Source organism: Rhinoraja longicauda, chromosome 19 (assembly GCF_053455715.1).
Source record: "Rhinoraja longicauda isolate Sanriku21f chromosome 19, sRhiLon1.1, whole genome shotgun sequence".
NCBI lineage: Eukaryota > Metazoa > Chordata > Chondrichthyes > Rajiformes > Arhynchobatidae > Rhinoraja > Rhinoraja longicauda.
The window spans coordinates 4524581-4667703 of NC_135971.1; the positions used below are offsets into that span (position 1 = coordinate 4524581).

The following is a 143123-nucleotide window of genomic DNA, read 5'->3' on the forward strand; positions in this document are numbered from 1 at the left end:
AGAGAGAGAGAGAGGGGGGAAGAGAGAGAGAGAGAGAGAAAGAGGGAGAGAGGGAGAGGGGGAGACGGGGAGAGGGGGAGAGGGGGAGAGGGAGAGAGAGAGAGAGAGAGTTAATGTGTTAATGTGTGGGGATCGCTGGGCGGTGCGGACTCGGTGGGCCGAGGGGCCTGTTTCCGAGCTGTATCTCCAATCTAAACTGAAGCAAACTAAACTGCTGTCTCCCCGTTCAGTAGATTTCAAAAGAATTCAAAAGCAATCTGTACAGTCCAAGTAATTTTGAGTTTATTTCAATTACAGTATTGGAAGCAACAATGCACATCATTCAAATAAACGCGATCTTTCAATTAGCTTGTCGTGTGTGTCAATGGTGGTATACATTTTCCAAATCACTGAAGTAACATGAACTGTATCTATTACATTGAACTAGTCATTGAACGGAGTTAATAATACCGTAACGACTTTTGACGAGAAGGGTCCAATCCCATTACATTAAAAAAATATTTTCACAAAAGTAATTTCTGTTCCGTTGCCGGACGCGGTTCGCGCGTTAAAATGAACGGATCGACAGCTCTGATTCCACTTGCTGCTTATTTCTCTCTTCCCACATTTACATCCCCCCTGGTTTTATTTCCGCGCTCACTGGGGTTTTTTACGACGCGGAATTTGGGGATTAAATGGGAGCCGTTCAGCGCCGACCTGTTGTCCACCGGGTTTCTGCCCCACAGCCCCTGAGCCCCGCTCCTGACGCCGGTCCCGGGACCCGACCCTTTTACACACCCGGAGCGGAACCGGAGCAGATTCTCAGCCACTGGTCTTTACGCCAAGTCCAGAAGAAAGGATAAAGTTTCTCCGTGAATTTATTCCCAGTGAAGGTGTGGAGATGGGACTTGGTGTCCGCGTCGTAAAATGAAACTGTCCCGGACTCGTAACTGAGATAAACTCCCACCCTCCCGGGGATGGGACGGGCGGGGAGACGGGATGGAGGGGAGGTGGCTGCATCAAACTCGTCATCCCACCGCCTGATGATCCAGACTCCAGTCTCCGGGGTCAGTGTGACCAGTCCCTTCCTCTCCACAGACTCTGCGGCGACTCCCAGACTCCAGACCCGACTCCCCCCCATCTCCACCTCCCAGTAATGTCTCCCCGATGTGAATCCCTCCGATCCCAGCACACACGCCCGGTGTGTAAACCTCTTCCCGGTGTCAGGGAGACTCCTCCGGGGCCCGGTCCATCTCACCCTCTTCCGATCCTCAGACACCTCGAGCTGCGCATGCGCTGTTTCCACATCCAGGGTGACGGAGACTGGGGGGAGAAGCAGAGAATCAGAGAGTCCCCGGGGGTCGGGGGGAGACTCGGGCAGCGCGGCCCCGGGACCGGGGGAGAGGCCGCTCGGCCTCGGGCACAGGCGGGCGGACAACTGAAACCCTGCCCGGGGTTTCACCCACAACCACATCGGGTGGACAACAGACATCTCTCCCGGAGTTTTTATCCGGGGATGGAGAGGGGAATTTCGTGAGGTGGGGGAGGGTGGACGGGAAGGACGAGTGCGGAGAGTGAGGAGGATTGGGAGATTGCGGTGGTGAAGGAGAAACGAAGGGAGGGGGGGAGGCTACTCACATATGGAGGCAGATCGGAGCAAGAGGATATTGAGGTTAGCGGTAATTTGAGGTTGTTAAAGAGGAGGTAGAGGTGCGTGGTGGGGTCGTCATGATCACAGTGAAAGGGGGCAGACACGAGGGGCCAGATGACCTGCCCCTGTTTCTTATAGTGGAGGGTGAGAGAGAGGGAGGGGTGACTTGGACCATGGAAGGATGCAGAGGTTGAATGATCGGGTGTTGGACAGAATACCATGTTCTCATGGGCCGCACGGTGGCGCAGCGGTAGAGTTGCTGCCTTACAGCGAATGCAGCGCCGGAGACTCAGGTTCGACCCTGACTACTGGCGCCGTCTGTACGGAGTTTGTACGTTCTCCCCGTGACCTGCGTGGGTTTTCTCCGAGACCTTCGGTTTCCTCCCACACTCCAAAGACGTACAGGTATGTAGGTTAATTGACTGGGTAAATGGTTTTTTTTAAATTGTCCCTAGTGTGTGTAGGATAGTGTTAATGTGCGGGGATCGATGGACGGCGCGGACCCGGTGGGCCGAAAGGCCTGTTTACGCGCTGTATCTCTAAATCTAAAAATCTAATTTTGCCCACTAATCTCCTATGTGGAACCTTGTCGAAGGCTTTCTGAAAGTCGAGGTACACCAATTCCACCGGCTCTCTCCTGTCAATTTTCCTAGTTACATCCTCAAAGAATTCCAGAAGATTAGTCAAGCATGATTTCCCCTTTGTAAATCCATGCTGACTCGGGAACGATCCTGTTACTACTATCCAAATGCTCCGCAATTTCGTCTTTTATAATTGACTCCAGCATCTTCCCCACCACTGATGTCAGACTAACTGGTCTATAATTTCCCGTTTTCTCCCTCCTTTCTTAAAAAGTGGGACAACATTAGCTACCCTCCAATCCACAGGAACTGATCCTGAATCTATAGAACATTGGAAAATGATCACCAATGTGCCCACAATTTCTAGCGCCACCTCCTGAAGTACCCTGGGATGCAGACCATCAGGCCCTGGGGATTTATCAGCCTTCAGTCCAATCAGTCTACCCAACACCATTTCCTGCCTAATGTGGATTTCCTTCAGTTCCTCCGTCACCCTAGGATCTCTTGCCACTAGAATATCTGGGAGATTGCTTGTATCTTCCTTAGTGAAGACAGATCCATAGTACCGGTTCAACTCGTCTGCCATTTCCTTGTTCCCCATAATAAATTCCCCTGCTTCTGTCTTCAAGGGACCCACATTTGACTTGACTATTTTTTTCCTCTTTACATACCTAAAAAAAACTATCCTCCTTTATATTATTGGCTAGTTTAACATGGAGTGCAGTGCTCATCATGCAACACGTGGGAGATCAGGGAAATTGTCGGTGTCCCTGATGACTACGTGTGCAGGAAGTGTGTCCAGCTGCAGCTCCTGGCAGACCGTATTGAACGGTTGCAGCTGCTGTTGGATTCATACTGGAGCATCCACGATGCTGAGAAGGTCGTGAATAGCACGTACAGTGAGTTGACCACACCGCAGGTAAAAGTTAAGCGGACAGAAAGGTAACGGGTGGCCACTAGCCAGCGTAGCAGTAGGCAGGTAGTGCAGGAGTCCCCTGCGGTCATCTCACTCCTAAACAGATATACCATTTTGGATACTGTTGGGGGAAATGGCTCATCAGGGGAAGGCAGTAGCAGCCAGGTTCATGGCACCATGGCTCTGCGGCAAAGGAGGGGAGGAAAAAGAGTGGAAGGGCTATAGTAATAGAGGATTCAATTGTAAGGGGAATAGTTAGGCGTTTCTGCGGTCGCAAACGAGACTCCGGGATGGTATGTTGCCTCCCTGGTGCAAGGGTCAGGGATGTCTCTGAGCGGCTGCAGAACATTCAGGAGCGGGAGGGTGAACAGCCAGTTGTCGTGGTGCACATTGGCAACAAAGATATAGGTAAAAAACGGGATGAGGTCCTACAAGGTGAATTTAGGGAGCTAGGAGATAAACTTAAAAGTAGGACCTCAAAGGTAATAATCTCTGGATTACTACCAGTGCCACGTGCTAGTCAGAGTAGGAATAGGAAGATATTTCAGATGAATACGTGGCTTGAAAAATGGTGCAAGGGGGAGGGATTCAAATTTCTAGGACATTGGAACCAGTTCTGGGGGAGGTGGGACCAGTACAAACAGGACAGTCTGCACCTGAACTGGAATGGAACCAATGTCCCTGGGGGAGTGTTTGCTAGTGCTGTCGGGGAGGATTTAAACTAATGTGGCAGGGGGATGGGAGCATGAGCAGAGAGACAGAGGGGTGTAAAATGAGGGTAGAAGCAATAGGTAGCAAGGTGAAAATTAAAAGTGGCAGGCAGACAAATCCAGGGCAAAAATCAAAAAGGGCCACTTTTCAACATAATTGTATAAGGGGTAAGAGTGTTGTAAAGACAAGCCTGAAGGCTTTGTGTCTCAATGCAAGGAGCATTCATAATAAGGTGGATGAGTTGAATGTGCAGATAGTTATTAATGAATATGATATAGTTGGGATTACGGAGAATTGGCTCCAGGGTGACCAAGGCTGGGAGCTGAACATCCAGGGATATTCAATATTCAGGAGGGATAGAGAGAAAGGAAAAGGAGGTGGGGTAGCGTTGCTGGTTAGAGAGGAGATTAACGCAATAGAAAGGCAGGACATTAGCTTGGAGGATGTGGAATCGATATGGGTAGAGCTGCGAAACACTAAGGGGCAGAAAACGCTAGTGGGAGTTGTGTACAGGCCGCCTAACAGTAGTAGTAGAGTTGGGGATGGCATCCAACAGGAAATTAGAAATGCGTGCAACAAAGGTAAAACAGTTAGAATGGGTGACTTCAATCTACATATAGATTGGGTGAATCAATTTGGCAGAGGTGGTGAGGAAGAGGATTTCTTGGAATGTATACGGGATAGTTTTCTAAGCCAACATATAGAGGAACCAACGAGAGAGCAGGCTATTCTAGACTGGGTATTGAGTAATGAGGAAGGGTTAGTTAGCAGTCTTGATGTGTGTGGCCCCTTGGGCAAGAGTGACCATAATATGGTTGAGTTCTTCATTAGGATGGAGAGTGACAGAGTTAATTCAGAAACAACGGTTCTGAACTTAAAGAAAGGTATCTTTGAGGGTATGAGACGTGAATTGTGGATATGCAATGGAAGGCATTTAAAGATCACATGGGTGAACTACAACAATTGTTCGTCCCAGTTTGGCAAAAGAATAAATCAGGGAAGGTAGTGCATCCGTGGCTAACAAGGGAAATTAGGGATAGTATCAAAACAAAAGATGAAGCATACAAATTAGCAAGAAAAAGCAGCCTACCAGAGGACTGGGAGAAATTCAGAGTCCAGCAAAGGAGGACAAAGGGCTTAATTAGGAAAGGGAAATTAGATTATGGAAGAAAACTGGCAGGGAACATAAAAACTGACTGCAAAAGCTTTTATAGATATGTGAAGAGAAAAAGATTAGTTAAAACAAATGTAGGTTCCTTGCAGTCAGAAACAGGTGAATTGATCATGGGGAACAAGGACATGGCAGACCAATTCAATAACTACTTTGGTTCTATCTTCACTAAGGAAGACATAAATAATCTTCCGGAAATAGCAGCGGACCGGGGGTCAAATGAGATGGAGGAACTGAGTGAAATCCAGGTTAGTCGGGAAGTGGTGTTAGGTAAATTGAATGGATTAAAGGCCGATAAATCCCCAGGGCCAGATACGCTGCATCCCAGAGTGCTTAAGGAGGTAGCCCCAGAAATAGTGGATGCATCAGTGATAATTTTTCAAAACTCTTTAGATTCTGGAGTAGTTCCTGAGGATTGGAGGGTAGCTAATGTAACCCCACTTTTCAAAAAGGGAGGGAGAGAGAAAAAGGGGAATTACAGACCAGTTAGTCTAACATTGGTCGTGGGAAAAATGCTAGAGTCAGTTATTAAAGATGGGATAGCAGCACGTTTGGAATGTGGTGAAATCATTGGACAAAGTCAGCATGGATTTATGAAAGGTAAATCATGTCTGACGAATCTTATAGAATTTTTCAAGGATGTAACTAGTAGAGTGGATAAGGGTGAACCAGTGGATGTGTTATATCTGGACTTCCAGAAGGCCTTCGACAAGGTCCCACATAGGAGATTAGTATGCAAACTTAAAGCACACAGTATTGTGGGTTCAGTATTGATGTGGATAGAGAACCGGCTGGCAGACAGGAAGCAAAGAGTAGGAATAAACAGGTCCTTTTCAGAATGGCAGGCAGTGACTAGTGGGGTACCGCAAGGCTCAGTGCTGGGACCCCAGCTATTTACAATATATATTAATGATTTGGACAAGGGAATTGAATGCAACATCTCCAAGTTTGCGGATGACACGAAGCTGGGGGGCAGTGTTAGCTGTGAGGAGGATGCTAGGAGGCTGCAACGTGACTTGGATAGGTTAGGTGAGTGGGCAAAGAACAGGAAAGCAGACTATTATCTGAATGGTGGCTGATTAGGAAAAGGGGAGATGCAACGAGACCTGGGTGTCGTGGTACACCAGTCATTGAAAGTAGGCATGCAGGTGCAGCAGGCAGTGAAGAAAGCGAATGGTATGTTGGCATTCATAGCCAGGGGATTTGAGTATAGGAGCAGGGAGGTTCAGGAACTACTCCAGGGAGGTTCTGCTGCAGTTGTACAGGGCATTGGTGAGAGCACACCTGGAGTATTGCGTACAGTTTTGGTCTCCTAATCCGAGGAAAGACATTCTTGCCATAGAGGGAGTACAGAGAAGGTTCACCAGATTGATTCCTGGGATGGCAGGACTTTCATGTGAAGAAAGACTGGATGGACTCGGCTTGTACTCGCTGGAATTTAGAAGATTGAGGGAGGATCTTATAGAAACTTACAAAATTCTTAAGGGGTTGGACAGGTTAGATGCAGGTAGATTGTTCCCGATGTTGAGGAAGTCCAGAACAAGGGGTCACAGTTTAAGGATAAGGGGGAAGGCTTTTAGGACCGAGATGAGAAAATTTGTTTTCACACAGAGAGTGGTGGATCTGTGGAAATCTCTGCCACAGAGGGTAGTAGAGGCCAGTTCATTGGCTATATTTAAGAGTGAGTTAGATGTGGCCCTTGTGGCTAAAGGGATCAGGGGTATGGAGTGAAGGCAGGTACAGGATACTGAGTTGGATGATCAGCCATGATCATATTGAATGGCAGTGCAGGCTCGAAGGGCCGAATGGCCTACTCCTGCACCTATTTTCTATGTTTCTACCCTCGTACCCCATCTTTTCTCCCCGTATTGCCTTCTTAGTTGTCTTCTGTTGCTCCTTAAAAGAGTCCCAATCCTCTGGCTTCCCACTCTTCTTTGCTTTGTTGTACTTCTTCTCTTTTATTTCTATGCTGTCCTTGACGTCCCTTGTCAGCCACGGGTGCCTCTTACTCCCCTTAGAATCTTTCCTAATCTTTGGGATAAATTGATCCTGCAACTTCTGCATTATTCCCAGGAATACCTGCCATTGCTGTTCCACCGTCTTCCCTGCTAGGGCCTCCTTCCAGTGAATTCTGGCCAGCTCCTGCCTCATGCCTCTGTAATCCCCTTTGCTATACTGTAATACTGACACTTCCAATTTTCCCTACTCCCTCTCAATTTGTGGAGTAAAACTTATCATATTGTGGTCACTGCCTCCTAACGGCTCTTTTACCTCGAGTCCCCTTTGCTGTTCTTGTTATATGATCATGGCTTGGATGTGAATGTGGGAGGTGTGATTAGTAAGTTTGGGGAGGAAGCAAAAATTGAGGATAGTGGGGAAGGTTGTCAGAGTCTGCAGTAGGATGCAGGGTAATTATCTAAACCTTATTCGCATGCAGGGATATCAAATCACGAGAGTGCAGTTTTATATTGAGAGCAAAGTATTGAACAGTATATCTGAGATTTAGGTTTTACTAGACCAAGTGGATCCGTTGGGCCCAAACCTCTACTGCATTGGTGCAGCACCCTCTCCTCCCCACCTCTCCCCCTCCTCCCCCCCCCCTCACTCACCCCCCCCTCTCTCCCTCCCTCCCCCTACGTCCCTAGGAGATAGATTTAAACCTTAAAATGTGAATAACTTAAAAAATATAACACTGATTTCAATGAAACTTCTTCCATGAGCACCAAAGGGATGACGGTGAGTAAGGTGGGCTTAAAATCGTCATGCTATCGTGTACCGTTTTGGCTGTAGTTCAGGAACAAACAAACAAACGAGAGGTTTAGTACATAGATTTACACTGAGAGTGGGTGATATCTGGAACATGCTACAGTGGAGGTGGTGGAGTGAGATATAATCAATATATTGGCGGTATTTAAATAGGTGAGGTGGAGAAGAATGCCGATGGAATGTGGGCCAATCGATTAGTTTAGCTGGGAAAAGATGGTCATGGACACGATGGGCCGAAGGGCCAGACTCTGTAATGTACAACCACGGCTCTCAGCTCCAAGAGCACTGAATGACTGAGTCTCCACTGCCTCCGGTGCAGGGTCGTTCTCCAGCCTCTGCGTGCAGTAATGTCTCCTTATCTCTGTGCTACATGGTGCAGCCCACATTCTGAGAGAGTGCCCGCTCTCCAGACCCCTCTGACAGGGGAACCATACTCCCTGCATCCAGCCCACTGAGCCCTGTAAGAACTGTGTGTTTCACTGAGGTCCCCTCTAATACACCCAAACGCTCGAGTACACAGGCCTAGTCTCCCCAATCTCACCCCGCACAGCAAAATCATTGTCCCAGGGAGAAGTATTGTCAATCTTTGCCGCATTCAACTCTGTGTAAGGTTTATCATGCTGTAGGTATGAAAAAAACTAAAGATCACAAGAAAATAGCAGGAGGAGTAGGCTCCACTCCTCAGGCCGACTCCGCCATTCAATGTGATCATGACTGATCTAAGATGGCACCAATTCCTGTTCTATACAAGTTGTCCATAGCCGCCAATTTCTCGATCCTTCAGTCTAACAAGTTAGAAGTTGTAACAAGCAATGAATTCAGCAGTAGCAGCAGCAGCAATCAGCAGTAGCAGCAGCAGCAATCAGCAGTAGCAGCAGCAGCAAGCAGCAGTAGCAAGCAGCACCTAGCTGTGTTGCTTGGGAAGTAGTGTGTGGGGATTGTGTGGGGATTGTGTGGGGATAGTAAGGAGTAAGACCTGTGTGATCTCCCGGACTAGTTTCGATCGCCTAGCTTGGGGTCGGAGAGGAATTTCCCGGGATTTTTTCCCAAATTGGCCTGGGTTTTTTATCCGGTTTTTCGCCTCTCCCAGGAGATCACTCAGTTCTTTTGGGTGGGCGGTTGGAGTGGTTGGAGTAGCGGCCGGGCGGTAGGTTTAGTAACCGAGCGCGGGGCTTTGTTTGGAGAGTATGACTGCCAGGGCAGTTTTTTGTTCTGGGTGTCAGATGTGGGGAATCTGGGAGTCTGATAGTCTTCCAGACATCCACATCTGCGCCAGGTGTGACGAGATGGGGCTCCGAAGGGACCGTATTAGGAACCTGGAGCGGCAGATTGATGACCTCCGTCTGATCAGGGAGAGTGAGGAGGTTATAGATAGGAGTTACAGGGAGGTGGTCACTCCTAGACCACGGGAGGTAGACAAGTGGGTCACTGTTAGGGGGGGCAAGGAACAGAGGCAGGGACTAGGGAGTACCCCGGTGGCTGTACCCCTTGGAAATAAGTACTCCTGTTTAAGTACTGTTGGGGGGGGCAGCCTACCTGGGGGCAACGACGGTGCCCGGGCCTCTGGCAAGGAGTCCGGCCCTGTTGCTCAGAAGGGTAGGGAAAGGAAGAGGAGAGCAGTAGTAATAGGGGACTCTATAGTGAGGGGGTCAGATAGGCGTTTCTGTGGACGCAGTCGGGAGACCCGGATGGTGGTTTGCCTCCCTGGTGCCGGTGTCCGGGATGTGTCTGAGCGTGTCCAGGATATCCTGAAAGGGGAGGGAGAGGAGCCAGAGGTCGTGGTACATATAGGTACCAACAATATAGGTAGGATAAGGGAAGAGGTCCTGAAAGGAGAATTCAGGGGGCTAGGAAGAGAGTTAAAAAAAAGGACTTCCAAAGTAATAATCTCAGGCTTACTGCCTGTGCCACGCGATAGTGAGAATAGGAATGGAGTGAGGTGGAGGATAAATACGTGGCTGAGGAACTGGTGCAGGGAGCAGGGTTTCAAGTTTCTGGATCATTGGGACCTCTTCTGGGGGAAGTATGACCTGTACAAAAAGGACGAGTTGCATCTGAACCCGAGGGGAACCAATATCCTGGCGGGGAGATTTGCTAAAATAACTGCGGAGACTTTAAACTAGTACGGTTGGGGGGAGGGACTCAAACACAGATAGCTAATAGGCAGTGTGTGAGGTAGGAGGCAGAAAAGGGAAACACTCAGACCCAATATGTAGGAGAGAAAGAAGGGAAAAGAAATAAACTGAGAATAAGAAATGATGGGTCCCTTAAATGTGTATATTTTAATGCTAGGAGCATTGTAAGAAAGGTGGATGAGCTTAGAGCCTGGATCGACATCTGGAAGTATGATGTTGTGGCGATCAGTGAAACATGGTTGCAGGAGGGTTGCGATTGGCAATTAAATATTCCAGGATTTCATTGTTTCAGATGTGATAGAATCGGAGGGGCAAGAGGTGGGGGTGTTGCATTGCTTGTCAGGGAGGATATCACAGCAGTGCTTTGGCAGGACAGACTAGAAGGCTCGATTAAGGAGGCTGTTTGGGTGGAACTCAGAAATGAGAAAGGTTTAGCAACACTTATAGGGGTGTATTATAGACCGCCAAATAGGGAACGAGAATTGGAAGAGCAAATATGTAAGGAGATAGCAGATATTAGTAGTAAGCACAGAGTGGTGATTGTGGGTGATTTCAATTTTCCGTATATAGACTGGGAATCACATTCTGTTAAAGGGCTGGATGGTTTGGAGTTTGTAAAATGTGTGCAGGATAGTTTTTTGCAGCAATACGTAGAGGTGCCTACCAGAGAAGGGGCAGTGTTGGACCTCCTGTTAGGAAATGAGATGGGTCAGGTGACGGAGGTATGTGTTGAGGAGCACTTTGGGTCTAGTGATCATAATGCCATTAGTTTCAACATCATTATGGAGAAGGTCAAATCTGGACCAAGGGTTGAGATTTTGGATTGGAGAAAGGCTAATTTTGAGGAGATGAGAAAGGATTTAAAAGGAGTGAAATGGAAATTGTTGTTTTATGAAAAGGATATAATAGAGAAATGGAGGATATTTAAAGGTGACATTTTGAGAGTACAGAGTCTTTATGTCCCTGTTTGGTGGAAAGGAAAGAATAATAATTTGAAAGAGCCATGGTTTTCCAGGGAAATTGGACACTTGGTTCGGAAAAAGAGGGAGATATACAATAAATATAAGTGGCAGGGAGTAAATGAGGTTCTTGAGGAATATAAAGAATGTAAAAGGAATCTTAAAAAGGAAATTAGAAAAGCGAAAAAAAGATATGAGGCTGCTTTGGCAAGTAATGTAAAAGTAAACCCCAAGGGGTTCTACAGATATGTCAATAGCAAAAGGATAGTGAGGGATAAAATTGGTCCATTAGAGAGTCAGAGTGGACAGCTATGTGCTGAGCCGGAAGAAATGGGGGAGATATTAAACAATTTCTTTTCTTCGGTATTTACCGAGGAGAAGGATATTGAATTATGTGAGGTAAGCGAAACAAGTAGAGTAGTGATGGAAATTAGGAGGATTAAAGAAGAGGAGGTACGGACACTTTTGAAGAATATAAAAGTGGATAAGTCTCCAGGTCCTGATAGGATATTCCCTAGGACATTGAGGGAAGTTAGTGCAGAAATAGCAGGGGCTATGACGGAAATATTTCAAACGTCATTAGAAACAGGGATGGTGCCGGAAGATTGGCGCATTGCGCATGTTGTGCCTTTGTTTAAAAAAGGTTCTAAAAGTAAACCTAGCAATTATAGACCTATTAGTTTGACGTCTGTGGTGGGAAAATTAATGGAAAAGATACTTAGGGACAATATATATAATTATTTGGATAATCAAGGCCTGATTAGAAACAGTCAACATGGATTTGTGCCTGGAAGGTCATGTTTGACTAATCTTCTTGAATTTTTTGAAGAGGTTACCAGGGAAATTGATAAGGGCAAGGCTGTGGATGTTGTCTATATGGACTTCAGTAAGGCATTTGACAAGGTTCCACATGGAAGGTTGATTAAGAAGGTTAAATCGTTGGGTATTAATAGTGAGGTTGCAAGATGGATTCAACAATGGCTGAATGGGAGATACCAGAGGGTAACGGTTGACAATTGTATGTCAGGTTGGAGGCCAGTGTCTAGTGGAGTGCCCCAAGGATCTGTGTTGGGTCCACTGTTGTTTGTCATTTACATTAATGATCTGGATGATGGTGTGGCAAATTGGATTAGTAAATATGCAGATGATACTAAGATAGGTGGAGTAGTTGATAGTGAGGTAGATTTTCAAAGTCTACAGAGAGACTTGGGCCTTTTGGAAGGGTGGGCTGAAAGATGGCAGATGGAGTTTAATGCTGATAAGTGTGAGGTGCTGCATTTTGGTAGGACAAATCAAAATAGGACGGACAGGGTAAATGGTAGGGAATTGAGGAATGCAGTGGAACAGAGGGATCTGGGAATAACTGTGCATTGTTCCCTGAAGGTGGAATCTCATGTGGATAGGGTGGTGAAGAAGGCGTTTGGTATGCTTGCCTTTATAAATCAGAGCATCGAGTATAGAAGTTGGGATGTAATGTTGAAATTGTACAGGGCATTGGTGAGGCCGAATCTGGAGTATGGTGTGCAGTTCTGGTCGCAAAATTATGTCGACAAAATGGAGAGGGTACAGAGGAGATTTACTAGAATGTTGCCTGGGTTTCAGCACTTAAGCTACAGAGAGAGGTTGAACAGGTTGGGTCTTTATTCTTTGGAGCGTAGAAGGTTGAGGGGGGACTTGATAGAGGTTTTTAAAATTTTGAGAGGGACGGACAGAGTTGACGTGGGTAGGCTTTTCCCTTTGAGAGTGGGGAAGATTCCAACAAGGGGACATAGCTTCAGAATTGAGGGACAAAGGTTTAGGGGTAACATGAGGGGGAATTTCTTTACTCAGAGGGTTGTGGCTGTATGGAATGGGCTTCCGGTGGAAGTGGTGGAGGCTGGCTCGATTTTATTATTTAAGAGTAAATTGGATAGGTATATGGATAGGAGGGAATTGGAGGGTTATGGTCTGAGTGCAGGTAGATGAGACTAGGTCAGGGAGAATGGTCGGCGTGGACTGGTAGGGCCGGACAGGCCTGTTTCCATGCTGTACTTGTTATATGTTATATGTTATATCCATCTGTGTTCACTTAGCCTATTCCAATAATCTGACCTATCACTACCTCCTAGGGCAGAACATTTCAGATGTTCACTGCTGTTTATGTGATATTTCTAAGGCTTGGATGTGAATGTCGGAGGTATGATTAGCAATTTGATAGCAGCAACCTCTATGGTAGGTTGATCAGGAAGGCTGGAACGTATGGAATCCAGGGTAGTTAGCGAGTGGGGAAAAATGTGGCCGGAAGGTGGGAGGCAGAGTTGTTTTTCAGACTGGAAGCCTGTCGCAAGTGGTGTACCACAATGCTCAATGCTGAGTCAACTGTTGGTCCCTAATCATACAAATGATTAGATAAATGACGTGTATGTGGGTGGCATGGCAAGCAGGTCTGTGGATGAGACTAAAATTCATGAGACATGGTGGAGAGTGAAGAAGGTTGTCTAAGATTAAACTGATCGTAATGAACTGGGCCAACGGACTGAGGAATGGGAGATGCAGTTTTCTAAACTTCGTGGGCATCGGTTTAAGTTGTGAAGGGAAAGTCTAAAATGTTCTTGAACGGCAACGTTTTCAGGCACTGGGTGGCAGAGAGATAGCTGCCATCGGAGGTGTAGAGGCGAATACAATTTCTCTCGGCAATGTTTGCATCTGTGTTACTAAAAGGCATTATAAACAAAAGAGGGGAAACTGAACAGGTTTTACCTCGCTTAATGGCAGATGTTTCTCTCCACAGCGTGTTCATCAAAAAGTGTTGATGGAATTTTTCAATCGGCAAGGCACCGTCTGTCACTGTGAGTGCTTTATCTTCATCACTAACCCTGCAAATATTCAGCAGCTGGTTATAAACTGAGCCTCAACAATTTCTTTGAGCTGATACACACAAACATGCAGTATTTCAGTCAAGAGCATGTCCTACCTCCTCTTCCTCCCAGCTTCCTCCTGCAAGAAATAAAACACAAATCTGAGCAGACTGAGACGGGACGTCCACATCCCGACAGCAGGAGTTTCACACAAATCACAACAAGCCCCAGAAATGTTCCATTGCCCAGCATTTATTGTCATCGTCACAGAGACAAATATTGGATATTGCCCGAGAGATCCTACAAGTGTATTAATAGCAAAATAATAACTAGGGGGATAATAGGTTCCTTTAAGAGCAAAGGGATAATTAGGATAGGATAGCTCCCCTTAAGTGCTGGTGATCTCAAGGCATGTTAAGGTGGGTAAATCACAAGACTTGATGAAGTGTATCTGAGAGCAAGCCTTCAACAGATCGGTTTAATGCCGCGTAATTCTTTCCCACTAAAGAGGAACAAAGGACAAACTTTCCACATGATCTTTTGATTTCGTGGAGATTTTCCATCTTTTCGGGGAAATTTCAAACATTCGCTATCTCAGTGACAGGATCACAGTAACTCATCCCAAGGAGACCGCAGGCAGTGCAGAGATCCCGCAGATTATACGGGAGGCCATTTAGTTTGGGAACAACAGCAGCACAGCTCTGGAACAGACGGAGCATTTACCCAGTTCTCAATTAGTGGCCCAATTATAGGAAGGATGTCGACAAAATGGAGAGGGTATTAGAGGAGATTTACTAGAATGTTGCCTGGGTTTCAGCACTTAAGCTACAGAGAGAGGTTGAACAGGTTGGGTCTTTATTCTTTGGAGCGTAGAAGGTTGAGGGGGGACTTGATAGAGGTTTTTTAAATTTTAAGAGGGAAGGACAGAGTTGACGTGGCTTTTCCCCTTGAGAGTGGGGAAGATTCCAACAAGGGGACATAACTTTAGAATTGAGGGACAAAAGTTTAGGGGTAACATGAGGGGTAATTTCTTTACTCAGAGGGTGGTGGCTGTATGGAATGGGCTTCCGGTGGAAGTGGTGGAGGCAGGCTCGATTTTATTATTTAAGAGTAAATTGTATAGGTATATGGATGAGAGGGGATTGGAGGGTTATGGTCTGAGAGCAGGTAGATGAGACTAGGTCAGAGAGAGTGGTCGGCGTGGACTGGTAGGGCCGAACGGGCCTGTTTCCGTGCTGCAGTTGTTATATGGTTATATGGTAATGCAGCATTTATCTCAGAAATATCCCCCACCATTTTGTGACTGTGCACTTTCACTTCGCCAAACTGGAGTATCACCCCTCACCTTCAGAAACACCACACTGTCCTTTTGATCCATCTGTTGCTGCAACTTTAAGAGATCCTCCTCAATGGAATTTAAATTCTCTTCAATCTCTTCAAGTTTTTTCTCCATTGTATTTAGAATCTTCTTCTCTTCCTCCCGGATATCTGCCAGTACGCGCTGCTCTTTCCCAGTGAGAATCTGGTGCAGTTCAGCAAACTGGGATGTGATCTTGGACTGAAGGTTGTGTGACTGTTCCTGTGAAATGAAAGGGGAAGATCAATATTTCATGTCACTGATTGTGTTTCCTCACGACCTTGACCGTAACATTTGTCCTGTGCATTTTTATTTGCTTTGACAATTCAATAGTTTGTCTAAATGCTTCTGAAATGTCGAGAGGGTCATCTTATTACCCATTAATCCTCTACCCCCAATACAATACCCTGCTTTCCTTTTCATCTGCCCTTTAATTCCTATTGATCCATCCACCATCCACTGTCCCAGGGATAATTTTACAGTCCCCGATTGACCATTGAACCAGCGTGTATTGGGGACATGGAAGGAATTCGACGCGGTCACAGGGAGAAGGCGTGAACCACACGGGCAGCACCCGAGGTCAGGATCGAACCCGCTCACCAGAACTAGGAGACAGCAGCACTACTTGTGTCACTGCGCTGCCCTGTTATTACACGCGTCACAGGGATCAAACCTGCACAAGATCAGGAAATCGAAACTTAAAAGCCTCACCAGAACTCCAGAAATCTTCTCTTTCTGTTGCTGCTCCATTTGCTGGATCTCTGATTTATATTTGGTGAGAGACTGGATGGAAGATTTCACCCGATCCTGGAATTGTGTTTGGGAATCAGAAAATTAAATTGTTGAACAGTAAAAATGGAATTAAAATGATGTGATTAAAATCGGTTTGCTTTTACCTTGTGGTTTTCAACAGCTTCTTTAACCGGCATGAAGCTGTGAGATTTGTGTTCCCGCCCAGCTGCACAAATCACACAGATCAGCTTCTTATCAGTTTCACAAAACAGCTTCAGTTCTTCCTGATGTTCCTCGCAGTGAAGTTTACTTTTCTTCTCTGCAATTTCCCGATTCAGGCTCAGTGTTCGAGCTTTCTCAGCCAGTCTCGCCAAGGCCCGATTCACCCTGAGGGTGCGGTCTGTAAACACCTCTCTACATTCCGGGCAGGAGTTTCTCCCCTCCCTGTCCCAACTCTGTGTGATACAGGAGCGGCAGAAGTTGTGCCCGCACTCCAGTATAACCGGATCGGTGAAGAAATCCAGGCAGATGGGACAAACTACCTCCTCGGCCCAACTCTCGACCTGGTCTTTCGAAGCCATTGTAACTCCGCCACTTCCTGGTTCAAAACGTGTTCCCTTTCCCTCCGCACGAGGCAGCAGGCGCCCCCGCGCCGCCCCCCTTCCTTCTCGGCTCTGACGAGACGACATGGATTTTAGCTCAGTGGGGGCAAGTTTCAAGGAGATGTGCGGGTCATGTTTTATTACACAGGGTGGTGGGTGCCTAGAACGCGCTGCTGGAGTGGGGGTAGAGGCATTGCGTAGTCTAATGTGGGCTGAAGGGACTGATCTTGTTCGATGTGACCATCAACTAAACCGACAGGTTCATTATAGCTCCCATTCCCAGCTCCTCCCCCACAACCATTGGGTTCTTCAACCGACCTGCAGTGCCCGCGTTTGGCCCATATCCCTCCAAACCTGCCCTATCCATGTATCTGTCCAACTACTTCGTTAACGTTGTGATAGTCCCTGCCCAACTCCCTCCTACTGGATAATCTCGATACAGAAAAAATGTTCCCTACGTTGGGGGAGTACAGAACCAGGGGCCACAGTCCAAGAATAAAGGGGAGGCCATTTAAAACGGAGGTGAGAAGGAACTTTTTCACCCAGAGAGTTGTGAATTTGTGGAATTCTCTGCCACAGAAGATCGTGGAGGCCAATTCACTGGATGAATTTAAAAGAGATTTAGATAGAGCTCTAGAGGCTGGTGGAATCAAGGGATATGGGGAGAATGCAGGCACAGGTTACTGATTGTGGATGATCAGCTATGATTACAATGAATTGCAGTGCTGGCTCGAAGGGCCATATTGCCTTCTCCTGCACAGATTTATAGACAATAGACAATAGGTGCAGGAGGAGGCCATTCGGCCCTTCGAGCCAGCACCGCCATGGCTTATCATTCTCAATCAGTACTTGGCCAATAAACGTATTCATTCATTCATCAACTTATTCATTCATTCATGAAAAGGTGAGGCTAAAGGTGAAAGGAGTCAGAAAGGAGGTCAGATGAGGAGAGTAGTGAGATGTGAAGCTGCAGGGAGGGGTATGGATATGAGAGTCAGTCTGAAGAAGGTTCTCGACCCAAAACATCATCTATTCCTTTTCTCCACAGGTGCTGCCCGACCCGCTGAGTTACTCCAGCACTCTGTGAAATGTCTCTATGCATGTTCTCCACAGATGCTGCCTGTCCCGCTGAGTTACTCCAGTTTATTGCGTCTACACTCTTGTTTAAGACCACCACACCCTGGGGAAAAGGCCTGTGACCATCCACATGACCAACGCTCCTCATGGTTTTATACACCTCAACAAGAACCCCCCTCATCCCCAGAGTAGGGACCTACCCTGTGCAGTGGCTCCCTGTAACCTAACCCCCACTGTGCCCATGCCAAGCTGGTCTATCCCTACTGCATCCTCTCCGCACCATGCCACCTCCCTGTAGCTGGGTGCTAGAACTGTGGTCTCACCAATGACGTACAGATAGATACATCATGATGTACAATGGTGGCGCAACGGTAGAGCTGCTGCCTCACAGCGCCAGAGACCAGGGTTCGATCCTGACCACGGGTGCTGTCTGTATGGAATCTGTACGTTCTCCCCGTGACCTGCGTGGGTTTTCTCCGGCCTCTACGGTTTAGGTCATAAGTGATAGGTGTAGAATTGGGCCATTCTGCCCATCGAGCCATTCAATCACGCCTGATCTATCTCTCCCTCACAACCACATTCTCCTGCCTTTTCACCATAACCCCTGACACCAGCACTGACCAACAATTTATCTATCTCTGCCTTAAAAATATCCACTGACTTGTGGCCTCCACAGCCGTCTGTGGCAAAGAATCCCACAGATTTACCACCCTCTGATTAAAGAAATTCCTCCTCATCTCCTTCCTGAATGAACATCCTTTAATTCTGAGGCTGTGTCCTCTGGTCCTAGACTCTCCCACTAGTGGAAACATCCTCTCCACATCCACCCTATCCGGGTCTTTCACTATTCGGTGAAGTTTCAATGAGGTCCCCCCTCATTCTTCTAAACTCCAGCGAGTGCAGCGAAAATTGCTGACAATATTCCAAATGGGGCCTGACCAGTGCCTTGTAGAGCCTCAGAATAAACCCCCCTGATTTTGTACACAAGCCCTCTTGAAATAAATGCTAGCATTGAGTTTGCTTTCTTTAGACCGACACACTTCCCTCCAAACATCTCAAGACCGACAGGCTTCTGTAAAATTAGAGATTGCCCCTTGTGTGTGTGTAGGGCAGCGTTAGTGCGGCCTGATCGCTGGTCGCTGCGTACCCGGTGGGCCAAAGGGCCTGTTTCTGCGCCTTATCACTAAGCTAAATGACATTTTCACTGATGAATGTAGACACAAAATGCTGGGCTAACTCAGCGGGTCAGGCAGCATCTCTGGAGAGAAGGAATAGGTGATGTTTGACAGAATGCTGGAGTAACTCAGCGGGTCGGGCAGCATCTGTGGAGAACATGGATAGGTGACGTTTCACAGAGTGCTGGCGTAACTCAGCGGGTCAGGCAGCATCTGTGGAGAGAAGGAATGGGTGACGTTTCGGGTTCTTCAGAGAAGGGTCTCGACCCGAAAAGTCACCCATTCCTTCTCTCCACAGATGTGGCCCGACCCGCTGAGTTACCCCAGTACAGTGTTTGACTGACAATTGCCCACTCCCAACTCTGTGGACAGCAGCTCGCATTCTCTCTCTCTCCCCCCCCTCTCTCTCTCTCCCTCTCCCTATCTCTCTGTCTCTCCCATCTCTTTCCCTCTCTCCCCATCTCTTTCCCCCTCTTCCCCATCTCTTTCCCTCTCCCCCATCTCTCTCCCCCATCTCTTTCCCTCTCTCCCCATCTCTTTCCCTCTCTCCCCATCTCTTTCCCTCTCTCCCCCATCTTTCCCTCTCTATCCCATCTTTCCCTCTCTCCCCCATCTTTCCCTCTCTATCCCATCTTTCCCTCTCTCCCCCATTTTTCCCTCTCTCCTCCATCTTTCCCTCTCTCCCCCATCTCTTTCCCCCTCTCCCCCGTCTCTCTCCCCATCTCTCTGTCTCTCCCCCCATCTCTCCCTCCCATCCCTCTCCCTCCCCCATCCCTCTCTCTCCCCCCATCTCTCTCTCTCCCCCTCCCCCATGTCTCTACCTGCCAGCAGGTACAGCAGATGTACGGCCGTGCAAAGAGAGCGCCGCATCCTGGCCGTGTCCCGGTCCCGGTCACGTCTGGCGACCCACTCCAGGCTGTGGAGAAACTCCCTGCTGAAGCGGGATAGAGAAAAGGCAGAGAAAATGGAAAAAAATGGGAAAAGGGAAAAAAAAGGGAAAAGGGAGAAAAATGGGAAAAGGGAGAGAAATGGGAAAGAAATGGGAAAAGGTAGAGAAATGGGAAAAGGGAGAGAAATGGGAAAGGGAACAGGGAGGGAAATGGGAAAAGGGAGAGAAATGGGAAAAGGGAGGGAAAAGGGAGAGAAGGGGGGAGAAAATTTTGTTTAACCCGCTCTCATTACAGGACCCGACCGCCAGCACGGTCTCAGCCTCAGGTAACGTCGCTGAAACTGAACAGGAGCGCTGTCTCTGACAATCCAGCTTGGGCACTGAGTGAGTGAGTGAGTGAGTCCGTCCGTCCTGCTGGCTGCTGCCCGGGTCCGCCCCCTGCTGTTCGGGTCCGCCCTCTGCTGCCCGGGTCCGCCCTCTGCTGCCTGCGTCCACCTCCTGCTGGCTGGGTCCGCCCCCTGCTGGTTGGGTCCGCCCCTGCTGTTCGGGTCCGCCCTCTGCTGCCCGGGTCCGCCCTCTGCTGCCTGCGTCCACCTCCTGCTGGCTGGGTCCGCCCCCTGCTGGTTGGGTCCGCCCCCTGCTGGCTGGGTCCGCCCCCTGCTGCCTGGGTCGGTGTTTTGGGTAGAAAGGGGCGAGCGGACCAGGGAATTACGGAGGGAACGGTCTCTGCGGAACGCAGAGAGGGGAGGGGATGGGAAGGGAAGATATGGCCAGTGGTGGGGTCCCGTTGTAGGTGACGGAAATGTTGGCGGATGATTTGTTGGATCCGCTGGCTGGTGGGGTGGAAGGTGAGAACGAGCGCTTGGTTCTTGCTTGGTCAGACTGAGTGACTGACTGACTGAGGAAGAAGGGTCTCGACCCGAAACGTCACCCATTCCTTCTCTCCCGAGATGCTGCCTGACCTGCTGAGTTACTCCAGCATTTTGTGAATAGACTGACTGAGGAACTGACTGACTGTCAATAGAAACATAGAAAATAGGTGCAGGAGTAGGCCCTTCGAGCCTGCACCGCTATCGAATATGACCATGGCTGATCATCCAACTCAGTATCCTGTACCTGCCTTCTCTCCATACCCCCTGATCCCTTTAGCCACAAGGGCCACATCTAACTCCCTTAAATATAGCCAATGATCTGCCCTCAACTACCTTCTGTGGCAGTGAATTCCACAGACTCACTGGCTAGTCAATTTATTTGTCACATACACATAAATGTGCAGCGAAATGAAAAATTACCCGCAGTTCAACAATAATATCAATAAGAATAATCAATAAAAATGCAATAACACTTACACAATCATAAACTAACACTAAACAAAAAGAAACATCCATCTCAGTGAGTCTCCTCCAGTCCCTCCTCACTGTGACGGAATGTCACAAAATTTATTTTCTCTTCCCCTGCCGTCTACTCCCACGGTCAGGCTGTTGGAGTTTCCACGTCGGGACGGTCGGGGCTCCCGATATTGAAGCCCCCGCCGGACGGCGAAAGGTCCGCGGCGGGACGACCCAAGCCCCGCGATTCGGGGGGGGGGGGCAAAGACGTTGCCGGTGCCGGTGCCGCAGCTCCCGATATCGGCCCAGGTGGTCCCCGCCGACTGAGTGAGCGAGCGAGGGGCCGACGTTGTTATTTATACTTTGTAATTAAAGCATTTTTCCATAATTACCTTGTTGGTGGTGGGTGCTGCTGTTGCTGCTGTCTGATGATGATGATTTTTTATTTGTTTCTCCTCCCACACCCCCCACACACACCGACACCCCACACACCGACACCCACCACACACTGACCACACACCGACACCCACCACACACACCGACACACACACACCGACACCCACCCCACACACACACACCGACACACACACACCCCACACACATACACCCCCCACACACATACACCCCACACACACATACACCCCCCCCCACACACACACACACACCCCACCACACACACACACCCCCCACCACACACACACACACCCCACCACACACACACACCCCACCGTGAGTGAGTGGCCGACGTTGTTATTTATACTTTGTAATTAAAGTGTTTTTCTATAATTACCTTGTTTGTAGTAAAAGCGTGAACTGAACAGGGGTTGCGTTGATGCTGATGTTGCTGCTGCTTTATATCTGTTCGTTGCGGGAAGATTGTTCCCGATGTTGGGGGAGTCCAGATCCAGGGGTCACAGCTTAAGGATAAGGGGGGTCTTTTCGGACCGAGATGAGAAAACATTTCTTCACACAGAGAGTGGTGAGTCTGCGGAATTCTCTGCCACAGAAGGTAGTTGAGGCCAGTTCATTGGCTATATTTAAGAGGGAGTTAGATGTGGCCCTTTTTGCTAAAGGGATCAGGGGGTATGGAGAGAAGGCAGGTACAGGCTACTGAGCTGGATGATCAGCCATGATCACATTGAATGGCGGTGCAGGCTCGAAGGGCCGAATGGCCTACTCCTGCACCTATTTTCTATGTTTCTATGTTCTGCCCACCGGGACACAGACACACACATCGTGCAGATTGAGGCGGGGAGTTGTGTTGTTGTTGGGATCGGTGTCGTGTGAGGCTGAGGGTAGTCGCGGTGCTGCTGATTGCTACTGTTCCTTCTGCAGTTATTGTTCCTGCTGATGATGTTGCTCATTTATTTCACGCGTGCCTCACACACACACACTCACATATCCCGCAGGTGGGGGCTGCTGATTGCTCCTGTTCCTGTTACTGTTCGTGTTGGTTATGATGTTGTTGTCGTTGTCCTCCCCGACACACACACACTCACGTCCCGCAGGTGGGGGCTGCGGTGCTGCTGTAGCGCTGCTACTATTGGTCCCCGGCGCACGCACGCGCATCCCGAAGGTGGGGGCTGCTGCTCGGGGCGCGCGCACGCGCATCCCGAAGGTGTGGGCCGCTGCTCGTGGCGCGCGCACGCGCACATCCCGCATGACGCGTTGGGGGCTGCTGCCCAGAGGCGGGCGCGCACGCGCCTGCGCACTTCGCCGAGCCGCCATGACGCAGCGGGCCGGGGCCGTCAACTGAAGAACGTCGTTGAGGTTTGTTCGTCCAGATCGTTCACGGTGAATAATCATCGGGGAAACCACCGATTATATTGAATTGTGGGCGTGTGTTTTTTGTTTAAACGTTTCATTAACGGCTTGATTGGTCGCTCGATGGCGGGCGGGCCTTTCACTGAAATGTGAGGAAGGATATTCTTGTTATTGAGGGCCGTGCAGCGTAGGGTCACCAGGTTAATCCCCAGAATGGTGGGACTGTCATATGTTGAAAGACTGGAGCGACTGGGCTTGTATACACTGGAATATAGAAGGATGAGAGGGGATCTTATCGAAACGTATAAGATTATTAAGGGGTTGGACACGTTAGAGGCAGGAAACATGTTCCCAGGTATGTAGGTTAATTGGCTGGGTAAATGTAAATGTAAAAATTGTCCCTAGTGGGTGTAGGATAGTGTTAATGGGATCACTGGGCGGCATGGACTTGGAGGGCCGAAAAGGCCTGTTTCCGGCTGTATATATATGATATGATAATGTTGGGGGAGTCCAGTACAAGGGGCCACAGTTTAAGAATAAGGGGTCGGCCATTTAGAACTGAGATGAGGAACAACTTTTCCAGTTGTGAATCTGTGGAATTCTCTGCCTCAGAAGGCAGTGGAGGCCAATTCTCTGAATGCATTCAAGAGAGAGCTGGATAGAGCTCTTAAGGATAGCGGAGTCAGGGGGGTATGGGGAGAAGGCAGGAACGGGATACTGATTGAGAATGATCAGCCGTGATCACATTGAATGGCGGCGCGTACAGGATCGAAGGGCCGAATGGCCTCCTCCTGCACCTGTTGTCTGTTGAAGGTGCCGGGACAGGGTGGGTTGTGTCGTGTGCATCACGTCTTGCAATCAGTGGTCAACACTCGGTACATTTAGTCAAGCCAGGTCATTTTTTATTTGTATAGCACATTTTAAAACAACCCACGTTGACCAAAGTGCTGTACATCATTCAGGTACTAAGAACGAACATACAATGGCTCACAAACATCACAGTCAAGTCAAGTCAATTTTATGTGTATAGCACATTTAAACACAACCCAAGTTGACCAAAGTGCTGAACATCAGTTCAGGTACTAACAATGAACATACAATGGGCAATAGACAATAGGTGCAGGAGGAGGCCATTCGGCCCTTCGAGCCAGCACCGCCATTCAATGTGATCATGGCTGATCATTCTCAATCAGTACCCCGTTCCTGCCTTCTCCCCATACCCCCTGACTCCGCTTTCCTTAAGAGCTCTATCGAGCTCTCTCTTGAATGCATTCAGAGAATTGGCCTCCACTGCCTTCTGAGGCAGAGAATCCCACAGATTCACAACTCTCTGACTGCAAAGGTTTTTCTTCATCTCCGTTCTAAATGGCCTACCCCTTATTCTTAAACTGTGGCCCCTTGTTCTGGACTCCCCCAACATACAATGGCACACAAACATAACAGCACATACGTAAACAGTTCACAGCGCCCCCTCAGAGGGCCTCAAACGCTAGGGTGTAGAAATAGGTTTTGAGCCTGGACTTAAAGGAGTCGATGGAGGGGGCAGTTCTGATGGGGAGAGGGATGCTGTTCCACAGTCTAGGAGCTGCAACCGCAAAAGCGCGGTCACCCCTGAGCTTAAGCCTAGACCGTGGGATAGTCAGTAGCCCCAAGTCGGCCGACCTGAGGGACCTAGAGATAGAGTGGTGGGTTAGAAGATTTTTGATATGTGGGGGGGGTGGGCAAGCCCGTTTAGGGCTTTGTATGTGAATAGGAGGAGCTTGAAGTTGATTCTGTACCGTACTGGGAGCCAGTGGAGAGAGGCCAGAATCGGGGTGATGTAGTCCCTTTTACGGATACCCGTCAGGAGTCTCGCTGCGGCATTTTGGACCAATTGCAGGCGGGACAAGGATGATTGGCTGATCCCAGTGTACAGGGAGTTGCAGTAGTCTAGGCGGGAGGAAATGAATGCGTGGATGATTTTCTTCACTAACCGATAGCACATGGTTAAAGAAAGCAGCGATGCTGGGTTTGTTTTGTGGGCTTAGGCAGGGTGGGAGGTGCTGCTGGGTGTTTGCCCCAGACTGAAATTATCTGCACCTTGTTACAGTAAACCTGTGTCTACGATGCCAATAACTCAACCCGTTAAATCACTGGGGAGCTGCAAGAAACATCATCAGATGAGTATAGGTGCAAAGAGGTCCTTCTGCAGTTGTACAGAGCCCTAGTGAGACCGCACCTGGAGTACTGTGTGCAGTTTTGGTCTCCAAATTTGAGGAAGGATATTCTTGCTATTGAGGGCGTGCAGCGTAGGTTTACTAGGTTAATTCCCGGAATGGCGAGACTATCATATGTTGAAAGATTGGAGCGACTAGGCTTGCATACACTGGAATTTAGAAGGATGAGAGGAGATCTTATCGAAACGTATAAGATTATTAAGCGGTTGGACACGTTAGAGGCAGGAAACATGTTCCCAATGTTGGGGGAGTCCAGAACAAGGGGCCACAGTTTAAGAATAAGGGGTAGGCCATTTAGAACTGAGATGAGGAAAAACTTTTTCAGTCAGAGAGTTGTGAATCTGTGGAATTTTCTGCCTCAGAAGGCAGTGGAGGCCAATTCTCTGAATGCATTCAACAGAGAGCTAGATAGAGCTCTTAAGGATAGCGGAGTCAGGGGGTATGGGGAGAAGGCAGGAATGGGGTACTGATTGAGAATGATTAGCCATGATCATATTGAATGGCTGTGCGGGCTCGAAGGGCCGAATGGCCTCCTCCTGCACCTATTGTCTATCACTTTCTCCCACTATCGCTTAAAAAGACAGTAAGTAACAAGTCAGAGTGGCGTAGGAAAATAACTGCAGATGCTGGTACAAATCGAAGGTATCACAAAATGCTGGAGTAACTCAGCAGGTCAGGCAGCATCTAGGAGAGAGGGAATGGGTGACGTTTCGGGTCGAGATTCCCCACAAAGTTGGATAAAGAGCTTATTGTCCGGCACATCGACGGAGAACTATCGACTTACAATCATTCTCTGTAACATGGGGTGCACTTTGTGTTTGAGGAGTTCACTATTTGCACCCTTTGATAGTAAATAAAACTGAAATCTTGCAGGTTAAGCGCAGGGACATTGACACAACTGTCTTTGTTTGCAGCCACACACTGTGTTACATGTCTATGTTTTTCCTCTATCTGGGGAATATTTGAAGCTCAATAACATTATTCTTAATTTAAGCATCATGTTTGATTCTTACGCAAACTCCTGGCCACACCTATTGCATCGGTTTTGTAGCGTAATCTGATGGGGACTCTGCTACACCTCAGCTGTTGAACATCTCCAAGTTTGCGGATGACACGAAGCTGGGGGGCAGTGTTAGCTGTGAGGAGGATGCTAGGAGTCTGCAACGTGACTTGGATAGGTTAGGTGAGTGGGCAAATGCATGGCAGGTGCAGTATAATGTGGATAAATGTGAGGTTATCCACTTTGGTGGCAAGAACAGGAAAGCAGACTATTATCTGAATGATGGCCGATTAGGAGAAGGGGAGATGCAACGGGACCTGGGTGTCATGGTGCACCAGTCATTGAAAGTAGGCATGCAGGTGCAACAGGCAGTGAAGAAAGCGAATGGTATGTTGGCATTCATAGCGAGGGGATTTGAGTATAGCAGCAGGGAGGTTCTGCTGCTGTTGTACAGGGCATTGGTGAGACCACACCTGGAGTATTGCGTACAGTTTTGGTCTCCTAATCTGAGGAAAGACATTCTTGCCATAGAGGGAGTACAGAGAAGGTTCACCAGATTGATTCCTGGAATGGCAGGACTTTCATATGAAGAAAGACTGGATAGACTCGGCTTGTACTCGCTGGAATTTAGAAGATTGAGGGGGGATCTTATAGAAGCTTACAAAATTCTTAAGGGGTTGGACAGGCTAGATGCAGGAAGATTGTTCCCGATGTTGGGGAAGTCCAGAACAAGGGGTCGCAGTTTTAAGGATAAGGGGGAAGTCTTTTAAGACCGAGATGAGAACGTTTTTTTTTCACATAGAGTGGTGAATCTGTGGAATTCTCTGTCACAGAAGGTAGTTGAGGCCAGTTCATTGGCTATATTTAAAAGGGAGTTAGATGTGGCCCTTGTGGCTAAAGGGATCAGGGGGTATGGAGAGAAGGCAGGTACGGGATACTGAGTTGGATGATCATCCATGATCATATTGAATGGCGGTGCAGGCTCGAAGGGCCGAATGGCCTACTCCTGCACCTATTTTTTAAATTAAAAAAAAAATATATATATATTTTTAAAAAGAACCTATCTCCTGTTATTACTAGGCTTGATCTTTTGGATACTCTTCGGCCTGTTTTCTTCCACCCGATTCAATATCAAGCCTATTATGCCTATGCGTATTTATAAACAGTAAGTTTCTGGTCTCGTGCCTCAATCCCCCCCCCCCCCCCCCTTTCCTTCCCAACCTCAGCCTCACGGACCTTATATTACCACTAGTTCCTAAAACCCATTTCCATCACTCTCCCCACCACCACCTTCCCCCTTCCCTCCTCCCCCCCGCCACCTTCCCCCTCCCCCCGCCACCTTCCCTCCCCCCTGGGGGCCAAGGCTGGGAGACTAAAGGCAGAGGGGAAAGGCCAGCTGTGCAACTCCAGACCCAGGCTGTGGATCCAAGGCCTGCCCTGCCGTAGAGAGAACTCTAGGCCCTGCCGTAGAGAGAACTCTAGGCCCAGGCTGCTGCGGATCAACTCCAGGCCCTGGCTGTGGATCCAAAGCTAGGCCCTGCCGTAGAGAGAACTCGAGGCCCAGGCGGCTGCAGATCAACTCCATGCCCAGGCTGTGGATCCAAGGCTAGGCCCCGCCATAGAGAGAACTCTAGGCCCAGGCTGCTGCAGATCAACTTGAGGCCCAGGCTGTGGATCCAAGGCTAGGCCCTGCAGTAGAGAGAACTCTAGGCCCAGGCTGCTGCGGATCAACTCCAGGCCCAGGCTGTGGATCCAAAGCTAGGCCCCGCCGTAGGGAGAACTCTAGGCCCAGGCGGCTGCAGATCAACTCCAGGCCCAGGCTGCGGGTCCCGGCCTAATGCCTCCATTAAAGACTGTATCCTTTTCCAAAAACAGTCTCCACCATCTGCCTGTGGCGTACCTCATTGAGCTGGAAGGGAATTCTGTGCTGCATTTAATTCCAATCCCGAGCTTCCTTTAGTGGGAGAGTCGAGGACCAGAGGTCACAGCCTCAGAATTAAAGGATGGTTCCTTTAGGAAGGAGATGAGAAGGTATTTCTTTAGGGCGGTGAATCTGTGGGATTCTTTGCCACAGACGGCTGTGGAGGCCACAAGTCAGTGGATATTGTTAAGGCAGAGATAGATAGATTCTTGATTAGTTATGGGGAGAAGACAGGAGAATGGGGTTAGGAGGGAGAGATTGATCAGCCATCATTGAATGGCGGAGTAGACCTGATGGGCCGAATGGCCTATCACTTCTGCTCCTATCACTTATCTACATACTAAAACTCTTGTTTGTTTGTTTGTTTGTTTGTTCCTGAATTACAGCCAAAACGGTACATGATAGCGTGACAATTTTAGGCCCAGATCGTCCCTTTGGTGCTAATGGAAGAAGTTTCATTGAAATTGGTGTTATATTTTTAATATTTTTACCGCGGCACGGTAGCACAGCGGTAGAGTTGCTGCTTTACAGCGAATGCAGCGCCGGAGACTCAGGTTCGATCCTGACTACGGGTGCTGCACTGTAAGGAGTTTGTACGTTCTCCCCGTGACCTGCGTGGGTTTTCTCCGAGATCTTCGGTTTCCTCCCACACTCCAAAGACGAACAGGTATGTAGGTTAATTGGCTGGGTAAAATGTAAAAATTGTCCCTAGTGGGTGTAGGATAGTGTTAATGTACGGGGATCGCTGGGCGGCACGGACTTGGAGGGCCGAAAAGGCCTGTTTCCGGCTGTATATATATGATATGATAAGTTATTCACATTTTAAAGTTTAAATCTATCTCCTTGGGGGGGAGGAGAGGGTGCTGCACCAATGCAGGAGAGGTTTTGGGCCCAACAGGTCCACTTGGTCCAGTGAACTTTAAACAGTTGATGTTTCCTGCAAATAAATCTACACTGGGTTAGTTTCGTGTACCGTGAAAAGCATTTTTGTTGTGTGCTATCCAGCCAGCGGAAAGACTATACATGATTACCAACAAGCTATGTACAGTGTACAGATACAGGATAAAGGGAATAACATTTAGTGCAAGATTAAAGATAGTCCGAGGGTCTCCAGTGAGGTAGATGGGAGGTCAGGACCGCTCTCTGGTTGGTGATAGGATGGTTCAGTTGCCTGATAACAGCCGGGAAGAAACTGCCCCTGAATCTGGAGGTGTGACGTATTCAGGCTCCTGTACCTTCATCCCGATGGTGGCAGCGAGATGAGAGTGTGGCCAGGGTGGTGTGGGTCAGTGAGAGTGTGGCCAGGGTGGTGTGGGTCAGAGAGTGTGGCCAGGGTGGTGTGGGTCAGTGAGAGTGTGGCCAGGGTGGTGTGGGTCAATGAGAGTGTGGCCAGGGTGGTGTGGGTCTCTGATGATGCTGGCTGCCTTCTTGAAGCAGCTCCTCCTGTAGATCCCTTCGATGGTGGGGAGGTGAGTACCGTGATGGACCGGGCGATGTTGGGGAGGTGAGTACCCGTGATGGACCGGGCAGTGTCTACCACTCTCTGTAGTCTCCTTCGTTCCTGGGTGTTGAGTTGCTGAAGCTGGTCGTGATGCAGCCAGTCAGTGTGCACTCTAGTGTACACCTGTGGATGTCTGATAGAGTTGACACAGGGCAGGTACATGCACACTGCCCGGTCCATCACTGATACTGACACAGGGCAGGTACACAGACACTGCCCGGTCCATCACAGGTACTGACACAGGACAGGTACATGGACAGGTACTGACACAGGGCAGGTACATGGACAGGTACTGACACAGGGCAGGTACATGGACAGGTACTGACGTAGGGCAGGTACATGGCCCAGTCCATCACAGGTACCAACACAGGGCAGGTACATGGACAGGTACTGTCACAGGTACCAACACAGGGCAGGTACATGGACAGGTACTGTCACAGATACCAACACAGGGCAGCATGGATTTACGAAGGGGAAATCATGCTTGACAAATCTACTGGAATTTTTTGAGGATGTAACTAGGAAAATTGACAGGGGAGAGTCAGTGGATGTGGTGTACCTCGACTTTCAGAAAGCCTTCGACACGGTCCCACATAGGAGATTAGTGGGCAAAATTAGAGCACATTGTATTGGGGGTAGGGTACTGACATGGATAGAAAATTGGTTGACAGACAGAAAGCAAAGAGTGGGGATAAATGGGTCCCTTTCGGAATGGCAGGCAGTGACCAGTGGGGTACCGCAGGGTTCGGTGCTGGGACCCCAGCTATTTACGATATACATTAATGACTTAGATGAAGGGATTAAAAGTACCATTAGCAAATTTGCAGATGATACTAAGCTGGGGGGTAGTGTGAATTGTGAGGAAGATGCAATAAGGCTGCAGGGTGACTTGGACAGGTTGTGTGAGTGGGCGGATACATGGCAGATGCAGTTTAATGTAGATAAGTGTGAGGTTATTCACTTTGGAAGTAAGAATAGGAGGGCAGATTATTATCTGAATGGTGTCAAGTTAGGAAGAGGGGATGTTCAACGAGATCTGGGTGTCCTAGTGCATCAGTCACTGAAAGGAAGCATGCAGGTACAGCAGGCAGTGAAGAAAGCCAATGGAATGTTGGCCTTCATAACAAGAGGAGTTGAGTATAGGAGCAAAGAGGTCCTTCTACAGTTGTACCGGGCCCTGGTGAGACCGCACCTGGAGTACTGTGTGCAGTTTTGGTCTCCAAATTTGAGGAAGGATATTCTTGCTATTGAGGGCGTGCAGCGTAGGTTCACTAGGTTAATTCCCGGAATGTCGGGACTGTCGTATGTTGAAAGGCTGGAGCAATTAGGCTTGTATACACTGGAATTTAGAAGGATGAGGGGGGATCTTATTGAAACATAAGATAATTAGGGGATTGGACACATTAGAGGCAGGAAACATGTTCCCAATGTTGGGGGAGTCCAGAACAAGGGGCCACAGTTTAAGAATAAGGGGTAGGCCATTCAGAACGGAGATGAGGAAGAACTTTTTCAGTCAGAGAGTGGTGAAAGTGTGGAATTCTCTGCCTCAGAAGGCAGTGGAGGCCAGTTCGTTGGATGCTTTCAAGAGAGAGCTGGATAGAGTTCTTAAGGATAGCGGAGTGAGGGTATGGGGAGAAGGCAGGAACGGGGTACTGATTGAGAGTGATCAGCCATGATCGCATTGAATGGTGGTGCTGGCTCGAAGGGCTGAATGGCCTACTCCTGCACCTATTGTCTATTGTACATGGACAGGTACTAACACAGGGCAAGTACATGCACACTGCCCAGTCCATCACAGGTACCGACAGAGTGCAGGTAAATGGACAGGTGATGACAGAGGTCAGGTACATGGACAGGTACTGTCACAGACCAGGTACATGGACAGGTGATGACACAGGGCAGGTACATGGACAGGTACTGACACACGTATTGTCACAGACCAGGTGCAAGGACAGGTGATGACACAGGGCAGGTACTTGGACAGGTGATGACAGAGGGCAGGTACATGGACAGGTACTGACACAGACCAGGTGCAAGGACAGGTGATGACACAGGGCAGGTACATGGACAGGTGATGACACAGGGCAGGTACATGGACAGGTGATGACACAGGGCAGGTACATGGACAGGTGATGACACAGAGCAGGTGTCCACAGAACACCCATCAACACTTCAGTACTTGTCCACATCTGACCTTAGTCACTGTTCTATTAACAGCCAGAATTCACCTTCCTGAGCCTCCCTGTCCCACTTCTCCTCTCAAGAGTCTGGAGTCAAGAGCGTTTTATTGTCGTGTGTCCCAGATAGAACAATGAAATTCTTACTTGCTGCAGCACAACAGAAAATACAACAACAACAACAACAGAATATGTAATGAGATCACACCTTGCTCTCCACCAGAGACTGGGTAGAGTTGCTGCCTCACAGCGCCAGAGAGCCAGGTTCAATCCACACTGCTGGTGTCGTTTGTGCAGAATTTGTACGCTCTCCCTGCGGGTTTTCTCCTGATTAACATGGACACATAGAAACATAGAAAATAGGTGCAGGAGGAGGCCATTTAGCCCATCGAGCCAGCACCGCCATTCATTGTGATCAGGGCTGATCATCCACAATCAGTAACCCGTGCCTGCCTTCTCCCCATATCCCTTGATTCCACTAGCCCCTAGAGCTCTATCTAACTCTCTTTTAAATCCATCCAGTGAATTGGCTTCCACTGCCCTCTGTGGCAGAGAATTCCACAAATTCACAACTGGGTGAAAAAGTTTATTCTCACCTCAGTTTTAAACGGCCTCCCTTTTCTTCTTGGACTGTGTGGCACCTGGTTCTGGACTCCCCCAACATTGGGAACATTTTTCCTGCATCTAGCTTGTCCAGTCCTTTTTATAATTTTATAAGTCTCTATAAGATCAACTCTCATCCTTCCAAACTACAGCGAATACAAGCCCAGTCTTTCCAATCTTTCCTCATATGACAGTCCCGCCATCCCGGGGATTAACCTGGTGAACCTACGCTGCACTGCCTCAATAGCAAGGACGTCCTTCCTCAAATTACGAGACCAAAACTGCACACAATACTCCAGGTGTGGTCTCACCAGGGCCCCTGTACAACTGCAGAAGTACCTCTTTGCTCTTGTACTCAAATCCTCTCGTTATGAAGGCCATTAGCTTTCTTCACTGCCTGCTGTACCTGCGCGCCAACGTTAAGTTTCTTTCCACACTTCAAAGACGGACAGGTGTGTTTGCTAATTGCCTTTGGTAAAGTTGTAAATGTTGGCGCGTGTTTGGGATGGTGTTAGTGCGCTGGTCGGTGTGGGCTCGGAGGGCCAGTTTCCACGCTGTATCTCCAAAGTGTAAAGACCGCTCTCCACATATCTCCAGAGGTGGAAGGGCCAATCACTGCGTGTACACTCCAAACAAATATCTCAGCATGTATTTGATGATGTGAAATAATTTAAATCAGTTCAACCCTCTGTGGTGCAGAGTTGGTTTAGTTTACACACCCTGGGGGCGTGGGTTACAATGTTAATTCTGTAAAATGTCCTCTCCAACACAGCAGTGCTGACAGTCCCCGCGCCCTGACCTGCCCTCCCCCCTTCCCGGTCCGCAGGGAATCGGCCGCAGGTCGGGCAGCGTCTGTGGGGCAGTGAGACGGTCAGGGCCTGGGGGTCGGGACCCTGCCTGATGCACCGCTCCTGGAAGGCAGGAACGGGGTACTGATTGAGAATGATCAGCCATGATCACATTCAATGGCGGTGCTGGCTCGAAGGGCCGAATGGCCTCCTCCTGCACCTATTGTCTATTGGCCCATTGAGTACACTAGTCTTTCCAATCTTTCCTTATATGTCAGTCCCACCATCCGAGGGATCAATTTCGTGAACCTACGCTGCAATGCCTCAATTACAAGGATGTCCTTCCTCAAACTAGGAGACCAAAACTGTACACAATACTCCAGATGTGGTCTTACCAAGGCCTTGTACAACTGCAGAAGGACCTCTTTACTCCCATACTGAAATCCTCTTGTTATGAAGGCCAACATGCCATTAGCTTTCTTCACTGCCTACTGTACCTGCACGCCAACTTTCAGTGACTGGTGTACAAGGACACCCAGGTCTCGCTGCACCTCCCCCTTACTTGACCTAACACCATTGAGAAAATAATCTGCCTCCTTGTTTTTGCCATTCTCAATCAGTACCCCTTTCCTGCCTTCTCCCCATACCCCCTGACTCTGCTATCCTTAAGAGCTCTATCTAGCTCTCTCTTGAATGCATTCAGAGAATTGGCCTCCACTGCCTTCTGAGGCAGAGAATTCCACAGATTCACAACTTTCTGACTGAAAAAGTTTTTCCTCCTCTTAGTTCTAAATGGCCGACCCCTCAGCAGGTCAGGCAGCATCTCGGGAGAGAAGGAAGGGTCTCGACCCGGAACGTCACCCATTCCTTCTCTCCCGAGATGCTGCCTGACCTGCTGAGTTACTCCAGCATTTTGTGAATCAATACCTTCAAAGAGTTTTTGTATATAGATTAATTAATTAAGAAAGAGATTAATAAAGATATATAATAAATTTATGCGGGGGTTCCCTGAGACATGAAAATTATTTCCAGGGTTCTGCTGAGAAATGCTGGAATGGAGGGAGAGGGATCATGTTCAGGCAGGGGAGATCAGTTTGCATTGGCTTCATGTTCGGTACAAACATTATTCCTGTGCTGTTTTCTGGGGTCTGTTGGCCACGGGGGAGCTCAGATGGTATGTGTCAATAATGGTTTGTGTAAAATGGAATAATTTGTAACTTTTCCGGTGCCCTTTATGTGGCGATTCTTTGCATACCTTGCTTGCGAACAAGAAAAAAAAATGTATCACAGCGCCTTGTCAGATGTGACAAGGAAGCATTCATTCACGGAGAGTGCCGTGCGCAAGCGGGTGGGACAAGGCCAGAATGCCCCACTGGGTCAGCATGGGCCGTGTGGGCCGAAGAGCCAGTGTGGGTGCTGTGCAACTCTCTACGCCACTACTCACCGACCACGCGCAGCTCAAAGTGCTCCACGTCGCGGTTCCTCGGCTCCCTGTCAAAGTAGTTTGTCTCTATCTCGTAGGTCCCCTGGTCACCGAGACCCACGGCCCACAGCTCGATTTCACCGTCCAGTCGGAAGCGGACTCTGTCCCTGTAGGACGGGTGGATCCAGGACGGACTCTCCGGGCTGTAAGACTTCCAATCCAGGATCGGCAGGTCGGGATGGAGACGCCACATCGACACCCTGATCTTCTCGTGGCTGTGGGGCTGGACGGGGAACCTCACCATCCCACCCATGGGGACAGTGGTGACCGAGCCCACGGTGGCCGACGTTCTTGTACCGCACAGAGCCGCAGTGTGGAGACCTGCAACACAACAAGGTCATAGAATGTTTCGAGGATGTAACCAGTAGAGTGGATAAGGGAGAACCAGTCGATGTGTTATATCTGGACTTTCAGAAGGCCTTCGACAAGATCCCACATAGGAGATTGGTGTAACAAACTTAAAGCACACGGTATTGGGGGTTCGGTGTTGAGGTGGATAGAGAACTGTTTGGCGGACAGGAAGCAAAGAGTAGGAATAAACGGGTCCTTTTCGGAATGGCAGGCAGTGACTAGTGGGGTACCGCAAGGCTCAGTGCTGGGACCCCAGCTATTTACAATATATATTAATGATTTGGACGAGGGAATTGAATGCAAGTTTGCGGATGACACGAAGCTGGGTGGCAGTGTTAGCTGTGAGGAGGATGCTAGGAGGCTGCAGAGTGACTTGGATAGATTAGGCGAGTGGGCAAATGCATGGCAGATGCAATATAATGTGGATAAATATGACGTTATCCACTTTGGCGGCAAGAACAGGAAAGCAGAGTATTACCTGAATGGTGGCCAATTAGGAAAAGGGGAGATGCAATGTGACCTGGGTGTCATGGTACACCAGTCATTGAAAGCAAGCGTGCAGGTGCAGCAGGCAGTGAAGAAAGCGAATGGTATGTTGGCATTCATAGCGAGGGGATTTGAGTACAGGAGCAGGGAGGTTCTGCTGCAATTGTACAGGGCCTTGGTGATACCGCACCTGGAGAATTGTGTACAGTTTTGGTCTCCTAATCTGAAGAAAGACATTCTAGCCTTAGAGGGAGTACAGAGAAGGTTCACCAGATTGATCCCTGGGATAGCAGGACTTTCATATGAAGAAAGACTGGATAGACTAGGCTTATACTCGCTGGAATTTAGAAGACTGAGGAGGGATCTTATTGAAACATATAAAATTGTTAAGGGGTTGGAGAGCCTAGATTCGGGAAGATTGTTCCCGATGTTGGGGAAGTCCAGAACCAGGGGTCACAGCTTAAAGATAAGGGGGAAGACTTTTAGGACCGAGATGAGAAAACATTTCTTCACACAGAGAGTGGTGAGTCTGTGGAATTCTCTGCCACAGAAGGTAGTTGAGGCCAGTTCATTGGCAATATTTAAGAGGGAGTTAGATGTGGCCCTTATGGCTAAAGGGATCAGGGGGTATGGAGAGAAGGCAGGTACAGGTTACTGAGCTGGATGATCAGCCATGATCATATTGAATGGTGGTGCAGGTTCAAAGGGCTGAATGGCCTACTCCTGCACCTATTTTCTATGTTTCTATGTCATTGTACCTGCCTGTTTCATCACCCACAGAAAACATTGCCCCTCACATTCCCATTGAACCTGACCCCCCCCCCCTCTCCCGGTAACTGTGTTTGTGTTGTCATTTGTGAGCGGAGCACCAAGGCACATTCCTTGAATGTGCACATACTTGGCCAATAAACTTATTCATTCATTCATCAACTTATTCATTCATTCATGAAAAGGTGAGGCTAAAGGTGAAAAGAGTCAGAAAGGGGGTCAGATGAGGGGAGCAGTGAAATGTGAAGCTGCAGGGAGGGGTATGGATATGAGAGTCACTCTGAAGAAGGTTCTCGACTCAAAACATCATCTATTCCTTTTCTCCACAGATGCTGCCTGTCCTGCTGAGTTACTCCAGCACTCTGTGAAACGTCACCTATCCATGTTCCCCACAGATGCTGCCTGACCCGCTGAGTTACTCCAGCACTCTGTGAAACGTCACCTATCCATGTTCCCCACAGATGCTGCCTGACCCGCTGAGTTACTCCAGCACTCTGTGAAACGTCACCTATCCATGTTCCCCATGGATGCTGCCTGACCCGCTGAGTTACTCCAGCACTCTGTGAAACGTCACCTATCCATGCTCTCCACAGATGCTGCCTGACCCGCTGAGTTACTCCAGTTTATTGCATCTACACTCTTGTTTAAGACCACCACACCATGGGGAAAAGGGCTGTGACCATCCACATTACCAACGCCCCTCATGGTTTTATACACCTCAACAAGAATCCCCCTCATCCCCCGTGTAGGGACCTACCCTGTGCCGTCTCTCCCTGTAACCTAACCCCCACTGTGCCCGTGCCAAGCTGGTCTATCCCTTCTGCACCCTCTCCAGCACCATGCCACCTCCCTGTAGCTGGGCGCTAGAACTGTGGTCTCACCAACGACATACAGATAGATACATCATGATGTACAATGGTGGCGCAGCGGTAGAGCTGCTGCCTCACAGCGCCAGAGACCAGGGTTCGATCCTGACCACGGGTGCTGTCTGTGTGGAATCTGTACGTTCTCCCCGTGACCTGCATGGGTTTTCTCCGGCCTCTCCGGTTTAGGTCATAAGTGATAGGTGTAGAATTGGACCATTCGGCCCATCAGGTCTACTCCACCATTCAATCACGGCTGATTTATCTCTCCCTCCTAACCCCATTCTCCTGCCTTCTCTCCATAACCCCTGACACCCGCACTGACCAACAATTTATCTATCTCTGCCTTAAAAATATCCAATAGACAATAGGTGCAGGAGGAGGCCATTCGGCCCTTCGAGCCAGCACCGCCATTCAATGTGATCATGGCTGATCATTCTCAATCAGTACCCCGTTCCTGCCTTCTCCCCATACCCCCTGACTCCGCTATCCTTAAGAGCTCTATCCAGCTCTCTCTTGAATGCATTCAGAGAATTGGCCTCCACTGCCTTCTGAGGCAGAGAATTCCACAGATTCACAACTCTCTGACTGAAAATGTTTCTCCTCATCTCAGTTCTAAATGGCCAACCCCTTATTCTTAAACTGTGGCCCCTTGTTCTGGACTCCCCCAACATTGGGATAATGTTTCCTGCCTCTCACCTGTCCAACCCCTTAATAATCTTATACGTTTCGATAAGATCTCCTCTCATCCTTCTAAATTCCAATGTACACAAACCAGTCGCTCCAGTCTTTCAAGACAGTCCCGCCATTCCGGGAATTAACTGAGTAAACCTACGCTGCACGCCCCCAATAGTAAGAATATCCTTCCTCAAATTTGGAGACCAAGTCCACTGACTTGTGGCCTCCACAGCCGTCTGTGGCAAAGAATCCCACAGATTCACCACCCTCTGGCTAAATAAATTCCTCCTCATGTCCTTCCTGACGGAACGTCCTTTAATTCTGAGGCTGTGCCCTCTGGTCCTAGACTCTCCCACTGGTGGAAACATCCTCTCCACATCCACCCTATCCGGGTCTTTCACTATTCGGTGAAGTTTCAATGAGGTCCCCCCTCATTCTTCTAAACTCCAGCGAGTACAGTGAAAATTGCTGACAATATTCCAAATGGGGCCTGACGAGTGCCTTATAGAGCCTCAGCATAACACCCCCTGTTTTTGTACACAAGCCCTCTTGAAATAAATGCTAGCATTGAGTTTGCTTTCTTTACTACCGACATTATTTCCTCCAAACCTCTCAAGACCGACAGGCTTGTAGGTTAATTGGCTTCTGTAAAATTAGAGATTGTCCCTTGTGTGTGTGTAGGGCAGCGTTAGTGCGGCCTGATCGCTGGTCGCTGCGTACGCGGTGGGCCGAAGGGCCTGTTTCTGCGCCGTATCACTAAGCTAAATGACATCTTCACTGATGAATGTAGACACAAAATGCTGGGCTAACTCAGCGGGTCGGGCAGCATCTGTGGAGAGAAGGAATAGTGACGTTTCACACAGTGCTGGAGTAACTCAGCGGGTCAGGCAGCATCTGTGGAGAACATGGATAGGTGACGTTTCACAGAGTGGAGTAACAGCGGGTCAGGCAGCATCTGTGGAGAACATGGATAGGTGACGTTTCACAGAGTGCTGGAGTAACTCAGCGGGTCAGGCAGCATGAAAAGGAATAGATGATGTTTTGAGTCGAGAACCTTCTTCAGACTGACTCTCGTATCCATACCCCTCCCTGCAGCTTCACATTTCACTACTCTCCTCATCTGACACCCTTTCTGACTCTTTTCACCTTTCGCCTTACCTTTTCATGAATGAATGAATAAGTTTATTGACCAAGTATGTGCACATTCAAGGAATGTGCCTTGGTGCTCCGCTCACAAATGACAACACAAACACAGAGTTACCGGGATAGGGGGGGGGGGGGGGTCAGGTTCATTGGGAATGTGAGGGGCAGTGTTTTCTGTGGGTGATGAAGCAAGCAGGTACAATGACATAGAAAATAGGTGCAGGAGTAGGCCATTCGGCCCTTCGAGCCTGCACCACCATTCAATATGATCATGGCTGATCATCCAGCTCAGTAACCTGTACCTGCCTTCTCTCCATATCCCCTGATCCCTTTAGCCACAAGGGCCACATCTAACTCCCTCTTAAATATAGCCAATCAACTACCTTCTGTGGCAGAGAATTCCACCATTCAGGTAATACTCTGCTTTCCTGTTCTTGCCGCCAAAGTGGATAACCTCGTATTTATCCACATTATATTGCATCTACCATGCATTTACCCACTCGCCTAATCTATCCAAGTCAATCTGCAGCCTCCTAGCGTCCCCTTCGCAGCTAACCCACACACACACCCACACACAGACACACACACAGACCCACACACACACACACACCCACACACTGGGTGTGTCCAGACAACTGCTGGAGTGTCGGTGTCGACTAGACTGGGGTAAGTAAGCTCAGCCACACAATTAATGTGTTGTCTATTTTTTATTACAAGGCCAAGAACTGTAACACAAGCACACACACACCCACACAGACACACACGCACCCACACACACACACCCACACACAGACACCCACACACACACAGACCCACACTCACACACACACACAGACACACACACCCACACACACAGACACACGCACAGACCCACCCACACACAGACACACGCAGACACAATCACCCACACACAGAGACACACACACCCACACACCCACCCACACCAAGACACACACACAGACCCACACCCACAGACCCACACACACACACACACCCACCCACACACACATCCACAGACACACACAAACACACAGACACACACACACGTGTGTCACATGTGTTTGCTGTTTCTTTCAACAAGACGACTTTCACCGAGAAGGTGAATGTGTTGCACGCAGTAACAGAGTATTGTCTTTCCTACTTTTTATGCAACCAAATCTCAGCGATTGTCGCGCGTCTGTCACCTCACAACACAACATTCTCTCCAGGACTCCGATTTTATTGCAGATTTTATTTTAATAGCAGTCTCTCTAAGTTGATGTTTAACCACCGTTTCACGCTCTACGTAGAGATAACTTAATACATCTTCCATTTCGTTTCCGCCCTTCCTTAGACTGCCCGGCGCTCGTCCGCCCGGTTATTGACACATTCAGACTCGTTTAACTTGTTACCAGCCTCTTGCTGGTGTGTAATCAGTGGCAGATTGCCAGAGGCCCTTCACCCTGAACACTCGCAGCAAAACACATTATTCAGCACAGAATCAGTTCCCCGCGCACTGCAGGGCGTGTCGTTGACACCCGCGGTTCTCTACCGGTCGGCAACTCCCTGAAGGCGGAGGCGTTTTGAACCAAGAAGTGGTCGGAATTAAAAATGGCTTCGAAACACCAGATCCAGAGTTTAACTGAAGACGCGACTTGTCCCATTTGTCTGGATTTCTTCAGCGATCCGGCGACACTAGAGTGCGGGCACAACTTCTGCCGCTCCTGTATAACACAGAGTTGGGACAGGGAGGAGAGAAACTCCTGCCCGGTATGTAGAGAGGTGTTGGCAGACCGCACCCTCAAAGTAAATCGGGCCTTTGCGCGTATCGCTGAGACAGCTCGAGCACTGAGCCTGAACACGGGAGGGAAGGAAAGTAAACTTCACTGCGAGGAACATCAGGAAGAACTGAAGCTATTTTGTGAAACCGACAAGAAACTGGTCTGTGTGATTTGCGTAGACGCGCGGGAACACAGAGAGCATCGTTTCATGTCGATTCAAGAAGCTGTTGAAAGCTACCAGGTAAAATCCAACAGAGTTTGATTCGCTGATGATTTTTCCATTCTGCCTTTTGCGGACCGCGCTCCCTCGGCGACTGTTCGGTTCACCCAGCCTCCCGCCCAAACCAGCCCTTCCCCAGGTACATGCCCCAACCACCGCTGGAGATGAAACACCTGTCCCTGTACCTTCTCCCTCACGTCCATGCAGGGACTCCAGCAGTCCTTGCAGGTGAGACAGCCCGCGGCTTTCTGCTGATACGTAGAACAGAGCAACATAGAAACATAGAAAAATAGGTGCAAGCCAGCACCGTCATTCATATAACCATATAACAACTACAGCACGGAAACAGGCCCGTTCGGCCCTACCAGTCCACGCCGACCACTCTCTCTGACCTAGTCTCATCTACCTGCACTCAGACCATAACCCTCTAATCCCCTCTTATCCATATACCTATCCAATTTAATCTTAAATAATAAAATCGAGCCTGCCTCCACCACTTCCACTGGAAGCCCATTCCATACAGCCACCACCCTCTGAGTAAAGAAGTTACCCCTCATGTTACCCCTAAACTGTTGTCCCTCAATTCTGAAGCTATGTCCCCTTGTTGGAATCTTCCCCATTCTCAAAGGGAAAAGCCTACCCACGTCAACTCTGTCCGTCCCTCTCAAAATTTTAAAAACCTCTATCAAGTCCCCCCTCAACCTTCTACGCTCCAAAGAATAAAGACCCAACCTGTTCAACCTCTCTCTGTAGCTTAAGTGCTGAAACCCAGGCAACATTCTAGTAACTCTCCTCTGTACCCTCTTCATTTCAATATGATCATGGCGAATCATCTAAAATCAGTACCCCGTTCCTGCTTTTTGCCCCACATCCCTTGATTCCCTTCGCCCTAAAATTTGATCTAACTCTCTCTTGAAAACATCCAGTGAATTGTCCTCCACTGCCTTCTGTGGCAGAGAATTCCACAGATTCACAACTCTCTGGGTGAAAAGGTTTTTACTCATCTCAGTCCAAAATGTCCAACCCCTTATTCTTAAAATGTGGCCCCTGGTTCTGGACTCAACCAACATCGGGAATATTTCCCTGCATCTACCCTGTCCAATCCTCCAAGAAATTTATATGTTTCTATGATCCGCTCTCATTCTTCTAAATTCCAGTGAATACAAGTCCAATCGATCTATTCTTTCATCATACCTCTGTTCCGCCATCCCTGGAATTAACCTGCTGAACCAACGCTGCACTCCGTCAAAACCAATAATGTCCTTCCTCGAATTAAAACAGCAAACATTGCACTCAATACTCCAGGTGCAATACTCTAGCCACCAAAGTGGATAACCTCACATTCATGAAAATTATACTGCATCTGTAATGCGTCTGCCCACTCACCCAACCTGTTCAAGTAACCCGGCAGCCTCATAGCATCCTCCTCGCAACTCACAGTCCCGCCAAACTTTGTGTCATCGGCAAACTTAGAGATGTTACATTCAATTGCCTCATCTAAATCGTTAATATATATTGTAAATAACTGGGGTTGCAGCACCGAGCCCTGCGGCACCCCACTAGTCACTGCCTGCCATTCTGAAAAGGACCCATTAATTTGTACACTTTGCTTCCTGTCTGCCAATACCATGTGTTCTAATTTTGAACACTAATCTCTTGTGTGGGACCTTTTCAAAGGCTTTTTGAAAGTCCAGCTACACCACATCCACTGGCTCTAGCTTATCCATTCTACTTGTTACATCCTCAAAAAAAATCCAGTAGATTAGTCAAGCATAATTTCCCCTTCATAATTCCATGTTGACTTTGACCGATCCCGTCACTGCTTTCCACGCTTCCTGACACGGTGATTTCTTCAACAGTTTATGGATGTTTGTAAACATTTCTTCATGTGCAGTTCAGTGTCCACGGTTCATTGGTTCCGTCCGGTCTAATTCTTGTACTCACAGAATCTGAATCTCAATCCCAGGAGCAGATTAAAAGTTCCTTGGAGATTCTCACAAAAAATAAATCAGCGATGGAGGAAATGGAGCAGCAACAGAAAGAGAAGATTTCTGGAGTCCGGGTAAGGTTTCCAGTTTCCCTTCTCTGATCTTGTGCTATTGTCTTAGATTCCAGGCTCGATAATGTTGACCTTCACCTTTCATTTGACAGGAACAGTCACAGAACCTGTTGACCTACATCACATCGATATTTGCTGAACTGCGCCAGATTCTCAATGAGAAAGAGCGGCTCTTTCTCAAGGATCTCCGGGAAGACGAGGAGAGCGTTCTAAATCCAATGGAAAAGAATCTACGAGAGATTCAAGAGGAGATAAACTCTATTCAAGAGAAACTCTTAAAGCTACAGGAGCGGATGAATCAAACGGACAGTTTGATATTTCTGAAGGTAGGGGGTTACAGTTTCACTTTGATTCAGTGTAAGGGCACAATCACAAAATGAATGCCCAATTTCCCCCAACCCTTCCCACTTGGCGCCCAGCACATTCTCCCCTGTTGAGTTCCACCCCATCCCCTCCATTGCATTCCCCATTTATCTTCCTGATCAGATTCCAATTCCGTAGCCAGTGTAGACACATAAACCTGGAGTAACTCAGCGGGACAGGCAGCATTTCTGGAGGGATGGAATGGGTGACGTTTCGGGTTGAGACTTTTCGGGTCAGACAGACTATAGACGATATGGTTCCTCCCTTGCTGGCCTACATGGACCAAGAGTAATCAGGGGCGCATGAAGGAGCAATGCTGGATCTCCATCAGCCTAGTAATACCGAATGGCCGACTCCTGCACCTATTGTCTACTAAAGTCCATTATTAAATATACTTTTTACCTACAATTAATACTTCATACTGGACTGCTGGCGGCCCCGCATCAGCATTAAGAGCTGGGATCTGTCGGCACATTGTAACAATTTGGCTGAAATTCCTGCTGTCACGATGTGGACGCTCAGTGTAAATTAATTGATCTTTCTGATATTTTATATTTCAGGAGGAAACTCGTCAGAAGAGGAGGTGAGACTCTCTGCACTGTTTTGGTAATTAACTCAGAAATCGTTGATGCGGGTCTTATAACCAGGTGTGTAATTCATGCAGGATAAGTGATGATAACAAGTCGCTGTCAGTAGCAGACGGCGCCCTGGACATTGGAAAGTTCGATGACCCATTTTTGTTGAACACGGTGTTGAGAAAAACGACTGATTACGTTAAAAGAGGTAAAACATAAATGATCTGTAAGTATTAGAAACATAGAAAATATGTGCAGGAGGAGGCCAATCGAGCCGGCACCGCCATTCATTGTGATGATAGCTGATCGGCCACAATCAATAACCCGTGCCTGCCTTCTCCCCATATCCCTTGATTCCACTAGCCCCTAATTCATTGCATGTAAAGGACATATTTAATATTGGACACGGGACTTTTCAACTTACTCTCGTTCCAGGCGTGAATTACCTCCTTTATCCAACAGGGGTCCCCCTCGCTTCATTGTTAATCGCTTGCGTTTAATGTCTGTATAACATACCATGGAATTATCTTCCATCCGACTCGCCAAGGATCCTTCATTGCTCCCTCTAGCCCTCCTGATTCCCTGTAGGTCAGCCAGGGGGGAGATAGAGTACAAGTAGAGATTGGATCACATGCATTTGAAAAGATGGAGATGTAGGGGCGGGTTAATGAACTGAGTGGGGTAGATGTGCTGAACGTTATTCATTGCAATGTTTTCCCCAACGTTTCCTCCGCTGGGCCGGGTCTCTCCAGACACTGGGCATGAAGTCAGAAGTGGAAACCCCGTGGCAACAGATCCACAGATCCCCACGGAGGCTCCCTCCGGCTCTAGGAGTTTTGTCCCTGCTGTTGGATGTTGGTGGAGTTGCGCGCGGTCCTGATGCCAATTTGCAGGAAGCGCAGTCCGTCATTCCCTTTCCAGATTCTCCTCCCTGCTCTCCCGCAATCCCAAAACTCCTGCAATTGACTCCATTTATACCTCCCGTTGCCTCGGCAAGGCCAGCAGCATAATCAAGGATGAGTCGCACCCTGGCCACTCCCTCTTCTCCCCTCTCCCATCAGGCAAGAGGTACAGGTGTGAAAACGCACACCTCCAGATTCAGGGACAGTTTCTTCCCAGCTGTTATCAGGCAACAGAATCATCCTACCACAACCAGAGAGCAGTGCTGAAATGCTATCTTCCACGTTGGTGATCCTCGGACTATCCTTGAACGCACCTTGCTGGCTTTACATTGCACTAAACATTATTCCCACATCATGTATCTGCAAACGTATTGATTGTAATCATGTATTGTCTTTCTACTGACTGGTTAGCACTCAACAAAATATTTTCGCTGTACCTTGGTAAACTGTAACTCCTCTTCCTGCACCTCCAATCCCACGCGGTCCCCTCCTTTCCTCGCTACTCCAGTCCGCTTCATCCTACCCGCCTAACACGGCTCCTTATCACAATCACAATAAAACTTTATTAGCCAAATATGTTTTGCAACATACGAGGAACTTCATTTGCCATACAGTCATAACAGTAAAAAGCAACAGGACACACAAAATACATTTTAACGTAAACATCCACCACAGTGAGCTGGAGCAATTAGGCTTGTATACACTGGAATTTAGAAGGATGAGGGGGGATCTTATTGAAACATATAAGATAATTAGGGGATTGGACACATTAGAGGCAGGAAACATGTTCCCAATGTTGGGGGAGTCCAGAACGAGGGGCCACCGTTTAAGAATAAGGGGTAGGCCATTTAGAACGGAGATGAGGAAGAACATTTTCAGTCAGAGAGTGGTGAAGGTGTGGAATTCTCTGCCTCAGAAAGCAGTGGAGGCCAGTTCGTTGGATGCTTTCAAGAGAGAGCTGGATAGAGCTCTTAAGGATAGCGGAGTGAGGGGGTATGGGGAGAAGGCAGGAACGGGGTACTGATTGAGAGTGATCAGCCATGATCGCATTGAATGGCGGTGCTGGCTCGAAGGGCTGAATGGCCTACTCCTGCACCTATTGTCTATTGTCTATTGTGACCCCTCCACATTCCTCACTATGATGGAAGGTGAAAAATAGTTCAATCTCTCCCCGCTTTGTCCTCCAGCGGTCGGGGGCTCGAACCTTCTGTGACCAGATGTGTCCATGGTCCCAGATCCCACATTTTAAGGCAGAGATAGCTGGATTCTGGGTTAGTACAGGTGTCAGAGGTTATAGGGAGAAGGCAGGAGAAGGGGGTTAGGAGTGAGAGATAGATCAGCCACGATTGAATGGTGGAGTAGACTTGATGGGCCGAATGGCCTCATTCGAATACTTTCATTTATAACATTATGACCTTATGACTGTCCAAATTCACCTGATAACACAGCCCTTCAGACCTGATGAAGTTGTTGTAAACCCTTTTGCACCCACTCCAATTGACTAACAAACCCACCCTTCCCTTTGTCTCACCCTCCACTCAAAAAACACAGGAGCAGGTCATCTGGCCCCTCGTGTCTGCCCCCTTTCACTGTGATCATGACGACCCCACCACGCACCTCTACCTCCTCTTTAACAACCTCAAATTACTGCTCACCTCTATATCCTCCTGCTCCGATCTGCCTCCATATCTGAATAGCCCGCTTCATTCCCCCATCCCCACCGCAATCTCCCAATCCTCCTCACTCTCCGCACTCGTCCTCCCCGTCCACCCTCCCCCACCTCACGAAATTCCCCTCTCCATCCCTGGATTAAAAACTCCGGGAGAGATGTCTGTTGTCCACCCGATGTGGTTGTGGGTGAAACCCCGGGCAGGGTTTCAGTTGTCCGCCCGCCTGTGCCTGAGGCCGAGCGGCCTCTCCCCCGGTCCCGGGGCCGCGCTGCCCGAGTCTCCCCCCGACCCCCGGGGACTCTCTGATTCTCTGCTTCTCCCCCCAGTCTCCGTCACCCTGGATGTGGAAACAGCGCATGCGCGGCTCGAGGTGTCTGAGGATCGGAAGAGGGCGAGACGGACCGGGACCGAGAGGAGTCTCCCTGACACCGGGAAGAGGTTTACAGTCAGTGCGTGTGTGCTGGGATCGGAGGGATTCACATCGGGGAGACATTACTGGGAGGTGGAGGTGGGGGGGAGTCGTGGCTGGAGTCTGGGAGTCGCCGCAGAGTCTGTGGAGAGGAAGAGATCGGTCACAGCGACCCCGGAGACTGGAGTCTGGAGGATCGAGCGGGAGGATGACAAGTTTGATGCAGTCACCTCCCCTCCATCCCGTCTCCCCGCCCGTCCCATCCCCGGGAGGGTGGGAGTTTATCTCAGTTACGAGTCCGGGACAGTTTCATTTTACGACGCGGGCACCAAGTCCAATCTCTACACCTTCACTGGGAATAAATTCACGGAGAAACTTTATCCTTTCTTCGCGACTTGGGATGGTCAGTGGCTGAGAATCTGTTCCGGTTCCGCTCCGGGTGTGTAAAAGGGTCGGGTCCCGGGACCGGCGTCAGGAGCGGGGCTCAGGGGCTGTGGGGCAGAAACCCGGTGGACAACAGGTCGGCGCTGAACGGCTCCCATTTAATCCCCAAATTCCGCGTCGTAAAAAAACCCCAGTGAGCGCGGAAATAAAACCAGGGGGAATGTAAATGTGGGAAGAGAGAAATAAACAGCAAGTGGAATCAGAGCTGTCGATCCGTTCATTTTAACGCGTTAACCGCGTCCGGCAACGGAACAGAAATTACTTTTGTGAAAATATTTTTTTAATGTAATGGGATTGGACCCTTCTCGTCAAAAGTCGTTACGGTATTATTAACTCCGTTCAATGACTAGTTCAATGTAATAGATACAGTTCATGTTACTTCAGTGATTTGGAAAATGTACACAACCATTGACACACACGACAAGCTAATTGAAAGATCGCGTTTATTTGAATGATGTGCATTGTTGCTTCCAATACTGTAATTGAAATAAACTCAAAATTACTTGGACTGTACAGATTGCTTTTGAATTTTTTTGAAATCTACTGAACGGGGAGACCGCAGTTTAGTTTGCTTCAGTTTAGATTGGAGATACAACGGCCCAGGAGCCGTTGGAGAGGAGGGAGCGACTGGTGCAGCGTCCGGGCGGTAAGTTTAAAAAGGAGCGCGAAGCCCTTGCTTACCAGAGGCCCAGGAGCCGCTCTGCAATGTTCCATTTGAAAAAGTAGCGCGGACGGGAGGGAGCAGCTGATTGGTGGAAGCGGATTAGAGGAATCAGCTGATTGGGAGTAACCCCAGTTAAGGGGGAGTATGAGTGCCAGGGCAGTTTATTGTTCTGGGTGTCGGATGTGGGGAATCTGGGAGTCTGATAGTCTTCCAGACATCCACATCTGGGCCAGGTGCGACGAGACGGGGCTCCTAAGGGACCGTATTAGGAACCTGGAGCGGCAGATTGATGACCTCCCTCTGGTCAGGGAGAGTGAGGAGGTTATAGAGAGGAGTTATAGAGAGGTGGTCACTCCAAGACCACGGGAGGTAGACAAGTGGGTCACGGTTAGGGGGAGGGCAAGGCGCAGAGGCAGGGACTAGAGAGTACCCCAGTGGCTGTACCCCTTGGCAATAAATACTCCTGTTTAGGTACTGTTGGGGAGTACAGCCTACCTGGGGGCAGCGACGGCGCCCGGGCCTCTGGCACGAAGTCCGGCCCTGTTGCTCAGAAGGGTAGGGAAAGGAAGAGGAGAGCGATAGTGATAGGGGACTCTATAGTGAGGGGGTCAGATAGGCGATTCTGTGGACGCAGTCAGGAGACCCGGATGGTAGTTTGCCTTCCTGTTGCCAGGGTCCGGGATGTATCTGAACGTGTCCAAGATATCCTGAAAAGGGAGGGAGAGGAGCCAGAGGTCGTGGTACATATAGGTACCAACGATATTGGTAGGAAAAGGGAAGAGGTCCTGAAAGGAGAATTTAGGGGGTTAGGAAGAGAGTTAAAGAAAAGGACCTCCAAAGTGATAATCTCAGGCTTACTGCCTGTGCCATGCGATAGTGAGAATAGGAATGGAGTGAGGTGGAAGATAAATGCGTGGCTGAGGGACTGTTGCAGGGAGCAGGGATTCAAGTTTCTGGATCATTGGGACCTCTTCTGGGGGAAGTATGACCTGTACAAAAAGGACGGGTTGCACCTGAACCTGAGGGGAACCAATATCCTGGCGGGGAGATTTGCTAAGGCAACTGCGGAGACTTTAAACTAGTACGGTTGGGGGGAGGGACTCAAATACAGATAGCTAATAGGCAGTGTGTGAGGCAGGAGGCAGAGAAGGGAAACACTCAGGCCCAACATGTAGGAGAGAAAGAAGTGAAAAGAAATAAACTGAGAAGAAGAGGTGATGGGTCCCTTAAATGTGTATATTTTAATGCTAGGAGCATTGTAAGAAAGGTGGATGACATCCACTTGCTGGTCAGGGCTGTGATTGACGGGGCTGAGCTCCGCCTCCCCTCAGCCGTGCCCCGATACTGCAAGGGTTCAGCAGCTGCGCGAAAGGGAACGCGTTTTGAACCAGGAAGTGGCGGAGTTAAAATGGCTTCGAAAGGTCAGGTCGATAGTTTAACGGAGGAGGCAGTTTGTCCCATCTGCCTGGATTTCTTCACCGATCCGGTTATACTGGAGTGCGGGCACAACTTCTGCCGCTCCTGTATCACACAGAGTTGGGACAGGGAGGGGAGAAACTCCTGCCCGGAATGTAGAGAGGTGTTTACAGACCGCACCCTCAGGGTGAGTCGGGCCTTGGCGAGACTGGCTGAGAAAGCTCGAGCACTGAGCCTGAATCGGGAAATAATTCCCGAGAAGGAAAGTAAACTTCATTGCGAGGAACATCAGGAAGAACTGAAGCTGTTTTGTGAAACCGACAAGAAGCTGATCTGCCTGGTTTATCGAGATGCGCGGGAACACAAGTCTCACAGCTTCATGCCGGTAGATGAAGCTGTTGAAATATTTAAGGTAAAAGCAAACCGATTTTAATCACATCATTTTAATTCCATTTTTACTGTTCAACAATTTAATGTTGATCAATGTAAAAGAGAAAGTCAGTTTAAATGGCAAAAAGAAGGCATGAAGTACCTAGGGGTTAAAGTAGATAATAAGTTAAATAATCTGTATAAACTAAATTATAAACCACTAATTAAAAAAATTGAGGAGGACTTGAAGAAATGGATGAATCTTCCAATTACATTGCTAGGGAGAGTGAACTGTATTAAGAAGAATATTTTTCCGAGGTTACAGTATTTATTCCAAACACTGCCTATACCTTTACCAAATAATTTTTTTCAAGAATTGAATAAAATTGTGAGAAATTTTCTTTGGAAAGGTAAAATGCCAAGAGTGTCTATGGAAAAATTAACATGGAAATTTGAATTAGGTGGACTGCAATTACCAAATCTTAAAAATTACTATCTGGCAGCACAAATGAGTTTTATTTCATCCTTTTATCAAGAGGGTGGAAAAACAGCATGGGTTAAAATTGAAATGGATAAAATAAAAGAACTATGCCCAGAAGAATTTATCTATAAATGGGAAGTGAAGCTATTAGTTAAGGATCAAGAGTCACCTTTGCTAAAACATTTAATTAATATATTGTTGAGAACAGTTAAAGCTAATGATAAAAGATGTTTTCTAACAGCTAAAACTCCATTAGTAAAAAATAGATTACTGCCGTTTGCTTGGAATAATCAAATATTACAAGTCTGGGAACAGAAGGGTATTAAACATATAGGAGATTGCTATGAAGGAAATAATTTTTTGACATTTTCTCAATTGAGAAACAAATATCAAATTCCAGGGATTAGTATTTTTTTCTATTATCAATTACAATCTTTTTTAAGGGAAAAGTAAGGTAATTCAATGTTTTTATTTCAAATTAAAGAATTGAATCCCTGATTCAGGGCAATGGAACTAAAAAAATTATATCTTCAATGTATAAATTGTTACAAAAATCTAGTCCAAAGACAGGAATTCAAAAATCAAGACAAAGATGGGAAACAGATCTGAATATTAGCATTGATGAACCAAGTTGGGAAAGATTATGTTTAGAAAGTATGAAAAATATTATTAATGTGAGATATAGTTTAGTACAATACAATTTTTTACATCAACTATATTTAACTCCGAAAATATTAAACAATTTAAATCCAAATTTACCTTAAATTTGTTTTAGATGCAACCAGGATGTGGGTACTTTTTTACACTCCACATGGGCATGTCCGAAGGTAACTCCTTTTTGGAAAGACCTAAAAAACTTTTTGGAACAATTGATGAATAAGACCATACCATTGGATTCAAGGTTGTTTTTATTGGGAGATACTAAAGGAATATTACCAAGATTAATTTTAGATAAATATCAGGAAAGATTTCTCAAAATAGCAATAGCAATAGCAAAAAAATGTGTGGCAGTCACTTGGAAAGATCACAATGAAATAAGAATTGCAAGATGGTATGCAGAAATGTGTAGTTGTATCCCATTAGAAAAAGCTACTTATAATCTGAGAAATAAATATGATTTCTTTTTGAAACTTTGGAACCCATTCACTTTAAAACTAGGATTAAGAATTGGAAAGATTTAATTTTGGGATTGTTTTGATACCCCTAAAAAGAATTTAATAAGAAATTAGCCGGAAGTGTTTCCTTCTTGTCTCCAGTTTCTTTCTTTCTTTCTTTCCATTTTTTTAATCTTTCTGCTTCTCCTTTTTCCTCTTTTTTCTAACTGGGGGGTGGGGGGAGGGGGATTGTGGGTGGGGAGATAATACAGAACAATACAAGTATAATTGAATTTAAAATGTATAATCGAATTTATAATGTAGGTACCATCGCGTACTATGAGTTCATACATGTATTTGTTTTGTTAAAATTTAAATAAAATTAATTTAAAAAATAAAAAAACAATTTAATGTTCTGATTCCACAACACACTTCCAGGATCAGGTGAAATCTTCCATCCAGTCTCTCACAAAATATAAATCAGAGATCCAGCAAATGGAGCAGCAACAGAAAGAGAAGATTTCTGGAGTTCTGGTGAGGCTTTTAAGTTTCGATTTCCTGACCTTGTGTAGGTTTGATCCCTGTGATGCGTGTAATAACAGGGCAGCGCAGTGACACAAGTAGTGCTGCTGTCTCCTAGTTCTGGTGAGCGGGTTCGATCCTGACCTCGGGCGCTGCCTGTGTGGTTCACGCCTTCTCCCTGTGACCGCGTCGAATTCCTTCCATGTCCCCAATACACGCTGGTCAATCGGGGAATGTAAAATTATCCCTGGGACAGTGGATGGTGGACGGATAAATAGGAATTAAAGGGCAGATGAAAAGTAAAGCAGGGTATTGTATCGGGGGTAGAGGATTAATGGGTAATAAGATGACCCTCTCGACATTTCAGAAGCATTTAGACAAACTATTGAATTGTCAAAGCAAATAAAAATGCACAGGACAAATGTTACGGTCAAGGTCGTGAGGAAACACAATCAGTGACATGAAATATTGATCTTCCCCTTTCATTTCACAGGAACAGTCACACAACCTTCAATCCAAGATCACATCCCAGTTTGCTGAACTGCACCAGATTCTCACTGGGAAAGAGCAGCGCGTACTGGCAGATATCCGGGAGGAAGAGAAGAAGATTCTAAATACAATGGAGAAAAAACTTGAAGAGATTGAAGAGAATTTAAATTCGATTGAGGAGGATCTCTTAAAGTTACAGCAACAGATGGATCAAAAGGACAGTGTGGTGTTTCTGAAGGTGAGGGGTGACACTCCAGTTTGGCGAAGTGAAAGTGCACAGTCACAAAATGGTGGGGGATATTTCTGAGATAAATGCTGCATTACCATATAACCATATAACTACAGCACGGAAACAGGCCCGTTCGGCCCTACCAGTCCACGCCGACCACTCTCTCTGACCTAGTCTCATCTACCTGCTCTCAGACCATAACCCTCCAATCCCCTCTCATCCATATACCTATCCAATTTACTCTTAAATAATAAAATCGAGCATGCCTCCACCACTTCCACCGGAAGCCCATTCCATACAGCCACCACCCTCTGAGTAAAGAAATTACCCCTCATGTTACCCCTAAACTTTTGTCCCTCAATTCTAAAGTTATGTCCCCTTGTTGTAATCTTCCCCACTCTCAAGGGGAAAAGCCTACCCACGTCAACTCTGTCCGTCCCTCTTAAAATTTTAAAAACCTCTATCAAGTCCCCCCTCAACCTTCTACGCTCCAAAGAATAAAGACCCAACCTGTTCAACCTCTCTCTGTAGCTTAAGTGCTGAAACCCAGGCAACATTCTAGTAAATCTCCTCTGTACCCTCTCCATTTTGTCGACATCCTTCCTATAATTGGGCCACTAATTGAGAACTGGGTAAATGCTCCGTCTGTTCCAGAGCTGTGCTGCTGTTGTTCCCAAACTAAATGGCCTCCCGTATAATCTGCGGGATCTCTGCACTGCCTGCGGTCTCCTTGGGACGAGTTACTGTGATCCTGTCACTGAGTTAGCGAATGTTTGAAATTTCCCCGAAAAGATGGAAAATCTCCACGAAATCAAAAGATCATGTGGAAAGTTTGTCCTATGTTCCTCTTTAGTGGGAAAGAATTACGCGGTGTTAAACCGATCTGTTGAAGGCTTGCTCTCAGATACACTTCAAGTCCTGTGATTTACCCACCTTAACATGCCTTGAGGTCGCCAGCACATAAGGGGACCTATCCTATCCTATCCTAATTATCCCTTTGCTCTTAAAGGTACCTATTCTCCCCCTAGTTATTATTTTGCTATTAATACACTTGTAGGATCTCTCGGGCAATATCCAATATTTGTCTCTGTGACGATGACAATAAATGCTGGGCAATGGAACATTTCTGGGGCTTGTTGTGATTTGTGTGAAACTCGGGATGTGGATGTCCCGTCTCAGTCTGCTCAGATTTGTGTTTTATTTCATGCAGGAGGAAGCTGGGAGGAAGAGGAGGTAGGACATGCTCTTGACTGAAATACTGCATGTTTGTGTGTATCAGCTCAAAGAAATTGTTGAGGCTCAGTTTATAACCAGCTGCTGAATATTTGCAGGGTTAGTGATGAAGATAGAGCACTCACAGTGACAGATGGTGCCTTGCCGATTGAAAAATTCCATCAACACTTTTTGATGAACACGCTGTGGAGAGAAACATCTGCCATTAAGCGAGGTAAAACCTGTTCAGTTTCCCCTCTTCTTGTTTATAATGCCTTGTAGTAACACAGATGCAAACATTGCCGATAGAAATTGTATTTGCCTCTAACACCTCCTAAGGCAGCTATCTCTCTGTCACCCAGTGCCTGAAAACATTGCCGTTCAAGAACACTTTAGACTTTCCCTTCACAACTTCAACCGATGCCCTCGAAGTTTAGAAAACTGCATCTCCCACTCCTCAGTCCGTTGGCCCAGTTCATTACGAAGTTTAATCTTAGACAACCTTCTTCACTCTCCACCATGTCTCATGAATTTTAGTCTCATCCACAAACCTGCTTGCCATGCCACCCACATACACGTCATTTATCTAATCATTTGTATGAATAGGGACCAACAGTTGACTCAGCACTGATCATTGTGGTACACCACTTGCGACAGGCTTCCAGTCTGAAAAACAATTCCGCCTCCCACCTTCCGGCCACATTTTTCCCCACTCGTTAACTACCCTGGATTCCATACGTTCCAGCCTTCCTGATCAGCCGACCATAGAGGTTGCTGCTATCAAATTGCTAATCATACCTCTTACATTCACATCCAAGCCTTAGAAATATAACATAAATAGCAGTGAACATCCGAGATGTTCTGCCCTAGGAGGTAGTGATAGGTCAGATTATTGGCAATAGGCAAAGTGAACACAGATGGATATTTGAAGGATGGAGAAATTGGCGGTTATGGAGAACTCACATAGAACAGGAATTGGTGCCATCTTAGATCAGTGAGGATCACATTGAATGGCGGAGCCGGCCTGAGGAGTGGAGCCTACTCATCCTGCTATTTTCTTGTGGTCTTTAGTTCTTTCATACCTACAGCATGATAAACCTTACACAGAGTTGAATGCGGCAAAGATTGACAATACCTGTCTCTGGGACAATGATTTTGCTGTGCGCGGTGAGATTGAGTAGACTAGGCCTGTTTACTCGAGAGTTCAGGTGTATTGGAGGAGATCTCAGTGAAACACAGAGTTCTTACAGGGCTCAGTGGGCTGGATGCAGGGAGGATGGTTCCCCTGTCTGAGGGATCTCTAGAGAGCTGGCACCCTCTCAGAATGTGGGCTGCACCATGCAGGACTGAGATAAGGAGACATTACTGCATGCAGAGACTGGGAAACGACCCTGCACCAGGGCTGTGGAGACTCAGTCATTCAGTGCTCTGGGATCTGAGAGCCATGGTTGTACATTACAGAGTCCGGCCCTGACCAGCTTTTTCCCCAGCTACACTAATCGATTTGCCCACATTATATTGGCATTCTTCTGCACCTCACCAATTTAAGTGCCTCAAATATAGTGATTATATCTCACTCCACCCCCTGCTCTATTGCATGTTCCAGATATCACCCACTCTCGGTGTAAATCTGTGTACTAAACCTCTCGTTTGTTTGTTCCTGAACTACAGCCAAAACGGTACACGATAGCATGACGATTTTCAACCCTCCTTACTCAGCGTCATCCTTTTGGTGCTAATAGACAATAGACAATAGGTGCAGGAGTAGGCCATTCAGCCCTTCGAGCCAGCACCGCAATTCAATGCGATCATGGCTGATCACTCTCAATCAGTACCCCGTTCCTGCCTTCTCCCCATACCCCCTCACTCCGCTATCCTTAAGAGCTGTATCCAGCTCTCTCTTGAAAGCATCCAATGAACTGGCCTCCACTGCCTTCTGAGGCAGAGAATTCCACACCTTCACCACTCTCTGACTGAAAAAGTTCTTCCTCATCTCCGTTCTAAATGGCCTACCCCTTATTCTTAAACTGTGGCCCATTGTTCTGGACTCCCCCAACATTGAGAACATGTTTCCTGCCTCTAATGTGTCCAATCCCCTAATTATCTTATATGTTTCAATAAGATCCCCCCTCATCCTTCAAAATTCCAGTGTATACAAGCCTAATTGCTCCAGCCTTTCGACATACGACAGTCCCGCTATTCCGGGAATTAACCTAGTGAACCTACTCTGCACGCCCACAATAGCAAGAATATCCTTCCTCAAATTTGGAGACCAAAACTGCACACAGTACTACAGGTGCGGTCTCACCAGGGCCCGGTACAACTGTAGAAGGACCTCTTTGCTCCTATACTCAACTCCTCTTTTTATGAAGGCCAACATTCCATTGGCTTTCTTCACTGCCTGCTGTACCTGCATGCTTCCTTTCAGTGACTGATGCACTAGGACACCCAGATCTCGTTGAACATCCCCTCTTCCTAACTTGACACCATTCAGATAATAATCTGCCTTTGTATTCTTACATCCAAAGTGAATAACCTCACTTATCTACATTAAACTGCATCTGCCATGTATCCGCCCACTCACACAACCTGTCCAAGTCACCCTGCAGCCTTATTGCATCTTCCTCACAATTCACACTACCCCCCAGCATAGTATCATCTGCAAATTTGCTAATGGTACTTTTAATCCCTTCGTCTAAGTCATTAATGTATATCATAAATAGCTGGGGTCCCAGCACCGAACCTTGCGGTACCCCACTGATCACTGCCTGCCATTCCGAAAGGGACCCATTTATCCCCACTCTTTGCTTTCTGTCTGTCAACCAATTTTCTATCCAAGTCAGTACCCTACCCCCAATACCATGTGCTCTAATTTTGCCCACTAATCTCCTATGTGGGACCTTGTCGAAGGCTTTCTGAAAGTCGAGGCACACCACATCCACTGACTCTCCCCTGTCAATTTTCCTAGTTACATCCTCAAAAAATTCCAGTAGATTTGTCAAGCATGATTTCCCCTTCGTAAATCCATGCTGACTCGGAATGATCCTGTTACTGCAATCCAAATGCTCAGCAATTTCGTCTTTTATAATTGACTCCAGCATCTTCCCCACCACTGATTTCAGACTAACTGGTCTATAATTACCCGTTTTCTCTCTCCCTCCTTTCTTAAAAAGTGGGATAACATTTGCTATCCTCCAATTCACAGGAACTGATCCTGAATCTATAGAACATTGAAAAATGATCTCCAATGCTTCCACTATTTCTAGAGCCACCTCCTTAAGTACCCTGGGATGCAGACCATCAGGCCCTGGGGATTTATCAGCCTTCAGTCCCATCAGTCTACCCAAAACCATTTCCTGCCTAATGTGGATTTCCTTCAGTTCCTCCATCACCCTAGGTTCTCCGGCCCCTAGAACATTTGGGAGATTGTGTGCATCTTCTTCAGTGAAGACAGATCCAAAGTAACGGTTTAACTCGTCTGCCATTTCTTTGTTCCCCATAATAAATTCCCCTGCTTCTGTCTTCAAGGGACCCACATTTGCCTTGACTATTTTTTTCCTCTTCACGTACCTAAAAAAACTTTTGCTATCCTCCTTTATATTATTGGCTAGTTTACCCTCGTACCTCATCTTTTCTCCCCGTATTGCCTTTTTAGTTAACTTTTGTTGCTCTTTAAAAGAGTCCCAATCCTCTGTCTTCCCACTCTTCTTTGCTATGTTATACTTCCTCTCCTTAATTTTTATGCTGTCCCTGACTTCCCTTGTCAGCCACAGGTGTCTCTTACTCCCCTTAAAGTCTTTCCACCTCTTTGGAATAAATTGATCCTGCAACCTCTGCATTATTCCCAGGAATACCTGCCATTGCTGTTCTACCGTCTTCCCTGCTAGGGCTTCCTTCCAGTCAATTTTGGCCAGCTCCTGCCTCATGCCTCTGTAATCCCCTTTGCTATACTGTAATACTGACACTTCCGATTTTCCCTTCTGCCTTTCCATTTGCAGAGTAAAACTTATCATGTTGTGATCACTGCCTCCTAATGGCTCTTTTACCTCTAGTCCCCTTATCAGATCAGAATCATTACACAACACTAAATCCAGAATTGCCTTCTCCCTGGTAGGCTCCAGTACAAGCTGTTCTAAGAATCCATCTCGAAGGCACTCTACAAACTCTCTTTCCTGGGGTCCATTTCCAACCTGATTTTCCCAGTCTATCTGCATGTTGAAATCTCCCATAACCACCGTAGCATTACATTTGTGACACGCCAATTTTATCTCCTGATTCAACTTGCACCCTATGTCGAGGGTACTGTTTGGGGGCCTATAGATAACTCCCATTAGGGTCTTTTTACCCTTACAATTCCTCATTTCTATCCATACTGATTCAACATCTCCTGATTCGATGTCACCTCTTGCAAGGGAATGAATATCATTCCTTACCAGCAGAGCAACCCCCCCCCCCCCCTCTGCCCACCTGTCTGTCTTTTCTATACGTTGTGTACCCCTGAATATTCAGTTCCCAGCCCTGGTCCTCTTGTAGGCATGTCTCAGTGATCCCTACAACATCATACTTGCCCATGACTAACTGAGCCTCAAGCTCATCCACTTTATTTTTTATACTATAATAATAATAATAATAATCCATTTATTTTATATAGCGCCTTATCGCATGCTCAAAGCGCTTTACAAAAACAATTAGCATAGAAACAAACAGACAAACTATCCTGACGGAAAAGCGGCGAATACACAACGCCAGCGTCCTCTCACGTCAGGGTCCGGCAGTAGACATTAAAGTACAACACTTTAATGCGCATTTAAGTAGAACACTTTAACTTCTGTATTTACCTCCCCTCTCACATCGGTCACAAATGGCCCTGCCCTTAATCTCTTTTCCCCTCTAGAACTTCTTCCGAGAGTCTTCTGCAATATCTCCTGTATTCCCTTTAACCTCATCTTCATATTCACAATTTGTTAACCCCTCCCCCCAACTACTTAGTTTAAAGCCACAGGTGTCGCACTAGCAAACCTGCCTGCCAGAATGTTTGTCCCCCTGCTGTTAAGATGTAACCCGTCCCTTTTGTACAAGTCACCCCTAGCCCAGAAGAGATCCCAGTGGTCCAGAAATCTAAATCCCTGCTCTCTGCACCAGCCCCTCAGACATAAATTCATACCCTCTATCTCTCTGTTCCTGCCCTCATCAGCACGAGGTACCGGTAGCAGTCCAGAGATAACCACCTTCGACGTCCTACTTCTCAGTCTTTTTCCTAACTCTCTAAACTCCCGCTGTACCACCTCCTTCTTCTTCCGCCCGACGTCATTCGTGCCCACGTGCACAACGACTTCAGGTTGATCTCCTTCCCTCACTAGGATTTTCTGAAGCCGGTCTGTGATGTGCTGAACCCTGGCACCAGGGAGGCAACAGACCATCCTCAAGTCCCTCCTGCTGCCACAGAATCTTCTGTCCGTCCCTCGGACGATGGAGTCACCCACCACTACGGCTCTTCCTGACTTCGGTCTCCCCTGTCGAGTATCCTTGCCAACAGGTCCGCCACTCGGACTGGAAACGTCTTCTGCCCCGACAGTTCCCAAGAGGGTATACCTATTTGCAATAGGCACAGCCACTGGGGTCTCCTGTAGTCCACCTTCACTCCCCCCTGAAACAGTCTCCCACCTTCGCTCGACCTGGACCCTTGGTGTGACAGCCTCACAATAGGTCCTGTCGAGGAAACTCTCGCATTCCCGGATGGCCCTGAGGTCATCCAACTGCCTCTCCAACTCCATCACACGTCCATTCAGGAGCTGCACCTGGACACAGTTCTTGCAGGTGTAGCTCCCAGAAGCTCCAGCGACGTCCCTATCTTCCCACATCCTGCAGGAAACACACTGCACCAACTTTTCCGCCATTACTTTGTGTCTATAAACAGTTCAGGCTTAAAACAATTGTAACCCCCTCACCTCAGCCTCCTCGCCGAAGACTCGCAGCCAAAAACTCGCACTTTTCTCAGACTCGCAGCCAAAGACTCGCACTTTTCTCAGACTCGCAGCCAAAGACTCGCACTTTTCTCAGACTCGCAGCCAAAGACTCGCACTTTTCTCACTGGGCACTTTTCTCACTGGGCACTTTTCTCACTGGGCACTTTTCTCACTGGGCACTTTTCCCACTGGGCAGCACCCGAACAGGGCTGCACCCTTTTGCAAGTCTTGCTTATATCACCAATTAAATTGCCTGATTGTCCAATTTACCAGACTTCTCACTTAAATGATCAACCAATCCACGTATTCTCTTCTAACTGACTTATTACACTGTAATTGCCATTCACTTACTTTCAGCCAACGGTGGTCCTCTCTCCAACTTCCTGACCTTTACAGACTGATTAACAGTGCCCTATTGGCACTCTTTTTAAACTGCCGTTCCTACCACTATTAGCAGGTACTTACTTTCAGCCAACGGTCGTCCTCTCTCCAACTTCCCGACCTTTACAGACAGGTAGATGGTAGAAGTTTCATTGAAATCGGTGTTATATTTTTAAAGTTATTCGCATTTTAAATTTTAAATCTATCTCCTAGGGAGCGAGGGGGGAGGAGGGAGGGAGGGAGGGATGAAAAAAGTGGGAAGGGAAGGTGAGAGGGTGCTGCACCAATGCAGGAGAGGTTTGGGCCCAACTTGATCTATTAAAACCTAAATCTCAGATATACTTTAAAATTCTTTGCTCTCAATATAAACCTACACTCTCGTGATTTGATATCCCTGCATGCGAATAAGGTTTAGATAATTACCCTGCATCCTGCTGCAGACTTTAACAACCTTCCCCGCTATCCACAATTTTTGCTTCCTCCACAAACTTACTAATCACACCTCCCACATTCACATCCAAGCCATGATCATATAACATAAACAGCAAAGGTTGCAGCACCGACCTCTGCTCCACACCACCAGCCACAGACCTACAAGCAGAAAAAATCTTCCTTCTACCGCCAAGCCAATTGTGGTTCCATTTTACCAGCTCGCCTTGGATCCCACCTGCCTTCGCTTTCTGGACCAGCCTTGCACGCGGAACATTGTCAAGTCCCTCAGTGAAGTTCATATATTGTTTCTCAATGAGATCAGTGTGTTAGTTGTACACACCCATCAAATCCACCCGTGAATCCGCTCTCTTTCAACGACCCCACAACCACAAGTCTCCACCCATTCTGTTCTGTCCACACCCGATCATTCAACCTCTGCTTCCTTCCATGGTCCAAGCCACCCCTCTCTCTCTCTCACCCTCCACTCCAAGAAACAGGGGCAAGTCATCTGGCCCCTCGTGTCTGCCCCCATTCACTATGATCATGGCAATTCCACCCCACACATCTACCTCCTCTTTAACAACCTCAAAATACTGCTCACCTCAATTTCCTCTTGCTCCGAACTGCCTTCATATCTGAATAACCCACTTCATTCCCCCATCCCCACCGGAATCTCCCAATCCTCCTCACTCACTGCATTCGTCCTCCCCGTCCATCCTCTCCCACCTCACGAAATTCCCCTCACCATCCCTGGATAAAAACTCCGCGAGAGATGTCTGTTGTCCACCCGATGTGGTTGTGGGTGAAACCCCGGGCAGGGTTTCAGTTGTCCGCCCGCCTGTGCCTCAGGCCGAGCGGCCTCTCCCCCGGTCCCGGGGCCGCGCTGCCCGAGTCTCCCCCCGACCCCCGGGGACTCTCTGATTCTCTGCTTCTCCCCCCAGTCTCCGTCACCCTGGATGTGGAAACAGCGCATGCGCGGCTCGAGGTGTCTGAGGATCGGAAGAGGGTGAGAGCGACCGGGACCCGGAGGAGTCTCCCTGACACCGGGAAGAGGTTTACAGTCAGGCCGTGTGTGCTGGGATCGGAGGGATTCACATCGGGGAGACATCACTGGGAGGTGGAGGTGGCGGGGAGTGAGGGCTGGAGTCTGGGAGTCGCCGCAGAGTCTGTGGAGAGGAAGGGACCGCTCACACTGACCCCGGAGACTGGAGTCTGGAGGATCGAGCGGGAGGATGACAAGTTTGATGCAGTCACCTCCCCTCCATCCCGTCTCCCCGCCCGTCCCATCCCCGGGAGGGTGGGAGTTTATCTCAGTTACGAGTCCGGGACAGTTTCATTTTACGACGCGGACACCAAGTCCCATCTCCACACCTTCACTAGGAATAAATTCACGGAGAAACTTTATCCTTTCTTCATGCCTTGGGATGATGACCAGTGGCTGAGAATCTGCTCCGGTTCCGCTCCGGGTGTGTAAAAGGGTCGTGTCCCGGGACCGGCGTCAGGAGCGGGGCTCAGGGGCTGTGGGGCAGAAACCCGGTGGACAACAGGTCGGCGCTGAACGGCTCCCATTTAATCCCCAAATTCCGCGTCGTAAAAACCCCCCAGTGACCGCGGAAATAAAACCAGGGGGAATGTAAATGTGGGAAGAGAGAAATAAACAGCAAGTGGAATCAGAGCTGTCGATCCATTCATTTTAACGCGTTAACCGCGTCCGGCAACGGAACAGAAATTACTTTTGTGAAAATATTTTTTAAATGTTATGGGATTGGACCCTTCTCGTCAAAAGTCGTTCAATGACTAGTTCAATGTAATAGATACAGTTCATGTTACTTCAGTGATTTGGAAAATGTACACAACCATTGACACACACGACAAGCTAATTGAAAGATCGCGTTTATTTGAATGATGTGCATTGTTGCTTCCAATACTGTAATTGAAATAAACTCAAAATTACTTGGACTGTACAGATTGCTTTTGAATTCTTTTGAAATCTACTGAACGGGGAGACCGCAGTTTAGTTTGCTTCAGTTTAGATTGGAGATACAACGGCCCAGGAGCCGTTGGAGAGGAGGGAGCGGCTGGTGCAGCGTCCGGGCGGTAAGTTTAAAAAGGAGCGCGAAGCCCTTGCTTACCAGAGGCCCAGGAGCCGTTCTGCAATGTTCCATTTGAAAAAGTAGCGCGGACGGGAGGGAGCAGCTGATTGGTGGAAGCGGATTAGAGGAATCAGCTGATTGGGAGTAACCCCAGTTAAGGGGGAGTATGAGTGCCAGGGCAGTTTATTGTTCTGGGTGTCGGATGTGGGGAATCTGGGAGTCTGATAGTCTTCCAGACATCCACATCTGCGCCACGTGCGACAAGATGGGGCTCCTAAGGGACCGTATTAGGAACCTGGAGCGGCAGATTGATGACCTCCGTCTGGTCAGGGAGAGTGAGGAGGTTATAGAGAGGAGTTATAGAGAGGTGGTCACTCCAAGACCACCGGAGGTAGACAAGTGGGTCACGGTTAGGGGGGGGCAAGGAGCAGAGGCAGGGACTAGAGAGTACCCCAGTGGATGTACCCCTTGGCAATAAATACTCCTGTTTAGGTACTGTTGGGGAGTACAGCCTACCTGGGGGCAGCGACGGCGCCCGGGCTTCTGGCATGGAGTCCGGCCCTGTTGCTCAGAAGGGTAGGGAAAGGAAGAAGAGAGCGATAGTGATAGGGGACTCTATAGTGAGGGGGTCAGATAGGCGATTCTGTGGACTCAGTCGGGAGACCCGGATGGTAGTTTGCCTCCCTAGTGCCAGTGTCCGGGATGTATCTGAACGTGTCCAAGATATCCTGAAAAGGGAGGGAGAGGAGCCAGAGGTCGAGGTACATATAGGTACCAACGATATAGGTAGAAAAAGGGAAGAGGTCCTGAAAGGAGAAATTAGGGGGTTAGGAAGAGAGTTAAAGAAAAGGACCTCCAAAGTGATAATCTCAGGCTTACTGCCTGTGCCATGCGATAGTGAAAATAGGAATGGAGTGAGGTGGAAGATAAATGTGTGGCTGAAGGACTGGTGCAGGGAGCAGGGATTCAAGTTTCTGGATCATTGGGACCTCTTCTGGGGGAAGTATGACCTGTACAAAAAGGACGGGTTGCACCTGAACCTGAGGGGAACCAATATCCTGGCGGGGAGATTTGCTAAGGCAACTGCGGAGACTTTAAACTAGTACGGTTGGGGGGAGGGACTCAAATACAGATAGCTAATAGGCAGTGTGTGAGGCAGGAGGCAGAGAAGGGAAACACTCAGGCCCAACATGTAGGAGAGAAAGAAGTGAAAAGAAATAAACTGAGAATAAGAGGTGATGGGTCCCTTAAATGTGTATATTTTAATGCTAGGAGCATTGTAAGAAAGGTGGATGAGCTTAGAGCCTGGATTGACATCTGGAAGTATGATGTTGTGGCGATCAGTGAAACGTGGTTGCAGGATGGTTGCGATTGGCAATTACATATTCCAGGATTTCATTGTTTCATTGCTTGTCAGAGAAGATATCACAGCAGTGCTCTGGCAGGATAGATTTGAAGGCTCGACTAGTGAGGCTGTTTGGGTGGAACTCAGAAATGAGAAAGGCTTAGCAACACTTATTGGGGTGTATTATAGACCGCCAAATGGGGAACGAGAATTGGAAGAGCAAATATGTAAGGAGATAGCAGATATTAGTAGTAAGCACAGAGTAGTGATTGTGGGTGATTTCAATTTTCCGCACATAGATTGGGAATCACATTCTGTAAAAGGGCTGGATGGTTTGGAGTTTGTAAAATGTGTGCAGGATAGTTTTTTGCAGCAATACGTAGAGGTACCTACCAGAGAAGGGGCAATGTTGGGCCTCCTGTTGGGAAATGAGATGGGTCAGGTGACGGAGGTATGTGTTGAGGAGCACTTTGGGTCTAGTGATCACAATGCCATTAGTTTCAATATAATTATGGAGAAGGTCAAATCTGGACCAAGGGTTGAGATTTTGGATTGGAGAAAGGCTAATTTTGAGGAGATGAGAAAGGATTTAAAAGGAGTGAAATGGGACATTTTGTTTTATGAAAAGGATATAATAGAGAAATGGAGGATATTTAAAGGTGAAATTTTGAGAGTACAAAGTCTTTATGTCCCTGTTTGGTAGAAAGGAAAGAATAATAATTTGAAAGAGCCGTGGTTTTCCAGGGAAATTGGACACTTGGTTCGGAAAAAGAGGGAGATATACAATAAATATAAGCGGCAGGGAGTAAATGAGGTTCTTGAGGAATATAAAGAATGTAAAAGGAATCTTAAGAAGGAAATTAGAAAAGCAAAAAAAAGATATGAGGTAGCTTTGGCAAGTAATGTAAAAGTAAACCCCAAGGGGTTCTACAGATATGTCAATAGCAAAAGGATAGCGAGGGATAAAATTAGTCCATTAGAGAGTCAGAGTGGACAGCTATGTGCTGAGCCGGAAGAAATGGGGGAGATATTAAACAATTTCTTTTCTTCGGTATTCACCGAGGAGAAGGATATTGAATTATGTGAGGTAAGCGAAACAAGTAGAGTAGTGATGGAAATTATGAGGATCAAAGAAGAGGAGGTACGGACACTTGAAAAATATAAAAGTGGATAACTCTCCAGGTCCTGATAGGATATTCCCTAGGACATTGAGGGAAGGTAGTGCAGAAATAGCAGGGGCTATGACGGAAATATTTCAAACGTCATTAGAAACGGGGATGGTGCCGGAAGATTGGCGCATTGCGCATGTTGTGCCTTTGTTTAAAAAAGTTTCTAAAAGTAAACCTAGCAATTATAGACCTGTTAGTTTGACGTCTGTGGTGGGAAAATTAATGGAAAAGATACTTAGGGACAATATATATAATCACATGGATAAACAAGGCTTGATTAGAAATAGTCAACATGGATTTGTGCCTGGAAGGTCATGTTTGACTAATCTTCTTGAATTTTTTGAAGAGGTTACCAGGGAAATTGATAAGGGCAAGGCTGTGGATGTTGTCTATATGGACTTCAGTAAGGCATTTGACAAGGTTCCACATGGAAGGTTGATTAAGAAGGTTAAATCGTTGGGTATTAATAGTGAGGTTGCAAGATGGATTCAACAATGGCTGAATGGGAGATACCAGAGGGTAATGGTTGACAACTGTATGTCAGGTTGGAGGCCAGTGTCTAGTGGAGTACCCCAGGGATCTGTGTTGGGTCCACTGTTGTTTGTCATTTACATTAATGATCTGGATGATGGTGTGGCAAATTGGATTAGTAAATATGCAGATGATACTAAGATAGGTGGTGTAGTTAATAATGAAGTAGATTTTCAAAGTCCACAGATGGACTTGGGCCTTTTGGAAGGGTGGGCTGAAAGATGGCAGATGGAGCTTAATGCTGATAAGTGTGAGGTGCTGCATTTTGGTAGGACAAATCAAAATAGGACGTACAGGGTAAATGGTAGGGAATTGAGGAATGCAGTGGAACAGAGGGATCTGGGAATAACTGTGCATTGTTCCCTGAAGGTGGAATCTCATGTGGATAGGGTGGTGAAGAAGGCGTTTGGTATGCTTGCCTTTATAAATCAGAGCATCGAATATAGAAGTTGGGATGTAATGTTAAAATTGTACAGGGCATTGGTGAGGCCGAATCTGGAGTATGGTGTGCAGTTCTGGTCGCCAAATTATAGGAAGGATGTCGACAAAATGGAGAGGGTACAGAGGAGATTTACTAGAATGTTGCCTGGGTTTCAACACTTGGGCTACAGAGAGAGGTTGAACAGGTTGGGTCTTTATTCTTTGGAGCGTAGAAGGTTGAGGGGGGACTCGATAGAGGTTTTTAAAATTTTAAGAGGGACGGACAGAGTTGACGTGGGTAGGCTTTTCCCTTTGAGACTGGGGAAGATTCCAACAAGGGGACATAACTTCAGAATTAAGGGACAAAGGTTTTGGGGTAACATGAGGGGTAACTTCTTTACTCAGAGGGTGGTGGCTGTATGGAATGAGCTTCCGGTGGAAGTGGTGGAGGCAGGCTCGATTTTATTATTTAAGAGTAAATTGTATAGGTATATGGATGGGAGGGGATTGGAGGGTTATGGTCTGAGAGCAGGTAGATGAGACTAGGTCAGAGAAAGTGGTTGGCATGGACTGGTAGGGCCGAACGGGCCTGTTTCCGTGCTGTAATTGTTATATGGTTATATGGTTCTCGCGATAACCTCTGACACCCGCACTGACCAACAATTTATCTATCCCTGCCTTAAAAATATCCAATAGACAATAGGTGCAGGAGCAGGCCATTCGAGCCAACACTGCCATTCAATGTGATCATGGCTTATCATTCTCAATCAGTACCCCGTTCCTGCCTTCTCTCCATACCCCCTGACTCCGCTATCCTTAAGAGCTCTATCCAGCTCTCTATTGAATGCATTCAGAGAATTGGCCTCCACTGCCTTCTGAGGCAGAGAATTCCACAGATTCACAACTCTCTGACTGAAAAAGTTGTTCCTCATCTCAGTTCTAAATGGCCTACCCCTTATTCTTAAACTGTGGCCCCTTGTTCTGGACTCCCCCAACATTAGGAACATGTTTCCTGCCTCTAACCTGTCCAACCCCTTAATAATCTTATATGTTTCGATAAGATCTCCTCTCATCCTTCTAAATTCCAGTGTATACAAGCCTAGTCGCTCCAGTCTTTCAACATGTGATAGTCCCGCCATTCCGGGAATTAACCGAGTAAACCTACGCTGCATGCCCTCAATAGCAAGAATATCCTTCCTCAAATTTGGAGACCAAGTCCACTGACTTGTGGCCTCCACAGCTGTCTGTGGCAAAGAATCCTACAGATTCTTTGCATCCCACACATCAGTTATTAAAGATGTGATAGCATCACATTTGGAAAGTGGTGAAATCATCGGACAAAGTCAGTATGGATTTACAAAAAGGCAAATCATGTCTGACGAATCTTATAGAATTTTTCGAGGATGTAACTAGTAGAGTGGATAAGGGAGAACCAGTCGATGTGTTGTATCTGGACTTTCAGAAGGCCTTCGACAAGGTCCCACATAGGAGATTGGTGTACAAACTTAAAGCACACGGTATTGAGGGTTCAGTGTTGAGGTGGATAGAGAATTGGTTGGCGGACAAGAAGCAAAGAGTAGGAATAAACGGGTCCTTTTCGGAATGGCAGGCAGTGACTAGTGGGGTACCGCAAGTCTCAGTGCTGGGACCCCAGTTATTTACAGTGTATATTAATGATTTGGACGAGGGAATTGAATGCAATATCTCTAAGTTTGCGGATGACACGAAGCTGGGTGGCAGTGTTAGCTGCGAGGAGGATGCTAGGAGGCTGCAGAGTGACTTGGATAGATTAGGCAAGTGGGTAAATGCATGGCAGATGCAATATAATGTGGATAAATGTGAGGTTATCCATTTTGGCGGCAAGAACAGGAAAGCAGAGTATTACCTGAATGGTGACTGATTAGGAAAAGGGGAGATGCAACGTGACCTGGGTGTCATGGTGCACCAGTCATTGAAAGCAAGTGTGCAGGTGCAGCAGGCAGTGAAGAAAGCAAATGGTAGGTTGGCATTCATAGCAAGGGGATTTGAGTTTAGGAACAGGGAGATTCTACTGCAGTTGTACAGGGCACTGGTGAGACCGCACCTGGAGTATTGTGTGCAGTTTTGGTCTCCTAATCTGAGGAAAGACGTTCTTGCCTTAGAGGGAGTACAGAGAAGGTTCACCAGATTGATCCCTGGGATGGCGGGACTTTCATATGAAGAAAGACTGGGTAGACTAGGCTTGTACTCGCTGGAATTTAGAAGACTGAGGGGGGATCTTATAGAAACATATAAAATTCTTAAGGGGTTGGGGGAGTCCAGAACCAGGGGTCACAGCTTAAGGATAAGGGGGAAGTCTTTTAGGACCGAAATGAGAAAACATTTCTTCACACAGAGAGTGGTGAGTCTGTGGAATTCTCTGCCACAGAAGGTAGTTGAGGCTAGTTCATTGGCTATATTTAAGAGGGAGTTAGATGTGGCCCTTGTGGCTAAAGGGATCAGGGGGTATGGAGAGAAGGCAGGTACAGGTTACTGAACTGGATGATCAGCCATGATCATATTGAATGGCGGTGCAGGCTCGAAGGGCCGAATGGCCTACTCCTGCACCTATTTTCTATGTTTCTATGTTTCTATTCACCGCCCTCTGACTAAATAAATTCCGCCTCATCTCCTTCCTGACGAAACGTCCTTTAATTCTGAGGCTGTGCCCTCTGGTCCTAGACTCTCCCACTAGTGGAAACATCCTCTCCACATACACCCTATCCGGGTCTTTCAGTATTCGGTGAAGTTTCAATGAGGTCCCCCCTCATTCTTCTAAACTCCAGCGAGTGCAGCGAAAATTGCTGACAATATTCCAAATGGGGCCTGACCAGTGCCTTATAGAGCCTCAGCATAACACCCCCTGTTTTTGTACACAAGCCCTCTTGAAATAAATGCTAGCATTGAGTTTGCTTTCTTTGCTACCGACACTCTTCCCTCCAAACCTCTCAAGACCGACAGGCTTGTAGGTTAATTGGCTTCTGTAAAATTAGAGATTGTCCCTTGTGTGTGTGTAGGGCAGCGTTAGTGCGGCCTGATCGCTGGTCGCTGCGTACCCGGTGGGCCGAAGGGCCTGTTTCTGCGTCGTATCACTAAGCTAAATGACATCTTCACTGATGAATCTAGACACAAAATGCTGGGCTAACTCAGCGGGTCAGGCAGCATCTGTGGAGAGAAGGAATGGGTGACGTTTCGGGTTCTTCAGAGAAGGGTCTCGACCCGAAAAGTCACAGATGTGGCCCGACCCGCTGAGTTACCCCAATACAGTGTTTGACTGACAATTGCCCACTCCCAACTCTGGACAGCAGCTCGCATTCTCTCTCTCTCCCCCATCTCTTTCCCTCTCTCCCCTATCTCTTTCCCTCTCTCCCCCATCTCTCCCTCTCTCCCCCATCTCTCTCTCTCCCCCATCTCTCTCCCCCCCCCATGTCTCTACCTGCCAGTAGGTACAGCAGATGTCCGGCTGTGCAGAGAGAGCGCCGCATCCTGGCGGTGTCCTGGTCCCGGTCAGGTTTGGCGACCCACTCCAGGCTGTGGAGAAACTCCCTGCTGAAGCGGGATAGAGAAAAGGGAGAGAAAAGGGAAAAGGGAGAGAAATGGGAAAAGGGAGAGAAATGGGGAAAGGGAAAAGGGAAAAGGGAGAGAAATGGGGAAAGGGAGAAGGGGGAGATAATTTTATTTAACCCGCTCGCATTACCGGACCCGACACGACACCAGACCCGGTCCCGACCGCCAGCACGGCCTCAGCCTCAGGTAACGTCGCTGAAACTGAACAGGAGCGCTGTCTCTGACAATCCAGCTTGGGCACTGAGTGGGTGAGTGAGTGAGTGAGTGAGTGAGCCCTGCTGGCTGCTGGCCGGGTCCGCCCCCTGCTGCCTGGGTCGGTGGTTTGGGTAGGAAGGGGCGAGTGGACCAGGGAGTTACTGAGGGAACGGTCTCTGCGGAACGCAGAGAGGGGAGGGGATGGGAAGATATGGCCAGTGGTGGGGTCCCGTTGTAGGTGACGGAAATGTTGGCGGATGATTTGTTGGATCCGCTGGCTGGTGGGGTGGAAGGTGAGATCGAGCGTTTGGTTCTTGCTTGGTCAGACTGAGTGACTGACTGATTGAGGAAGGAGGGTCACCCATTCCTTCTTTCCCGAGATGCTGCCTGACCTGCTGAGTTACTCCAGCATTTTGTGAATAGACTGACTGAGGGACTGAGTGACTGTCAATAGAAACATAGAAAATAGGTGCAGGAGTAGGCCATTCGGCCCTTCGAGCCTGCATCGCTATTCAATATGATCATGGCTGATCATTCAACTCAGTATCCCGTACCTGCCTTCTCTCCATACCCCCTGGTCCCTTTAGCCACAAGGGCCACATCTAACTCCCTCTTAAATATAGCCAATGAACTGGCCTCAACTACCTTCTGTGACAGAGAATTCCACAGACTCACTGGCTAGTCAACTTATTTGTCACATACACATAAATGTGCAGCGAAATGAAAAATTACCCGCAGTTCAACAATATAAGACCAATAAGAATAATCAATAAAAATGCAATAACACTTACACAATCATAAACTAACACCAAACAAAAAGAAACATCCATCACAGTGAGTCTCCTCCAGTCCCTCCTCACTGTGACGGAATGTCACAGAATGTCTTTTCTCTTCCCCTGCCGTCTACTCCCGCGGTCTGGCTGTTGGAGTTTCCACGTCGGGACGGTCGGGGCTCCCGATATTGAAGCCCCCGCCGGACGGTGAAGGGTCCGCGGCGGGACGACCCAAGCCCCGCGATTCGGGGGCGGGCAAAGACGCTGCCGGAGCTCCCGATATCGGCCCAGGTGGTCCCCGCCGACTGAGTGAGTGAGTGGGCGAGCGAGGGGCCGACGTTGTTATTTATACTTTGTAATTAAAGTGTTTTCCTATAATTACCTTGTTGGAGTAAAGTGTGAAGTGAATGTTGCGTTGATGCTGTTGCTTTATATCTGTCCACCGGAACACATTCATTCAGCAGATAGGGGCGGGGGAGGTTGTGTTATAGTTGTAGTCGGTGTCGTAGTTGTTGTCGTGTGAGGCTGTGACGCTGACGGTGCTGCTGATCGTTCCTGCTGCAGTTCTCGTTCTTGACATTGATGAGGATTTATTCCACCCTTTGTCTCAAACACACACCCGCCCGCCCGCGCGTGTCCCGCAGGTGGGGGCTGCGGTGCTGCTGTAGCGCTGCTGCTATTGGTGCTGCTGTAGCGCTGCTGCTATTGGTGCTGCTGTAGCGCTGCTGCTATTGGTGCTGCTGTAGCGCTGCTGCTATTGGTGCTGCTGTAGCGCTGCTGCTATTGGTGCTGCTGTAGCGCTGCTGCTATTGGTGCTGCTGTAGCGCTGCTGCTATTGGTGCTGCTTTACTTCCCCCCCTCCTCCTCCTTCTTATTCTCCCCGGCGCGCGCACGCGCCTGCGCACTTCGCCGAGCCGCCATCACGCAGCGGTGTGATGCAATAACACTGGGCCTCTCCCCTCCCCCTCCTCCTTCTTATGCTCCCCGGCGCGCGCACGTGTGCCCTGAAGGTGGGGGCTGCGGTGCTGCTGTAGCGCTGCTGCTATTGGTGCTGCTGTAGCGCTGCTGCTATTGGTGCTGCTGTAGCGCTGCTGCTATTGGTGCTGCTGTAGCGCTGCTGCTATTGGTGCTGGTGCAGCTTTACTTCCTCCTCCCCCTCCCTCCCCCTCCTCGTTATCCTCCGCGGCGCGCGCACGCGCATGCGCAATTCGCCGAGCCGCCATGACGCAGCGGGCCGGGGCCGTCGACTGAAGAACGTCGTTGAGGTTTGTTCGTCCAGATCGTTCACGGTGAATAATCATCGGGGAAACCACCGATTATATTGAATTGTGGGCGTGTGTTTTTTGTTTAAACGTTCATTAACGGCTTGATTGGTCGCTCGATGGCGGGCGGGCCTTTCACTGAAATGTGAGGAAGGATATTCTTGTTATTGAGGCCGTGCAGCGTAGGGTCACCAGGTTAATCCCCAGAATGGCGGGACTGTCATATGTTGAAAGACTGGAGCGACTAGGCTTGTATACACTGGAATATAGAAGGATGAGAGGGGATCTTATCGAAACGTATAAGATTATTAAGGGGTTGGACACGTTAGAGGCAGGAAACATGTTCCCAATGTTGGGGGAGTCCAGAACCAGGGGCCACAGTTTAAGAATAAGGGGTCGGCCATTTAGAACGGAGATGAGGAAAAACATTTTCAGTCAGAGAGTTGTGAATCTGTGGAATTCTCTGCCTCAGAAGGCAGTGGAGGCCAATTCTCTGAATGCATTCAAGAGAGAGCTAGATAGAGCTCTTAAGGATAGCGGAGTCAGGGGGGTATGGGGAGAAGGCAGGAACGGGGTACTGATTGAGAATGATCAGCCATGATCACATAGAATGGCGGCGCGTACAGGCTCGAAGGGCCGAATGGCCTCCTCCTGCACCTGTTGTCTGTTGAAGGTGCCGGCCGGGACAGGGTGGGTCGTGTCGTGTGCATCACGTCGTGCAATCAGTGGTCAACACTCAGTACATTTAGTCAAGCCAAGTCATTTTTTATTTGTATAGCACATTTAAACACAACCCACGTTGACCAAAGTGCTGAACATCAGTCCAGGTACGAAGAAATGAACATACAATGGACAATAGACTATAGGTGCAGGAGGAGGCCATTCGGCCCTTCGAGCCAGCACCGCCATTCAATGTGATCATGGCTGATCATTCTCAATCAGTACCCCGTTCCTGCCTTCTCCCCATACACCCTGACTCCGCTATCCTTAAGAGCTCTATCTAGCTCTCTCTTGAATGCATTCAGAGAATTGGCCTCCACTGCCTTCTGAGGCAGAGAATTCCACAGATTCACAACTCTCTGACTGAAAATGTTTGTCCTCATCTCCGTTCTAAATGGCCTACTCCTTATTCTTAAACTGTGGCCCCTTGTTCTGGACTCCCCCAACATACAATGGCACACAAACATAACAGTCAAGTCAAATTTATTTGTATAGCACATTTAAAAACAACCCACGTTGAACAAAGTGCTGTACATCTGTAAGGGCGAACATTCGGCATGTAGCCATGTGGGTTTTATTGCAGGGGTGTAAAAAAGGTGTATAAGCTCCAGCTCGATTATGTTGCCAGGACATCCTGTTGTCAGCATGGAAGCGCGGTTTATGGCTAAGTGTATCCTCTGATATCAGCAACTGGCCTCAAAGCTTTGAAGTGTTAAGAAGAACATCTTGCCACATGGACTGCCCTTTGTTCCCAAGAAAGAAGAGGTCATGATGGACACAACGGACACGGAGGTCCCGAAAGTCACATAAAGATTTATAGGACATTGTAAACCTTGCCATATAAGGTAGCAACGGAAATGTACTGGCACATGTATTAAGGGTATAAAATGTGTGTAATTGTTAGCATTCGGAGAGAGAGACTACACTAGCTTCCTAAGCGTTTCTAAACGCTTCGGTTTCTAGACTCTCCCACCTGGGTGAGTAGAATAAAGAGGTTAAACGAATTCGGTTGTCTGCCTGTTTTTTCTAATAGGCCACAGACTACAACATTTGGCGTAGTCGGCAGGATCTCTTTGGCACCGGCAACCACGAACGACTAAGCGGCATCGGTGGCTGAAACACGTCCGAAGGGGACAGAGTGCACTTCTCGACCGTTGTTCGAGACCCCGGACGTTGACGTTTTTCAGACACTGAAGTCCCTCGTTTGGGGTTGATTTCGTGTTCAACTGAGATTCACAGTCGCACCGATAAGGAAAAGGACAAGGATAAGGATAAGGTTCCGGATTTGGAAGGTAAGGGGCGTTCACTCTTGTTGTCATTGTCTTGGTCTGGATGAAATTGATCGTTTGGTAATATTTATTGGTAGTATTTATTGGTAACATAATTTCAGATAATTGGCAATCAGACATATGGGACAGTCTTTGGATAAGAGTGATGGTGGTGCCCTGGTACAACACATGTGTTATTTATTTATTTATTTATTTGCTTCGTTAATGAAAAGATTGGGAAACGAGGCCTGGCCAGTGGGAGGTACATGGAATGTAGAGACTATCAAAGAGGATTAAAGAATGGAGAGAGGGGGTGCTGAAGCGCCATCAGGATTCGAGGGAACGAAGTTGGAGGGAAAATGCAAGTAGTAGAGGGAAAATGCAAGTAGTAGAGGGATATCAGTGTGTGATAGGTTGGGAATACCGAAAACATGCGATATTTTGCAAGCGGAATGTAAGGTGTATGATCTAAGACTTGACCGTGATACCCGAGCTCGAGATAAATTTAAAACCGGTACCAAAGGGATATATCCCGCCCAACAACAACAAAAGTCAGAATCCGAACTACTGGAGTATATAGCGGCTTTACTAGGTAATCAGGAGTCCGAGGGTGACGAGGAACCCTGGACACATCCGATCCCCACAGCCCCACAGACAGAGCCACCGGCTGCGGTGGTGCCAGTCCCGGTTCTACCCTCCGCGCCAGAATATTGGGGACTACCCCCCCGATTATGAGACGGCATCAGTGAATATGGATAGGTCCCAGACAAAGGGTTAAGTTGCGCCACGAACAAGAATCCGCACGATCGGCGCTAGAGATTGAGGATACTGCCTACCCTTGCCTTTTTCAGTACACCTCATTCTGCCCAGCAGGCTGAATTATTTGCCCTCACGCAGGCCTGCCAACTTTGCGTTGACCAACGTGCTAATATTTATGGTAACCTGTGGCAGCACAAGGGCTTTTTGACTGCAGCAGGCACTCCTATTAAAAATGCCCTGTTTGTCCAAAATCTACTAGCGGGTTTAACACTCCCGAAAACCTTGGCTGTCATTAAATGTAATTCGCATACATCTGTCAAGGATCCCATTTCTTTCGGGAATGCATTGGCTGACACATTGGTATGCACAGAGGCCCTGACCCCTACCATTTTAGTTTCTTCAGGCGAACAACAGCAGTTTTCTGCAACTACCGCTATGCCCAGTGTTTCGGAACTCTGCCAGCTTCAGGGGGACACTCCCGAGGCTGAGAGACACCAGTGGAGCCAGGATGGGTGTTCTCCTCGCGAATCTGACTTGCTTTGGGTTACTGCCTCTGGCAAAGTTTGTGTCCCTAACGCGCTTTTACCTGTTTTGCTCCATTATGTGCACTCTCTTACCTATGCTAGTAAGAGGGGAATGTTGGATGTAATAAATGCTACATGGTATCACCCCAAAATACATTGGGGTTTACAAATTGATTTTATTGAATTGCCACGTGTACATATTTATAAGTATTGCTTAGTTATTGTTGATGTGTTTAGCTGATGGATTGATTTTGCTATTGATGTTGCTATTTTGCTATTGTTACTCCTGCTATTAGGGGAAGTGCACTCAAGATCTAAATGGGATTGTGGTCAATCTGTATTTACTCCATGACATTTATGTAAAGACGATCAGATGATATGCAGAGGAGGCAATGGCACAATACCCTGGAAGGCAGAAAGAATAGGACCCTGCTCAGGATGGTTTAATAAGACCAGAGCTAAACAATTGAGAGACCAAGCCTATTGGGTTGTACCCTGTGGACATGCTTTGTGCCAGTTTAATTTCCAATGCCTGACAGATGAATTTAGTTTTCCATGTAAGAAGCAGCAGCCATATCAGGGTCGATCTAGATGAACTCGAGGGTTACATCAGTCATCCCTACGAGAAGAGATGAGGAGAAGAATAGACTGGAGAAGGGACTCTTGCAGTAGAACGCAGGAGAGCTTTACATGTCCAGCCAACACAGCATGTGCAGTAGGGAAGTATGAAGTACAATGCCCTGAGGGGTGCGGAGGGTATGCAGCAAAAGGACAACTAATGGTTATTACACATAACCAAGGGAAGGTCAATTTGACCACTAAGTGGAACGTAAGCATAACTTGTGAATGAGGAGATGGAACCGCATGGTTGAGTAATCAAACTGCGTTATGGGAATGGAGCAGAAAGGGCTGGAACGGCTGGGGGGCAAGTAGCAGCACTTACATTCTGAAGAAAGATGATTGGTTGGCGTGTACCAATGCTACCCAAATAGAAGGAAGGCACCCCCTAGTAATAATTTGGTCAGTACGAGAGACTACCCAGGAAGAATCCAATGTAGGACATTTAAGGCGAATGTATACAACTTGTACCCCAATGGTTAGATCCCCGAATGTGTTAAATTTGACCGTCAGGATAGAATATGAATCCAGGAAGCAGAGTGAATGTAACGTTGCTGAAAGTACAATGGAGGTTTTGGAGCTGGAATAGGAACGTTAAATTCCTTCGATTATAGAGACCCTACAAAATAAGATACAGACAGTAGGTGGATTGATGGGAGAAGGAATAAAACTACGAAACGCTTGGGATAGAGGATGCAATTTTCAGGATGGTTATCTGATGTAATGACTTGGAGACAGAATGAAGAGGTAGAAAAGAAGTGGAAAGGGTAATGCAGAATCAAACGGAGTTAAATTCGAATTACACCCACTGTATGATGAAAGAAATAGTGCCGAGGTTTGGACTACTGTGTACATTGAGCACTTTGAACAATGGACCCTATTTTACAGCCAAAGTTAATGAGGAAATGTGCGAACAGTTAAATATCCGCCAGCAGTTCCACTGCGTACATCATCCACAAGCTGCAGGTATAGTGGAACGAGCAAATGGCAACTATGAAATATATTGGCCTTGTACTTTGGAAAAATTGGAGATTACACGGGAATTTTGTTTTTGTCTTTCAGTCCAGGTATTTTTAAATTCATGTTACAAGTTGACAAAGCTTTTAATCAGGCATAGCAACTTCATGGTGAACTATTTTATGGATGACACCTTTCCTTACTCCTATTCCGTGCACGCTTTACTATTGACTTATTTACTGCCTAGTATTGAGAGCGATAACCATTTGCTCGGAGGGTGAGCTGGTGCTTTAGAACACCAGGTCTGCCCGGTTCTTTTTGAATCACTCACAGAGCCCTGGCCCCAATAATGACAACCAATCAGATGACTGTGGATGTCAATGTTTTAATGGGTGGTCCTTGAGACCCTATCTTAATCAAACACAGGAGAATTGGCCCCGGATACAAGTTAATTCTCCTCATGACTCTCCAGAAACACCAATAAATACAACTTGTTTCTGTAGAATGGGGTCTATACCAAATGAAGTTAGCCTGTCTGTGGGATGCAGCACATGCACCCATATCAGTACTGCAGTTCCCCCAAGACCTCTTAATGGGACTTACTTAATATGTGGGAGCTGGGCATATGTCTGGTTACCAGGACTTTCATAGAAACATAGAAAATAGGTGCAGGAGTAGGCCATTCGGCCCTTCGAGCCTGCACCGCCATTCAATATGATCATGGCTGATCATCCAGCTCAGTAACCTGTACCTGCCTTCTCTCCATACCCCCTGATCCCTTTAGCCACAAGGGCCACATCTAACTCCCTCTTAAATATAGCCAATGAACTGGCCTCAACTACCTTCTGTGGCAGAGAATTCCACAGACTCACCACTCTGTGTGAATAAATGTTTTCTCATCTCGCCACGGTGTGATCAGGCATCTTATGAGACCTGGACAGGGTGCTGTTATCTAGCTTTTGTAATCCCACATTTACGAATCATAAATCATCCTCTACAGCATCCAGAGTGGAGCTCTAAACGAGCTGTATCGGAGTTTGAGAGGTTTTGGTGGATAATATTCCTGAGATGGGGAACCGCTCGGGCGGGAACTGAAATTTGAAACTTAGCTAGTGCCCTGGAACAATTAGCAAATTGTACCGCTGATGGACTGTATGAGACTCAGGAACAAATAGGCCAGCTAACAACTGAAATGATGGCCCTGCGTCTTGTCGCTCCCCAGAATCGTATGGCCCTAGATTTCCTGCTAGCCGAGAAAGGGGGCATCTGTGCTATGATAGGGCAAGAATGTTATACATTTGTACCAGATGCATCCTCTAATATCACCAATATCGCGGGGCATGTGAAGGAGGTTATAGAAAGAGCGTTTAGCGTTTGAGCCCTCTGAGGGGGTGCTGTGAACTGTTTATGTATGTGCTGTTATGTTTGTGTGCCATTGTATGTTTGTTCTTAGTACCTGAACTGATGTACAGCACTTTGGTCAATGTGGGTTGTTTTTAAATGTGCTATACAAATAAAATTGACTTGGCTTGACTAGGAAAATAGGGGCAGATTTAGCCCAAGATCGAATTAATGCTTCAGGATGGGATTGGTTTGGTTTAGGATATTTGTGGGGGCCGATTCTCCATTATGGAAATATCATTGCGTTAATTGTTGTGATTCTGTTAATCTGTTATTGCTTGTATCTGCCAAATATTTATATATTTATGTATATGCCAAATATTTGTCAATCGACCACTTTAAAAGACTGTGATTATAGTATAATCGAAGAGGGAAATGTAAGGGCGAACATTCGGCATGTAGCCATGTGAGTTTTATTGCAGGGGTGTAAAAAGGGTGTAAAAGCTCCAGCTCGGATTATTCTTGGGGCATCCTGTTGTCAGCATGGAAGCGCGGTTTATGGCTGATCGTATCCTCTGATATCAGCAACTGGCCTCAAAGCTTTGAAGTGTTAAGAAGAACATCTTGCCATATGGACTGCCCTTTGTTCCCAAGAAAGAAGAGGCCACGATGGACACGGAGGTCCCGAAAGACACAAAGATTTATAGGACATTGTAAAAATTGCCATATAAGGTAGCAACGGAAATGTACGGGCACATGTATTAAGGGTATAAAATGTGTGTAATTGTTAGCATTCGGGGAGAGAGACTACACTGGCTTCCTAAGCGTTTCTAAACGCTTCGGTTTCTAGACTCTCTCCCACCTGGGTGAGTAGAATAAAGAGGTTAAACGAATTAGGTTGTCTGCCTGTTTTTTCTAATAGGCCACAGACTACAACATTGCAACGAGACCTGGGTGTCGTGGTACACCAGTCATTGAAAGTAGGCATGCAGGTGCAGCAGGCGGTGAAGAAAGCGAATGGTATGTTGGCATTCATATCGAGGGGATTTGAGTATAGGAGCAGGGAGGTTCTGCTGCAGTTGTACAGGGCATTGGTGAGACCACAACTGGAGTATTGCGTACAGTTTTGGTCTCCTAATCTGAGGAAAGACATTCTTGCCATAGAGGGAGTACAGAGAAGGTTCACCAGATTGATTCCTGGGATGGCAGGACTTTCATATGAAGAAAGACTGGATAGACTCGGCTTGTACTCGCTGGAATTTAGAAGATTGAGGGGGGATCTTATAGAAACTTACAAAATTCTTAAGGGGTTGGACAGGCTAGATTGCGGGAAGATTGTTCCCGATGTTGGGGAAGTCCAGAACAAGGGGTCACAGTTTAAGGATAAGGGGGAAGTCTTTTAGGACCGAGATGAGAACATTTTTTTTCACACAGAGAGTGGTGAGTCTGTGGAATTCTCTGCCACAGAAGGTAGTGAGGCCAGTTCATTGGCTATATTTAAGAGGGAGTTAGATGTGGCCCTTGTGGCTAAAGGATCAGGGGGTATGGAGAGAAGGCAGGTACGGGATATTGAGTTGGATGATCACCATGATCATATTGAATTGCGGTGCAGGCTCGAAGGGCCGAATGGCCTCCTCCAGCACCTATTTTAAATTTATTTTTAATTAAAAATTCTTTTTTTAAAATTAATTTATTTTTATTTTTTAAAGAGAACCTATCACCTGTTATTACTAGGCTTCATCTTTTTGATACTCTTCGGCCTGTTTTCTTCCACCCAATTCAATATCAAGCCTATTATGCCTATGCGTATTTATAAACAGTAAGTTTCTGGTCTCGTGCCTCAATCCCTCCCCTTCCTTCCCAACCTCAGCCTCAGCCTCACGGACCTTATATTACCCTAGTTCCTAAAACCCATTTCCAACACTGCTCCCCCCTCGCCACCTCCCCCCTTCCCTCCTCCCCCCCGCCACCTTCCCCCTCCCTCCGCCACCTTCCCTCCCCCCTGGGGGCCAAGGCTGGGAGACTAAAGGCAGAGGGGAAAGGCCAGCTGTGCAACTCCAGAGCCAGGGTGTGGATCCAAGGCTAGGCCCCGCCTTAGAGAGACCTCTAGGCCCAGGCTGTTGCGGATCATCTCCAGGCCCAGGCTGTGGATCCAAGGCTAGGCCCCGCCTTAGAGAGAACTCTAGGCCCAGGCTGCTGCGGATGAACTCCAGGCCCAGGCTGTGGATCCAAGGCTAGGCCCTGCCGTAGAGAGAACACAAGGCCCAGGCTGCTGCGGATCAACTCCAGGCTGTGGATGCAAGGCTAGGCCCCGCCGTAGAGAGAACTCTATGCCCAGGCGGCTGCGGATCAACTCCAGCCCAGGCTGCGGGTCCCGGGCTAATGCCTCCATTAAAGACTGTATCCTTTTCCAAAAACAGTCTCCACCATCTGCCTGTGGCGTACCTCATTGAGCTGGAAGGGAATTCTGTACTGCATTTAATTCCTAACCCGAGCTTCCTTTGGTGGGAGTGTCTAGGACCAGAGGTCACAGCCTCAGAATCACCTCCGAGCCAGCACCGCCATTCAATATGATCATTGCTGATCATCTGAAATCAGGGTGAAAAAGTTTTTCCTCATCTCATTCCTCAATGGCCTTGCCCTTATTCTTAAACTGTGTGTGGCCCCTGGTTCTGGACTCGCCCAACATTGGGGAACATTTTTTCCTGCATCTAGCCTGTCCAATCGCTTGAGAATTTTATACGTTTCTGTAATATCCCTCTCATCCGTCTAAATTGCAGTGAATACACAAGCCCAGGCGATCCATTCTTCATCACAGTGTAAGAAAATAACTGCAGATGCTGGTACTAATCGACGGTATTTATTTCACAAAATGCTGGAGTAACTCAGCGGGTCAGGCAGCATCTCAGGAGAGAAGGAATGGGTGACGTTTTGGGTCGAGACCCTTCTTCAGACTGATGCCAAGTCTGTAGAAGGGTCTCGACCCGAAACGTCACCCATTCCCTCTCTCCTGAGATGCTGCCTGACCCGCTGAGTTACTCCAGCATTTTGTGAAATACATTCCTTCATCAACCGTCAGTCCAGCCTGTTGAACTTAACTGGATAACACAGAGACAGGAGCCTGTCACTGTATGTCTGTCCACACACAACGATGAACCACCAATGGCCTTGGTTACATCAGGCCCAGGCTTACATGACCGGCAGCAGTGTTAAACAATGTTTTATTATGTACAAAATGCATTTTACAAAATCATCACAAGCTGCACAAAAACGTGCAGAACAAACATCCACAGGATCAGTGACCAGACTTTGTATAAATTACAGGTTTCCAAAGAGCAACAGGTGCAGGAGGAGGCCGTTCGGCCCTTCGAGCCAGCACCGCCATTCGCCGTGATCATGGCTGATCATTCTCAATCAGTACCCCGTTCCTGCCTTCTCCCCAGACCCCGACAGCACGGACAAAGTATGAACTGTTCCATGTTCCACAAGGATCTTGTCGTAAACTGTGGGATCTAGGACCATGGACACATCTGGTCACATCTGCCACAGAGACGGCGCAGCAGCAAACCCGTTCCCCGACACCCAGAGAAGGGGTGCTCTGTCACCCCCTGCGTACAGTGGTCCCCACTCTGCAACTCTCCCGGTCCCACAACACCCGCTCCTCATCCCTGCGAGAGAGGGGGTGAGAGAGAGAGAGAGAGAGAGAGAGAGAGAGGGGGAGAGGGGGGGGGAGAGAGAGAGAGGAAGAGAGAGAGGGAGAGGGAGAGAGAGAGGGGGGAGAGAGGGGGGGGGAGGGAGAGAGAGGAGGAGAGGAAGAGAGAGAGGGGGAGAGAGAATGAGTCCTGTGTTAGTGACTGGGCATCGCGGCCCATCCATCCCGTTCACTGCCGGGGAAGCGTCACCGCACAATGTTAGACAGGAGAGAGGGGACAGGGAGAGGGGGGCGGACAGAGAGGGAGGAGGGGGGAACAGATAGGGGGGGAGGAGACGGAGAGAGGGGGCAAGGGAAGGGAGACAGAGAGGGGGGAACGGGACAGAGAGAGGGGGGCGGGACAGAGATAGGGGACGGGACGGAGAGGGGGGGGAGGCGGACAGAGAGGGAGGAGGGGGGAATAGATAGGGGGGGAGGAGACGGAGAGAGGGGGCAAGGGAAGGGAGACAGAGAGGGGGGGAACGGGACAGAGAGAGGGGGACGGGACAGAGATAGGGGACGGGACGGAGAGGGGGGGAGGGGGACAGAGAGGGAGGAGGGGGGAGGAGACAGAGAGAGGGGGGAAGGGAAGGGAGACAGAGGGGGGACGGAGATGGGGGGAGGGGCGGTGAGGGGGGAGGGTCGCGGACAGTGAGGGGAGAGGGGGGGGTGAGGGGGACACTCACGGCACGGTGTGGGGGTTGCTGCAGAGATACGATGCCCAGACTCCCAGTACGGCTACGGCGGGGAGGAGGATCACAGCGAGGAGGATCACGGTGAACAGGATCGCCCAACGACTCCTGGACCCTGGAGGAGACAGAGCCACACAGTGGTGAACCTGGAGATACGTTTATAGACAATAGGTGCAGGAAGAGGCCATTCGGCCCTTCGAGCCAGCAACGCCATTCAATGTGATCATGGCTGATCATCCACAATCAGTACCCCGTTCCTGCCTTCTCCCCATACCCCCTGACTCCATTATCCTTAAGAGCTCTATCCAGCTCTCTCTTGAATAAGTTCAGAGAATTGGTCTCCACTGCCTTCTGAGGCAGAGAATTCCACAGATTCACAACTCTCTGAGTGAAAATGTTTTTCCTCATCTCCATTCTAAATGGCCTACCCCTTATTCTTAAACTGTGGCCCCTTGTTCTGGACTCCCCCAACATTGGGAACATGTTTCCTGCCTCTAACGTGTCCAACCCCTTAATAATCTTATATTTTTCGATAAGATCCCCTCTCATCCTTCTAAATTCCCGTGTATACAAGCCTAGCCGCTCCAGTCTTTCAACATATGATAGTCCCGCCATTCCGGGAATTAACCTAGTAAACCTACGCTGCACGCCCTCAACAGCAAGAATACCCTTCCTCTAATTTGGAGACCAAAACTGCACACAGTACTACAGGTGCGGTCTCACTAGGGCTGTGTACAACTGCAGAAGGACCTCTTTGCTCCTATACTCAACTCCTCTTGTTATGAAGGCCAACATTCCATCGGCTTTCTTCACTGCCTGCCGTACCTGCATGCTTCCTTTCAGTGACTGATGCACTAGGACACCCAGATCTCGTTGTACTTCCTCTTTTCCTAACTTGACACCATTTAGATAATAATCTGCCTCCAAAGTGGATAACCTCACACTTATCCACATTAAACTGCATCTGCCATGTATCCGCCCACTCACACAACCTGTCCAAGTCACCCTGCAACCTCATAGCATCCTCCTCACAGCTCACACTACCACCCAGCTTTGTATCATCTGCAAATTTGCTAATGGTACTTTTAATCCCTTCATCCAAGTCATTAATGTATATATATATATATTTTTAATTTTTATTTATTTGTTTTTATTTTTTACAGAACTTTTTAGAAAATAAACCCTCCCCCCTTCCCCCCACCCCCCTTATACTAACCCCAAATAAGAAAAAGGAAGAAAAGAAAAAAAGATTAAAGACTGCCTGGTTGTTGGGGGTCCTGCACACGCCCCATGGAATTCCAAACAGAATAAACTGTATATGTATATACATCTCTCCCAAAAGAACCATTGTGAATATGAACAATTCTTCTATATATATAGGCCCCTCTTTTGTAGATAAGGACGCCAGATGTTTTAAAAAGTATCATATTTGTTCCTTAAATTATAAGTAATTTTTTCACGTGGGATACAGTTAGAAATTTCATTATTCCAAAGGTCCATACTTAAATAGGAATCAGATTTCCAAGTAACTGCGATAGTTTTTTTGGCTACTGCTAATGCAATTTTTATAAATTCTTTCTGATATTTATTCATTTTAAGTTGTGGTCTTATTCCTTCAACATCACCCAATAACAAAAATCTTGGGTTGTATGGAAGTTGTATTCCGATAATCTGTTCTAAAAAACTTCTTAAGTTTGTCCAAAAAGGTTGTATTTTTGAACAGGACCAAGTAGAATGAAAAAAAGTACCAATTTCTTGATTGCACCGAAAACATTGGTCAGATAAACTTGAATTTATTCTCTTTAATTTTTGTGGTGTGATATATAATTGATGCAGAAAGTTATATTGTACTAGTCTAAACCGAACATTTATTGTATTTTTCATACTGTCAAAGCATAGTTTTGACCAATTTGTTCCATCAATATTAATATTCAAATCCGTTTCCCATTTTCGCCTTGATATATGAATTCTTTGTTTAGGAGCCTTTTTTTGAATTAGATTATATATAATAGAAGTTAAAAAAATTATTTGTCCTTTTTGAATTAGGTTTTCAATTTCCTTAGATTTCGGCAATAACATTGTTTGACCGAATTTATCTTTTAAATAAGCTCTTAATTGAAAGTAACAGAAAAGAGAATTATTTGATATATGATATTTATTTTTCAATTGTTCAAATGACATCAATATACCTTTTTCAAAGCAATCACCTATATATCTAATCCCTTTTTGATGCCACCTATATAGAAGCTGGTTGTCCATTGTAAAAGGTATCAATCTATTCTGAATCAAAGTTGTCTTTCCTAATAAAGATTTTTTTGTTTCATCCTCAAAATTTACCTTATTCCATAATCCGATCAAGTATTTTAATAATGGAGATTCTTTCAGTCCTCGTATCAATTTAGGTTCCCATTTATATATAAAGTCTTCTGGTATATTTTCTCCTATTTTGTCTAGTTCTATTTTTATCCATGCCGGGTTTTATTCTTCAAAAAGAGATGCAATAAACCTCAGTTGGTTTGCTTTATAATAATTCTTAAAGTTCGGAAGTTGTAATCCTCCTGAATCAAACTTCCATGTCAATTTTTCCAACGATATTCTTGACATCTTACCTTTCCAGAGAAATTTCCGCACATATTTATTTAACTCTTGAAAAAACTTCTGTGGTACTTGTATTGGTAATGTTTGGAATAAATATTGTAACTTCGGAAATATATTCATTTTAACGGCATTAACTCTTCCTATTAATGTTATTGGTAATGTCATCCATTTATCAAGGTCTTCTTTTATTTTTCTTAGTAATAATAAATAATTTAATTTATATAAATTCTTCATATCATTATCAATTCTTATACCTAAATACTTTATACCAATTAATGGCCATCTAAATTGGGTTAGTAATCGACATTGAGTGTAATCTCCTTTAGTAAGGGGTAAAATTTCACTTTTATCCCAATTTATTTTATAACCTGATATTCTTCCATATTCTTCTAATCTAAAAGATAGTTTGCGCAACGAATCAAATGGTTTTGTTAAGTATATCAAAACATCATCTGCAAATAAATTAATCTTAAATTCTTCCTGATTGACTTTAAAACCCTTAATATCTGGGTCAGTTCTAATTAGTTCAGCTAACGGTTCTATCGCCAGGACAAATAAAGCAGGTGATAAGGGGCATCCTTGTCTAGTTGACCTTTTTAATTGAAACGGTGTTGAAATTTGGCCATTTGTCACTACTTTAGCTTTAGGATTCACATTTAGAGTTTTAATCCAGTTTATAAAAATTGTTCCTAACCCATATTTTTCCAATACTTTATATTAAAAATCCCACTCTAACCTATCAAATGCTTTTTCTGCATCCAGAGCTACTGCTACACTTATTTCATTCCTCTTTTGTGCCAAATGCATTATACTAAGTAACCTAGTTACATTATCTGCAGAATGTCTATTTTTAATAAATCCAGTTTGATCCATATGTACTAATTTTGGTAAATACTTAGACAATCTATTAGATAAAATTTTTGCTACTATTTAATAATCTGTATTCAGCAAAGATATAGGTCTATATGATGTTGGTTTTAAAGGGTCCCTATCTTTTTTTGGTATTACCGTTAAAATCGCTGTCGTAAAAGACTCTGGGAGGTTATGTGTTCTTTCCGGCCTGCTGTATTACCTCCATAAAAGGAGGAATTAATAATTCTTTAAATTTTTTATAAAATTCTGGTGGGAACGCATCTTCTCCTGGGGATTTATTACTCTGTAGTGATATTAAAACTTCTTTGACCTCTTTTAATGAAAAAGGTATATCTAATCCCATCTGTTCTTCTAAATTTAATTTAGGAAGGTTTATTTGTGCTAAAAATCTTTCTATCTCATTAGTATCTTTTTGTGATTCTGACTGGTATAGTTCAGAATAATTTTTTTTAAAGGTTTCATTAATTTCTAAAGGTTTATAAGTAATTTTATTTGTATTTATTCTAATAGCATTAATCGTTCTCGAAGACTGTTCGGCTTTCAACTGCCAGGCAAGGACCTTATGTGATCTCTCTCCTAACTCATAGTACCTCTGTTTAGTTCTCATAATTGCTTTTTCTGTTCGGTATGTCTGTAATGTATTATATTGTAACTTTTTATTGATAAGTTGTCTTCGTTTCTCTTCCGTTACATACCTTTGAGATTCTTTTTCTAATTTTCTAATTTCTTTCTCCAATTGCTCTACTTCGGCCATATATTCTTTCTTAATTTAGGAAGTGTAACTTATTATCTGTCCTCTCAAATATGCTTTCATTGCATCCCATATAACAAATTTATCATCAACTGAGTTGGAATTTGTATCTAAAAAAAATTGAATATGTCTTCTCATAAACTCACAAAAATCTTCTCGATTTAATAATGTTGAATTAAATCTCCATCTATAAGTCATTTCCTCTTTATCCATCATTACCATTGACATTGTTAAAGGGGAGTGATCTGATAATATTCTTGCTTTATATTCAACATTTTTCACTCTGTCCTGTATGTTTGTTGATAATAAAAAGAGATCAATCCTCGAGTAAGTTTTATGTCTATATGAGTAAAAAGAATAATCTCTTTCTCTTGGGTTAAGTCTTCTCCATATATCGGTTAGATTTAAATCTTTCATCAATGACAAAGTTAATTTTGCTATTTTCGTTTTTGTAACTGTCCTAACTGATCTATCTAAAACTGGGTCTAAACAAAAATTAAAGTCTCCACCTATTAGTATTTTATCGTGAGCATCGGCCAGATTCAAAAAAGTTTCTTGTATAAATTTTATATGATTTTCATTTGGTGCATAAATATTCATCAAGGTCCATAATTCCGAAAAGAGTTGACAATGTATAATCACATAACTTCCCGCAGGATCAATAATTGTATTTTGTATTTTAATTGGTAATGTTTTATTGATCAAAATTGCAACTCCCCTCGCTTTTGAATTAAATGAAGCTGCAATAATCGTTCCCACCCAGTCTCTTTTTAATTTCTGATGTTCTATCTCTGTTAAATGAGTTTCCTGCAAGAAAGCTATATCTATCTTCATTTTTTAAATATATGTTAAAATCCTTTTTTTTTTTACCGGTGTAGCGTGTTGATAAAGGCAAGGAGCCAGGTATTTTGGGAAGGTATATTTATTGGTTCGTGGGTCTCAGACGGGTCTAGTCTGCCGGAATGGCTTGGCGCCCAAACCTTGTCCTTTTATACCTGAGTCCAGGACCGCCTCCCGGGACTGGTCCATTCCCGTGCCGAGGGGTCGGTAGTAGTATGGCCCGACCCTTGGGAGCCGCCACAGTACCCCCCCCCAGATCCGGAGGCACGAAACGCACTGGTGGTCGCACAACCCGACCGGACCGCGTACGGTAATCGGTTGACAGAGGGGCCGGCGGAGGCACAGTTGGAGAGACAGGCGGTGGGACCCGCAAAGGGGGGGCGACCTCGTGGCCGAGGCTGGGCCACCCGTACCGGTTGGTCGATGTCTAAGTGGGCCGGCTTCAGGCGGTCAATTGACACGGCCTCCGGCCGGCCCCCCATGTCCAAAACAAAGGTTGTCTGCCCGTGCTCCAGCACCCGGTACGGGCCTTCATACGGCCTCTGGAGTGGCGCCTGGTGGGCGTCACGGCGCAGGAACACAAAGGCGCAGTCCTGGAGGGCCGATGGCACGTAAGGGCGGAATGTCCCATGGCGGGACGTCGGCACGGGTGCGAGCTTGCCAACTCGCTCTCGGAGGCGATGTAGGGTGGATGAGGGCGGTTCCTCTCGCCCCGGCAACGAGGGCACGAACTCCCCGGGCACCGTGAGCGGAGACCCGTAGACGAGCTCCGCTGAGGATGAAGCCAGGTCTTCCTTGGGGGCAGTCCGGATGCCCAGCAAAACCCATGGTAGCTCGTCCATCCAGTCGGGGCCGGCGAGTCGCGCCTTCAGCGCTGCCTTCAGCTGCCGGTGGAACCTCTCCACCAAGCCGTTTGCCTGCGGGTGATAGGCCGTGGTGTGGTGCAGCCGCACGCCCAACAGGTGGGCCATGGCCGACCACAGCTCGGAGGTGAACTGTGGCCCCCGGTCCGATGAGATGACCACCGGCACACCAAAGCGAGCAATCCAGTGCGCGGCCAACGCACGAGCGCATGTGGCTGTAGATGTATCAGCCAGTGGTATGGCCTCCGGCCACCGCGTGAAGCGGTCCACCACCGTGAAGAGGTGGGTGATGCCCCGGGACGGCGGGAGCGGGCCCACAATGTCCACGTGCAGGTGGTCGAAACGGCGGCAGGGTAGACCGATCCCTTGGAGTGGCGCCCGGACGTGGCGTTGAATTTTCGACGTCTGGCACGGAATGCAGGTGCGGGCCCATTGGCCAACCTGCTTGCGCAGACCATGCCACATGAACCGCGCAGCTACCAAGGAGATCGTTGCCCGGATGGATGGGTGAGCCAGCCCGTGGACCACGTCGAACACCCTCCTGCGCCACGCGGCCGGGACGATGGGGCGCGGCTGACCTGCCGACACATCGCAAAGTATCGTCGTCGCTCCGGGGCCGAGGGGAACATCCTCAAGGCGGAGGCCAGAGATGGCAGTCCGGTAGGCGGGCATCTCCCCGTCCGTTAGTTGGGCCTCCGCCAGGGCAGAATAATCAATGCCGGGTGCCACTTCTAACACGGCATTGATGGCGGGGCGAGACAATGCGTCGGCCACCCGGTTTTCCTTCCCCTCGATAAAGCGGATGGAGGTGGTAAATTCGGATATGTAGGCCAACTGGCGCTGCTGTCGGGCGGACCATGGGTCGGAGACCTTTGCCAGGGCGAAAGTGAGCGGCTTGTGGTCCGTGTAAGCGGTGAACGGGCGGCCCTCCAGAAAATAGCGGAAGTGACGAACGGCCAGGTACAGGGCGAGGAGCTCGCGGTCGAAAGCGCTGTACTTCTTCTGGGCGTTGTCGAGGTGCCGGCTGAAGAAGGCCAGGGGGCGCCACCCCCCGTCCGTGAGTTGCTCCAGTACGCCACCAACCGCCAACTCTGAGGCGTCCACCGTAAGGGCTGTCGGGGCATCCTCCCGTGGGTGAACAAGCAGCACAGCCAGAGCCAGGGCCTCCTTCGCGCCGTCAAAGGCTGCTACGGCCTCGTCGGTCCACACGACGGTCTTACGCTTGCCCGCCAACAGCTCGTATAGCGGCCGCATGATGTGGGCCGCGGATGGCAGGAACCGGTGATAAAATGCCACCATGCCGACGAACTCCTGCAGGCCACGCACCGAGGACGGACGGGGAAACCGGCGGATGGCGTCTACTTTGTCCGGCAGGGGAACCGCTCCTTGCGAGGACACACGGTGGCCGAGAAAGTCGATGGTGGCCACGCCAAAGCGGCACTTGGCGAGGTTTATGGCCAACCCGTGTTCGCTGAGCCGCTGGAAAAGCTGCCGGAGGTGAGCACAGTGCTCCTGCCGCGAGCGGCTGGCTACCAAGATGTCGTCGAGGTAGACGAACAGGAAATCCAACCCGCGACAAACGCCGTTCATTAATCGTTGGAATGACTGGGCGGCGTTCTTGAGGCCGAACGGCATCCGTACGAACTCGTAGAGTCCGAACGGCGTGATGATTGCCGTCTTGGGTACATCCTCCGGGTGGACCGGGATCTGGTTGTAACCTCGCACCAGATCCACCTTTGAAAATATCGTGGCCCCAGCCAAATGGGCGTTGAAGTCCTGGATGTGGGGCACGGGGTATCGGTCCTCGGCGGTAGCGACGTTCAGCCGCCGATAATCCCCGCAAGGCCTCCAGCCCCCGTTTGCCTTGGGGACCATGTGGAGTGGAGATGCCCATGGGCTGTTGGAAGGGCGGACGATCCCCAAGGACTCCATCGTACGGAACTCCTGTCGTGCCAGGCGTAGTTTCTCAGGCGGGAGTCGGCGTGCTCGTGCGTGGAGGGGTGGGCCGGTAGTCGTGATGTAATGGTACACCCCATGCTTGGGGGTCGATGACCGGAATTGCGGGGCCATAATATCCGGAAAGTCCGCCAGCACCCGAGCGAAATGGGAGTCCACGGACGACAGCGGGCGTATAACGGGGTCATTCAGCCGCAACGCGATGGGCTCCATCGTGGCGGAGTGGACCAAGCGCTGCTGCCTGACGTCCACGAGGAGAGAATGAGCCCGCAGAAAGTCGGCCCCGAGCAACGGCTGGGAGACGTCGGCGATCGTAAACAGCCACGTAAAATGACTGGCGCCGAAAACGATGTGGACCGTGCGGACGCCATACGTCTGGATAATGCTCCCATTTGCCGCGGTGAGGATGGGCCCCCGCTTCCCAGAACGAATGTCCAGCGGCGAAGGGGGCAGGACGCTCAGCTCCGCCCCGGTATCCACGAGGAAGCGGCTCCCGGACCGCCGATCCCAGGCGAAGAGGCGGTGAATCTGGCCGGCCACCGCAGGGACTATTGGTAGCCGGCCCCGGCGTTTCCCGGAAATGTGCACGGCTGGCGGCATTGTCGGGCTGCCGCACCCCAGCGCTGGTGGTAATAACACCAGTACCTCTTGCTGGTGCTGGCTGGAGCCTGCTGATGTGGGACTGCAGGTGCACGACCCGCAATGGCCACCGGGGGCGATCTCGCAGGCCTCCGAGACGTAGCTGTCACTCCTTCCACAGCTCCCCCGCCCGACCGGAGAAAATCGGGCGCTTCTCGAGTGACGTTTAGCGCACTGACGTCATCACGGCGCGCCGCCCACAGCGCGTCCGCGCGCCTGCCGAGGGCCCGGGTGTCTTCCCAGGAGACGTCGGTGAGCTGCAGGCGAATGTCGGCCGGCAGCAGGTGCAGGTATGTATATTCAAACATCAGGCACGGTCTGTGCCCGTCGAGCAGCGCGACCATCTCCTTCAGGAGGCTAGATGGGCGCCGGTCACCGAGGCCTGGCATGTGGAGGAGCCTTTCGGCCCGCTCCATTCGGGTTAGCCCGTAGGTTTGGAGCAGCAGCTCCTTAAGGGCTTTATATTTACCGTCGGCCGGTGGGTCCTGGAGGAACTCCGTTACCTCTTCGGCCGCGTCCTGGTCAAGGGCTCCCACCAGGTGGAAAAACCGGGTGTCATCCCTTGTGATGCCCTTCAGCTGGAACTGGGCCTCCGCTTGGTAAAACCAAATGCGAGCCCGGGTGGTCCAGAAGGTCGGGAGCTTGATTCCTACCGCGTCGACAGCTGGGGCCTGGTCGGTCTGCGAGCCGGACGGGCGGTCGAATTCTGTTTCTTCGTCCATCCTAATGAATGGACCGTCGAGGTCACCAATGTAGCGTGTTGATAAAGGCAAGGAGCCAGGTATTTTGGGAAGGTATATTTATTGGTTCGTGGGTCTCAGACGGGTCTAGTCTGCCGGAATGGCTTGGCGCCCAAACCTTGTCCTTTTATACCTGAGTCCAGGACCGCCTCCCGGGACTGGTCCATTCCCGTGCCGAGGGGTCGGTAGTAGTATGGCCCGACCCTTGGGAGCCGCCACACCGGCCCATTTAAGCCATTAACATTAAAACTCAAAAAGTTCAGTAATTTAGCCATTATTCTTAACAGAATTACTCCAATCTATAACATAACACCTCTTTTCTCATGGTTTTTTGGGGAGTTTCCTTAAAATTCACCATGTTGCTGTACACCCCCCCCCCCCCCCCCCCCCCAACATCCAGGCTAAAAGAAAAAAAAGAAAAAGAAAAAGAAATAATTTAAAAAAAACAAAATAACCCCTTACTAATGCTGTTTATAAAAAAGAAAACAGCATTACCTCCCTCCATTTTACGGGTCATGCCACACGCCATGAATACACACATGAATCCCGCAGTGATCAATTGGTGGTTCTCCAGCCCCCCCGAACTAACATAACTTTTTCTCCCAATCATTATTCATTAAATCTTTACATTTCATATCCTTTATTTTCTCTCCATTCATATCCGTTTCAATCCATGTCTCATTCTCGTTCATCTTATATCTGGGGAGCCTTTGGAAGTTTTAAAGCAAATTCCTCAGCTTCCTGGTAATCAGTAAAAAAATTGTTTCCTTCTCTTTCTAAAAAAAATTTCAGTGGGGATATGGGGAGAAGGCAAGCACAGGTTGATGATTGTGAATGATCAGCCATGATCACAATGAATGTTGGTGCTGGCTCGAAGGGCCAAATGGCCTCCTCCTGCACCTATTTTCTGTTTGTATCCAGCGCTCCATGGAATAGAGACCCAGCCTACTCAACCTCTCCCAATAGCTCACACCCTCTAGTCCTGGCAACATCATAGAAACATAGAATATAGGTGCAGGAGGAGGCCATTCGGCCCTTCGAGCCAGCACCGCTATTCATTGTGAATCCTTGTAAATCTTTTCTGAACCCTTTCAAGCTTGACAATATCTTTCCTATAACATGGTGCCCCGAACTGAACACAAATGCGGTCTCACCAACGTCTTATACAACTGCAACATGACCTCCCAATTTCTATACTCAGTACTCTGACTGATGAAGGCCAATGTGCCAAAAGCCTTTTTGACCACCTTATCTATCTGCGACTCGACCTTCAAGGAACCATGCACCTGTACTCCTAGATCCCTACGCTATACAACACTCCTTGTTTCTTGTATATTTAATAAATAAAATAAAATAATGTTTTTTTAAAAATTAAAGGGCGCAGCGGTAGAGATGATGCCTCACAGCGAATGCAGCGCCGGAGACCCGGGTTCCATCCCGAATACGGGCGCTGTCTGTACGGAGTTTGTACGTTCTCCCCGTGACCTGCGTGGGTTTTCTCCTAGATCTTCAGTTTCCTCCCACACTCCAAAGACGTGCAGGTTTGTAGGTTAATTGGCTTGGTAAATGTAAAAGTTGTCCCCACTGGGTATAGGATAGTGTGCGGGGATCGCTGGGCGGCGCGGACCCGGTGGGTCGAAAGGGCCTGTTTCTGCGCTGTATCTCTAAACTAAACTAAACTCCACAGAGGCCGACCATTCACTGTGGAGGTGGACAGAGGAGAGTGGGGACGAGTCGTGGGGCAGAGGCAATGGGGGAAGGGGATGGAGGGATGACATTCGGGGGTCAGTGAGGGGAGAGAGGAGAGTGGGGGGGGGGGCGGTGGCATTTGGGCGGACGCTTGTGGAGGTTACGGGTGGGGGGGGGTGGGGAGCCCACACTGACCGCTGGCTGGAGTGACCGGTGCCAACACTGACCGCTGGCAGGAGTGACCAGTGCCCACACTGGCCGGAGTGACCGGTGCCAACACTGACCATGGCTGGAGTGACCGGTGCCCACACTGACGGCCAGCTGGAGTGACCAGTGCCCACTGTCCGGAGTGACTGGTGCTCACACTGGCCGGAGTGATCAGTGACCACTGTCTGGAGTGACCGGTGCCCACACTGGCCGGAGTGCTCAGTGACCACTGTCAGGAGTGACCGGTGCCCGCTCTGACCGCTGGCCGGAGTGATCAGTGACCACTGTCGGGAGTGACCGGTGCCCGCTCTGACCGCTGTCCGGAGTGACCGGTGCCCACACTGGCCGTAGTGATCAGTGCCCACTGACCGGAGTGACCAGTGACCACTGTCCAGAATGACCGGTGCCCACACTGACCGCTGTCCGGAGTGACCGATGCCCACTGTCCGGTGTGACCGGTGCCTGCACTAACCAGAGGCCCGCGCTGACCACTGTCCAGGGTGCCCACACTGACCGCTGTCCGGAGTGACCGGTGCCCACTGTCCGAAGTGACCGGTGCCTGCACTAACCACAGGCCCGCGCTGACCACTGTCCAGGGTGCCCACACTGACCGCTGTACAGTGACCGGTGCCCACCACCCCCGGTCACATTTAATCAGCCTCATGCACTGCCTCGAGGACATAAAATGTTGGATGGCACAGAACTTCCTTCACCCAGAAGAAATGAGTGACGTTTTTGTTGAGATTCTTCTTCAGACTGAGTGTCTGAAGACATCACTTAGTCTGAAGAAGGGTCTCGACCCAAAACGTCACCCATTCCTTCTCTCCTGAGATGCTGCCTGACCTGCTGAGTTACTCCAGCATTTTGTGAATAAATACAAGATTGATAAGGGACCGTCTGAAGAAGGGTCTCGACCCGAAGGGCAGAATTGCCTACTCCTGCACCTATTTTGCTCCATGTTTCTATATCTTTGTCCCTGAATCTGCAAATGTGCTTTTTTCCCGTGTGGGTTTCGATATGTATTGTAGGAAGGAATTGCAGATGCTGATTTAAACTGAAGATGGACACTGTAAGTTAATACTTCACAAACTCTTAAAGCGTACAACATCTTTTAATGATAGCACAGCGTATTACATACATCTTCAAGCACTGGCTACGTTCCTCTACTGAACTGTACCCAGGAAGGGAAGGCGTTATGATTGATGTTAACTAGGCGGGGTTAATGGTACTGAGGTAACTATGTTATTGGTTGCATATAAACCATCTACATCCTTCCCCCTAGAAAATTAAACAGATTGTTGTCACAACAACAGAATTAATAACAGAATTAAGCAAAATCGCCATAGCGCACAGGTGGCTTACTAATCCGGCCCGAGCGCGTACGAATGTCTCCCCCTCCCCCCGAAAGAGCAGAAGAAACCGGAGGACACGAGGCAGCAGGGGAACCAGGGAAGGGAGGTGCGGTGGTAGAACCGGGAGAGTGGGAACCGGCAACAGGGGACCCGCGCAGAGGGGAACCGGGCGCGCGATATGGGGACCGAGGCATACAAGGAACGCTGGCCGGGACGGCAGCCGGCTGCTGGTATGAGAGCGGCGGGGCATAGGGTCCCGGGGGCTGCGGCTTTGGCTCATTAACCGCAAGCAGGTGTTGTCGGCTTCTTCGGTAGATGGTGCCCTCATGGTCCACCAGGTACGAACGAGGTGAGTCGGCCACCCCAACCACGGTGGCCAGACGGGAGTGACCGCCGGCGGTCTGCAACCGAACAACCTGTCCAGGCAAAAGAGGATCGAGTGGTCTGCACGACCGATCGTGGGAACGCCGCTGGCTGTCATGCTTCTCTTGAATACGCCTCTGCACGGAGGCAGGCTCCAGCACCCGAGGTTGCAGCTGGCGCTGGGCAATCGGGATAGTAGATCTGGTATTCCTTGACATCAGACGCTGAGCAGGTGACCCCATGGCCGGATCCCTGGAAACATTCCTGAGGTTTAGGAGATCCAAGTACAAATCAGTGTTGGAAAGTCTCGCCTGTTCCATCAGATGCTTGGCGCTGCGGACGGCCCGTTCTGCAAGTCCGTTGCTCTGTGGGTACTCAGGGCTGCTGGTGAAATGCACAAAATTCCACTTGTCCGCAAAACTTTTGAATTCTCGGCTGGTAAACTGCCTGCCGTTGTCAGTCTGCAGCCTGACAGGGGACCCAAAAGTGGAGAAGTGTTTCCGCAGCTTTCGGATCACCATCTCCGACGTGAGGGATGTCAGTAAATCCACCTCGAACCAGTTTGAGTATGAGTCGACCAGGACAAGGTAGTGGTTACCACGCCACTCGAAGATGTCAGCAGCCAACGAGGACCAGGCCAAGGCAGGGGCAGGCTGTTGCAGCAGGGGCTGTCGCTGCTGGTGTGGAGCAAGACTGTTGCACGTGGAGCAGGCAGAAACTCGGTCTCGGATATAATTGGCCATTCCGGGCCAGTAGAATTGGCACTGAGCGTGGGCGAGTGTTGCATCGACCCCAGGGTGTCCGCTATGGGCTGCGCAATAGTAAGAGTCAAACAGGGAGGACGGGACCACAACTTTATGTCCCTTGACGATGACGCCATTCTGGAGCACCAATTCGTCGCGGACCAGGAAGAAAGGCTGTGTTTCAGATGGCGCAGCGGAGCGCTTTGTTGGCCACCCTGCTTTAATCACAGTGGCAAGCCGCTGCAAAACTGGATCGGCAGCGGTGTGCTCGGCCAACACCTGTAGCTGCTTGGTGGGAATGAAATTAACGCCCAGTACAAGCAAGTCCTCTGTTTCGTAGGGGTGGCGATCACAGGAGGTCCGCGGGGCGCGCGATAGGGTGTCCGCAATGTGCATCTCGGTGCCCTTCTTGTAGATGATGTCGAATTCGAAACGCTGGAGCTGTAGCATCATACGCTGCAGCCTGGCGGGGGCAGCGTGAATTGGCTTGTTTAGGATGGTCACCAGTGGCTGGTGGTCGGTTTCGACCGTAAATCTGCTGCCGAACAGGAAATCTCTGAACTTGGAGCAGGCGAACACCACCGCGAGCAGCTCTTTCTCGATCTGAGCGTACCGCTGCTCGGTGTCCGTCATGGTGCGGGAGGCATAGGAGACAGGATGTAACGATCCATCGACAGACTGAAGGCAAGCCGCACCCAGACCGAACTTGGAAGCGTCACAGGTGACGGTGATGGGGCGACTTACATCGAAGTACCGCAACGTCGGGGTGTCAATCAATTTCGACTTGAGGCAGTCAAAGGCCTGCTGGTGATGTTGGAGCCAGGCCCAGGCAATATCCTTTTTTGTCAATTGCCGCAGGGGAGCACTCAGCTCACTGAGGTTTTGTATAAACTTCCCCAGGTAGTTCACCATGCCTAAGAATCGTTGTAGACCTGGCACGTCGGTGGGGGCTGCCATCTCGGAGATGGCAGCTGCCTTCAAGGGGTCGGGTTTTAGTCCGTTAGAGGTGAAGACGTGTCCCACATACGTGACTTCTGGGACGCGGAACCGGCATTTCTTGGGATTCAGCTTCAGATTGACCTTCCGCGCCCGATCCAGGATGCTGCGGAGGTTCAGGTCGTGCTCCGCAATGTCTTTCCCATAAACCAGGATATCATCCACGATGATGGCACATGGCAGGCCCGAGAATATCTGCTCCATAGTTCGCTGGAACACCTCGCTAGCGGAATTAATGCCGAATGGCATTCGCAGGAACTTGAATCTGCCAAACGGTGTGGCGAAGGTCGTTAGGTCAGAAGACTCTTTGTCCAACGGGATCTGCCAAAACGAGTTCTTAGCGTCTAGGACCGAAAAGATGGTGGCCTGCCCGACCTGAGCCGCCACGTCCTCAACAGACCGCATGGGGTGGTGTGGTCGCCTGATTGCAAGGTTCAAGTCCTTCGGATTGATACACACACGTATTTCATTCTTGTCTTTCTTTATCGTGGCAACCATAGTGGAGACCCAAGCGGTGGGATCGCTAACCGCTTCTAGCACCCCCTTTTCGACCATGTTATTCAGCATCGCCTCGACCCTGTCTTTCATGGCGTGAGACACCCTGTGAGCTGCGCGGGCTACAGGTTGTACGTTTGGGTCAACGGAAATACGATATGTGAGTGGTAACTTTCCCAGGTCATCGTTGAACAGGTCCTGGTATTCCACAACAGGGTTGAACGACAGTTGCACTTTGTGGACCGTGCGGTCGAAGGACACCAGGCCAAGATCTTGGCACGCACGGTTGCCCAGCAGGGTTACACAGTCAGAGTTCAAAACATAGAAAACGAGGTTTCTCGTTGCCTTTTGCAGCACACAAGTTAAAACAGCCCTCCCCACAGGCCTTAGAATTTCTCCACCATAGGCATGCAACGTAGCGTTGTCAACAACCAGGGGCTCATTATTCCTTATCTTATTGAAAAGATTTATTGACAATACGTTGACCTTCGCACCTGTATCCAGCTTTGCAAGGAAGGACACACCATTGACAGTCAGAGCTACAGAGGGATCAGAGCGTTGGGCGGTTGTGTGTAGGAGGGTAAACACATTCGAATTCTCAGGAGGATTAATTGGATCTGCCTCGTAGGAGTCGACCAGGCTGGGCTGTAAATCGTAACAGCCATCAGATTGCCTCAGCATGTTTAGACTGGGTCTGGAAATCTGTGCCTGTCTCCCACGGGAACGGATCGAGCGACAGGCCGCAGAGAAGTGGTTTAACTTTTTACAAAAGTTACAAAATTTGCCATAAGCAGGGCAGGTAGACAGTCTATGGTGCATGTAGTTACAGTTTGGGCACCTTTTTTGGGGCACTTCACCAGGACCTGGGTTGGCACGCGGCAGAAAAGCATTGTTTACCATCCGAGGCTGGGGTCTCCTACACCCAGCCAGGTTGATAGACTTATTGGCCGAGTCTCGGTGGTCATCTGGCAATACAACGACCTCAGACAATCTGCAGGCATGCATAGCTTTTTCCAACGTTAGATCCGGATCCCTTAGAAGCTCACATCGTAGCTGCTGGTCACGCATGCCAGTTACTAAAATGTCTCTAGTGAGCTGCTCCGTCATGTCACCAAAACGGCACCGCTGGGCGAGATAACGCAAATCAGCAATAAAACATTCAACAGGTTCATCCGGCAACTGTTTTCTTGTAAAGAACCGTGCCCTCTGCAGAATGCGGTTCGAGGGCAGGTCACAAATCTCCCTGAACTTACGTAGCAGGCAAGCGGGGTCACTGGCAGATTCTGCAGGGGTAATCTCCACGTCGTCGTCGCCCAGGACCGCTGGAGCATAGGTGAAAGTTCTGGCTCTCTTCATGGCATCAGGTCCGACAAGGTTGAGTAGGAGGGAGGCTTTAAGGGAGTCAGGATCAGCGCGATGTGCGACGTTGACAAAGTGGGTGAAATCAAACTCAAACGTGTCCCAGCGCTCAGAAATGTCAGCATCAAAGACAAGCTGCGCGGGCTTTCTGCAAGAGGACGCCATGGTCAGAGAGATTAAGCACAAAAAGGCACAAATCAAAAAAAAGAAATAAAACCCGACAGACAGGAGACGCAAGTGTCTTCCACTTCCGACACCATGTAAGTTAATACTTCACAAACTCTTAAAGCGTACAACATCTTTTAATGATAGCACAGCGTATTACATACATCTTCAAGCACTGGCTACGTTCCTCTACTGAACTGTACCCAGGAAGGGAAGGCGTTATGATTGATGTTAACTAGGCGGGGTTAATGGTACTGAGGTAACTATGTTATTGGTTGCATATAAACCATCTACAGACACAAAATGCCGGAGTAACTCAGCAGGACTGGCAGCATCTCTGGAGAGAAGGAAGGGGTGACGTTTCGGGTCGAGACCCTTCTGCAGACTGAGTGATGCCTTCAGACCCTCTCAGCCTGAAGAAGAATCTCAACCAAAACGTCACCCATTTCTTCTCTCCAGAGATGCTGCCTGTCCCTCTGACTTTACCTCTTTGTGTCTAATGATTTAAACTAGCCCATGATGCCAGCACCTCCCCAGACTTGGCTGGCTTTACCTTGCATTCCCTTATGCTCATGAGATCGTAAGTGATGGGAGCAGAATTAGGCCATTCGGCCCATCAAGTCTACTCCGCCATTCAATCACAGGTGATCTATCTCTCCCTCCTAACCCCATTCTCCTGCCTTCTCCCCGTAACCCCCGACGCCCGCACTAATCACGAATCTATCGACCTCTGCTGTACTGTAAATGTACTAATATACACAGCAAGTACAGTGTGGAGCTCGATTGTAATCATGTATTTCCCACCTAGTTAGCACGCACCAAAAGCTTTTCACTGCGCCTCATTACACGTGACAATAAACTAAACAGAACTGAAGTTGGTCGGCACGGACAAGCTGGGCCGAAGGGCCTGTTTCCGTGCTGTTCAGCTCGATGACTCTACGCTAACAGGCAAAATATCCACTCACTGAATGATCGGTCCTTGTCTGCGGTGTGGGTTACAGGGAGACGACGATGTACAAATAGCTGAGATGAGGGCAGAGGAGGTTGGGGGGGGGGGGGAGAGGAAGAGGGGGGTGGAGCGAAGTGGGGAAGGGGAAGGAAGTGGAAGTGGGCGGAAGGGAAACGAGGGGTGGAGGAGAATGGGGGGGGAGGGAAGTGCGGGGATGCGGGCCGCAGGGAAATCAGGGAATATGGGATATGAAGGGGGAGAAGGGAGATGGGGAAGAGGGAGAAGGGGGAGGAGGATTTTAAGAGGGGGGCGGGAAGAGGGATTTGAGGGTGGCAGGGATATTTGAGAGGGGGAGAAGGGGAGGGGCAGAAGGGGAGGGGGAGAAGGGGGAGAGGGAAAAGGGGCTTTGAGGGGGGAGAGGGATTTGGGGGAAGGGGGAGGGAGAGAAGGAGGAGGGGAGAAGGGGGAGGGGAGAAGAGAAGGTGGAGGGGGGAGAAGGGGGTAGTGGGAACTGAGGAACCCTCACTCCGTGCTCCACTGATGCCCCCCTCCCCACACTTGACCCACCCCCGCTACCCCCTTGTGTCTCCCTCCCCCCCCCACCCCGAAACCACTCACCGCCGGGACGTCCCGTCCTCGCTTGTACTTCTGCAGCAGTCCCTGTGGGAGAGGGGTCGGTCGGGAGAAGGGGTCCAACTTCTGAGGGGAGAGAGCACGGGGTCAACAAGATGTCCGGAAGGGCCGGGGATTCCTCACCCTACCCGGGATTCCCCACCGTACCCACCCCCCCCCCCTCACCGAGGCGGGATAGTGCTAGAAATGGCCCCACCTCTCCCCGACCCCCCCTCCGGCTTTCCATTTTAGAAACATAGAAAAATAGGTGCAGGATTAGGCTATTTGGACCTTCGAGCCATCACCGCCATTCAATATGATCATGGCTGATCATCTAAAATCAGTACCCCGTTCTTGCTTTTTCCCCATATCCCTTGATTCCTTTAGCCCGAAGAGCTAAATCTAACTCTCTCTTGAAAACATCCAGTGAATTGGCCTCTACTGCCTTCTGTGGCAGAGAATTCCACAGATTCACAACTCTCTGGGTGAATAGGTTTTTCCTCGTCTCAGTCCTAAATGGCCTACCCCCTTATTCTTAAACTGTGACGTCTGATTCTGGACTCCCCAACATTGGAATTTTTCCCCTGCATCTAGCCTGTCCAATCCTTTATGAATTTTATGTTTCTATTTTGACTCAGATATAGGAACAGCTTCTTCCCAGTTACTATCAGGCTACTGAATGGTCCTGTCCCAAACTTGCAACACACTTTATAGTGGACTTTGCACTTTTTTTAACCTGAACTTTGCCTTGTATGGGTTGATTTTACTCTAGTACAGCATGAATTGCTTCGATAACACGGAAACAGTTTTTCACTGTATCACAATACATATGATAATTATATAACAAAATAACAGATGTTCGCAAAACCTTTTGTGCGTTCCTAAACTAATTTGTAATGCTTGTATTTATAATTAACCTTAGTTCATTGGCTATATTTAAGAGGGAGTTAGATGTGGCCCTTGTGGCTAAAGGGATCAGGGGGTATGGAGAGAAGGCAGGTACAGGTTACTGAGCTGGATGATCAGCCATGATCATATTGAATGGCGGTGCAGGCTCGAAGGGCCGAATGGCCTACTCCTGCACCTATTTTCTATGTTTCTATGTTACTTTTATTATATAATCTATTTGGCAAAAGTATTCTTTATTAATATTTTTATACCAATACATTGTTTGTCCTATTTACTGTGAGACAAATTAATCCCTTTAAGTGGTACTTCATATTTAGCTCGGGCAGCTTACAACCCAATGGTGATTTTGATTTCTCTAATTTCAAGTTGCCTCCCCGCTCTAGTCGTTCTGCCAGTTACACTATTTGTATCCACATTACCCCTTCGTTACCAGCTTTTCCACAGCCAAAAATGGACCGTCGTGGGCTTCACCTTTCCTTAGTCATCGGCAGTGTTGCAGTGCTAACTTTCCAGGTGCCAGAGCTGTCACTGGTGCCGGAGTGGTGCTCTGGTGAGCTCCGGCACCACAGCACCCCCGGTCATCAGTGCTGGGTCTAATTTGTTCTGAACCTATTCATGCTGGTATATACTGAAGGTCGGCACAGAGTGCTGGAGTAACTCAGCGCGTCAGGCAGCATCTGTGGAGAACATGGATAGGTGATGTTTCACAGAGTGCTGGAGTAACTCAGCGGGTCAGGCAGCATCTCTGGAGAGAAGGAATGGGTGACGTTTTGGGTCGAGACTCTTCTTCTTTAGTGCAGTTTAGTTCAGTTCAATTTAGTTCAGATTTAGAATAGTTCAGTTTCGGTTTAGTTTCGTTCAGTTTCAGTTCAGGTCTGAAGAAGGGTCTCGACCCAAAACGTCACCCATTCCTTCTCTCCAGAGATGCTGCCTGACCCGCTGAGTTACTCCAGCACTCTGTGAAACGTCACCTATCCATGTTCTCCACAGATGCTGTCTGACCCGCTGAGTTACTCCAGCACTCTGTGAAACGTGACCTATCCATGTTCTCCACAGATGCTGCCTGACCCGCTGAGTTACTCCAGCACTCTGTGAAACGTCACCTATCCATGTTCTCCAGATGCTGCCTGACCCGCTGAGTTACTCCAGCACTTTGTGTCTTTCTTCCACACATCACTCGCCAGGTTTGGTCGCAACTCTCTTTTCCAGTTTTCCTCCCCCCCCCCCCCCCCCCACGACGCCATCGGTCTCCAGATGGATCTCCAACCAAAACGCTGTCTGTCCACTCCCTCCCCGGATGCTGCCTGGCCCGCTGAGTTCCTCCAGCACTTCGCGTTTAGCTCAAGATACCATCTTAGAGGTATCAGAGGTTATGGGGAGAAGGCAGGAGAATGGAGTTAGGAGGGAAGAGATAGGTCAGCCACGATTGAATGGCGGGGTAGACTTGAAGGGCCGAATGGCCTAATTCTACTCCGATCACTTCTGACCTGCATTCTCTTGTGTTTCCCTCTACAGTTCAATCTCTGTACCCCCAGTTTCCTCCCCTGCGCCCCCCTCCCATCATACCGTTTTCCACCACTCCTCCAACACACCCCCCCCCCACTCCACGGTTCCCTCCTCTCCAATGTCCCCCACCTCCATTGCCTCAGTGCCCGAGGCGCCGGTACTCACCCCCGACAGTGCCCCCCTGCCGCGGCCCCTGCCGCGACCACCGGGGCTCTGGGTGCGGGGACGACTGTGAGCGGCGGCCCTTCCCCGGGCACCCTGCTTCGCCCCCACGCCTCCTCCTCCTCCTGCATCGCCCTTAGTCTCGGGCTCGGCCTCCCAATAACGCCTCCGCTTCTGAAAGGAACGTGGTCACGTCAGCCCCCAGTCCACACCCCAACCCAGTGTCTGCTCTCTCCCCTCCTCACCACCACCAGCCCTCCAAATCCCTCGTCTCACTTCTCCATCCATCTCTTGCCCCAACCCATCCCCCCCCCCTCCATCCATCCTCCTCCCCCCCATCCCTCCACTCACCATCCACCCCCATTCCATCCATCCCACCCTCCCCCTCACCCTGCCCTCCCTCCACTCTCCCTACTCCTTCACTGCATCCCTCCCACTTACCCCCCCCTCCTCCCCCCCCCCACCTTCCCCACCACACCCCCTCTCTACATAACTCTCTTTCCCTCCCACCCGTGCTTTTTCCCCTCCCATTTCTCCCATCCCCACCCCTTTCCCAACCCCCACCCCTATCCCCCATCCGTCCCCTCTCCTCCACCAACCTCCCAAACTTCTCCCGTCACCCTCTCTCCCTCCTTCTCCCCTTCCCTCCGCACTCCCTCACCCCCTTCCTCCCAGCCATGCTCCTTCTCTCTCCCCACTGGCTCTCTCTCCTCCCCCCTGCTCCCACTCCCTCTCACTCCTCTCTCCAGCTCCCACTCTCTCTCCTCCCCCACGTCCCTCACTCTCTCTCCTCTGTGTGTGCGTGTGTGTCTCTCCTCTCTCCTTCCTCTCCCTATTTCCTTCTCCCCCCTCCCGTCCCTTCACTACTACCTCCCTCCCCGTTCCCTCACTACAAACCCCCTCGGCCCGTCCCATCACCACTAGCTCCCCTCCCTTCGGCCCATCGCCTCGCTACTAGCTCCCCCTCCCCTCACTACTAGCCCTCTCCCCCTCCTCGTCCTTTTACTACTACCCCCTCCCCTCGGCCCTTCCCCTCGCTACTAGCCCCCCCTCGGCCCATCCCCTCGCTACTAGCCCTCTCCCCACGGCCCGTCCCCTCACTCCCAGCCGCGCCTCGGCCCGTCTCCTCACTACTAAACTTTACCCATGGCCCCTCACTACTAGTACCCCTCCCCATCCCCTCAATACTAGCCCCCTCAGCCCGTCTCCTCAATACTAGCCCCTGCAATGGAGGGGTGGAGGGGAAGCAAGGCCTCTGCTGCTCGTTCTGTCCCTACTAGGGATCACGTGCCTTCACCTGGGGTAGCCCAGGCCACTCGGCCCATCCTCCCCCCTGCCGCCCCTGTCCCGGGGAGACCAGGCCGCACGGCTTGTGCTGTCTCCGCCAGCATTGCTACCCCCCTCTCTGGGATCAAGAACCCTTGCCCCTTTGGGAGAGATTCAGCCCTGCCTGGGTCGCCCGTGTGTTTGCAGCACCCATGGGTGGGGGTGGGACTGCGTGGGTGTCTGCAGCAAGTGTGTCAGGGGGCTACAGGGAGAAGGGGGTGAGGAGGGAGAGACAGATCGGCCATGATTGAATGGCGGAGCAGACACGACGGGCCGAATGGCATCATTCTGATGTGTAGGAAGAAACTGCAGATGCTGGTTTACACCGAAGACAGCCACAAAAGGCTGGAGTAACTCAGCGGGACAGGCAGCATCTCTGGAGAAAATGGACAGGTGACTTTTCAGGTCGAGACCCATCTTCAGACCTGCTCCTAGCTATGTCTTATGGTAGGTGCTTTCGAGCTTCCGTATCTTCTGCGCAGGGGAGAGGGGAGGAGAGGGAACGACTGGCACGGTGGCGCAGCGGTAGAGTTGCTGCTTTACAACGCTTGCAGCGCCGGGTTCGATCCCGTCTACGGGCGCTGTCTGTACGGAGTTTGTCCGTTCTCCCCGTGACCTGCGTGGGTTTTCTCCGAGATCTTCGGATTCCTCACATAATCCAAAGACGTACAGGTATGTGGGTTAATTGATTGTGTAAATTGTCCCTAGTGTGTGTAGGGTGGTGTTAATGTGCGGGGATCGCTGGTCGGTGCGGACTCGGTGGTTCCGAAGGGCCTGTTTCCGCACTGCATCTCTAATCTCTAAAACTCTCGTTTGTTTGTTTGTTTGTGACTGAACTTGAGTCAAAACGGTACACGATAACGCGACAATAACTCTCGTTTGTTATCTTGTTTGTGACTGAACTTGAGTCAAAACGGTACACGATAGCGCGGCAATTTTAGGCCCATCTTACTCACCATCGTCACTTTAGTGATAATGCAAGTAGTTTTATTGAAATCGGTGTTATATTTTAAAAGTTATTCACATTTTAAAGTTTAAATTTAACTCCGAGGGAGGGGGGGAGGGAGGGAGGGAGGATAAGGGGGGTTGAGGGGGATGGAGTGGGGGGAGGGGAGGGGGGGAGGGGAGGGGAGGGAGGGGGAGGAGGGGGGGGGGGAGGAGAGGGTGCTGCACCAATGCAGGAGAGATTTGAGCCAACACTTGGTCTAGTCTAAACTAACCTTAAACTAGACTGAGGAGTGAGTGGTCCTGGATGATGTCAGTTGCTTTCCCGAGGCAGCTTGAAGTGTAGATGGAGTCGATGGGGAGGGGAGGCTGGGTCTGTGTAATGGACTGGGCTGTGTCCACAACACTCCGTGCTTTCTTGTGGTCCTGGGCAGAGCTGTAGGGTGACCTCTGGGATTCCCTCCGCGTTCTCGTGATCCTGGGAATACCGGGATCAATAGACAATAGGTGCAGGAGGAGGCCATTCGGCCCTTCGAGCCAGCACCACCATTCAATGTGATCATGGCTGATCATTCTCAATCAGTACCCCGTTCCTGCCTTCTCCCCATACCCCCTGACTCCGCTATCCTTAAGAGCTCTATCTAGCTCTCTCTTGAATGCTTTCAGAGAATTGGCCTCCACTGCCTTCTGAGGCAGTGAATTCCACACATTCACAACTCTCTGACTGAAAAGGTTTTTCTTCATCTCTGTTCTAAATGGCCTACCCCTTATTCTTACACTGTGTGTGGCCCCTGGTTCTGGACTCCCCCAACATTGGGAACATGTTTCCTGCCTCTAACGTGTCCAACCCCTTAATAATCATATATGTTTCGATAAGATCCCCTTTCATCCTTGTATATTCCATTGTATACAAGCCCAGTCGCTCCAGTCTTTCAACATAGGACAGTCCCGCCATTCCAGGAATTAACCTAATAAACCTACGCTGCACGCCCTCAATAGCAAGAATATCCTTTCTCAAATTTGGAGACCTAAACTGCACACAGTACTCCAGGTGCGGTCTCACTAGGGCCCCGTACAACTGCAGAAGGACCTCTTTGCTCCTGCCCAAATGTCAAAGGCAGACCCTGCCAGCTTGCCGAGAGACCACAGCGGTGGTTGTACCCGCTCGATAACCTGGCACCGCGGTGGCGCAGCAGGTAGAGTTGCTGCCTCGAAGGGCCGAATGGCCTCCTCCTGCGCCTATTGTCTATTGTCTATTGTCTCACAGCGCCGGAGACCCGGGTTTGATCCTGACTACGGGTGCTGCCTGTACGGAATTTGTACGTTCTCCCCGTGACCTGCGTGGGGTTTTCTCAGGGTGACCTGCTCCGGTTCCCCCCCCCCCCCCCCCCCCACACTCCAAAGACGTACAGGTTAGCAGGTTGTGTAGGAAAGAAAACTGCCGATGCTGTTTTAAATCGAAGGTAGACACAAAATGCTGGAGTAACTCAGCGGGTCAGGCAGCATCTCTGGGTAATTCCTTCTCTCCGGAGATGCTGCCTGACCTGCTGAGTTACTCCAGCCTTTTGTGTCTACCATGTTTGCAGGTTAATAGGCTTTGGTAAAAATTGTAAATTGTCCCTAGTGTGTGCAGGGTTGTATACGAGGTGATCGCTGGTCGGCGCGGACTCGGTGGGCCGAAGGGCCTGTGTTTCTGCGTTGTATCTCTGAACTAAACTAAACCGAACTCATCCACATTCCTGTCATTACTGTGGTAGGTGTCACACCGACCCTGATGATTAGATCATAACCGTCGGCAAGTTATTAAACAACCCAAGGAATCTTTCCAATATTTTTCCAAAAGTGGGCAAGACCAAAACATATGAGTCAGCGAAGCCACCTCAGAATTACATCTATCACAAGTAGGATTTAAGTGACCGTAAAAACGTGCTAACTTATAGAAACATAGAAAATAGGTGCAGGAGTAGGCCATTCGGCCCTTCGAGCCTGCACCGCCATTCAATATGATCATGGCTGATCATCCAACTCAGTATCCTGTACCTGCCTTCTCTCCATACCCCCTGATCCCTTTAGCCACAAGTGCCACATCTAACTCCCTCTTAAATATAGCCAATGAAATGGCCTCAACTACCTTCTGTGGCAGAGAATTCCACAGATTCACCACTCTCCGTGTGTAATTTCAGTTTGATGTGATAATGGAAAAGAGGGTAAAGTAGCCTTCAAAAAATGTCTAATTTGCAAATACCTATAAAAATGTGAATTAGGCAAATTATATTTATTGGACAGTTGTTCAAAAGACATAAAACAACCGTCTAAAAACAAATCACAAATAGATACTAATCCCTTCCTCTTCCATAGCAGAAAGGCTTGATCAATACTGGAGGGTTGAAAGAAAAAATTAGATATGATAGGTAGCCCAAGGAATCTGAGTGTGGGTGAGATTGTTCCGATACCATAGCCTTCCTGTGACTGGACCTGTGCCAAATATTTTTCCAGAGTTTCGCTCCTTGTGCAAGACCCTCTCCACGTCTGCCTCTATTATTAAATCCCTCTCCACATAGAGTCGGAGAGTGATACAGTGTGGAAACAGGCCCTTCGGCCCAACGTGCCCACGCCGGCCAACATGTCCCAGCTACACGAGTCCCACCTGCCTGCGTTTGGTCCACATCCCTCCAAACCTGTCCTATCCATGTACCTGTCTAACCGTGTCTTAAACGTTGGGATAGTCCCTGTCTCAACTATCTCCTCTGGCAGCTTGTTCCATGCACCCTTTGTGTGAAAGATTTACCATGAAATCTTTTCCCCTTCGCCTTAAACCTATGTCCCAGCCACATCTGTCCCAGCTCCACATCTGTCCATGATATTTGTCCGCATCTACCTGCTCCATATCTCCCCGCCATTCCCCCCTCACCACATCTGTGCCGGCACCCCTTCCCCGCATCGCACCTGCCAGTCCCATCTCCACATCTGTGCACATCTGCTCCTCAAGGCCTCCACCTGTCCTCAGCCCTATGTCCACATCATAGGTTTGGATAGAGTGGATGTGGAGAGGATGTTTCCAATATTGGGGGAGTCGAGGACTAGAGGTCACAGCCTCAAAATTAAAGGACGTTCTTTTAGGAAGGGAATGAGGAGAAATTTCTTTGGATAGAGGGTAGCGAGTCTGTGGGATTCTTTGCCACAGAAGGCTGTGGAGGCCACAAGTCAGGGGATATTTTTAAGGCAGAGATAGATAGATTCTTGATTCGTACAGGTGTCAGGGTTTATGGGGAGAAGGCAGGAGAATGGGGTTAGGAGGGAGAGAGATCAGCCATGATTGAGAGCTGGAGTGGACTTGATGGGCCGAATGGCCTAATTCTGCTCCTATCACTCATGTCCTTGTGACGTCAGCCCTGACCACATCTGAGGCCCATTCCTCCCGCACTCCAAAGACGAACAGGTTTATTGGCTAATTGGCTTTGGTATAATTGTAAATTGTCCCTGCTATTTGTGTGTGGGATAGACAATAGGTGCAGGAGGAGGCCATTCGGCCCTTCGATCCACTCAATGTGATCATGGCTGATCATTCTCTATCAGTACCCTGTTCCTGCCTTAATAGTGTTAATGTGCGGGGTTTGGTGGTCAGCGCGCACTCGGTGGGCCGAAGGACCTGTTTCCGAGCTGTAATCTCAAAACTAAACTAACTATTAAGTGTCTGTGTGATTTCGACCTGAAAAGTCACACATTCCTTCTCTCCAGACTCTCTACTAGACTGGGGTAAGTAAGCTCAGCCACACAATTAGTGTGTCGTCTATTTTTCATTACAAGGCCAAGAACTGAGAGAGAGAAAGAGAGAGAGAAAGAGAGAAAGAGAGAAAGAGAGAAAGAGAGAAAGGAGAGAGAAGAAAGAGAGAGAGGAAGAGAGGAAGAGAGGAAGAGAGGAAGAGAGGGAGAGAGGAAGAGAGAGAGAGAGAGACACACACACACACACACACACACACACACACACACACACACACACACACACCTGGGCGGTGGGCCGCTGTTTCCGAGCTGTATCTCCAATCTAAACTGAAGCAAACTAAACTGCTGTCTCCCCGTTCAGTAGATTTCAAAAGAAGTCAAAAGCAATCTGTACAGTCCAAGTAATTTTGAGTTTATTTCAATTACAGTATTGGAAGCAACAATGCACATCATTCAAATAAACACGGTCTTTCAATTAGCTTGTCGTGTGTGTCAATGGTTGGGTACATTTTCCAAATCACTGAAGTAACATGAACTGTATCTATTCCATTGAACTAGTCATTGAACGGAGTTAATAATACCGTAACGACTTTTGCCGAGAAGGGTCCAATCCCATTACATTTTAAAAATATTTTCACAAAGGTAATTCCTGTTCCGTTGCCGGACGGGTTTAGCGCGTTAAAATAAACGGATCGGCAGCTCTGATTCCACTTGCTGTTTATTTCTCTCTTCCCACATTTACATTCCCCCCCGGTTTTATTTCCGCGCTCACTGGGGTTTTTTTACGACGCGGAATTTGGGGATTAAATGGGAGCCGTTCAGCGCCGACCTGTTGTCCACCGGGTTTCTGCCCCACAGCCCCTGAACCCCGCTCCTGACGCCGGTCCCGGGACCCGACCCTTTTACACACCCGGAGCGGAACCGGAGCACATTCTCAGCCACTGGTCTTTACGCCAAGGCCCGAAGAAAGGATAAAGTTTCTCCGTGAATTTATTCCCAGTGAAGGTGTGGAGATGGGACTTGGTGCCCGCGTCGTAAAATGAAACTGTCCCGGACTCGTAACTGAGATAAACTCCCACCCTCCCGGGGATGGGACGGGCGGGGAGACGGGATGGAGGGGAGGTGAATGCAACAAACCCGTCATCCCGCCGCCAGATGCTCCAGACTCCAGTCTCCGGGGTCAGGTCGTCCTCTACCTCCCTCTCCACAGACTCTGCGGCGACTCCCAGACTCCAGTACTCACTCCCCTCCACCTCCCAGTAATGTCTCCCCGATGTGAATCCCTCCGATCCCAGCACACACACACAGTCTGTAAACCTCTTCCCGGTGTCAGGGAGACTCCTCCGGGTCCGGGTCCATCTCACCCTCTTCCGATCCTCAGACACCTCGAGCTGCGCATGCGCTGTTTCCACATCCAGGGTGACGGGGACTGGGGGGAGAAGCAGAGAATCAGAGAGTCCTCGGGGGTCGGGGGGAGACTCGGGCAGCGCGGCCCCGGGACCGGGGGAGAGGCCGCTCGGCCTCAGGCACAGGCGGGCGGACAACTGAAACCCTGCCCGGGGTTTCACCCACAACCACATCGGGTGGACAACAGACATCTTCCCCGGAGTTTTTAATCCAGGGATGGAGAGGGGGAATGTCGTGAGGTGGGGGAGGGTGGACGGGGAGGACGAGTGCGGAGAGTGAGGAGGATTGCGAGATCGCGGTGGTGAAGGAGAAACGAAGGGAGGGGGGGAGGCTACTCACATATGGAGGCAGATCGGAGCAAGAGGATATAGAGCTTAGCGGTAATTTGAGGTTGTTAAAGAGGAGGTAGAGGTGCGTGGTGGGGTCGTCATGATCACAGTGAAAGGGGGCAGACACGAGGGGCCAGATGACCTGCCCCTGTTTCTTATAGTGGAGGGTGAGAGAGAGAGGGAGGGGTGACTTGGACCATGGAAGGAAGCAGAGGTTGAATGATCGGGTGTTGGACAGAATACCATGTTCTCATGGGCCGCTCGGTGGCGCAGCGGTAGAGTTGCTGCCTTACAGCGAATGCAGCGCCGGAGACTCAGGTTCGACCCTGACTACTGGCGCCGTCTGTACGGAGTTTGTACGTTCTCCCCGTGACCTGCGTGGGTTTTCTCCGAGACCTTCGTTTTCCTCCCACACTCCAAAGACATACGGGTATGTAGGTTAATTGACTGGGTAAATGGTTTTTTAAAAATTGTCCCTAGTGTGTGTAGGATAGTGTTGATGTGCGGGGATCGATGGACGGCGCGGACCCGGTGGGCCGAAGGGCCTGTTTACGCGCTGTATCTCTAAATCTAAAAATCTAATTTTGCCCACTAATCTCCTATGTGGAACCTTGTCGAAGGCTTTCTGAAAGTCGAGGTACACCACATCCACCGGCTCTCTCCTGTCAATTTTCCTAGTTACATCCTCAAAGAATTCCAGAAGATTAGTCAAGCATGATTTCCCCTTTGTAAATCCATGCTGACTCGGGAACGATCCTGTTACTACTATCCAAATGCTCCGCAATTTCGTCTTTTATAATTGACTCCAGCATCTTCCCCACCACTGATGTAAGACTAACTGGTCTATAATTTCCCGTTTTCTCTCCCTCCTTCCTTAAAAAGTGGGACAACATTAGCTACCCTCCAATCCACAGGAACTGATCCTGAATCTATAGAACATTGGAAAATGATCACCAATGTGCCCACAATTTCTAGCGCCAACTCCTGAAGTACCCTGGGATGCAGACCATTAGGCCCTGGGGATTTATCAGCCTTCAGTCCCATCAGTCTACCCAACACCATTTCCTGCCTAATGTGGATTTCCTTCAGTTCCTCCGTCACCCTAGGATCTCTTGCCACTAGAATATCTGGGAGATTGCTTGTATCTTCCTTAGTGAAGACAGATCCATAGTACCGGTTCAACTCGTCTGCCATTTCCTTGTTCCCCATAATAAATTCCCCTGCTTCTGTCTTCAAGGGACCCACATTTGACTTGACTATTTTTTTCCTCTTTACATACCTAAAAAGGCTTTTACTATCCTCCTTTATATTATTGGCTAGTTTAACGTGGAGTGCAGTGCTCATCATGCAACACGTGGGAGATCAGGGATATTGTTGGTGTCCCTGATGACTACGTGTGCAGGAGGTGTGTCCAGCTGCAGCTCCTGGCAGACCGTATTGAACGGTTGGAGCTGCTGTTGGATTCATACTGGAGCATCCACGATGCTGAGAAGGTCGTGGATAGCACGTATAGTGAGTTGGCCACACCGCACGTAAAGGTTAAGCGGACAGAAAGGGAATGGGTGGCCACTAGCCAGCGTAGCAGTAGGCAGGTAGTGCAGGAGTCCCCTGCGGTCATCTCCCTCCTAAACAGATATACCATTTTGGATACTGATGGGGGAAATGGCTCATCAGGGGAAGGCAGCAGCAGCCAAGTTCATGGCACCGTGGGTGGCTCTGCGGCAAAGGAGGGGAGGAAAAAGAGTGGAAGGGCTATAGTGATAGGGGATTCAATTGTAAGGGGAATAGATCTGCGGTCGCAAACGAGACTCCGGGATGGTATGTTGCCTCCCTGGTGCAAGGGTCAGGGATGTCTCTCAGCGGCTGCAGAACATTCAGGAGCGGGAGGGTGAACAGCCAGTTGTCGTGGTGCACATTGGCAACAAAGATATAGGTAAAAAACGGGAAGAGGTCCTACAAGGTGAATTTAGGGAGCTAGGAGATAAACTTAAAAGTAGGACCTCAAAGGTAATAATCTCAGGATTACTACCAGTGCCACGTGCTAGTCAGAGTAGAAATAGGAAGATATTTCAGATGAATACGTGGCTTGAAAAATGGTGCAAGGGGGAGGGATTCAAATTTCTAGGACATTGGAACCAGTTCTGGGGGAGGTGGGACCAGTACAAACAGGACGGTCTGCACCTGAACTGGAATGGAACCAATGTCCCTGGGGGAGTGTTTGCTAGTGCTGTCGGGGAGGATTTAAACTAATGTGGCAGGGGGGTGGGAGCATGAGCAGAGAGACAGAGGGGTGTAAAATGAGGGTAGAAGCAATAGGTAGCAAGGTGAAAATTAAAAGTGGCAGGCAGACAAATCCAGGGCAAAAATCAAAAAGGGCCACTTTTCAACATAATTGTATAAGGGGTAAGAGTGTTGTAAAGGCAAGCCTGAAGGCTTTGTGTCTCAATGCAAGGAGCATTCATAATAAGGTGGATGAGTTGAATGTGCAGATAGTTATTAATGAATATGATATAGTTGGGATTACGGAGACATGGCTCCAGGGTGACCAAGGCTGGGAGCTGAACATCCAGGGATATTCAATATTCAGGAGGGATAGAGAGAAAGGAAAAGGAGGTGGGGTAGCGTTGCTGGTTAGAGAGGAGATTAACGCAATAGAAAGGCAGGACATTAGCTTGGAAGATGTGGAATCGATATGGGTAGAGCTGCGAAACACTAAGGGGCAGAAAACGCTAGTGGGAGTTGTGTACAGGCCGCCTAACAGTAGTAGTAGAGTTGGGGATGGCATCCAACAGGAAATTAGAAATGCGTGCAACAAAGGTAAAACAGTTAGAATGGGTGACTTCAATCTACATATAGATTGGGTGAATCAATTTGGCAGAGGTGCTGAGGAAGAGGATTTCTTGGAATGTATACGGGATAGTTTTCTAAGCCAACATGTAGAGGAACCAACGAGAGAACAGGCTATTCTAGACTGGGTATTGAGTAATGAGGAAGGGTTAGTTAGCAGTCTTGATGTGTGTGGCCCCTTGGGCAAGAGTGACCATAATATGGTTGAGTTCTTCATTAGGATGGAGAGTGACAGAGTTAATTCAGAAACAACGGTTCTGAACTTAAAGAAAGGTATCTTTGAGGCTATGAGACGTGAATTGTGGATATGCAATGGAAGGCATTTAAAGACCACATGGGTGAACTACAACAATTGTTCATCCCAGTTTGGCAAAATAATAAATCAGGGAAGGTAGTGCATCCGTGGCTAACAAGGGAAATTAGGGATAGTATCAAAACAAAAGATGAAGCATACAAATTAGCAAGAAAAAGCAGCCTACCAGAGGACTGGGAGAAATTCAGAGTCCAGCAGAGGAGGACAAAGGGCTTAATTAGGAAAGGGAAAATAGATTATGGAAGAAAACTGGCAGGGAACATAAAAACTGACTGCAAAAGCTTTTATAGATATGTGAAGAGAAAAAGATTAGTTAAGACAAATGTAGGTTCCTTGCAGTCAGAAACAGGTGAATTGATCATGGGGAACAAGGACATGGCAGACCAATTCAATAACTACTTTGGTTCTATCTTCACTAAGGAAGACATAAATAATCTTCCGGAAATAGCAGCGGACCGGGGGTCAAATGAGATGGAGGAACTGAGTGAAATCCAGGTTAGTCGGGAAGTGGTGTTAGGTAAATTGAATGGATTAAAGGCCGATAAATCCCCAGGGCCAGATACGCTGCATCCCAGAGTGCTTAAGGAGGTAGCCCCAGAAATAGTGGATGCATTACTGATAATTTTTCAAAACTCTTTAGATTCTGGAGTAGTTCCTGAGGATTGGAGGGTAGCTAATGTAACCCCACTTTTCAAAAAGGGAGGGAGAGAGAAAAAGGGGAATTACAGACCAGTTAGTCTAACATTGGTCGTGGGAAAAATGCTAGAGTCAGTTATTAAAGATGGGATAGCAGCACGTTTGGAAAGTGGTGAAATCATTGGACAAAGTCAGCATGGATTTATGAAAGGCAAATCATGTCTGACGAATCTTATAGAATTTTTCAAGGATGTAACTAGTAGAGTGGATAAGGGAGAACCAGTCGATGTGTTATATCTGGACTTCCAGAAGGCCTTCGACAAGGTCCCACATAGGAGATTGGGGTACAAACTTAAAGCACACGGTATTGGAGGTTCAGTGTTGAGGTGGATAGAGAATTGGTTGGCGGACAGGAAGCAAAGAGTAGGAATAAACGGGTCCTTTTCGGAATGGCAGGCAGTGACTAGTGGGGTACCGCAAGGCTCAGTGCTGGGACCCCAGCTATTTACAATATAAATTAATGATTTGGACAAGGGAATTGAATGCAACATCTCCAAGTTTGCGGATGACACGAAGCTGGGGGGCAGTGTTAGCTGTGAGGAGGATGCTAGGAGGCTGCAAGGTGACTTGGATAGGTTAGGTGAGTGGGCAAATGCATGGCAGATGCAGTATAATGTGGATAAATGTGAGGTTATCCACTTTGGTGGCAAGAACAGGAAAGCAGACTATTATCTGAATGGTGGCTGATTAGGAAAAGGGGAGATGCAACGAGACCTGGGTGTCGTGGTACACCAGTCATTGAAAGTAGGCATGCAGGTGCAGCAGGCAGTGAAGAAAGCGAATGGTATGTTGGCATTCATAGCCAGGGGATTTGAGTATAGGAGCAGGGAGGTTCAGGGACTACTCCAGGGAGGTTCTGCTGCAGTTGTACAGGGCATTGGTGAGAGCACACCTGGAGTATTGCGTACAGTTTTGGTCTCCTAATCCGAGGAAAGACATTCTTGCCATAGAGGGAGTACAGAGAAGGTTCACCAGATTGATTCCTGGGATGGCAGGACTTTCATGTGAAGAAAGACTGGATAGACTCGGCTTGTACTCGCTGGAATTTAGAAGATTGAGGGAGGATCTTATAGAAACTTACAAAATTCTTAAGGGGTTGGACAGGTTAGATGCAGGTAGATTGTTCCCGATGTTGGGGAAGTCCAGAACAAGACGTCACAGTTTAAGGATAAGGGGGAAGGCTTTTAGGACCGAGATGAGAAAGTTTGTTTTCACACAGAGAGTGGAGGATCTGTGGAATTCTCTGCCACAGAGGGTAGTTGAGGCCAGTTCATTGGCTATATTTAAGAGTGAGTTAGATGTGGCCCTTGTGGCTAAAGGGATCAGGGGTTATGGAGTGAAGGCAGGTACAGGATACTGAGTTGGATGATCAGCCATGATCATATTGAATGGTAGTGCAGGCTCGAAGGGCCGAATGGCCTACTCCTGCACCTATTTTCTATGTTTCTACCCTCGTACCCCATCTTTTCTCCCCGTATTGCCTTCTTAGTTGTCTTCTGTTGCTCCTTAAAAGAGTCCCAATCCTCTGGCTTCCCACTCTTCTTTGCTTTGTTGTACTTCTTCTCTTTTATTTCTATGCTGTCCTTGACGTTCCTTGTCAGCCACGGGTGCCTCTTACTCCCCTTAGAATCTTTCCTAATCTTTGGGATAAATTGATCCTGCAACTTCTGCATTATTCCCAGGAATACCTGCCATTGCTGTTCCACCGTCTTCCCTGCTAGGGCCTCCTTCCAGTGAATTCTGGCCAGCTCCTGCCTCATGCCTCTGTAACCCCTTTGCTATACTGTAATACTGACACTTCCAATTTTCCCTACTCCCTCTCAATTTGTGGAGTAAAACTTATCATATTGTGGTCACTGCCTCCTAATGGCTCTTTTACCTCGAGTCCCCTTTGCTGTTTTTGTTATATGATCATGGCTTGGATGTGAATGTGGGAGGTGTGATTAGTAAGTTTGGGGAGGAAGCAAAAATTGAGGATAGTGGGGAAGGTTGTCAGAGTCTGCAGTAGGATGCAGGGTAATTATCTAAACCTTATTCGCATGCAGGGATATCAAATCACGAGAGCGAAGGTGGGAGACTGTTTCAGGGAGGAGTGGACGAGGACTAAAGGAGACCCCAGTGGCTGTGCCTATTGCAAATAGGTATACCCTCTTGGGAACTGTCGGGGCAGAAGACATTTCCAGTCCGAGTGGCGGACCTGTTGGCAAGGATACTCGACAGGGGAGACCGAAGTCAGGAAGAGCCGTAGTGGTCGGTGAATCCATCGTCCGAGGGACGGACAGAAGATTCTGTGGCAGCAGGAGGGACTTGAGGATGGTCTGTTGCCTCCCTGGTGCCAGGGTTCAACACATCACAGACCGGCTTCAGAAAATCCTAGTGAGGGAAGGCGATCAACCTGAAGTCGTTGTGCACGTGGGCACGAATGACGTCGGGCGGAAGAGGAAGGAGGTGCTACAGCGGGAGTTTAGAGAGTTGGGAAAAACACTGAGAAGTAGGACGTCGAAGGTGGTTATCTCTGGACTGCTACCGGTACCTCGTGCTGGTGAGGCCAGGAACAGAGAGATAGAGGGTATGAATTTATGGCTGAAGGGCTGGTGCAGAGAGCAGGGATTTAGATTTCTGGACCACTGGGATCTCTTCTGGGCTAGGGGTGACTTGTACAAAAGGGACGGGTTACATCTTAACAGCTGGGGGACAAACATTCTGGCAGGCAGGTTTGCTAGTGTGACACCTGTGGCTTTAAACTAAGTAGTGGGGGGGAGGGGTTAACAAATTGTGAATATGAAGATGAGGTAAAAGGGAATACAGGAGATATTGCAAAAGACTCTCGGAAGAATGGGAACAGAAGTTCTAGAGGGGAAAAGAAATTAAGGGCAGGGCCAATTGTGACCGATGTGAGAGGGGAGGTAAATACAGAAGTTAAAGTGTTGTACTTAAATGCGCGTAGTATAAAAAATAAAGTGGATGAGCTTGAGGCTCAGTTAGTCATGGGCAAGTATGATGTTGTAGGGATCACTGAGACATGGCTACAAGAGGACCAGGGCTGGGAACTGAATATTCAGGGATACATAACGTATAGAAAAGACAGACAGGTGGGCAGAGGGGGTGGGGTTGCTCTGATGGTAAGGAATGATATTCATTCCCTTGCAAGGGGTGACATAGAATCAGGAGATGTTGAATCAGTATGGATAGAAATGAGAAATTGTAAGGGTAAAAAGACCCTAATGGGAGTTATCTATAGGCCCCCAAACGGTAGCCTCGACATAGGGTGCAAGTTGAATCAGGAGATAAAATTGGCGTGTCAAAAATGTAATGCTATGGTGGTTATGGGAGATTTCAACATGCAGGTAGACTGGGAAAATCAGGTTGGAAATGGACCCCAGGAAAGAGAGTTTGTAGAGTGCCTTCGAGATGGATTCTTAGAACAGCTTGTACTGGAGCCTACCAGGGAGAAGGCAATTCTGGATTTAGTGTTGTGTAATGATCCTGATCTGATAAGGGGACTAGAGGTAAAAGAGCCATTAGGAGGCAGTGATCACAACATGATAAATTTTACTCTGCAAATGGAAAGGCAGAAGGGAAAATCGGAAGTGTCGGTATTACAGTATAGCAAAGGGGATTACAGAGGCATGAGGCAGGAGCTGGCCAAAATTGACTGGAAGGAGGCCCTGGCAGGGAAGATGGTAGAACAGCAATGGCAGGTATTCCTGGGACTAATGCAGAGGTTGCAGGATCAATTTATTCCAAAGAGGTGGAAAGACTCTAAGGGGAGTAAGAGACACCTGTGGCTGACAAGGGAAGTCAGGGACAGCATAAAAATTAAGGAGAGGAAGTATAACATAGCAAAGAAGAGTAGGAAGACAGAGGATTGGGACTCTTTTAAAGAGCAACAAAAGTTAACTAAAAAGGCAATACGGGGAGATAAGATGAGGTACGAGGGTAAACTAGCCAATAATATAAAGGAGGATAGCAAAAGTTTTTTTAGGTACGTGAAGAGGAAAAAAATAGTCAAGGCAAATGTGGGTCCCTTGAAGACAGAAGCAGGGGAATTTATTATGGGGAACAAAGAAATGGCAGACGAGTTAAACCGTTACTTTGGATCTGTCTTCACTGAGGAAGATACACACAATCTCCCAAATGTTCTAGGGGCCGGAGAACCTAGGGTGATGGAGGAACTGAAGGAAATCCACATTAGGCAGGAAATGGTTTTGGGTAGACTGATGGGACTGAAGGCTGATAAATCCCCAGGGCCTGATGGTCTGCATCCCAGGGTACTTAAGGAGGTGGCTCTAGATATAGTGGAAGCATTGGAGATCATTTTTCAATGTTCTATAGATTCAGGATCAGTTCCTGTGGATTGGAGGATAGCAAATGTTATCCCACTTTTTAAGAAAGGAGGGAGAGAGAAAACGGGTAATTATAGACCAGTTAGTCTGACATCAGTGGTGGGGAAGATGCTGGAGTCAATTATAAAAGACGAAATTGCTGAGCATTTGGATAGCAGTAACGGGATAATTCCGAGTCAGCATGGATTTACGAAGGGGAAATCATGCTTGACAAATCTACTGGAATTTTTTGAGGATGTAACTAGGAAAATTGACAGGGGAGAGTCAGTGGATGTGGTGTACCTCGACTTTCAGAAAGCCTTCGACAAGGTCCCACATAGGAGATTAGTGGGCAAAATTAGCGCACATGGTATTGGGGGTAGGGTACTGACATGGATAGAAAATTGGTTGACAGACAGAAAGCAAAGAGTGGGGATAAATGGGGCCCTTTCGGAATGGCAGGCAGTGACCAGTGGGGTACCGCAAGGTTCGGTGCTGGGACCCCAGCTATTTACGATATACATTAATGACTTAGACGAAGGGATTAAAAGTACCATTAGCAAATTTGCAGATTATACTAAGCTGGGGGGTAGTGTGAATTGTGAGGAAGATGCAATAAGGCTGCAGGGTGACTTGGACAGGTTGTGTGAGTGGGCGGATACATGGCAGATGCAGTTTAATGTAGATAAGTGTGAGGTTATTCACTTTGGAAGTAAGAATAGAAAGGCAGATTATTATCTGAATGGTGTCAAGTTAGGAGGAGGGGGAGTTCAACGAGATCTGGGTGTCCTAGTGCATCAGTCAATGAAAGGAAGCATGCAGGTACAGCAGGCAGTGAAGAAAGCCAATGGAATGTTGGCCTTCGTAACAAGAGGAGTTGAGTATAGGAGCAAAGAGGTCCTTCTACAGTTGTACCGGGCCCTGGTGAGACCGCACCTGGAGTACTTTGTGCAGTTTTGGTCTCCAAATTTGAGGAAGGATATTCTTGCTATGGAGGGCGTGCAGCGTAGGTTCACTAGGTTAATTCCCGGAATGGCGGGACTGTCGTATGTTGAAAGGCTGGAGCGATTGGGCTTGTATACACTGGAATTTAGAAGGATGAGGGGGGATCTTATTGAAACATATAAGATAATTAGGGGATTGGACACATTAGAGGCAGGAAACATGTTCCCAATGTTGGGGGAGTCCAGAACAAGGGGCCACAGTTTAAGAATAAGGGGTAGGCCATTTAGAACGGAGATGAGGAAGAACTTTTTCAGTCGGAGAGTGGTGAAGGTGTGGAATTCTCTGCCTCAGAAGGCAGTGGAGGCCAGTTCGTTGGATGCTTTCAAGAGAGAGCTGGATAGAGCTCTTAAGGATAGCGGAGTGAGGGGGTATGGGGAGAAGGCAGGAACGGGGTACTGATTGAGAGTGATCAGCCATGATCGCATTGAATGGTGGTGCTGGCTCGAAGGGCTGAATGGCCTACTCCTGCACCTATTGTCTATTGAGAGTGCAGGTTTATATTGAGAGCAAAGTATTTTAAAGTATATCTGAGATTTATGTTTTACTGGACCAAGTGGATCCGTTGGGCCCAAACCTCTCCTGCATTGGTGCAGCACCCTCTCCTCCCCACCTCCCCACCTCTCCCCCTCCTCCCCCCCCTCTCCCCCTCCCTCACTCCTCCCCCCCCCCTCTCCCTCCCTCCCCCTACGTCCCTGGGAGATAGATTTAAACCTTAAAATGTGAATAACTTAAAAAATATAACACTGATTTCAATGAAACTTCTTCCATGAGCACCAAAGGGATGACGGTGAGTAAGGTGGGCTTAAAATCGTCATGCTATCGTGTACCGTTTTGGCTGTAGTTCAGGAACAAACAAACAAACGAGAGGTTTAGTACATAGATTTACACTGAGAGTGGGTGATATCTGGAACATGCTACAGTGGAGGTGGTGGAGTGAGATATAATCAATATATTGGCGGTATTTAAATAGGTGAGGTGGAGAAGAATGCCGATGGAATGTGGGCCAATCGATTAGTATAGCTGGGAAAAGATGGTCATGGACACGATGGGCCGAAGGGCCAGACTCTGTAATGTACAACCATGGCTCTCAGCTCCAAGAGCACTGAATGACTGAGTCTCCACTGCCTCCGGTGCAGGGTCGTTCCCCAGCCTCTGCGTGCAGTAATGTCTCCTTATCTCTGTGCTACATGGTGCGGCCCACATTCTGAGAGAGTGCCCGCTCTCCAGACCCCTCTGACAGGGGAACCATCCTCCCTGCATCCAGCCCACTGAGCCCTGTAAGAACTGTGTGTTTCACTGATATCCCCTCTAATACACCCAAACGCTCGAGTACACAGGCCTAGTCTCCCCAATCTCACCCCGCACAGCAAAATCATTGTCCCAGAGAGAAGTATTGTCAATCTTTGCCGCATTCAACTCTGTGTAAGGTTTATCATGCTGTAGGTATGAAAAAAACTAAAGATCACAAGAAAATAGCAGGAGGAGTAGGCTCCACTCCTCAGGCCGACTCCGCCATTCAATGTGATCATGACTGATCTAAGATGGCACCAATTCCTGTTCTATACAAGTTGTCCATAGCCGCCAATTTCTCGATCCTTCAAATATCCATCTGTGTTCACTTTGCCTATTCCAATAATCTGACCCATCACTACCTCCTAGGGCAGAACATTTCAGATGTTCACTGCTGTTTATGTGATATTTCTAAGGCTTGGATGTGAATGTCGGAGGTATGATTAGCAATTTGATAGCAGCAACCTCTATGGTAGGTTGATCAGGAAGGCTGGAACGTATGGAATCCAGGGTAGTTAGCGAGTGGGGAAAAATGTGGCCGGAAGGTGGGAGGCAGAGTTGTTTTTCAGACTGGAAGCCTGTCGCAAGTGGTGTACCACAATGCTCAATGCTGAGTCAACTGTTGGTCCCTAATCATACAAATGATTAGATAAATGACGTGTATGTGGGTGGCATGGCAAGCAGGTTTGTGGATGAGACTAAAATTCATGAGACATGGTGGAGAGTGAAGAAGGTTGTCTAAGATTAAACTGATCGTAATGAACTGGGCCAACGGACTGAGGAATGGGAGATGCAGTTTTCTAAACTTCGTGGGCATCGGTTTAAGTTGTGAAGGGAAAGTCTAAAATGTTCTTGAACGGCAACGTTTTCAGGCACTGGGTGGCAGAGAGATAGCTGCCATCGGAGGTGTAGAGGCGAATACAATTTCTCTCGGCAATGTTTGCATCTGTGTTACTACAAGGCATTATAAACAAGAAGAGGGGAAACTGAACATGTTTTACCTCGCTTAATGGCAGATGTTTCTCTCCACAGCGTGTTCATCAAAAAGTGTTGATGGAATTTTTCAATCGGCAAGGCACCGTCTGTCACTGTGAGTGCTCTATCTTCATCACTAACCCTGCAAATATTCAGCAGCTGGTTATAAACTGAGCCTCAACAATGTCTTTGAGCTGATACACACAAACATGCAGTATTTCAGTCAAGAGCATGTCCTACCTCCTCTTCCTCCCAGCTTCCTCCTGCAAGAAATAAAACACAAATCTGAGCAGACTGAGACGGGACGTCCACATCCCAACAGCAGGAGTTTCACACAAATCACAACAAGCCCCAGAAATGTTCCATTGCCCAGCATTTATTGTCATCGTCACAGAGACAAATATTGGATATTGCACGAGAGATCCTACAAGTGTATTAATAGCAAAATAATAACTAGGGGGAGAATAGGTACCTTTAAGAGCAAAGGGATAATTAGGATAGGATAGGTCCCCTTAAGTGCTGGTGATCTCAAGGCATGTTAAGGTGGGTAAATCACAGGAATTGATGAAGTGATCTGAGGGCAAGCCTTCAACAGATCAGTTTAATGCCGCGTAATTATTTCCCACTAAAGAGGAACATAGGACAAACTTTCCACATGATCTTTTGATTTCGTGGAGATTTTCCATCTTTTCGGGGAAATTTCAAACATTCGCTATCTCAGTGACAGGATCACAGTAACTCATCCCAAGGAGACCGCAGGCAGTGCAGAGATCCCGCAGATTATACGGGAGGCCATTTAGTTTGGGAACAACAGCAGCACAGCTCTGGAACAGACGGAGCATTTACCCAGTTCTCAATTAGTGGCCCAATTATAGGAAGGATGTCGACAAAATGGAGAGGGTACAGAGGAGATTTACTAGAATGTTGCCTGGGTTTCAGCACTTAAGCTACAGAGAGAGGTTGAACAGGTTGGGTCCTTATTCTTTGGAGCGTAGAAGGTTGAGGGGGGACTTGATAGAGGTTTTTAAAATTTTAAGAGGGACGGACAGAGTTGACGTGGGTAGGCTTTTCCCCTTGAGAGTGGGGAAGATTCCAACAAGGGGACATAACTTTAGAATTGAGGGACAAAAGTTTAGGGGTAACATGAGGGGTAATTTCTTTAGTCAGAGGGTGGTGGCTGTATGGAATGGGCTTCCGGTGGAAGTGGTGGAGGCAGGCTCCATTTTATTATTTAAGAGTAAATTGGATTGGTATATGGATGAGAGGGGATTGGAGGGTTATGGTCTGAGAGCAGGTAGATGAGACTAGGTCAGAGAGAGTGGTCGGCGTGGACTGGTAGGGCCGAACGGGCCTGTTTCCGGGCATATAGTTGTTATATGGTTATATGGTAATGCAGCATTTATCTCAGAAATATCCCCCACCATTTTGTGACTGTGCGCTTTCACTTCGCCAAACTGGAGTGTCACCCCTCACCTTCAGAAACACCACACCGTCCTGTTGATCCATCTGTTGCTGCAACTTTAAGAGATCCTCCTCAATGGAATTTAAATTCTCTTCAATCTCTTCAAGTTTTTTCTCCATTGTATTTAGAATCTTCTTCTCTTCCTCCCGGATATCTGCCAGTACGCGCTGCTCTTTCCCAGTGAGAATCTGGTGCAGTTCAGCAAACTGGGAAGTGATCTTGGACTGAAGGTTGTGTGACTGTTCCTGTGAAATGAAAGGGGAAGATCAATATTTCATGTCACTGATTGTGTTTCCTCACGACTTTGACCGTAACATTTGTCCTGTGCATTTTTATTTTCTTTGACAATTCAATAGTTTGTCTAAATGTTTCTGAAATGTCGAGAGGGTAATCTTATTACCCATTAATCCTCTACCCCAATGCAATACCCTGCTTTCCTTTTCATCTTCCCTTTAATTCCTATTTATCCGTCCACCATCCACTGTCCCAGGGATAATTTTACAGTCCCCGATTGACCATTGAACCAGCGTGTATTGGGGACGTGGAAGGAATTAGACGCGGTCACAGGGAAAAGGCGTGAACCACACGGGCAGCGCCCGAGGTCAGGATCGAACCCGCACACCAGAACTAGGAGACAGCAGCACTACTTGTGTCACTGCGCTGCCCTGTTATTACACGCGTCACGGGGATCAAACCTACACAAGGTCAGGAAATCGAAACTTAAAAGCCTCACCAGAACTCCAGAAATCTTCTCTTTCTGTTGCTGCTCCATTTGCTGGATCTCTGATTTATATTTGGTGAGAGACTGGATGGAAGATTTCACCCGATCCTGGAATTGTGTTTGGGAATCAGAAAATTAAATTGTTGAACAGTAAAAATGGAATTAAAATGATGTGATTAAAATCGGTTTGCTTTTACCTTGTGGTTTTCAACAGCTTCTTTAACCGGCATGAAGCTGTGGGACTTGTGTTCCCGCCCAGCTGCACAAACCAGACAGATCAGCTTCTTATCAGTTTCACAAAACAGCTTCAGTTCTTCCTGATGTTCCTCGCAGTGAAGTTTACTTTTCTTCTCTGCAATTTCCCGATTCAGGCTCAGTGTTCGAGCTTTCTCAGCCAGTCTCGCCAAGGCCCGACTCACCCTGAGGGTGCGGTCTGTAAACACCTCTCTACATTCCGGGCAGGAGTTTCTCCCCTCCCTGTCCCAACTCTGTGTGATACAGGAGCGGCAGAAGTTGTGCCCGCACTCCAGTGTAACCGGATCGGTGAAGAAATCCAGGCAGATGGGACAAACTACCTCCTCGGCCCAACTCTCGACCTGGTCTTTCGAAGCCATGTTAACTCCGCCACTTCCTGGTTCAAAACGCGTTCCCTTTCGCGCAGCTGCTGAACCCTTGCAGTATCGGGGCACGGCTGAGGGGAGGCGGAGCTCAGCCCCGTCAATCACAGCCCTGACCAGCAACTGGATGTTATATGCAACAAGCTGCGGGTAAATTTCATTCCCTTAAACTAAATACATCAGTGTTTCCCATCGTGAATTGATCATTATATTAGGCTGCACAATGATATTATATCCACAGCAAACACTGTTATTTCATTTAACAGTCTCATGTGCAAACTTGGATTCAACTCAATGAGCCAATTATACTCGATTGTCACATGAACCAAGGGACAGTGAAATGCTTTGCTTTTGAATGCAATCCGGTAAAATACAGACTTCCCCCAGACAGTACAGAGAGAGTCGCCACGTTTCTGGGGCCACCAAAGTTGCGGGATGTTTATGGAACAGTCTATATTTTCCCGCAGCGGCGAACCAGGTCCCGCCGCACGAGGCAGCAGGCGCCCCCGCGCCGCCCCCATTCCTTCTCGGCTCTGACGGGACGACATGGATTTTAGCTCAGTGGGGGCAAGTTTCAAGGAGATGTGCGGGTCATGTTTTATTACACAGGGTGGTGGGTGCCTGGAACGCGCTGCTGGAGTGGGGGTAGAGGCACATAAGGGAGAGGCATTGCGTAGTCTAATGTGGGCTGAAGGGACTGATCTTGTTCGATGTGACCATCAACTAAACCGACAGGTTCACTATAGCTCCCATTCCCAGCTCCTCCCCCACAACCATTGGGTTCTTCAACCGACCTGCAGTGCCCGCGTTTGGCCCATATCCCTCCAAACCTGCCCTATCCATGTATCTGTCCAACTACTTCGTTAACGTTGTGATAGTCCCTGCCCAACTACCTCCTACTGGATAATCTCGATACAGAAAAAATGTTCCCTACGTTGGGGGAGCCCAGAACCAGGGGCCACAGTCTAAAGGGGAGGCCATTTAAAACGGAGGTGAGAAGGAACTTTTTCACCCAGAGAGTTGTGAATTTGTGGAATTCTCTGCCACAGAAGATAGTGGAGGCCAATTCACTGGATGAATTTAAAAGAGATTTCGATACAGCTCTAGAGGCTGGTGGAATCAAGGGATATGGGGAGAATGCAGGCATAGGTTACTGATTGTGGATGATCAGCTATGATTACAATGAATTGCAGTGCTGGCTCGAAGGGCCATATTGCCTTCTCCTGCACAGATTTATAGACAATAGACAATAGGTGCAGGAGGAGGCCATTCGGCCCTTCGAGCCAGCACCGCCATGGCTGATCATTCTCAATCAGTACTTGGCCAATAAACGTATTCATTCATTCATCAACATATTCATTCATTCATGAAAAGGTGAGGCTAAAGGTGAAAGGAGTCAGAAAGGAGGTCAGATGAGGAGAGTAGTGAAATGTGAAGCTGCAGGGAGGGGTATGGATATGAGAGTCAGTCTGAAGAAGGTTCTCGACTCAAAACATCATCTATTCCTTTTCTCCACAGATGCTGCCCGACCCGCTGAGTTACTCCAGCACTCTGTGAAATGTCTCTATGCATGTTCTCCACAGATGCTGCCTGTCCCGCTGAGTTACTCCAGCTTATTGCGTCTACACTCTTGTTTAAGACCACCACACCCTGGGGAAAAGGCCTGTGACCATCCACATGACCAACGCTCCTCGTGGTTTTATACACCTCAACAAGAACCCCCCTCATCCCCAGAGTAGGGACCTACCCTGTGCAGTGGCTCCCTGTAACCTAACCCCCACTGTGCCCGTGCCAAGCTGGTCTATCCCTACTGCATCCTCTCCAGCACCATGCCACCTCCCTGTAGCTGGGTGCTAGAACTGTGGTCTCACCAATGACGTACAGATAGATACATCATGATGTACAATGGTGGCGCAACGGTAGAGCTGCTGCCTCACAGCGCCAGAGACCAGGGTTCGATCCTGACCACGGGTGCTGTCTGTATGGAATCTGTACGTTCTCCCCGTGACCTGCGTGGGTTTTCTCCGGCCTCTCCGGTTTAGGTCATAAGTGATAGGTGTAGAATTGGGCCATTCTGCCCATCGAGCCATTCAATCACGCCTGATCTATCTCTCCCTCACAACCACATTCTCCTGCCTTTTCACCATAACCCCTGACACCAGCACTGACCAACAATTTATCTATCTCTGCCTTAAAAATATCCACTGACTTGTGGCCTCCACAGCCGTCTGTGGCAAAGAATCCCACAGATTTACCACCCTCTGATTAAAGAAATTCCTCCTCATCTCCTTCCTGAACGAACATCCTTTAATTCTGAGGCTGTGCCCTCTTGTCCTAGACCTCTCCCACTAGTGGAAACATCCTCTCCACATCCACCCTATCCGGGTCTTTCACTATTCGGTGAAGTTTCAATGAGGTCCCCCCTCATTCTTCTAAACTCCAGCGAGTGCAGCGAAAATTGCTGACAATATTCCAAATGGGGCCTGACCAGTGCCTTGTAGAGCCTCAGAATAACACCCCCTGATTTTGTACACAAGCCCTCTTGAGATAAATGCTAGCATTGAGTTTGCTTTCTTTAGACCGACACACTTCCCTCCAAACATCTCAAGACCGACAGGCTTCTGTAAAATTAGAGATTGCCCCTTGTGTGTGTGTAGGGCAGTGTTAGTGCAGCCTGATCGCTGGTCGCTGCGTACCCGATGGGCCGAAGGGCCTGTTTCTGCGCCGTATCACTAAGCTAAATGACATTTTCACTGATGAATGTAGACACAAATGCTGGGCTAACTCAGCGGGTCAGGCAGCATCTGTGGAGAGAAGGAATAGGTGACGTTTCACAGAGTGCTGGAGTAACTCAGCGGGTCGGGCAGCATCTGTGGAGAACATGGATAGGTGACGTTTCACAGAGTGCTGGCGTAACTCAGCGGGTCAGGCAGCATCTGTGGAGAGAAGGAATGGGTGACGTTTCGGGTTCTTCAGAGAAGGGTCTCGACCCGAAAAGTCACCCATTCCTTCTCTCCACAGATGTGGCCCGACCCGTTGAGTTACCCCAGTACAGTGTTTGACTGACAATTGCCCACTCCCAACTCTGTGGACAGCAGCTCGCATTCTCTCTCTCTCCCTCTCCCTATCTCTCTCTCTCTCCCATCTCTTTCCCTCTCTCCCCATCTCTTTCCCCCTCTTCCCCATCTCTTTCCCTCTCCCCCATCTCTCTCCCCCATCTCTTTCCCTCTCTTCCCATCTCTTTCCCTCTCTCCCCCATCTTTCCCTCTCTATCCCATCTTTCCCTCTCTCCTCCATCTTTCCCTCTCTCCTCCATCTTTCCCTCTCTCCCCCATCTCTTTCCCCCTCTCCCCCGTCTCTCTCCCCATCTCTCTGTCTCTCCCCCCATCTCTCCCTCCCATCCCTCTCTCTCCCCCATCCCTCTCTCTCCCCCCATCCCTCTCTCTCCCCCCATCTCTCTCTCTCCCCCTCCCCCATGTCTCTACCTGCCAGCAGGTACAGCAGATGTACGGCCGTGCAGAGAGAGCGCCGCATCCTGGCCGTGTCCCGGTCCCGGTCACGTCTGGCGACCCACTCCAGGCTGTGGAGAAACTCCCTGCTGAAGCGGGATGGAGAAAAGGCAGAGAAAATGGAAAAAAATGGGAAAAGGGAAAAAAAAGGGAAAAGGGAGAAAAATGGGAAAAGGGAGAGAAATGGGAAAGAAATGGGAAAAGGTAGAGAAATGGGAAAAGGGAGAGAAATGGGAAAGGGAACAGGCAGGGAAATGGGAAAAGGGAGAGAAATGGGAAAAAGGAGGGAAAAGGGAGAGAATTTTGTTTAACCCGCTCTCATTACCGGACCCGACCGCCAGCACGGTCTCAGCCTCAGGTAACGTCGCTGAAACTGAACAGGAGCGCTGTCTCTGACAATCCAGCTTGGGCACTGAGTGAGTGAGTGAGTCCGTCCGTCCTGCTGGCTGCTGCCCGGGTCCGCCCCCTGCTGGCTGCTGCCTGGGTACGCCCCTGCTGCCTGGTTCCGCCCCCTGCTGGCCGGGTCCGCCCCTGCTGTTCGGGTCCGCCCTCTGCTGCCCGGGTCCGCCCTCTGCTGCCTGCGTCCACCTCCTGCTGGCTGGGTCCGCCCCCTGCTGGTTGGGTCCGCCCCCTGCTGGCTGGGTCCGCCCCCTGCTAGCTGGGTCCGCCCCCTGCTGCCTGGGTCGGTGTTTTGGGTAGAAAGGGGCGAGCGGACCAGGGAATTACGGAGGGAACGGTCTCTGCGGAACGCAGAGAGGGGAGGGGATGGGAAGATATGGCCAGTGGTGGGGTCCCGTTGTAGGTGACGGAAATGTTGGCGGATGATTTGTTGGATCCGCTGGCTGGTGGGGTGGAAGGTGAGAACGAGCGCTTGGTTCTTGCTTGGTCAGACTGAGTGACTGACTGACTGAGGAAGAAGGGTCTCGACCCGAAACGTCACCCATTCCTTCTCTCCCGAGATGCTGCCTGACCACCTGAGTTACTCCAGCATTTTGTGAATAGACTGACTGAGGAACTGACTGACTGTCAATAGAAACATAGAAAATGGGTGCAGGAGTAGGCCCTTCGAGCCTGCACCGCTATCGAATATGATCATGGCTGATCATCCAACTCAGTATCCTGTACCTGCCTTCTCTCCATACCCCCTGATCCCTTTAGCCACAAGGGCCACATCTAACTCCCTTAAATATAGCCAATGGTCTGCCCTCAACTACCTTCTGTGGCAGTGAATTCCACAGACTCACTGGCTAGTCAATTTATTTGTCACATACACATAAATGTGCAGCGAAATGAAAAATTACCCGCAGTTCAACAATAATATCAATAAGAATAATCAATAAAAATGCAATAACACTTACACAATCATAAACTAACACTAAACAAAAAGAAACATCCATCTCAGTGAGTCTCCTCCAGTCCCTCCTCACTGTGACGGAATGTCACAGAATTTATTTTCTCTTCCCCTGCTGTCTACTCCCACGGTCTGGCTGTTGGAGTTTCCACGTCGGGACGGTCGGGGCTCCCGATATTGAAGCCCCCGCCGGACGGCGAAAGGTCCGCGGCGGGACGACCCAAGCCCCGCGAATCGGGGGGGGGGGGGGGGGGGGCAAAGACGTTGCCGGTGCCGGTGCCGCAGCTCCCGATATCGGCCCAGGTGGTCCCCGCCGACTGAGTGAGCGAGCGAGTGGGCAAGCGAGGGGCCGACGTTGTTATTTATACTTTGTAATTAAAGCATTTTTCCATAATTACCTTGTTGGTGGTGGGTGCTGCTGTTGCTGCTGTCTGATGATGATGATTTTTTATTTGTTTCTCCTCCCACACCCCACACACACACCGACACCCCACACACACACCGACACCCCACACACACCGACACCCACCACACACTGACCACACACCGACACCCACCACACACACCGACACACACACACCGACACCCCCCCCCACACACACACACACCGACACACACACACCCCACACACATACACCCCACACACACATACACCCCCCCCCCCACACACACACACACACACACCCCACCACACACACACACCCCCCACCACTCACACACACACCCCACCACACACACCCCCCCACACACACACCCCACCGTGAGTGAGTGGCCGACGTTGTTATTTATACTTTGTAATTAAAGTGTTTTTCTATAATTACCTTGTTTGTAGTAAAAGCGTGAACTGAACAGGAGTTGCGTTGATGCTGATGTTGCTGCTGCTTTATATCTGTTCGTTGCGGGAAGATTGTTCCCGATGTTGGGGGAGTCCAGAACCAGGGGTCACAGCTTAAGGATAAGGGGGGTCTTTTAGGACCGAGATGAGAAAACATTTCTTCACACAGAGAGTGGTGAGTCTGCGGAATTCTCTGCCACAGAAGGTAGTTGAGGCCAGTTCATTGGCTATATTTAAGAGGGAGTTAGATGTGGCCCTTTTTGCTAAAGGGATCAGGGGGTATGGAGAGAAGGCAGGTACAGGCTACTGAGCTGGATGATCAGCCATGATCACATTGAATGGCGGTGCAGGCTCGAAGGGCCGAATAGCCTACTCCTGCACCTATTTTCTATGTTCTGCCCACCGGGACACAGACACACACATCGTGCAGATTGAGGCGGGGAGTTGTGTTGTTGTTGGGATCGGTGTCGTGTGAGGCTGAGGGTAGTCGCGGTGCTGCTGATTGCTACTGTTCCTTCTGCAGTTATTGTTCCTGCTGATGATGTTGCTCATTTATTTCACGCGTGCCTCACACACACTCACACATCCCGCAGGTGGGGGCTGCTGATTGCTCCTGTTCCTGTTACTGTTCGTGTTGGTTATGATGTTGTCCCCGTTGTCGTTGTCCTCCCCGACACACACACCCACGTCCCGCAGGTGGGGGCTGCGGTGCTGCTGTGCTGCGGTAGCGCTGCTACTATTGTTGCTGGTACAGCTTTACTTCCTCCTCCTTCTCCTCCCCAGCGCGCGCACGCGCATCCCGAAGGTGGGGGCTGCTGCTCGGGGCGCGCGCACGCGCATCCCGAAGGTGTGGGCCGCTGCTCGTGGCGCGCGCACGCGCACATCCCGCATGACGCGAGGGGGCTGCCCAGAGGCGCGCATGCGCACATCCCGCATGACGCAGCTGGGGGCGGCTGCCCAAAGGCGCGCACGCGCACATCCCGCATGACGCGTTGGGGGCTGCTGCCCAGAGGCGGGCGCGCACGCGCACTTCGCCGAGCCGCCATGACGCAGCGGGCCGGGGCCGTCAACTGAAGAACGCCGTTGAGGTTTGTTCATCCAGATCGTTCACGGTGAATAATCATCGGGGAAACCACCGATTATATTGAATTGTGGGCGTGTGTTTTTTGTTTAAACGTTCATTAACGGCTTGAATGGTCGCTCGATGGCGGGCGGGCCTTTCACTGAAATGTGAGGAAGGATATTCTTGTTATTGAGGCCGTGCAGCGTAGGTTCACCAGGATAATCCCCAGAATGGCGGGACTGTCATATGTTGAAAGACTGGAGCGACTAGGCTTGTATACACTGGAATATAGAAGGATGAGAGGAGATCTTATCGAAACGTATACGATTATTAAGGGGTTGGACACGTTAGAGGCAGGAAACATGTTCCCAGGTATGTAGGTTAATTGGCTGGGTAAATGTAAATGTAAAAATTGTCCCTAGTGGGTGTAGGATGGTGTTAATGGGATCACTGGGCGGCACGGACTTGGAGGGCCGAAAAGGCCTGTTTCCGGCTGTATATATATGATATGATAATGTTGGGGGAGTCCAGTACAAGGGGCCACAGTTTAAGAATAAGGGGTAGGCCATTTAGAACAGAGATGAAGAAAAACCTTTTCAGTCAGAGAGTTGAGAATCTGTGGAATTCTCTGCCTCAGAAGGCAGTGGAGGCCAATTCTCTGAATGCATTCAAGAGAGAGCTAGATAGAGCTCTTAAGGATAGCGGAGTCGGGGGTATGGGGAGAAGGCAGGAACGGGGTACTGATTGAGAATGATCAGCCGTGATCACATTGAATGGTGGTGCGTACAGGCTCGAAGGGCTGAATGGCCTCCTCCTGCACCTATTGTCTATTGAAGGTGCCGGGACAGGGTGGGTTGTGTCGTGTGCATCACGTCTTGCAATCAGTGGTCAACACTCGGTACATTTAGTCAAGCCAGGTCATTTTTTATTTGTATAGCACATTTAAAAACAACCCACGTTGACCAAAGTGCTGTACATCAGTTCAGGTACTAAGAACGAACATACAATGGGCAATAGACAATAGTTGCAGGAGGAGGCCATTCGGCCCTTCGAGCCAGCACCGCCATTCAATGTGATCATGGCTGATCATTCTCAATCAGTACCCCGTTCCTGCCTTCTCCCCATACCCCCTGACTCCGCTTTCCTTAAGAGCTCTATCGAGCTCTCTCTTGAATGCATTCAGAGAATTGGCCTCCACTGCCTTCTGAGGCAGAGAATCCCACAGATTCACAACTCTGACTGAAAAGGTTTTTCTTCATCTCCATTCTAAATGGCCTACCCCTTATTCTTAAACTGTTGCCCCTTGTACTGGACTCCCCCAACATACAATGGCACACAAGCATAACAGTCAAGTCAAGTCAATTTTATTTGCATAGCACATTTAAAAGCAACCCACATTGACCAAAATGCTGTACATCAGACATCAGTTCAGGTACTAAGAAACGAACATACAATGGCAAAGAAACATAACAGCACATATGTAAACAGTTCACAGCGCCCCCTCAGAGGGCCTCAAACGCTAGGGTGTAGAAATAGGTTTTGAGCCTGGACGTAAAGGAGTCGATGGAGGGGGCAGTTCTGATGGGGAGAGGGATGCTGTTCCACAGTCTAGGAGCTGCAACCGCAAAAGCGCGGTCACCCCTGAGCTCAACCCGTTAAATCACTGGGGAGCTGCAAGAAACATCATCAGATGAGTATAGGTGCAAAGAGGTCCTTCTGCAGTTGTACAGGGCCCTAGTGAGACCGCACCTGGAGTACTGTGTGCAGTTTTGGTCTCCAAATTTGAGGAAGGATATTCTTGCTATTGAGGGCATGCAACGTAGGTTTACTAGGTTAATTCCCGAAATGGCGAGACTATCATATGTTGAAAGATTGGAGCGACTAGGCTTGCATACACTGGAATGTAGAAGGATGAGAAGAGATCTTATCGAAACGTATATGATTATTAAGGGGTTGGACACGTTAGAGGCAGGAAACATGTTCCCAATGTTGGGGGAGTCCAGAACAAGGGGCCACAGTTTAAGAATAAGGGGTAGGCCATTTAGAACTGAGATGAGGAAAAACTTTTTCAGTCAGAGAGTTGTGAATCTGTGGAATTTTCTGCCTCAGAAGGCAGTGGAGGCCAATTCTCTGAATGCATTCAAGAGAGAGCTAGATAGAGCCCTTAATGATAGCGGAGTCAGGGGGTATGGGGAGAAGGCAGGAATGGGGTACTGATTGAGAATGATCAGCCATGATCATATTGAATGGCTGTGCGGGCTCGAAGGGCCGAATGGCCTCCTCCTGCACCTATTGTCTATCACTTTCTCCCACTATCGCTTAAAAAGACAGTGAGTACCAAGTCAGAGTGGCGTAGGAAAATAACCAGATGCTGGTACAAATCGAAGGTATCACAAAATGCTGGAGTAACTCAGCAGGTCAGGCAGCATCTAGGAGAGGGAATGGGTGACGTTTCGGGTCGAGATTCCCCACAAAGTTGGATAAAGAGCTTATTGTCCAGCACATCGACGGAGAACTATCGACTTGCAATCATTCTCTATAACATGGGGTGCACTTTGTGTTTGAGGAGTTCACTATTTGCACCCTTTGATAGTAAATAAAACTGAAATCTTGCAGGTTAAGCGCAGGGACATTGACACAACTGTCTTTGTTTGCTGCCACACACTGTGTTACATGTCTATGTTTTTCCTCTATCTGGGGAATATTTGAAGCTCAATAACATTATTCTTAATTTAAGCATCATGTTTGATTCTTACGCAAACTCCTGGCCACACCTCAGCTGTTGAACATCTCCAAGTTTGCGGATGACACGAAGCCGGGGGGGCAGTGTTAGCTGTGAGGAGGATGCTAGGAGGCTGCAACGTGACTTGGATAGGTTAGGTGAGTGGGAAAATGCATGGCAGGTGCAGTATAATGTGGATAAATGTGAGGTTATCCACTTTGGTGGCAAGAACAGGAAAGCAGACTATTATCTGAATGATGGCCGATTAGGAGAAGGGAGATGCAACGATACCTGGGTGTCGTGGTACATCAGTCATTGAAAGTAGGCATGCAGGTGCACCAGGCAGTGAAGAAAGCGAATGGTATGTTGGCATTCAAAGCGACGGGATTTGAGTATAGGAGCAGGGAGGTTCTGCTGCAGTTGTACAGGGCATTGGTGAGACCACAACTGGAGTATTGCGTACAGTTTTGGTCTCCTAATCTGAGGAAAGACATTCTTGCCATAGAGGGAGTACAGAGAAGGTTCACCAGATTGATTCCTGGGATGGCAGGACTTTCATATGAAGAAAGACTGGATAGACTTGGCTTGTACTCGCTGGAATTTAGAAGATTGAGGGGGGATCTTATAGAAACTTACAAAATTCTTAAGGGGTTGGACAGGCTAGATGCAGGAAGATTGTTCCCGATGTTGGGGAAGTCCAGAACAAGGGGTCGCAGTTTTAAGGATAAGGGGGAAGTCTTTTAGGACCGAGATGAGAAAGTTTTTTTTTCACACAGAGAGTGGTGAATCTGTGGAATTCTCTGTCACAGAAGGTAGTTGAGGCCAGTTCATTGGCTATATTTAAGAGGGAGTTAGATGTGGCCCTTGTGGCTAAAGGGATCAGGGTGTATGGAGAGAAGGCAGGTACGGGATACTGAGTTGGATGATCATCCATGATCATATTGACAATAGACAATAGGTGCAGGAGTAGGCCATTCAGCCCTTCGAGCCAGCACCGCCATTCAATGCGATCATGGCTGATCACTCTCAATCAGTACCCCGTTCCTGCCTTCTCCCCATACCCCCTAACTCCGCTATCCTTAAGAGCTCTATCCAGCTCTCTCTTGAAAGCATCCAACGAACTGGCCTCCACTGCCTTCTGAGGCAGAGAATTCCACACCTTCACCACCCTCTGACTGAAAAAGTTCTTCCTCATCTCCGTTCTAAATGGCCTACCCCTTATTCTTAAACTGTGGCCCCTTGTTCTGGACTCCCCCAACATTGGGAACATGTTATCTGCCTCTAATGTGTCCAATCCCCTAATTATCTTATATGTTTCAATAAGATCCCCCCTCATCCTTCTAAATTCCAGTGTATACAAGCCCAATCGCTCCAGCCTTTCAACATACGACAGTCCCGCCATTCCGGGAATTAACCTAGTGAACCTACGCTGCACGCCCTCCATAGCAAGAATATCCTTCCTCAAATTTGGAGACCAAAACTGCACACAGTGCTCCAGGTACGGTCTCACCAGGGCCCGGTACAACTGTAGAAGGACCTCTTTGCTCCGATACTCAACTCCTCTTGTTACGAAGGCCAACATTCCATTGGCTTTCTTCACTGCCTGCTGTACCTGCATGCTTCCTTTCATTGACTGATGCACTAGGACACCCAGATCTCGTTGAACTCCCCCTCCTCCTAACTTGACACCATTCAGATAATAATCTGCCTTTCTATTCTTGCTTCCAAAGTGAATAACCTCACACTTATCTACATTAAACTGCATCTGCCATGTATCCGCCCACTCACACAACCTGTCCAAGTCACCCTGCATCCTTATTGCATCTTGCTCACAATTCACACTACCCCCCAACTTAGTATCATCTGCAAATTTGCTAATGGTACTTTTAATCCCTTCGTCTAAGTCATTAATGTATATCGTAAATAGCTGGGGTCCCAGCACCGAACCTTGCGGTACCCCACTGGTCACTGCCTGCCATTCCGAAAGGGACCCATTTATCCCCACTCTTTGCTTTCTGTCTGTCAACCAATTTTCTATCCATGTCAGTACCCTACCCCCAATACCATGTGCCCTAATTTTGCCCACTAATCTCCTATGTGGGACCTTGTCTAAGGCTTTCTGAAAGTCGAGGTACACCACATCCACTGACTCTCCCTTGTCAATTTTCCTAGTTACATCCTCAAAAAATTCCAGTAGATTTGTCAAGCATGATTTCCCCTTCGTAAATCCATGCTGACTCGGAATGATCCCGTTACTGCTATCCAAATGCTCAGCAATTTCGTCTTTTATAATCGACTCCAGCATCTTCCCCACCACTGATGTCAGACTAACTGGTCTATAATTACCCGTTTTCTCTCTCCCTCCTTTCTTAAAAAGTGGGATAACATTTGCTATCCTCCAATCCACAGGAACTGATCCTGAATCTATAGAACATTGAAAAATGATCTCCAATGCTTCCACTATTTCTAGAGCCACCTCCTTAAGTACTCTGGGATGCAGACCATCAGGCCCTGGGGATTTATCAGCCTTCAGTCCCATCAGTCTACCCAAAACCATTTCCTGCCTAATGTGGATTTCCTTCAGTTCCTCCATCACCCTAGGTTCTCCGGCCCCTAGAACATTTGGGAGATTGTGTGTATCTTCCTCAGTGAAGACAGATCCAAAGTAACGGTTTAACTCGTCTGCCATTTCTTTGTTCCCCATAATAAATTCCCCTGCTTCTGTCTTCAAGGGACCCACATTTGCCTTGACTATTTTTTTCCTCTTCACGTACCTAAAAAAACTTTTGCTATCCTCCTTTATATTATTGGCTAGTTTACCCTCGTACCTCATCTTTTCTCCCCGTATTGCCTTTTTAGTTAACTTTTGTTGCTCTTTAAAAGAGTCCCAATCCTCTGTCTTCCCACTCTTCTTTGCTATGTTATACTTCCTCTCCTTAATTTTTATGCTGTCCCTGACTTCCCTCGTCAGCCACAGGTGTCTCTTACTCCCCTTAGAGTCTTTCCACCTCTTTGGAATAAATTGATCCTGCAACCTCTGCATTATTCCCAGGAATACCTGCCATTGCTGTTCTACCGTCTTCCCTGCTAGGGCCTCCTTCCAATCAATTTTGGCCAGCTCCTGCCTCATGCCTCTGTAATCCCCTTTGCTATACTGTAATACCGACACTTCCGATTTTCCCTTCTGCCTTTCCATTTGCAGAGTAAAACTTATCATGTTGTGATCACTGCCTCCTACTGGCTCTTTTACCTCTAGTCCCCTTAGCACTTACTTTTCTTCTCAGCCAACGGGCGTCCTTGCTCTGCTCCCGGACTTTTCAAATTGACCACTAGCTTCCTTTTGGCGCTCTTTTTAAACTGCCTGTTCAACTGTAATTAGCACTTACTTTTCTGCTCAGCCAACGGGCGTCCTTGCTCTGCTCCCGGACTTTTCAAATTGACTACTAGCTTCCTTTTGGCGCTCTTTTTAAACTGCAGGCTCGAAGGGCCGAATGGCCTACTCCTGCACCTATTTTTTTTTTATATTTAAAAAATATATATATTTTTTAGAAGAACCTATCTCCTGTTATTACTAGGCTTGATCTTTTGGATACTCTTCGGCCTGTTTTCTTCCACCCGATTCAATATCAAGCCTATTATGCCTATGCGTATTTATAAACAGTAAGTTTCTGGTCTCGTGCCTCAATCCCTCCCCTTCCTTCCCAACCTCAGCCTCATGGACCTAATAGTACCCCTAGTCCTTAAAACCCATTTCCATCACTCTCCCCCCCACCACCTTCCCCCTTCCCTCCTCCCCCCCGCCACCTTCACCCTCCCCCCGCCACCTTCCCTCCGCCCCTGGGGGCCAAGGCTGGGAGACTAAAGGCAGAGGGGAAAGGCCAGCTGTGCAACTCCAGACCCAGGCTGTGGATCCAAGGCCTGCCCTGCCGCAGAGAGAACTCTAGGCCCAGGCCGCTGCGGATCAACTCCAGGCCCTGGCTGTGGATCCAAAGCTAGGCCCTGCCGTAGAGAGAACTCTAGGCCCAGGCGGCTGCAGATCAACTCCATGCCCAGGCTGTGGATCCAAGGCTAGGCCTCGCTGTAGAGAGAACTCTAGGCCCAGGCTGCTGCAGATCAACTCGAGGCCCAGGCTGTGGATCCAAGGCTAGGCCCTGCCGTAGAGAGAACTCTAGGCCCAGGCTGCTGCAGATCAACTCCAGGCCCAGGCTGTGGATCCAAAGCTAGGCCCCGCCGTAGAGAGAACTCTAGGCCCAGGCGGCTGCAGATCAACTCCAGGCTGCGGGTCCCGGCCTAATGCCTCCATTAAAGACTGTATCCTTTTCCTAAAACAGTCTCCACCATCTGCCTGTGGCGTACCTCATTGAGCTGGAAGGGAATTCTGTGCTGCATTTAATTCCAATCCCGAGCTTCCTTTAGTGGGAGAGTCGAGGACCAGAGGTCACAGCCTCAGAATTAAAGGATGGTTCCTTTAGGAAGGAGATGAGAAGGTATTTCTTTAGGGCGGTGAATCTGTGGGATTCTTTGCCACAGACGGCTGTGGAGGCCATAAGTCAGTGGATATTGTTAAGGCAGAGATAGATAGATTCTTGATTAGTTATGGGGAGAAGACAGGAGAATGGGGTTAGGAGGGAGAGATTGATCAGCCATCATTGAATGGCGGAGTAGACCTGATGGGCCGAATGGCCTATCACTTCTGCTCCTATCACTTATCTACTTACTAAAACTCTTGTTTGTTTGTTTGTTTGTTCCTGAATTACAGCCAAAACGGTACATGATAGTGTGACAATTTTAGGCCCAGATCGTCCCTTTGGTGCTAATGGAAGAAGTTTCATTGAAATTGGTGTTATATTTTTTAAGTTATTCACATTTTAAAGTTTAAATCTATCTCCTTGGGGGGGAGGAGAGGGTGCTGCACCAATGCAGGAGAGGTTTGGGCCCAACAGGTCCACTTGGTCAAGTGAACTTTAAACAGTTGATGTTTCCTGCAAATAAATCTACACTGGGTTAGTTTCGTGTACAGTGAAAAGCATTTTTGTTGTGTGCTATCCAGCCAGTGGAAAGACTATACATGATTATCAACAAGCTATGTACAGTGTACAGATACAGGATAAAGGGAATAACATTTAGTGCAAGATTAAAGATAGTCCGAGGGACTCCAGTGAGGTAGATGGGAGGTCAGGACCGCTCTCTGGTTGGTGATAGGATGGTTCAGTTGCCTGATAACAGCCGGGAAGAAACTGCCCCTGAATCTGGAGGTGTGACGTATTCAGGCTCCTGGACCTTCATCCCGATGGTGGCAGCGAGATGAGAGTGTGGCCAGGGTGGTGTGGGTCAGTGAGAGTGTGGCCAGGGTGGTGTGGGTCAGTGAGAGTGTGGCCAGGGTGGTGTGGGTCAGTGAGAGTGTGGCCAGGGTGGTGTGGGTCAGTGAGAGTGTGGCCAGGGTGGTGTGGGTCGGTGAGAGTGTGGCCAGGGTGGTGTGGGTCAGTGAGAGTGTGGCCAGGGTGGTGTGGGTCTCTGATGATGCTGGCTGCCTTCTCGAGGCAGCTCCTCCTGTAGATCCCTTCGATGGTGGGGAGGTGAGTACCGTGATGGACCGGGTGATGGTGGGGAGGTGAGTACCCGTGATGGACCAGGCAGTGTCCACCACTCTCTGTAGTCTCCTTCGTTCCTGGGTGTTGAGTTGCTGAAGCTGGTCGTGATGCAGCCAGTCAGTGTGCACTCTACTGTACACCTGTGGATGTCTGATAGAGTTGACACAGGGCAGGTACATGCACACTGCCCGGTCCATCACTGGTACTGACACAGGGCAGGTACACAGACACTGCCCGGTCCATCACAGGTACTGACACAGGACAGGTACATGGACAGGTACTGACACAGGGCAGGTACATGGACAGGTACTGACACAGGGCAGGTACATGGACAGGTACTGACGCAGGGAAGGTACATGGCCCAGTCCATCACAGGTACCAACACAGGGCAGGTACATGGACAGGTACAGTCACAGGGCAGGTACATGGACACTGCCCGGTCCATCACAGGTACTGACACACGGCAGGTACATGGCCCAGTCCATCACAGGTACCAACACAGGGCAGGTACATGGACAGGTACTGTCACAGGTACCAACACAGGTACCAACACAGGGCAGGTACATGGACAGGTACTGTCACAGGTACCAACACAGGGCAGCATGGATTTACGAAGGGGAAATCATGCTTGACAAATCTACTGGAATTTTTTGAGGATGTAACTAGGAAAATTGACAGGGGAGAGTCAGTGGATGTGGTGTACCTCGACTTTCAGAAAGCCTTCGACAAGGTCCAACATAGGAGATAAGTGGGCAAAATTAGGGCACATGGTATTGGGGGTAGGGTACTGACATGGATAGAAAATTGGTTGACAGACAGAAAGCAAAGAGTGGGGATAAATGGGTCCCTTTCGGAATGGCAGGCAGTGACCAGTGGGTTACCGCAAGGTTCGGTGCTGGGACCCCAGCTATTTATGATATACATTAATGACTTAGATGAAGGGATTAAAAGTACCATTAGCAAATTTGCAGATGATACTAAGCTGGGGGGTAGTGTGAATTGTGAGGAAGATGCAATACGGCTGCAGGGTGACTTGGACAGGTTGTGTGAGTGGGCGGATACATGGCAGATGCAGTTTAATGTAGATAAGTGTGAGGTTATTCACTTTGGAAGTCAGAATAGAAAGGCAGATTATTATCTGAATGGTGTCAAGTTAGGAGGAGGGGGAGTTCAACGAGATCTGGGTGTCCTAGTGCATCAGTCAATGAAAGGAAGCATGCAGGTACAGCAGGCAGTGAAGAAAGCCAATGGAATGTTGGCCTTCATAACAAGAGGAGTTGAGTATAGGAGCAAAGAGGTCCTGGTGGGACCGCACCTGGAGTACTGTGTGCAGTTTTGGTCTCCAAATTTGAGGAAGGATATTCTTGCTATTGAGGGCGTGCAGCGTAGGTTAATTCCCGGAATGGCGGGACTGTCGTATGTTGAAAGGCTGGAGCAATTAGGCTTGTAAACACTGGAATTTAGAAGGATGAGGGGGGATCTTATTGAAATATATAAGATAATTAGGGGATTGGACACATTAGAGGCAGGAAACATGTTCCCAATGTTGGGGGAGTCCAGAACAAGGGGCCACAGTTTAAGAATAAGGGGTAGGCCATTCAGAACGGAGATGAGGAAGAACTTTTTCAGTCAGAGAGTGGTGAAAGTGTGGAATTCTCTGCCTCAGAAGGCAGTGGAGGCCAGTTCGTTGGATGCTTTCAAGAGAGAGCTGGATAGAGTTCTTAAGGATAGCGGAGTGAGGGGGTATGGGGAGAAGGCAGGAACGGGGTACTGATTGAGAGTGATCAGCCATGATCGCATTGAATGGCGGTGCTGGCTCGAAGGGCTGAATGGCCTACTCCTGCACCTATTGTCTATTGTCTATTGTACATGGACAGGTACTAACACAGGGCAGGTACATGCACACTGCCCAGTCCATCACAGGTACCGACAGAGTGCAGGTAAATGGACAGGTGATGACACAGGGCAGGTACATGGACAGGTACTGCCACACGTACTGTCACAGACCAGGTGCAAGGACAGGTGATGACACAGGGCAGGTACATGGACAGGTGATGACACAGGGCAGGTACATGGACAGGTACTGCCACACGTACTGTCACAGACCAGGTGCAAGGACAGGTGATGACACAGGGCAGGTACATGGACAGGTGATGACACAGGGCAGGTACATGGACAGGTACTGACACAGGTATTGTGACAGACCAGGTACATGGACAGGTGATGACATAGGGCAGGTACATGGACAGGTGATGACAGAAGGCAGGTACATGGACAGGTACTGACACAGACCAGGTGCAAGGACAGGTGATGACACAGGGCAGGTACATGGACAGGTACTGACACAGGTACTGTCACAGACCAGGTACATGGACAGGTGATGACACAGGGCAGGTACATGGACAGGTGAAGACACAGGGCAGGTACATGGACAGGTGATGACACAGAGCAGGTGTCCACAGAACACCCATCAATACTTCAGTACTTGTCCACATCTGACCTTGGTCACTGTTCTATTAACAGCCAGAATTCACATTCCTGAACCTCCCTGTCCCACTTCTCCTCTCAAGAGTCTGGAGTCAAGAGCGTTTTATTGTCGTGTGTCCCAGATAGAACAATGAAATTCTTACTTGCTGCAGCACAACATAAAATACAACAACAACAACAACAGAATATGTAAACAGATCACACCTTGCTCTCCACCAGAGACTGGGTAGAGTTGCTGCCTCACAGCGCCAGAGATCCAGGTTCAATCCACACTGCTGGTGTCGTTTGTGCAGAATTTGTACGCTCTCCCTGCGGGTTTTCTCCTGATTAACATGGACACATAGAAACATAGAAAATAGGTGCAGGAGGAGGCCATTTAGCCCATCGAGCCAGCACCGCCATTCATTGTGATCATGGCTGATCATCCACAATCAGTAACCCGTGCCTGCCTTCTCCCCATATCCCTTGATTCCACTAGCCCCTAGAGCTCTATCTAACTCTCTTTTAAATCCATCCAGTGAATTGGCTTCCACTGCCCTCTGTGGCAGAGAATTCCACAAATTCACAACTCTGGGTGAAAAAGTTTATTCTCACCTCAGTTTTAAACGG

The 143123-nt window shown here is 48.6% G+C and overlaps 5 protein-coding genes, 2 long non-coding RNA genes and 1 pseudogene across 10 annotated transcripts in view; 4 read left to right on the forward strand and 4 right to left on the reverse strand.

The window, feature by feature from the left end:
* Nucleotides 1-376: 376 nt before the first annotated feature.
* LOC144602591 (E3 ubiquitin-protein ligase TRIM39-like) lies at nucleotides 377-22672 on the reverse strand (annotated as a pseudogene).
* LOC144603035 (zinc-binding protein A33-like) lies at nucleotides 22584-47430 on the forward strand. 4 transcript variants are annotated; one of them, XM_078416163.1, is made up of 8 exons: nucleotides 22584-22636; nucleotides 34358-34655; nucleotides 39942-40609; nucleotides 42555-42650; nucleotides 42740-42973; nucleotides 43571-43593; nucleotides 43675-43793; nucleotides 46484-47430. In XM_078416163.1, the coding sequence occupies exons 3-8, from the start codon at nucleotides 40199-40201 to the stop codon at nucleotides 47011-47013; spliced, it is 1413 nt and encodes a 470-aa protein (XP_078272289.1). In that variant the 5' UTR covers nucleotides 22584-22636; nucleotides 34358-34655; nucleotides 39942-40198; the 3' UTR covers nucleotides 47014-47430. The 4 variants fall into 4 exon arrangements, with proteins under 4 accessions (XP_078272289.1, XP_078272291.1, XP_078272292.1 ...); XM_078416165.1 differs by lacking the exon at nucleotides 34358-34655 and having other exon boundaries at nucleotides 22599-22636; XM_078416166.1 differs by lacking the exon at nucleotides 34358-34655 and having other exon boundaries at nucleotides 22634-22660.
* A 1652-nt stretch (nucleotides 47431-49082) lies between these two features.
* LOC144602592 (zinc-binding protein A33-like) lies at nucleotides 49083-63808 on the forward strand. The gene is made up of 6 exons (XM_078415720.1): nucleotides 49083-49124; nucleotides 52050-52283; nucleotides 53485-53507; nucleotides 53606-53721; nucleotides 61207-61325; nucleotides 63776-63808. Exons 1-6 carry the CDS (start codon nucleotides 49083-49085, stop codon nucleotides 63806-63808), a joined length of 567 nt encoding a protein of 188 aa, XP_078271846.1.
* Nucleotides 63809-71584: 7776 nt separating this feature from the next.
* Nucleotides 71585-86469, forward strand: LOC144603073 (uncharacterized). The gene is made up of 3 exons (XR_013548534.1): nucleotides 71585-71641; nucleotides 73392-73650; nucleotides 86190-86469. It is a non-coding gene; the product is annotated as an uncharacterized LOC144603073 (long non-coding RNA).
* Nucleotides 81453-103079, reverse strand: LOC144603076 (uncharacterized). The gene is made up of 3 exons (XR_013548537.1): nucleotides 102979-103079; nucleotides 100405-100485; nucleotides 81453-81493 (listed from the first exon to the last, which is right to left on the reverse strand). It is a non-coding gene; the product is annotated as an uncharacterized LOC144603076 (long non-coding RNA).
* The window catches only part of LOC144603066 (uncharacterized), a 76596-nt gene continuing 24305 nt past the window's right edge, over nucleotides 90833-143123 (forward strand). The window contains exon 1 of the mRNA XM_078416208.1: nucleotides 90833-91018. The gene's annotated coding sequence lies outside the window, so the exon portion shown is untranslated. The remainder of the gene's footprint in view (nucleotides 91019-143123) is intronic.
* Nucleotides 109457-122254, reverse strand: LOC144603058 (E3 ubiquitin-protein ligase TRIM39-like). Its single transcript, XM_078416196.1, has 2 exons — nucleotides 122183-122254; nucleotides 109457-110398 (listed from the first exon to the last, which is right to left on the reverse strand). The coding sequence occupies exons 1-2, from the start codon at nucleotides 122220-122222 to the stop codon at nucleotides 109872-109874; spliced, it is 567 nt and encodes a 188-aa protein (XP_078272322.1). The 5' UTR covers nucleotides 122223-122254; the 3' UTR covers nucleotides 109457-109871.
* LOC144602593 (E3 ubiquitin-protein ligase TRIM69-like) lies at nucleotides 122309-131333 on the reverse strand. Its single transcript, XM_078415721.1, has 4 exons — nucleotides 130638-131333; nucleotides 124352-124447; nucleotides 123630-123863; nucleotides 122309-122350 (listed from the first exon to the last, which is right to left on the reverse strand). Exons 1-4 carry the CDS (start codon nucleotides 130806-130808, stop codon nucleotides 122309-122311), a joined length of 543 nt encoding a protein of 180 aa, XP_078271847.1. The 5' UTR covers nucleotides 130809-131333.

Coding starts and splice junctions, on each gene's coding strand:
- LOC144603035 (XM_078416163.1), top strand. CDS start 40,199: ATGGCTTCGAAACACCAGATCCAGAGTTTAACTGAAGACGCGACTTGT. Junction 43,594..43,674: donor GAAACTCGTCAGAAGAGGAG/GTGAGACTCTCT, acceptor TAATTCATGCAG/GATAAGTGATGATAACAAGT. Junction 43,794..46,483: donor GACTGATTACGTTAAAAGAG/GTAAAACATAAA, acceptor TTCTCCCCCCAG/TCTCCGTCACCCTGGATGTG.
- LOC144602593 (XM_078415721.1), bottom strand. CDS start 130,808: ATGTTTTCTCATCTCGGTCCTAAAAGACCCCCCTTATCCTTAAGCTGT. Junction 124,448..130,637: donor ACGCTTTTACTACAAACAAG/GTAATTATAGAA, acceptor ACACAATTCCAG/GATCGGGTGAAATCTTCCAT. Junction 123,864..124,351: donor AGAAGATTTCTGGAGTTCTG/GTGAGGCTTTTA, acceptor TTCATTTCACAG/GAACAGTCACACAACCTTCA.
- LOC144603058 (XM_078416196.1), bottom strand. CDS start 122,222: ATGAACACGCTGTGGAGAGAAACATCTGCCATTAAGCGAG. Junction 110,399..122,182: donor AACATCTGCCATTAAGCGAG/GTAAAACATGTT, acceptor TTCTCCCCCCAG/TCCCCGTCACCCTGGATGTG.
- LOC144602592 (XM_078415720.1), top strand. CDS start 49,083: ATGGCTTCGAAAGGTCAGGTCGATAGTTTAACGGAGGAGGCA. Junction 53,722..61,206: donor AACATCTGCCATTAAGCGAG/GTAAAACCTGTT, acceptor TTCTCCCCCCAG/TCTCCGTCACCCTGGATGTG. Junction 61,326..63,775: donor ACACCGGGAAGAGGTTTACA/GTCAGGCCGTGT, acceptor ATTGCTTGTCAG/AGAAGATATCACAGCAGTGC.